This window comes from Coregonus clupeaformis, chromosome 37, assembly GCF_020615455.1.
Source record: "Coregonus clupeaformis isolate EN_2021a chromosome 37, ASM2061545v1, whole genome shotgun sequence".
Taxonomy (NCBI): domain Eukaryota; kingdom Metazoa; phylum Chordata; class Actinopteri; order Salmoniformes; family Salmonidae; genus Coregonus; species Coregonus clupeaformis.
In genome coordinates, this window is record NC_059228.1 from 12678012 (window position 1) to 12822190 (window position 144179).

Sequence of the window (144179 nt, forward strand, 5' to 3'; positions counted from 1 at the left end):
TTACCCCCTACGACTCAAATTAGCCAAATGAGTCTCTATCCTCTGAATAAAAGGAGGGCCCCAGTCCCCTCTGACCTTGTTACCGTCCCAGGAACTATAAGCTGCATGGTCCTTCACCATCTGTTAGTGCTAAACAGACTATTTTACACCACTAGCCATTGGGCCGGTAAGACAGCACTGGATCAAGGGATCTGATTGGTCGAGCACTCTTCCTGGAGGGAGGGACAAAGCACCATGAGTGGCAGAAGGTGGAAGACTGAGCTCTATTGGACTTAGGCAGGTCTGGAGGAGAACAGTGAGGCGTAAATCCAGTATGGATGAGCTGGCAAAGCGGACAGCCACTGTGAGTCTAGAGGTGGTAAAGAGGAGAAAGGGAGACGAGAGAAAGAGTTCGGAAGGAGGCAGCCCCAGACTGTGCTGCTGCCACTCAGGGGATGGCGGATGCTGTTAGCAAGATGAAGAGGACTATGAGGTAAGGGAGAAATGGTGTCAGAGTATGTGTCTGTAGGTTGAACAGTAATGGAGGAGAGAGAGTGGGGGGGGTGGGGAATCCTATTAAGTCAGAGTACAGAAAAAGTAGGCCGAACTACCCTGCTCATCAGGGTGTGAGTGTGTTTTTAATATGAGCAGGTGTGTGAGAGAGAAAGACGGAAGGGAGGGGCGGGGGGCATATGTTGATCCTCAAGTGTTATGAGGTTGTACTCTACTCTGTGTGCCTTGTTCAACATGTGGCCTTGTGATGTTATTAATATGAATGTCTATTGGTTTCCTGGTTTTAGAAATACTTTGATATGTTACAGTTTTCTAATTGACTAGAATTGACAGATGTTTTTAAATTGTATACTTGGTTTCTAGTCTGTGAAAAACACTGACATGATGTTTTAGGCGTTCCTTTTTAGGAGCGAGTGATTTTTATGTTCTTCTTTCTGGTCATCAGGGGAGATTGATATGTGTGATAATTGGGGTTTGAATTGGATGAAAGGAAATGGATCTGACATTTTAAAAAGCGATTAAATGAAAACGTTAGGACCGTCTCCTGGCTTGTAATAATGTCCAGCAGTCTGGTTGTTGTCCTCTGGATTTATTCCAATTCATATGGGCCCAACTAATCTAACTATGTCTCACTCCTGCCAGATGTATCCGATAACGTAAGCACGGACCCTGGCCTCTGTCTCAAGAACAGTGAGTTAACCTTGTTGTGGAATTCAATAAAGAAATAACCACACTACAGATTTAGTGGTAGAAGTAGTATTCAATTTTACATGCATACTGTAAGGACAACAAAACGTATTGGGGCCAGCCAGACAGAGGTTATTTGGACTTAACTTTTTCAGGTTGGTGGGAATCTGACCCAGTCACCCAGTGGTTCTATTAAACAAGTAGGTGTCCATTTCACATCTATATTTTTTGCCTCTCTCTGATATCTGTGTACACAAACTGAGGGAATATTACACTTGTTATTCTAGATTGAGGACATGGTGTGAGTGAGAACTTGACAGACTACAGATTTGGATGAATAATATAACACTTGGAATGTGGAATGTTTTGGGTAAAAACAGTAACTTGTCTGCCTGCTATTGTGAGTCTCTCTTGTTTTGGTTAATTCTGAGCCTTCAAGTTCAAGGATCCTTGACCTGTGAAAATAGCTTTGATTAATCCAATAGAGCTCTAACAGGTCTGTGGCCAAAAAGCAATCAGACACATTTGTGGAGTCTATCACAGATGCATCCAAGCAAGACCTGTACTGTATCATAACCAACTGTTTACCGTCATCACTTATGATACTATATTACTATTTCTGACTAATACCTATACCCACATAAAAAAATACTACAGTTTACAATAGAATACTACAGTACTTACTATAGAATTTTGTAGAAAACTGTAGTATACTGTAGAATACTAAACTACACACTGTAGTATAGCTCAATCATGTGTAGGACTTACTATAGAATGTTATAGTATTCTGTAAAATACTATAGTAAATACTACAGACCACAAAAACACGCAAATAAATACTACAGTAATGTTAGGCAAAACACTACAATCTGCAAAAACACTACAGTGAATTCAACAGTAATGTCCACAAAAACACTACAATGTGCAAAAACACTACAGTAATTACTATAGTATTTAATTAGCATATACCCTGCCATTTCCCGTCCCAAAATCCCAATTTGTGCCACCCATAAGTCAGAAACCTACATGCCAAGTATAGCATTTTATTAGGATCCCCATTAGCTGTTGCAAAAGCAGCAGCTACTCTTCCTTGGGTCCACATGAAACATGACATAATACAGAACATTAATAGACAAGGACAGAACTACATCAATTTAAGAAAGGCACACGTAGCCTAGATATCAATACATACACACAAACTATCTAGGTCAAATAGGGGAGAGGTGTTGTGCCGTGAGGTGTTTATTTAAAAAAAAAACAGGTTTGCTGTTCATTTGAGCAATATTAGATGGGAGTTCCATACAATAATGGCTCTATATAATACTGGACACTTTCTTTAATTTGTTCTGGATTTGGGGACTGTGAAAAGACCCCTGGTGTGTGTCAGAGCTGTGTGTAAATTGACTATGTAAACAATTTGGGATTTTCAACACATTGTTTCTTATAATAAGAAGTGATGCAGTCAGTCTCCGCTCAACTCTTAGCCAAGAGAGACTGGCATGCATAGTATTTATATTAGCCCTCTGATTACAATGAAGAGCAAGAAATGCCGCTCTGTTCTGGGCCAGCTGCAGCTTAACTAGGTCTATCCTTGCAGCACTCGACCACACGACTGGACAATAATCAAGATAAGACAAAACTAGAGCCTGCAGGACTTGCTTTTTGGAGTGTGGCCTGTATATTGTGTTCCCTACAAGTTATAAAAAAAGAGCGGAAGCTCTGAACTGTTGGTTCAGACTTCAGTCATACCTACCTACAGATTATGGAAAATGTGCTCTTTGAGTATTTTGTCCAGTAGATTTCTTCAATACTACTGTAAAGTCCCATAGTATACTATATACTTTTGTCATGTGGGTAGGCCTTCATTTATAGTTCACAACCTTGAATCTCAGTCAGAATGACTGGGAGTAAAGCTGTTATCAAGATCTGTGTCGCATACAGTCACCCGCCCAGGGGGTCAGGGGAAGGCACCCCTAGACTATGGTGTCATGGTGTGACTGGTAGACAATGGCATGACAGCATCACCTCAGGTTACGAAGATGAAAGTAGATCAGAGGTCTTTATATAGCATAACACACATTCGGCTCCTCCAAGACAAACTTACACACACATTCAGCCATGGATTCTGAATACAGTAACAGTCTTTGATGTCAGTTTGTTTGTTTTATTGTCTTTTTAAAATAACATGTTCCTAATATGTTCTTCTCTCTTTTTCTTTCTCTTTGACAGACTAAAACTAAGCTGAGCATTGCGAAGAGACCTGCCAATCATCCTCCAGCTTACTGACCCTCACCAAATGGACCCATTTTGTTTCATTTCGGGTTAGAAAGGAAGTTTAGGAGACAAACAACAAGAAAGAGACAGAGGCCTGCACTAAGGCCAGTGTGGGGACCATGTCTCAGTCAGGCAAGATCCTGCACCTGTATGTGGAGGTGAGGTCTGTCCCGGAGGAAGGGGAGGAGTTTGGGGGTGGTGTGGAGGGTATTCACCCACTAGTGCTCCAAGGGCCTGACATCCTACCTCAGTCCCAGCACACGCCCAGCCACTCCACCTGTACCTGCACCTCCACCCCCAGCCCAGCCTCCATGTCCCCAGGGGGGGTGCATAAAATTGGGGGCAGCAGTCCCAGCCTCACCCCCTCCAAGTCCTCCTCCAGACACTCTGTCAATTTCCAGCTGGACCTACCGGACAACTCAGGACCACCCATCCACCACAGGCAGAGTCTGCCTTACGAGGGGATTGGTCAACTGCTCTCCACTCTCCAGCCTGCACCCAATGGGCCACAGTATGGAACTCTGGTGCGTGCCCGCTCCTCAGACATTGAGCACTACCACGGGAGGGTGCCCCTATCCCCTGCCTCCTCTGGGAGATTAACTGCCCCCTCCACTCCAACCAGTGGGTGCAGGTCCTACGATGGCTCTGGTGTGGGGGATGGGGGCAAGCGCTCTGTGGTCAGCTTTAGCTACGTAGAGAAAGCCAGCATTAAGTCTGTGGACAGCCCCCGCAGTGCTTTGTGCCAAAGTATACCTGAGAACCCCTTCAGTAGAGGCATGGAGGAGAGGTATCTGCCTGCCCACCTCAGGAAGAGGCTTAGTGACCCTGTGTGGTCGGACAGCTGGCAGCCCTCCGGTAGCTCCAGCCCCAAACTGTCCCCCAGGGGCTCCCCCTGTCTCCGCAGGGCCACTCTGGACACTGTAGCCAGAGAAGCCACCTACAGGGCCATGGAGGAATTTGGCACCCCAGAACTGAGGCGCAGACTGGCAGCCTACAGGCCAGACCAGAGCCCCAGCTTGCCCCGGCACTACCAGCAGCAGCCCCGCTGCAAGTCCTGGGGTGGGTCCCCGGTCCTGCCTCAGGGTGCCAAAACGCTGCCCGTCAATGCACACCTCATAGACCCAGACAGGAACCCTGGTTTAAATGGCCTCCCCAGAAGCCCAGCTTCTGACCAGCTCTTCGTTCAAGCCAGGCAGTCTTACTACAAATACACCATGTCCCCCTCGAGTGTTCGCCACCACCATGGTGTCCATAACAAGAGGCTGGACCTGGGGGATGAGAGCCCCAGGTTGTCCTCCAAGTTTGGGGATGAGAGCCCCAGGTTGTCCTCCAAGTTTGGGGATGAGAGCCCCAGGTTGTCCTCCAAGTTCCACCTGCCTTTACCTACAGGGAGGCCCACTGCAATCCAGCATGACATACCATCAAGCATGATTACCAGCACCTCAGCCTCTTGCAATCAGAGGACTAGCAGTCACACCAGCAGCCACACTCCTAGCGATAGCCCCTGCTTACCCAACAAGGTCAACTCCAAACAGACAGGTCAGTCAAATGGTAGCAAGCTGGGAGAGGGATTGAACCAGACCAGTGGCAGGAGAAGTATCTCCCAGGCCACAAGCCCTGACATGGCCTGTAAGCTGGCAGAGGAGGCTACCAAGCTTCCCACCATCCTCATGGACAGGAGGACTCCCTCCCCCACCCCGTTCCAGGCTGACTCGGCCAGGTCAGAGAGCCCCAGGCCTGGCTACCTCTCTAGGGAGTCTCAACCCTATGCCACCCTCCAGGGCACGGGTTCTCTAGCGCAGCACCACCCTGAAGCTAACAGTAACACCCACCTCCAGGACCACAGGTGGACAGACAAGGAGTCTCCTAGTGCTGGACGCCACTCCAGAGAGTCCAGACCAGGCCAAGGCTTGGGGCAAGCCTCTCCACTCCTACAGCAGAAGGGCATCTCCTCCCCAGCCATGCCAGTTAAGCTGCACCTAGTGGTGGATTCCCACACCCCTATTGTAGACCCTCGGCTGCAGAGAGCTGAGCTGCTGGCGAAAGACGGCCCCACCCTGCACCGCCACCAGCCCCCACAGTACATGGGAGACCGGGGCTCCCCCGGCCTGTATAGGAGACAGTACGACACCCTCTTTGACAGAGGGGGTCAGAGGGACAGCCCGGAGAGCAGCAGGCGCCTGGTTATAGGCCTTGACGTGGAGCCACCAGACAGCTGGACCTCCAGGATGCAGCAGTGGAGGGAGAATGTGTCCGTTGCGGACAAAGAGGAGTCCAATAGGGAGGATCAGACTGCTGATGGTGATGGAGTGTGTGTGGTGACCAAGGAAGAGCTGCAACAGAGGAGGGATGATGCAGCTGTGTTGGGGTATCAGAGGGATAAACATGGGGTAAACAGGGGGGAGACCCAGGACCATAGCGAACTGCTGGGGTCTTCCCAAAGCTCCAGTGGAGTGACAGGCAGTCTGGGGGAAAGCAGTCAGCCAGAGAGGGACTGTCTGTCTCCAGAGACATCCAGCCAGTCCAGCCAGAAGAGCAATGACACTGAAGACACTGCTTCTGGGATGCAGGTGGGTGAGCGAGAGATTGTGTGTGTGTAAGAGAGACTGTTTACAAGTGTGCATTATCCCTTATCATATACTCAATCATTCTCACTGTCTTTCATCAGTCGGACAGCCGTTCCTCTGTGCTGGGCCCGTCCTTGCACTCCCAGAGGATTGCCCATGCCAAATGGGAGTTTCTGTTCGGACAGCCCACAGAGGACTGCCATGATTCTAAAGGTGGGCGGTCCTGTCCTGAAAGAGCTCTAATCACTGTCTTACTCCTCCTCCTCCTCTAGTTCAGACTTCCTAGTTCGTCAGCCCCTTCTCATGAACAAGCAGCTAGCTACACAATACTCCTGTAATCCAATTAGCTTTGGCTAGATTTGGCTTTAGAGCCATCATGGCCTGGCATTAGCTCTGTCCTTTTTTAACTCTGACTGACTCGCATCCTTCTCTTGCAACACAAACACTTTCTTTGTTCACCCAAAAGGTTACAGCACTTTATTGATAGTTTAGAGCAGGGGTAGGTAACTAGATTTAGCCGGGGGACGTTTTGGTCGGGGGGTGGGAACATCGTTATAATAATTTGTACTACAAATTGACCACAACTAAGACCAAAAAGAGATTGTATTTTCAAATACAATCATTTCATACCTTGATTACATTTAGACACGATCACATATCTCTTTTGGTCAGTTTTAGCCCCTCAGGCTGCCTGTTGCCGACCCCTGGTTCAGAGTCTAGACATCTCAGCATCACACATGGCTAATGTCTTTCATTTAATGTGTACTTTCCTGTTAACGAAATGTAGACCTTAGAGAATCTGTCCCCTTGTGTTTGATTACATTTTCCTTATCCCTTCTCTGCATCTCACACTCATTTTCCATCAGTCACTATTGTATTACAGTATTCATTACAGACAGTGTGTTATAGGCCCCAAAACCGTGAATGTCTTCACAATAAACTGTACCGTCATAATAACAATCTATACATTTAGAAGAGGTCATTTTATTACATTTTCATGGTCTTTAGAACAGGTAATTTTACTTAGTGCTACAAAAACATTCAGGGCTCTATTTGAACAAACCTAACGCAATGGTAAATCTTAGTGCTGGCGGTAGTATTATAGGTTTGGGGGTGTCATAAATATTTTTGCTATTTTCACAACTGGAGTTATGGGCGCAGTAGCTGGCGGTGGCGCGAAAGGGCTGGGTTTTGATGAATAAACAAGTTCTGGGTGTGTCGAGGCTTGGTGTCTCACTGGCCAATCAGAATGTGCTCCATGGCTAAATATGTGGTTGCTTCAAGTTGTATATTTATGGTCTCTTATGTATTGCCTTGTCATCAACTCATTTACATTTACGTAATTTAGCAGACGCTCTTATCCAGAGCGACTTACAAATTGGTGCATTCACCTTATAGCCAGTGGGAGACTGTGTATAACTCCAATTCAAATGTTACTCCATTATAGCCTAGTTCGTTAAATAGCCTGCCCCATATTTGCTAAATATGTTGAACATGTTGGCAGTACACATTGTTCTAATTGCGTTGCTTCAATATGGAAATACATTGCTAAACATAGGCTATAGCATTAAACACTGATATAGGGGCTAGGCCTACTGTAAATTGCAGTTTGTACATGGACATGCCAAGCGTTGTCGATAAGTAAGATTGAATTCACTAGGCTATTGATAAGGCCTAAAAAGATTGTATAATTCTAATCAAATCAACAACTTGTTTTAAATAGGCTATGTCTATATACAGTTACAGGCACCATAATTGCTCCCCATGGGTGTATAATACAGACAAGGCTTAGACTATGGAGAGTTTTACGCACATCCAAACTTTTCACAGGAACTGGATAAAGATCCAATATAAAGAGAAAGGGGCAATATCCATTCACCGTTATACTGATCAAAAATGTAATGTTTTATAAACATCATGGAACCATCTTATAGATCATATTTGCAGACGAAATCTCATTACATTCGGCCCATGTACGTTCTCACCATAAACCCGTGGACGGTGAACCTTTCTAGTAAGTTAGTTTTTCGTTTAATTTGAAAACCAACAACAATATTTCTAAATAGGATTGGGTCAGAAGCATGATATCATAAATCACTTCTTCTCAATACATGTCACTGTGTGCACACGTAGGTCTAAATGTCTTTACACATAACATTCGCACGTCTATACAATTGACAGGAGCCTAGTATTTTGTATCATTGCCTATGTGCGAGGCACTTTTTATTTTTTATTTTTTTTATCCACTGTTGATATGGCATTATAGGAGGACTTAATAATTTGGAGGAGCATGTATTTGGTAATCGGACGAGGTGAGCCCTTTGAAAATGGGGATGGATAGCTTACTTGAAAAAGTTAAAGACCATTTAAAATCTCTTTATTCATAGGTTACGTTTGGCTAATGGCCAGGAGAAAAAGATGCACCTATGCAATACTGCTAAATCAGCCTTTATTAAGGGGAGGGTAGGCTATGCTTGGTTTTTAATCGAAATGGGGGGGAAACCAATCGGTTTCGAAATACAAGATTCACTGGCACAAAACACATTTCTCTCCTTCCATGGGCACTGTGCGTCATGGCTGGTTTTTAAGGACACACCTTAAATATTGCCACCCCTCCCACTTCAGCGCAAGCGAGCTGATGTTAAACAGGTAAATTGCCGAACCTGGCTTTAGTGCTAGAAAAGGCCATTGCGCCAGTTTTTACATGACAAAATTGCAAATTAACATGCATTTGACACTTGTGCCTCCTTGGCACCAGCTGAAAATAGAGCCCTGAATGTTATTACCATAGTCAGTCCTCTCAATACACTGTACCATCATAATGGAATACAATCTATAAATTGACTTCTGGTCTTTAGAACAATAAATGTTTGACTATTTGTGCATGGTTTTTAGAACATGGCATTTGACTAAAACACTTTTACATCCTCTGTCTTTTTCGATATCCCAGACTCCTCTACAGCCCCCCCTAGGGGCACCTCCAGTGGGTCTCCCAAGCCCACCCCTCCCTCCTCCCTGCCCCTGAAGCCCACAAGTCACTGGAGGGGGCTGGACGATGAGGGCCAGAGTTTATCCTATCACAACGTCCAACAGGTGGAGGTGGAGCTGGTGACTCCGCCCCCAGTCACTGTGGTTGGCATCTCACCCAAGACGGGCATCATCCGGAAAACCATCAAGTACTCTGAGACGGACTTAGATGCGGTGCCCCTGAAATGCTATAGGGAAACAGACCTGGATGAGGTAATGTTAGCTGAGACCCAGGCAGAGAGAGAGCGAGAACAGGAGGAGGTGGAAGTGGACTCTGCCTTTGGGAGTAACCGCAGTGTGCTGGGCACCTTGTCCTCCAGCGCCAGTACCATAGTCCGCACTGACGGAGAGGTGGAGGAGCTGGAGGAGGAGGTGGTGAGCTGGGCCAGTGTGAGGATGCAGGGGGATAAGAAGAGACAGCATGCCACCCAGGAGGATAATCAGATACACAGTCTGCTGCTGAAGGGGTGAGACATTCACTGAAGTTCAAACACACCATACCTTGAAGGCAATTATAGAGAGATGAGTTTAACACCTCATACCTACAGTACCTGTACCTACCTCATATCTAAAATACTTGTTACAAATGTCTTAGATTGTGTCTTAATTGAAAAAATGTACAGATCTGTTGCACTTGTAGAAAGACCTTTACATCCTTTTTTCCTGTAGTCGTCCCCTGGACAACATATCGGATTCTCAGTCAGCCCTCAAGTCTCCCATCTCAGTGACCAGCCCTCGCAGGACCTCTGCGGATGGCCTGGACTCCTTCAGCCGCCACTTTGAGAGCATCGTGGAGTCTCACCGGGCCAAGGGCACCTCCTATAGCAGCCTGGACAGCGTTGACCTCTTGACCTCCAGCGGCCCGCCCGTTTTCACCTTTGACCTTCCCACCCTCACCCCTGAGATCCAGAGCCGGATTTGTGAGAGTGCGCGTCACATCATCGAGCTGAGTTTTGCCCCCCTGGCCCATCCAGAGCCTCCCAGTGTGTCTGTCGCCGTCCGCTCTGAGAACACCCTGGCCCCCACAGGAGACGGGCTCAGCAGCTCATCTGAGAAGGATTCTACTTCAGGAGGGAAGTCCCGGTTGGAGAAAGACTCATTGCAAACTAAGTCTAGCTTAGACTTGCCTCTCATTAGGTGAGTGACAAACAGTCCAACTGAAAGCATGGACATCTAAGGTGTACTTAATTTAGACTGTTTTGTATCAGCAACTTTGCTGTGTCCGTGCAGGAGAAAGTGGTCACACGCACGCACAAAATCACAATCCCTTCACCAACCTCTACAGGATCATTTAGCTATGATATCTCTTGAATGCATTTTTGTGTTTGTTTACCATTGTTAGAAAGATGTGTGCTGGAGATGGTGATGGTGGTGTCAACACGTACAGTGAGCTCCATATTATATATTTTTTTTGGCTCTGTACTCCAGCCCTTTGGATTTGAAATGATACAATGACTATTACTGTCAGCTTTAATTTGAGGGTATTTTCATCCATATCGGGTGAACCGTTTATAAATTACAGCACTTTTTGTACATAGTCCCCCCATTTTAGGGGACCAAAAGTATATGGGACAAATTCACTTATATGTGTAGTAAAAAGTTTAGTATTTGGTTCCATATTCATAACACGCAATGACTACATCAAGCTTTTGACTCTACAAATTTGTTGGATGCATTTGCTGTTTGTTTTGGTTGTGTTTCAGATTGTTTTGTGCCCAATATAAATGAATGGTAAGTAATGTATTCTGTCATTTTGGAGTCACTTTTATTGTAAATAAGAATAGAATATGTTTCTAAACACTTCTACATTAATGTGGATGCTACCATGATTACGGGTAATCCTGGATGATTCGTGAATAATGATGAGGGAGAGAGTTACAGACACACAAATATCATACCCCCAAGACATGCTAACCTTTCCCTGTTATTGTAATGGTGAGAGTATAGCTTGTCTTGGGAGTAGGATATGTATCATTCATTTCTATTGGGTACAAAATAATCTGAAACATAACCAAAACAAACAGCAAATGCATCCAGCAAATTTGTAGAGTCAAAAGCTTGATGTAGTCATTGCGTGCTATGAATATGTGACCAAATACTAAACTTTTGACTACTTTAACAATTTTCCCCAATACTTTTAGTCCCCTAAAATGGGGGAACAATGTACGAAACGTGCTGTAAATTCTAAATGGTTCACCCAATATGGATTAAAATACCCTCAAATGAAAGCTGACAGTCTGCACTTCAACCTCATAGTCATTGTATCAATTCAAATCCAAAGAGCTGGAGTACAGAGCCAAAACAACAACACAATTGTTACTGTCTCAATACTTTTGGAGCTCACTGTATTTTGCTATATGAAGATCCTATTATAAGATATAGTATCCTATTATGCTGTTTCATAATGGTAAACCGCTTAATGCTGCTTTGGTAATACAGCTCTTTACTGCTCCTAGACGACCTACAAAAGCACTGTCACTAAAATCTCATGTGTTGTCCCTTGAATGGTTGTTCCTAATTACTTCGATTGCATTTGGAGTTTAGAGCCTATAATCTAAGCATGTATGACATATGTTTGGTCTGGTATTTCCAATATTGACAGATAGTGTCTGTTTTGCATACAGCTGTTTTGATCAGCATCTGTCTGACCTGATCAAATTAACATATTAAGCATGTAGAGATGCTCCAGACTCGCCAAAGCTCAGAAGGCCTAATGCTGGAGTGCAAATAAGACTGAATTGCCTTTTTCCCACAGTCTCTTTAACTGTGCCCTGCATTTCACCATCACACTTACCCCAGGGGAGTCGGAGCTGAGCTCCTCTGAGCGGGTCATGAGTCCTAGGTGTCTCAATTCTCAAGAGATTAGAGAAATGGTGAAAACCCCTCTGTCCAATTCCTATTAGATTAGGATATCTCTCCTAAATATTTGTGTTTGAAAGGAGCTTCTGGGTATCACTAATCCTAACCTAGAGGGCGGCAGGGAGCCTAGCGGTTAAAAGCATTGGGCCAGTAACCGAACGGTCGCTGGTTCGAATCCCCGAGTCAACTAGGTGAACAATCTGTCTGTGCCCTTGAGCAAGGCACTTAATCATAATTGCTCCTGTAAATCGCTCTAGATAAGAGTGCTAAATGATGAAAATGTAAAACGTTATATGCCTGTTGAACTCAACCGCAGAAATGTAGTTGTACCACTAGATGAGGCCAGAGAGCCATTGTATTTCTTTTGGAACGTTTATCCAGAAAGTAGTTAATACTAGTACAGTACTGTCTGTTACATGGTATAGGGTTGACTGTGTTCTGGTTTGATGTCCTATGATTTGGGCTCAGCGGTATGATACCTCTCTGGTTAAGGTATGGATGTGGACTTGCAGAGTGGACCATGAGAGGAACTTTTGATTGGATGCGGAAAATCATTCCTCCGTGGTTGGAAATGAGTCATGGTCTGATTGTATTTGTGTGCATGATGTTTTACTTCTTAAGTGGACATGTGTAACGCAGAGTGGCTAATAAGTTGGTGTTATTTTCATTCCAAGATGTAGTATCTCAGTCCCACCAACCCTGCCAAGAATGAAGTTATTATAACTTAGTTTATGGGACAAATTCTATTAATAGAGGCCTGAGGAACATCTGGGTACCCGGGTCCTATTAGTGAATGTTCATTTACGCATAAGTGTATATTATATAAAACATATGTTCCCATATGTGTAGGCTTACTCATATCCAGTGTATCTTGCCAGCTATTCAGTGAGTGAGCGTGTCCATGTGTGTGTTGTGTTTAGTGTCACTGGTTTCACTTACAGTCAGTCAAACCCATTCTGCCATGCCACCTGGCTCCTTGGTTGCACCGCCTTTCCTGTCAGGCAGCCAATCAGATCTGTAGCTCAGCCAGCCATACTTGGTAACCATGGCAACTGTGTATTAACTTCCTGGACCATGTGATTTCAGGGTTTTAAAATAGAAAAGAGACCGTTGGGTGTGAGGTCGACCACTCTTTTGGACTATTAAGTCACAGGAGGATACAGTATCAACAGCAGCGGGGCCACTGACACTGCTCCTTTTTAAGTCACACCATGAACTCTCACGATTTCCAAAGTATTTTGATCAAACTCCAAAAGGCAGTTTGATTTAATCAAAAGCTAATTTAAAGATGTGTTACAAATTGACTTTGAGGATATCAAGTTCACTTCAGTTGGCTTTTGATCCACAAGACAACAAGAGACCCATTGTTCTACGGCCAGATTTGTTGGACTGAGTAGTCTGGAAGGAGTCTTATCTTTGGCTAGACTCTTTACCTTTTGTGCCAGAAGCCATGTCAACAATGATTTTAAAATATGAATTAGTAAAACCATAAGGTCTGTTCTATGGTAAATATGAAATATATTTATTAGTAAAGGAATAGATCTGGTATCATCAGTCTGTGTGATGTCATTGTTGTATGCTACTTTGATTATCTTTCATTTCCTTTTGTTTGGCTTTCCTGCAACACTGACACACTGGAGTTTTACTGAAACTGTTCTGTGATTTAAATCTGATAGGCTACATGTGTATTTGTTTAGAGAGAGAGGAGCTCTCTCTAAACAGTAAGTAGGTTAGAAACATAGAAAGTGGGATCAGTGGGAGAGAGGGAAGGGGAGAGGAAGAGAAGAGAGAGGGGAAGGGAGGTGGGATTGCAGCCATGGAGAGAGGAAATGCATGCTTTCTCCAGCAATAAAAAATAGCCCAGCTGATGAGCCATCCACAGAGAGAGGCACACGACGGATAAAGACAGAGCGAGAGAGAGGGCAGTGAAAGACTGAGACTGGCCGAGTGTAACTTTGAGTTCAACAAAGATCCTGCCAAATTATTACCACATACTGTGTCCACACTGGCTTGGATACTTCAGAGTTCAAAACAAGAGCTACAGGCAGAGACGGAAGAGGAAGCGAGACACCCCACTCTGTTTTTTTCTGGTTCAATGAACTAAGTAGACCAGACCCAGCTGCTATTTCATTCACACCCAGTTAAGTAGACCGGAACGAATTGTTTTATTTTATTTAGTAAACGGCCTAAGCAAAGACACTACAGTTTGAAACTCTGTGGTGGTTTAGAAACTCTGTGGTGGTTTAGAAACTCTGTGGCCTGTGTGAACTATCTTAATTTATCCACCATCTTTGCTACAGGGAGCCGGAGAGGGAGGAACTGACAAAGCGAGCGAGAGAGTTAAAGAGAGAGTGGCAGACGGGACAGCAGGGGAGGACAGCAACAGATTAGGGCGCCAAATAAGGCAAAGAGAGTATCCAGACACAAAGGAGGGGAAATGGAAGAGAACATGTTGTGAAATGCACCATGAGGCTCTGCTAGGCTCAGGCTGAGAGCAGTGCAGTGTCGGGTGTGTGGCTGGAGGATCGATGTGGTCAGTGGGACAGACTGTTGACTGGCAGGGTTACCTCACCGCGGAGTGCCGTGGTTGGGTGTGAAAGGGGCAGGGCTCTGGGGACAACATGGCACGCTATTTGCTCTGCTGGGGGGGCGGGGCTTTGGAAGACGGGTACCTGTATGCCCCCTACCCAGCCATTTACCGGTGAGTTCCCCACTGTACTATACCTACCTCCATCTGCCTGTCCTGCTTTCTGTCTGTTTGTCAGAGGTGTGTGGACCTTAACAGTGTTATGGACAGCAGAGGTTGACTTTATCATGTGCTTTTTACATTGTTATGAATGGTCTAATGTTATGAAATGTTTAAGTGTGAGCTGATTATCTGTGTTGCTGTGACTTAGCTGGCTGGACAGTGTTATACAGTGTCTGGTAAGAAATGGGTGCTGTACATTACATTGATGTACAGGGTGAGCGTGACAGTGTGTGTTCAGAGAAACTATGTGGCACCTCATGGTGTTATTAATAGAGTGATTAATACCTGTTGGCTCTAGTCCTTACGACAGAGGCTCACCTACAGTGTTCTCAGATCAGCAGCCTTGGCTTCACCTAGGAGGGGGGAGTTATTCAGTTACTATAATAACCTACAACCAAAGAAGGTTGACTGTTCTCATGATGCAGCACAACCAGTTTATGAAACTGCTGTTTTGGGGACATAAGATGTTGGCTTGCGATAGAGCCAATTTGTATAACTTTACAACCAACTTTACAATCAACTGTAAAGTTAAGGACATAACCTGGTGTTAATATAAAGGCTCAAGGCTGTGGTCTGGTTTAAATGTTGAGACTTTTCTATAGAGCTCTGACTCTCCATGGACGCTGTTGAATGAAATGTCCGCCGGCCACTCCTGCTAGCGTCCCTGAAAAGAACACTGGCTTCCTCGCCACACCCTGGAAAATAAGTCTGGGAGTCTTTCTCTCTCTCTCCCTTTCTGTGGAGGAGTGGATCATAAACACATTGTTTTAAGAATAAACAAACTCAGCCCCCTGCTACTTATCTCCCCACCCGCCTCCTTTGTGGTGGACCATTCTGTCAGAGGGGGTGACCCAAAGGGCCGGTGGAATAAACCAAACACAACCAATAAATAGGGGTGTTCTTTATCCTGAGATGGGTTGCTACCTTGCTGTGGAGGTTTGAAAGGAGTCATGCGTTTGAGGAGGAACTCTCTTGGCGAAAGGCAAGGTGGACCACTAACCAAAGGACCACGCTGTTCATTTGGTAGGGCAGATTACTTCATCTTATCTCGATGGGGATTCACCCACTGTAAATGCATGGGCATTTCTGCGATGAATGGATGTAACTCTCTACCATGTTGTTGTAGGAAGGATTTGCTGACAGTTCCATCCACGCTCTTAAAGGGGCGATTATTTTCTTAAATGTCTGCAGAGACATAAGTCTAACTTTAGTCAATTTGCTTTGTGACTATTGTGGGTATAGTTTGTAGATGTAAATGGAAATGTTTATCCTTTGAAACAACTCTCTTTTTTATAGATAATTTCAAATTTGGAGAATTAATTGACATTATGGTGATTTATCCTTTCCATACATGACTCATATCATTGCATACATATTTTCCACTAGGAAATAGCTTATTACTAAAGCACTGTGCATGGACTTTTTTCTAGAAATTCTCCAGCACATTTACATGTCCTTGACTTGGTGCTGCGTTACCGCTTGCCATGTGGTAGCAGAGAGAACAGTGGCGCAGTGGTCTAAGGCACTGCATCGCAGTGCTAGCTGTGCCACTAGAGATCCTGGTTCGAATCCAGGCTCTGTCGTAGCCGGCCGCGACCGGGAGACCCATGGGGCGGCGCACAATTTGCCTAGCGTCGTCCAGGGTAGGGGAGGGAATGGCCGGCAGGGATGTAGCTCAGTTGGTAGAGCATGGCGTTTGCAACGCCAGGGTTGTGGGTTTGATTCCCACGGGGGGCCAGTATGAAAAATAAAAAAAATAATGTATGCACTCACTAACTGTAAGTCGCTCTGGATAAGAGCGTCTGCTAAATGACTAAAATGTAAATGTATGATTTGGGTGCTGGAGTCTTTGACAATTTTGTGGGCCTTCCTCTGACACCGCTTAGTATATAGGTCCTGGATGTCAGGAAGTTTGGCCCCAGTGATGTACTGGGCCGTACGCACTACCCTCTGTAGCGCCTTACGGTCAGATGCCGAGCAGTTGCCATACCAGGCGGTGATGCAACCAGTCAGGATGCCCTTGATGGTGCAGCTGTATAACCTTTTGAGGATCTGGGGACCCATGCCAAATCTTTTCAGTCTCCTGAGGAGGAAAAGGTGTTGTTGTGCCCTCTTCACAACTGTCTTGGTGTGTTTGGACCATGATAGTTTGTTGGTGATGTGGACACCAAGGAACTTGAAACTCTCGACCCGCTGCACTTCAGCCCCATCAATGTTAATAGGGGCTAGTTCGGCCCTCCTTTTCCTATAGTCCACAATCAGCTCCTTTGTCTTGCTCACATTGAGGGAGAGGTTGTTGTCCTGGCACCACACTGCCAGGTCTCTGACCTCCTCCCTATAGGGTGTCTCATCGTTGTTGGTGATCAGGCCTACCACTGTTGTGTCGTCGGCAAACTTAATGATGGTGTTGGAGTCGTAATTGGCCACGCAGTCGTGGGTGAACAGGGAGTACAGGAGGGGACTAAGCACGCACCCCTGAGAGGCCCCAGTGTTGCGGATCAGCGTAGCAGATGTGTTGTTGCCTACCCTTACCACCTGGGGGCGGCCCGTCAGGAAGTCCAGGATCCAGTTGCAGAGGGAGGTGTTTAGTCCCAGGGTCCGTAGCTTGGTGATGAGCTTTGTGGGCAGGTTACCTTTGCTTTCTTGGGCACAGGGACTATGGTGGTCTGTTTGAAACATGTAGGTATTACAGACTCTGTAAGGGAGAGGTTGAAAATGTCAGTGAAGACACTTGCCAGTTGGTCTGCGCATGCTTTGAGTACACGTCCTGGTAATCCGTCTGGCCCCGCGGCTTTGTGAATGTTGACCTTTTTAAAGGGCTTGCTCACATCGGCTACGGAGAGCGTGATCACACAGTCGTCCAGAACAGCTGGTGCTCTCATGCATGCTTCAGTGTTGCTTGCCTCGAAGGCATTTAGCTCGTCTGGTAGGCTCGCGTCACTGGGCAGCTCGCGGCTGGGTTTCCCTTTGTAGTCCGTAATAGTTTTCAAGCCCGGCCACATCCGACAAGCGTCAGAGCCGGTGTAGTAGGATTCAATCTTAGTCCTGTATTGACGCTTTGCCTGTTTGATGGTTCGTCTGATGGCATAGCAGGATTTATTATAAGCGTCTGGATTAGTGTCCCGCTCCTTGAAAGCGACAGCTCTAGTCCTTTAGCTCGGTGCGGATGTTGCCTGTAATCCATGGCTTCTGGTTGGGATATGTACATACTCTGCTGCTATTAGTAAGAGCCTGAAGGTGGAGGGGCTGTAAATAAACAAATTCAGTTGCGTGTTATGAGTGCAAGAAATGTGGAGCAATGGAGAAGATATACGGTTGTTTCCCTTGGAGACAATGGATTTAATACAGAGTTAATCTCTGTGTACTGCATGTTAAAATAGATGGAAGTTGAAAGGCTTGTATGGTTATAATACAGCTGCACAGTTGGAGCAGTGGTTCTGTTACAACTGGCTATATTCTGCCAAGTATGGAAGGGCTGTGTGCCCTCTTCCCATGACAATAACCTTGGCACCTGCTAGTGATCTGATCTAAATATGGCACCTGCCAGTGCCAATCATCTTCTTTACTATGTGCCAAGACAGTTTGGCACCGACAGTTTTATTATTATTATACAGTTTGGCAAAACGTAATACAGTTGAATTCTAAACAGACCCAAACCTGTCCGGTATAATCGATTTGTTACCTAGCTACCTGTTTTAATAGGGCTATAACAGCCTCATGTGAGTCATCCCTCCTCTCCTGTTGTCGTCTGTCAGGGAGAAGCCAGGCCACCGGGCTCCAGACCCGTTCCCACAGCAAGACTTGGGCGAGCACTTGGCCCTGGGCAGCACCGAGGCACTGGCCAACGGCAGCAAGGCTGACCTGCAGGCCGCCAAGCGCCTGGCCAAACGCCTCTTCAACCTGGATGGCTTCAGGAAGTCTGACGTGGCCAGGCACCTCAGCAAGAAGTGAGTTTACTGGAACACTACATTTAGGATAGATACCTGTTCGTCTGTGTGTGTGTGTGTGTGTGTGTGTGTGTGTGTGTGTGTGTGTGTGTGTGCGTGAGCGCTCAAATCAAATTCTATTGGTCACATACACATATTTAGCAGATCTTATTTCGGGTGTAGTGAAATGCTTGTGTTCTAAAAGTAAAAGAATGGAATTAAGAAATATATTCAGTTGAAGTCGGAAGTTTACATACACCTTAGCCAAATACATTTGAACTCAGTTTTCACAATTCCTGATATTTAATCCTAGTAGAAATGTCCTGTCTTAGGTCAGTTAGGATCACCACTTTATTTTAAGAATGTGAAATGTCAGAATAATAGTAGAGAGAATGATTTATGAGAGCTTTTATTTCTTTCATCACATTCCTAGTGGGTCAGAAGTTTACATACACTCAATTAGTATTTGGTAGCATTGCCTTTAAATTGTTTAACTTGGGTCAAATGTTTCGGGTAGCCTTCCACAAGCTTCCCACAATAAGTTGGGTGAATTTTGGCCCATTCCTCCTGACAGAGCTGGTGTAACTGAGTCAGGTTTGTAGGCCTCCTTGCTCGCACATGCTTTTTCAGTTCTGCCCACACATTTTCTATAAGATTGAGGTCAGGGCTTTGTGATGGCCACTCCAATACCTTGACTTTGTTGTCCTAAAGCCATTTTGCCACAACTTTGGAAATATGCTTTGGGTCATTGTCCATTTGGAAGACCCATTTGCGACCAAGCTTTAACTTCCTGACTGATGTCTCGAGACGTTGCTTCAATATATCCACATAATTTTCCTTCCTCATGATGCCATCTATTTTGCAAAGTGCACTAGTCCCTCCTGCAGCAAAGCACCCCCACAGCATGATGCTGCCACCCCCGTGCTTCACGGTTGGGAAGGTGTTTTTGGCTTGCGAGGTCCCCCTTTTTCCTCCAAACATAACGATGGTCATTATGGCCAAACAGTTCTATTTTTGTTTCATCAGACCAGAGGACATTTCTCCAAAAAGTATGATCTTTGTCCCCATGTGCAGTTGCAAACCGTAGTCTGGGTTTTTTATGGCGGTTTTGGAGCTGTGGCTTCTTCCTTGCTGAGCGGCCTTTCAGGTTATGTCAATATAGGACTCGTTTTACTGTGGATATAGATACTTTTGTAACTGTTTCCTCCAGCATCTTCACAAGGTCCTTTGCTGTTGTTCTGGGATTGATTTGCACTTTTTGCATCAAAGTACGTTAATCTCTAGGAGACAGAACGCGTCTCCTTCCTGAGCGGTATGACGGCTGCGTGGTCCCATGGTGTTTATACTTGCGTACTTTTGTTTGTACAGATGAACGTGGTACCTTCAGGCGTTTGGAAATTGCTCCCAAGGATGAACCAGAGTTGTGGAGGTCTACAGTTTTTTTCTGAGGTCTAGGCTGATTTCTTTTGATTTTCCCATGATGTCAAGCAAAGAGGCACTGAGTTTGAAGGTAGGCCTTCAAATACATCCACAGGTACACCTCCAATTGACTCAAATTATGTCAAATAGCCTATCAGAAGCTTCTAAAGCCATGACATCATTTTCTGAAATTTTCCAAGCTGTTTAAAAGCACAGTCAACTTAGTGTTTGTAAACTTCTGAACCACTGGAATTGTGATTCAGTGAATTATAAGTTAAATAATCTGTCCGTTAACAATTGTTGTAAAAATGACTTGTGTCATGCCCAAAGTAGATGTCCTAACTGACTTGCCAAAACTATAGTTTGTTAACAAGAAATTTGTGGAGTGGTTGAAAAACTAGTTTTAATGACTCCAACCTAAGTGTATGTAAACTTCCGACTTCAACTGTAAATATTAGGGCAAGCAATGCCGGAGTGGCATTGACTAATATACAGTAGAATAGAATACAGTATATACATATGAGATAAGTAAAGCAGTATGTAAACATTATTAAAGTGACTAGTGTTCCATTATTAAAGTGGCCAGTGATTACATGTCTATGCACAGTGAGGGGAAAAAAGTATTTGATCCCCTGCTGATTTTGTACGTTTGCCCACTGACAAAGAAATTATCAGTCTATATAATTTTAATGGTAGGTTTATTTGAACAGTGAGAGACAGAATAACAACAACAAAATCCAGAAAAACGCATGTCAAAAATGTTATAAATTGATTTGCATTTTAATGAGGGGAAATAAGTATTTGACCCCTCTGCAAAACATGATTTAGTACTTGGTGGCAAAACCCTTGTTGGCAATCACAGAGGTCAGGCGTTTCTTGTAGTTGGCCACCAGGTTTGCACACATCTCAGGAGGGATTTTGTCCCACTCCTCTTTGCAGATCTTCTCCAAGTTATTAAGGTTTCGTGGCTGACGTTTGGCAACTCGAACCTTCAGCTCCCTCCACAGATTTTCTATGGGATTAAGGTCTGGAGACTGGCTTGGCCACTCCAGGACCTTAATGTGCTTCTTCTTGAGCCACTCCTTTGTTGCCTTGGCCGTGTGTTTTGGGTCATTGTCATGCTGGAATACCCATCCACGACCCATTTTCAATGCCCTGGCTGAGGGAAGGAGGTTCTCACCCAAGATTTGACAGTACATGGCCCGTCCATCGTCCCTTTGATGCTGTGAAGTTGTCCTGTCCCCTTAGCAGAAAAACACCCCCAAAGCATAATGTTTCCACCTCCATGTTTGACGGTGGGGATGGTGTTCTTGGGGTCATAGGCAGCATTCCTCCTCCTCCAAACACGGCGAGTTGAGTTGATGCCTAGAGAGCTCCATTTTGGTCTCATCTGACCACAACACATTCAACCAGTTCTCCTCTGAATCATTCAGATGTTCATTGGCAAACTTCAGATGGGCATGTATATGTGCTTTCTTGAGCAGGGGGACCTTGCGGCGCTGCAGCATTTCAGTCCTTCACGGCGTAGTATGTTACCAATTGTTTTCTTGGTGACTATGTTCCCAGCTGCCTTGAGATCATTGACAAGATCCTCCCGTGTAGTTCTGGGCTGATTCCTCACCATTCTCATGATCATTGCAACTCCACGAGGTGAGATCTTGCATGGAGCCCCAGGCCGAGGGAGATGTGTTTCTTCCATTTGCGAATAATCGCAACAACTGTTGTCACCTTCTCACCAAGCTGCTTGACGATGGTCTTGTAGCCCATTCCAGCCTTGTGTAGGTCTACAATCTTGTCTCTGACATCCTTGGAGAGCTCTTTGGTCTTGGCCATGGTGGAGAGTTTGGAATCTGATTGATTGATTGCTTCTGTGGACAGGTGTCTTTTATACAGGTAACAAGCTGAGATTAGGAGCACTCCCTTTAAGAGTGTGCTCCTAATCTCAGCTCGTTACCTGTATAAAAGACACCAGGGAGCCAGAAATCTTTCTGATTGAGAGGGGGTAAAATACTTATTTCCCTCATTAAAATGCAAATCAATTTATAAATTTTTTGACATGCGTTTCTCTGGATTTTGTTGTTGTTATTCTGTCTCTCACTGTTCAAATAAACCTACCATTAAAATTATAGACTGATCATTTCTTTGTCAGTGGGCAAACGTACAGAATCAGCAGGGGATCAAATACTTTTTTCCCTCGCTGTATATAGGGCAGCGGCCTCTAAGGTGCAGGGTTGTGTAACCAGGTGGTAGCCAGCTAGTGATGGCTATTTAACAGTCAGATATAAGCTATTTTTCAGTCTCTCGGTCCCAGCTTTGATGCACCTGTACTGACCTCGCCTTCTGGATGATACTGGGGTGAACAGGCCGTGGCTCGGGTGGTTGGTGTCCTTGATTATCTTTTTGGCCTTCCTGTGACATTGAGTGCTGTAGGTGTCCTGGAGGGCAGGCAGTGTGCCCCCGGTGATGCGTTGCCACCCTCTGGAGAGCCCTGCGGTTGCGGGCGGTGCAGTTGCCATACCAGGCGGTGATACAGCCCGACAGTATGCTCTCAATTGTGCATCTGTAAAATTTTGTGAGGGTCTTAGGGGCCAAGCCAAATTTCTTCAGCCACCTGAGGTCGAACACCACACTGTCTGTGTGGGTAGACCATTTAAGATTGTACTTTTTAAATAGTTTTTTGTGGTATCTGTACTTTACTATTTATATATTTTTTTACAACTTTTACTTTTACGTCACTACATTCCTAAAGAAAATAATGTACTTTTTACTCCATACATTTGCCTTGACACCAATGTTCCAGGGCAGCTCCCCAGGGACTGCCGCTTGAAGAAAAATCAGCCTGCACAAGTTTGAACTTCACTCAACTTTCTAGAGTTTTCCCTGTTAGTTAACACTCCTCGGAGTAGGATTCTATTGCGACTCATGCCCCTATTCTACACACCGGTGCGCCATAACCAATCAGAGCTGCAGTAGGCCTATATGCAAATAACCATTGCCATATATGGATTTGTGCCATTCACTTTGAACTGGACTGTTTTATGGCATGAGGTCGTGATTAGTATGTGCTTGTTTTGAGATCAAAGCCAGAGCTGCATGTAGCCACGTGCACATTTGTTTATATTTTTTGCTAGTTAGTGAGTTATTAGCCCAGTTATAGCTAATTTGTAGTCAGCAATGTGGGAGTGATTGCTTCCTACAAGAGCACAAAACATGTACATTTCTAGCCATCTTTGAAAAGCGAGTCAGGTAAAGAGCTTTTTTAAAATGTTTTAAAGGGGCAGTGTTGTATTTTGAGACCGGCTTGGATAACTTAAGTAGCCAATAGGCAGACGGTAGCATAACTTGTCTGATTCCCTGTAATAATGGTATGGGAATAATAATGCATTTTATTTTGTAAAGTGGTTTCTTGCATCAAACAACACAACAAAATGTTCAGTCACCTCCTTGTCTGAAGGACAAGTGGATAAACAGGTTAATGTCAAGCCCTGCATGTTTTTTTCAAAAATCTCATGGAATATAGGCCTACATTGAACACCACACATTGGCTGCTACTGTAGGCTGAATGATAGAACCACTATTTCCATGTTAAAATGTTATGTGATACATTTTCTCCATTGTTTTTTATGGTAGGCCACTCTGGTAGGCCTACATTATGATCAAATAGCCACAGTAGCCTACTTGGCCACAGTTAAACAGTAAATTAAAGCAGGTACAGCCTCAGAGTTCACAGTAAACGCGCCAGAAGTTGCACAGAAATTTCACACGGTTCAGGTTTGTGCTCAGTAGACCTGAAATTTGCTCAGGGCTGAAAAATATTAGAGGGAACATTGCTTGACACCCAAAACTACTCGTTACATTTTGAATGCTTAGCAGGACAGAAAATGTGTCCAATTCACACACTTATCAAGAGAACAACCCTGGTCCTCTCTACTGCCTCTGATATGGCGGACTCACTAAACACAAATGCATCATTTGTTAATTGTTGGAGTGTCCCCCTGGAAAACTGTGCCGTCTGGTTTGCTTAATATACAGTACCAGTCAAAAGTTTGGAGACACCTACTCATTCAAGGGTTTTTCTTTATTTTTACTATTTTCTACATTGTATAATAATAGTGAAGACATCAAAACTATGAAATAACACATATGGATAGTAACCAAAAAAGTGTTAAACAAACAAATAAAAATATATTTTATATTTGAGATTCTTCAAATAGCCACCCTTTGCCTTGATGACAGCTTTGCACACTCTTGGCATTCTCTCAACCAGCTTCACCTGGAATGCTTTTCCAATAGTCTTGAAGGAGTTCCCACATATGCTGAGCACCTGTTGGCTGCTTTTATTTCACTCTGCCGTCTGACTCATCCAAAACCATCTCAATTGGGTTGAGGTCGAGGGGATTGTGGAGGCCAGGTCATCTGATGCAGCACTCCATCACTCTCCTTCTTGGTAAAATAGCCCTTACACAGCCTGGAGGTGTGTTGGGTCATTGTCCTGTTGAAAAACAAATGATAGTCCCACTAAGGCCAAACCAGATGGGATGGCGTATCGCTGCAGAATGCTGTGGTAGCCATGCTGGTTAAGTGTGCCTTGAATTCTAAATAAATCTCAGTGTCACCGGCAAAGAACCCCCACACCATAACACCACCTCCTCCATGCTTTACGGTGGGAACCAGACATGCGGAGATCATCTTTTCACCCACACCGCGTCTCACAAAGCCACGGCAGTTGGAACCAAAAATCTCCAATTTGGACACATTTCCACCAGTCTAATGTCCATTGCTCGTGTTTCTTGGCCCAAGCAGGTCTCTTCTTATTATTATTATTGGTGTCCTTTAGTAGTGGTTTCTTTGCAGCAATTCGACCATGAAGGCCTGATTCACACAGTCCCCTCTGAACAGTTGATGTTGAGATGTGTCTGTGACTTGAACACTGTGAAGCATTTATTTGGGCTGCAATTTCTGAGGCTCTAATGAACTTATCCTCTGCAGCAGAGGTAACTCTGGGTCTTCTATTCCTGTGGCGGTCCTCATGAGAGCCAGTTTCATCATAGCGCTTGATGGTTTTTGCGACTGCACTTGAAGAAACTTTCAAAGTTCTTGAAATATTCCGTATTGACTGACCTTCATGTCTTAAAGGAATGAATGGACTGTTGTTTCTCTTTGCTTATTTGAGCTGTTCTTGCCATAATATGGACTTGGTCTTTTACCAAATAGGGCTATCTTCTGTATACCACCCCCCAACACAACTGATTGGCTCAAATGCATTCAGAAGGATATAAATTCCACAAATTAACTTTTAAGGCACACCTGTTAATTGAAATGCATTCCAGGTGACTACCTCATGAAGCTGGTTGAGAGAATGCCAAGAGTGTGCAAAGCTGGCATCAATGCAAATGGTGGCTATTTGAAGAATCTCAAATATAAAATATATTTTGATTTATTTTACACTTTTCTGGTTACTACATGATTCCATATGTGTTATTTCATAGTTTTGATGTCTTCACTATTATTCTACAATGTAAAAATAAAGAAAAACCCTTGAATTAGTTGGTGTGTTTTCACTGGTAGTGTAAGTAATTAGAAAATATTTATACTTTTACTTTTGATACATAAATATATTTGAGCAATTACATTTACTTTTGATACTTACGTATATTTTAAACCAAATACTTTTAGACTTTTACTCAATTAGTATTTTACTAGGTGACTTTCACTTGAGTCATTTTCTATTAAGGTATCTTTACTTTTACTCAAGTATGACAATTGGATACTTTTTCCACCACTGTGTGTGCGTGTGTGCGTGTGTGCATGTTCAAGTATATGTGTTGCTTAATACAATAGATAATTACAGTAAAATACTGTTTGATATCTTTGGGTTGACTGGTCTAATTGTCTGTATTTTGTCATTCTGCAGTAATGAGTTTAGTAGGATGGTGGCAGAGGAATATCTCAGTTACTTCAACTTCTCAGGCCTTACTATTGACCAGGCACTACGGTGAGATCTCTTTCAGTGGAAATTGTCAAAATATGTACCATAATGTCCAAGTAATTTTTTTGAATGAATGGTGAACACTCACAATGCTGTATGTCTTCCACAGAGCCTTCCTGAGGGAGTTTGCCCTCATTGGAGAGACACAAGAGAGAGAGCGGGTGCTGGCCCACTTCTCTAGGAGATATCTACAATGCAACCCCAATGCAATACCTTCTGAAGGTAAGAAGTGGTTACAGTTTAAGGCTTTTTAACAAAGAGACATATTACCGATATATGCCACTGTGGGGCACTCTTATGCTGATATTGCACTAGAACTCACTGAAACATCTCTCTCTCTCTCTCTCTCTGTCTGTCTGTCTGTCTGTCTGTCTGTCTGTCTGTCTGTCTGTCTGTCTGTCTGTCTGTCTGTCTGTCTGTCTGTCTGTCTGTCTGTCTGTCTGTCTGTCTGTCTGTCTGTCTGTCTGTCTGTCTGTCTGTCTGTCTGTCTGTCTGTCTGTCTGTCTGTCTGTCTGTCTGTCTGTCTGTCTGTCTGTCTGTCTGTCTGTCTGTCTGTCTGTCTGTCTGTCTGTCTGTCTGTCTGTCTGTCTGTCTGTCTGTCTGTCTGTCTTCGTCTGTCTGTCTGTCTGTCTGTCTGTCTGTCTGTCTGTCTGTCTGTCTGTCTGTCTGTCTGTCTGTCTGTCTGTCTGTCTGTCTGTCTGTCTGTCTGTCTGTCTGTCTGTCTGTCTGTCTGTCTGTCTGTCTGTCTGTCTGTCCGTCTGTCTGTCTGTCTGTCTGTCTGTCTGTCTGTCTGTCTGTCTGTCTGTCTGTCTGTCTGTCTGTCTGTCTGTCTGTCTGTCTGTCTGTCTGTCTGTCTGTCTGTCTGTCTGTCTGTCTGTCTGTCTGTCTGTCTGTCTGTCTGTCTGTCTGTCTGTCTGTCTGTCTGTCTGTCTGTCTGTCTGTCTGTCTGTCTGTCTGTCTGTCTGTCTGTCTGTCTGTCTGTCTGTCTGTCTGTCTGTCTGTCTGTCTGTCTGTCTGTCTGTCTGTCTGTCTGTCTGTCCGTTCGTCTGTCTGTCTGTCTGTCTGTCTGTCTGTCTGTCTGTCTGTCTGTCTGTCTGTCTGTCTGTCTGTCTGTCTGTCTGTCTGTCTGTCTGTCTGTCTGTCTGTCTGTCTGTCTGTCTGTCTGTCTGTCTGTCTGTCTGTCTGTCTGTCTGTCTGTCTGTCTGTCTGTCTGTCTGTCTGTCTGTCTGTCTGTCTGTCTGTCTGTCTGTCTGTCTGTCTGTCTGTCTGTCTGTCTGTCTGTCTGTCTGTCTGTCTGTCTGTCTGTCTGTCTGTCTGTCTGTCTGTCTGTCTGTCTGTCTGTCTGTCTGTCTGTCTGTCTGTCTGTCTGTCTGTCTGTCTGTCTGTCTGTCTGTCTGTCTGTCTGTCTGTCTGTCTGTCTGTCTGTCTGTCTGTCTGTCTGTCTGTCTGTCTGTCTGTCTGTCGTCTGTCTGTCTGTCTGTCTGTCTGTCTGTCTGTCTGTCTGTCTGTCTGTCTGTCTGTCTGTCTGTCTGTCTGTCTGTCTGTCTGTCTGTCTGTCTGTCTGTCTGTCTGTCTGTCTGTCTGTCTGTCTGTCTGTCTGTCTGTCTGTCTGTCTGTCTGTCTGTCTGTCTGTCTGTCTGTCTGTCTGTCTGTCTGTCTGTCTGTCTGTCTGTCTGTCTGTCTGTCTGTCTGTCTGTCTTTCGTCTGTCTGTCTGTCTGTCTGTCTGTCTGTCTGTCTGTCTGTCTGTCTGTCTGTCTGTCTGTCTGTCTGTCTGTCTGTCTGTCTGTCTGTCTGTCTGTCTGTCTGTCTGTCTGTCTGTCTGTCTGTCTGTCTGTCTGTCTGTCTGTCTGTCTGTCTGTCTGTCTGTCTGTCTGTCTGTCTGTCTGTCTGTCTGTCTGTCTGTCTGTCTGTCTGTCTGTCTGTCTGTCTGTCTGTCTGTCTGTCTGTCTGTCTGTCTGTCTGTCTGTCTGTCTGTCTGTCTGTCTGTCTGTCTGTCTGTCTGTCTGTCTGTCTGTCTGTCTGTCTGTCTGTCTGTCTGTCTGTCTGTCTGTCTGTCTGTCTGTCTGTCTGTCTGTCTGTCTGTCTGTCTGTCTGTCTGTCTGTCTGTCTGTCTGTCTGTCTGTCTGTCTGTCTGTCTGTCTGTCTGTCTTAGACGGTGTCCACACTCTGACCTGTGCCCTGATGCTGCTCAACACAGACCTGCATGGCCACGTGAGTAACTGTGGGTGAGCCAGGGGCCAGAGGGCTGTGGAGGGCACATGTTGGAATGTGGGTAAAGAGCTGGACGTTCTCTGGTCAAAAAGATAGACCATTGGCCTGAACAGGAAAACTTCTGGGCCCTGGTTATAGCTTATAAATACATAACATATAACATATAAATACAGACCTAAAGTTGTTCTTCGAGGGGTCCTTAAGCAGACAGTGTGAATAAAGGTGCTTATTTCTCTCTTCAGAATATTGGCAAGAAGATGTCCATCCTGCAGTTCATCGGCAACCTGGAAGGGCTAAACGATGGAAAGGATTTTCCTAGAGAACTGCTCAAGGTCTGTTGAATTAGTTAAAATATACAGTAGAAACTATATAGCCAGATGTGTTGAACACACACATGCACACAGTGGGACCATTGGTTTAGCTGCAGGACCTCTATTTGACCACATGATCTCTTGATATCCTGATCCGGTTTCAGTCAGTCTGTTGAGAAAACCGTTTTTTTTTTTTTTCTCCAGATTGTTGGTTGACATCAGAGTAACTTAGTCCACTGACTGGCAAGCCAGTTCAGATGATATCGAGAGAGGCATGTCCTGAAGGCTGTTAGAGAGACGTAATGTTTCTCACCCTCAGATAGAAGTGTCCTTTTACATGCATGAGCCAGCATTATGTATTTTCTTCCTGTTGTAGTGGAAGGGGGTTTCTGTCTTTTATAAAGGATTTTAATGTGGTCTGTTGACCACCTCTGAGCTGTTGTTAACAGCACCATATTGTGTAGATCAGAGAGTCAGAGGGAGCGAGTCAAGATGTTCTACCTCCCACTCTCTCTCCCTCCTCTTGCCCTTCCACTCTCTCTCCCGTCCTCTCACTCTCTGCCTCACTCCTGTGAACAGCATCACCTCCTACTCCCTTGTTTTCATCTCCCTCCCTCCTGTGTTTTTCAGTCTCTCTTACTCATTCTGTTACAAATCATGAACGCATGGTAGAACATTTTCCATCTGCCTGCTTGTATTCTTCCCTCATTCTCCATTTCATTTATGAAGTGTATCTATTCCTCTCTCTCTCTCTCTCTCTCTCTCTCTCTCTCTCTCTCTCTCTCTCTCTCTCTCTCTCTCTCTCTCTCTCTCTCTCTCTCTCTCTCTCTCTCTCTCCCTCTCTCCCTCTCTCCCTCTGTCGTATACCTCTGTTGCTCCTCTTACCTCTCTGTTCCACCTACCTCTGTGGGAGCTCAGCCCAGCTGCCCACAGAGATGGTCAAACGTTGTTCCTCCTCAGACTCTCTCAGTTAACTTTTCATAGCACAGCTGAGATATCACAATGATGAAATATTACGGGACGCTCTGCAATCCACCTTTTGTTTGTCTCTTCTGCGTCACTATCTTTCACGACCGACTGACCGATTGACATATCCATCTCTTCATCATACTGTATCTTCATCCATCTGATGTTTTTCATCATCCATCCATCCGTCTTTCATCATCCATCTCTCCCTCTGTAATGGATTGTGCTGGTCTGTTAGGGGTATTAAAGCAACACTCAGAGAGATTGTCTAGGTCAACAGGTGTGTGTCTGTGTCTATTGGTGCAGAGAGAGGAGGCTGGTACAGTACAGTAGTCAATGGGACAGGGCTCATATGGTAAATGACTGGTGATGGGTGAGAGGGAGGACAGGCCTCTCAGGAAATGGGAATTTGGCTGTCACATGGTACCCCCTGCTGTGATGAGCGTTTTGTCATGACGTTATCAGACAGGCGTTACAAATCACTCTCTGTGTCTTTCTCACTCGCTGCTTCCTCCCTTTCTTTCTCTTTCTTTGACTCGCTCTCTTTCTTCCTCTCCATATTATTCTCCATATCCTCTCTTTTCATAACCTTGTTGTCAGTATTTTGTGTACAGTAATGTTAATGTGTCTGTTGGGTGGTGATTATGCGGGTAATGCTAATGCGGACAGTGTGGTGTATGAAAATGTATGCACTCACTACTGTAAGTCGCGCTGGATAAGAGTGTCTGCTAAATGACTAAAATAAAATAATAAAGTGTACATTTCCATGTTTTTCTCTGGGTGCCAAGGGCATAGTTCTCTGTTGCTGTGGTGCATATTAACACAACTCATTACAGTGGAGAGGTTCACTTTGCTTCCCACAATCAGCATGTCACACTGTTCAGACCCGGAATATCCACTTCAATGGGATAGATTGATCAGATTGATTTAGATAGACTGCCCTAAAATATATATATGCCCAATCCCAAAACAACCACTGCCCCTACCTTGTATGCAGTTATGTAGATCTGAAAAGGTAGGATAGGTATAAGCAGTATGGAAATGGATCCACCTTAACCTCTAGGCTAGGTATCCAATCCTATCCAATCCTTTCAAGTGCATAGGGGGTCAATTTGAGGCAGAGCAAAAAATTGTGTAAGGGTAAGAAGTAAAGCCCTGTCAACATGATGAATTCCTTTGTATTTTAGCCTCCAGTTGAATGTAGCCAAATCCATCAGTGCTATAAGCGCTAAGACACTGATGGCTTTGCAATGCTGAGAAAGAACATTACTTCAGGTGCAGACTGTCTCATGAGGGGGAAGAGACACACTACTCAATATGATGTATCATGTATAATCAGGCTATTACTTTTTGAGCAATCATTTTAGGAGCTCCTTCCATTTTCTTAATTGTATTCCGCTGGATTGGACTAGAAACAAACAGATGAGTTGAAACAAACAGATGAGTTGAAACAAGGTAAGAGCAAGGCCAGTGTTAACAAGAGGTAGAGGAACAGGTGCAGGAGAGTGGATGGGTAAGGTCAGAGAGAGTAGTGCTGCTGAACACGGGCCTGATAAATGTCAAACAAATTTTGGTAGAGCTGCTGAGTAAATAAGCAGAACTAGTCATCCTCTGATAAGACCGCTGCTCCTTTTCATTTTGGGCTGGATGGAATAGCACCTCTGTATGAATGTCAACCCCCCTACCATCCCAGTGGACCGACCAGACTGTGAGAGATCTCTATCTGACAGGCTACCTTCCAGAGGATTATTCAGTGACCTGGAAATGTTAGTTCTCAATCAGGAGTTTATTATTATTTTGGCGCGTGTGTGTGTGCGTGCGCCTGTGCGTGCGCATTTCGCAGTGAGTTTCTGTTTAATGGTTTTACATTATGTTCTATACATTCCTCATCCCATAGGTTATCATTTTCTGTCCTCTTTGTATAGCCTACATCTCAGCCCACAAAATAGTTGCATTATCTGGAAGGCAGATTTCTTCCAAAGACTATTAATTACTGTATTATAAAGGCACCATTGTACATCATAATTGTACCTGGACTGAGCATTCCTTTCTTTTACACTGTTAGACTGGTGGAAATGGAGTGTGAAAAATACCTGCATTTTAAGAAAACAGTGATATGGAGGCAAATGATTGACACTAAAAGGAGGGAGGGATCTGAACAGAAACATGAACCGGGATTTGCTGCTCAGCCGGAGAGAAATGCGCATTGAGAGAGAGAGAGGGAGAGATATGGAAAAAGAGAGGGGAGGGAGAGAGTGAGGAGAGAGAGGGAGCTCTTGGTTCTCATCATTAGCTTTCTTTTGTCACTGTGATTCAGTCTGTTTTTTCATCTGCAGCACACAGGGAAATAGAACAGCAGTTATTGAAAAGAGGGAGATGAAAGGAGTGCGAAGCACAGACGCAATATTCTCTCCCGACTCGCATATAGAGGGATTTTCGGAGGGAAATAGAGATTGACGCATACGGAGAAGAAATAAGTGGATGTGTGAGAACTATTTACAAGTTTGAAGACGAACCAGTAAAGAGGAGAGGATCTAGGAACGGACAGAACAAAGAGAGAGGGAGAGAGAGAGCGAGGGAGGGGACCTGTTCAGTCCCTCATCATCAAGCCACCAGCCTGTCATTATTAGAGAGCAACAGGATAGTCCGAGTCTCCAACATCTGTACTGCCTTGGATACAGCATCTGTATTGTCAAGCCTTGGATACATGTTGTTAGTTCCAATAGGACGTGAGGTGGCGTCAGTTTGAGCGTTCTCTTTGACAGCTTGCCTGCAAGTGAGTGGGTGGAATTCTCTCCCTCCACCCGCTCTATCTGGTTTGGTGTGTGTGTGAGTGTGTGTTGGGAGTGTGTGAGTGTGTGTTGGGAGTGTGTGTGCTGATGTATGTGCGGGTGAACTCAGTTGCTCGCTTGCTCACTGCTGTCTCATGGTTGTTATGGTCGTCTAGTCATCCTTCGGCCTCGTTAACTGGGATGTTGTTCACCTGTGTGTGTATGTAAGTGCATAGGTCTGTGTGTTTTGTGTGACTCTTGAGTATCATTAGTTGTTACGGAGTGTATGGTGGATCTGTATGTATGTATGTACCAGCTCTTGAATAGCATATTGGCAACTGCATTACATCCTTCCAGAAAGACCTCCACCTTCATAGACTTGACACAGAATGATGCCACAGCAAGAGGCAGTTGCACACCACTGTTTCTCCATACATACATAATGAATGCATATGGATCCATTATGCAGGAACTGGAGTCCCATCGGAGGGCTTGAGGCCCATGTTAACCTAATCAGTAGTTTCCTCAATAGTCCAGTGAAGCGCTGTTCGTAAGACAGACCCCCGTTGTCAACAAACAGTGGCAAAGTGTCTGAGAGCCACCTCTCTCTCGCTCTCCTATCTTTACCTTCAACTGAATCTCTACGTTTTGGTGTTAAGCTTCGAAAGAGGCCATATACAGAATCCGTGGAGAGAAAAGGGATTATCTCGCATTATCCATCCCTCTACAATCTCTTATCCTCTGGACTCTGCTCCCATTTGTGCATTATCATGATTGGTGTAAACAGCATCCACTCTGATGGGCGGAATCGCTCCCGCTCTCTTTGCTCTGTGCGTGTTCGGCGGGACTTCCGGGTGATGGACCCCTTCCGCTACCCCCGCGCCCCTCGCTCTCGTTCCCTCAAACCCTTGTCCTTCCCTGACCTGCTGGGAAGGTCCCAGGATGGACAGAACCACCCACAGGCCCGCAAGAAGAAGGCACAGCTTGGAAAATGCAGGGTACATTTGTGTGGTTTAATTTGGTCGAAACAGCAGGCTTGTTGTGGTTAGTGTGACTAATATGATCAATGTGAACTGGTTTATTCAGGAGTTCTATTGATTGTTGTCACACAAGTAGTAGGATGCCCAACGGTCCCTCCACACTCATTACATATTCCGCACTTCCGCACACACACACACACACGCACACGTTTTTCAAATGTGTGACGTTTGTTTTGTCTTGTCTTTTTCTGTAGGCCTTGTACAACTCCATCAGAAATGAGAAGCTCCAGTGGACCATGTAAGTGCTCTTTGCATACGAAGGATGTTTTTGTTCTCATGAAACTATGGGCATACGTGTATGTCTGACTTTATTTGTGTATTCTTGCCTTATTCAATTAAAACTGCTGTTTAAGGTTTCCTGAATAATGATTCATATCCTATTTTGATTAATTATCTCAATGTTACAAAATGTGTTGGATTGAAAAAGGCTCTCAGCATATCAGATATTCATTATTGGAATTAACTGCAAATCTACTTGAAATCAGTCTACAAGCAATTTTCCCCCTATAGAATCAACTACCAATTGTGCCCCGGTAGCATTTGCCAGACTGTGTGTGCGCCAAGGGTTGCTATTCTGGAACTAGTCTTTGTGATGCCCTGAGCCCCTAATTGAAGACATAAGCAATCCAGACTTTGTTGCCATGGATACATGTCCCTACTTGCCTCTCTGTAATTACAGGTCAATGTCTCACTCCAATTCTAAAGCGCAAACATGCACATGCAAACACATACAGCACACACACACTTTTAGGGGTTCAGTCAGCCTCTGAAGGAGAGCAATGGGAACAGCATCTTCTCTCACATTCCCGTTCACTCTGCACCACTGATTTAATCTTCCCAGTCCCAACATCCAAACGCTCACCATGTGCCTTGCTCTCTATTCTCTGCTCTATCCTTGTTTTTCTGCCTGTAGCCTCCCCTCTCTCCTTTTCTCTTTCTTGCTCTGTATTTCACTTTCGCCTCCCTCGCCCTGTTTTTCTCTCTCTGCACCTCTCCTCTCCACTACTTGCTCTTGTGGATTCAGAGAGGTCAGCAGTTACTTAGCAACAGATGAGAGCTTTGGTGTATAGTACAGTATGTGCTGAGTGGTCGGTTCACTGTTCAGAATATACCTAGCAGCTGCAACACAAGTGGTTCGTTTCTCAGTCTATGCAGTGTCTTTTTAAAGCTAAATTGATAACATTTTGTAACACTAAACATTTTACCTGCGGGTATAATTTATAACTTGTTTATAAGCATTTTATAAACCTTTATTTCTAACATAAAAGCTTATTGTATTGTCTTTATGCATTAATATTGCAACTGACTCAAATTGGCTGTTATTTTGTCAAAATCACGAGGTGATTATATAAGACATTATAAGGGGGTTACACATCCTTATGATAAGTCTTACAATGCATTATAACTGCATCATAATGCATGATACCTGCAGGCTATGGCTTTGAGAAGATATTGTGAGCAATATGATGAAAGAAAGATCGATAGAGAGCGGAGGTGAGCGACAGAGTACTTTTAAGACACAAATCCCATGGGTCCTGGGTAGCATCACACCAAAGAGTGTTAGATTGAACCGCATGCACAAGCAAAGGATAGGCAGACTGCGTGCATGCATGCATGTGTGTTTGTGTTCATGTTTCTGGTTTGTGTCCATAGATATGTGACTTCTGTGACAGTTGATGATTTCATCTTAAAGATCGATGTGTCTGCATTCGCCTTTATGTACATATCTGAGTGTGTCTAGCAGAGAGATGGAGGAGGAGGACAGTACAGTCAGGACAGTGTGACGCAGCAGCACTCCCCCTCTGACTAACAGCAATTTCAAGCTCATACATTAATGAATGTTTATGGGAGCAGCTGCAAGGCTTCACTGGTGTACTGATCTGCATTCAGTCAGTGTCTTCAGTGGGCGGGAGACACCATCCTCCCCAAATGTCAGTACTGTAGGATTCTTTCTTATAGCATCATGGAACACTCGGACCCCTCAGTTCACGGGAAAAGGGCATCACAGTCAGTCAAAGAGATGCCAGGACCTGTTATCTAACAGATAGTGAGTCACTCACCACTCATACCGATCAGGATTGTTCCTCTTACAGCAAAACCATTTTTTTATGTAAGAAATGAATTATAGATATCTGAATGATAAGTGACTGGATGAGATATTAGCCATGTTTGGCATAATGTTCATGCTTGTCAAAGTGAGTTCTATCAGTGTTCAGTGGCAGGGTTTTGAGCAGGGTTTCAGTTGTTAGAAACTTGGTGAACCTTTCTCTGTGATTCGCCAGTAAGATGTAAGCAAGCTGCTCAGCGGGAGCATCATGGGATGTGACCTCTCAGCGTGGGTGACAGACAGCCAGTGACCCTGAAATCCAGAGGCTCTCACAAGAGTGGCATGCTGAGTGGATTAAGACATGGCCTTCTCACCTCCAAGCTATTAGGACTGATCATTCATTCATACTAGATCTTAACTGGAGGAGATTACTTAAAAGAGTTTGAGACTAGCAGGTTTTGTTGATGATTAGTGATGTAACATTTGTATTTGAATTGTATCCTCTCCATAGCGACGAGGAGGAGTTGCGCAAGTCCTTTTCAGAGTTGGCCGATTTGCGCACTGACTCCGCCTCCCACACCATGAAGCGAATCGGCAGTGGTCTAGGCGTGGCCCAGAATCCTGATGCCCTGATCTATAAGAATGGCTTCCTGGTGCGGAAGGTCCACGCAGACTCTGACGGCAAGAAAAGTAGGTTCCCTCTACCCTCCCCTGTCACCTTTCACATGTTAACCATATACAGTGGGGGAAAAAAGTATTTAGTCAGCCACCAATTGTGCAAGTTCTCCCACTTAAAAAGATGAGAGAGGCCTGTCATTTTCATCATAGGTACACGTCAACTATGACAGACAAAATGAGAAAAAAAATCCAGAAAATCACATTGTAGGATTTTTTATGAATTTATTTGCAAATTATGGTGGAAAATAAGTATTTGGTCAATAACAAAAGTTTCTCAATACTTTGTTATATACCCTTTGTTGGCAATGACACAGGTCAAACGTTTTATGTAAGTCTTCACAAGGTTTTCACACACTGTTGCTGGTATTTTGGCCCATTCCTCCATGCAGATCTCCTCTAGAGCAGTGATGTTTTGGGGCTGTCGCTGGGCAACACAGACTTTCAACTCCCTCCAAAGATTTTCTATGGGGGTGAGATCTGGAGACTGGCTAGGCCACTCCAGGACCTTGAAATGCTTCTTACGAAGCCACTCCTTCGTTGCCCGGGCGGTGTGTTTGGGATCTTTGTCATGCTGAAAGACCCAGCCACGTTTCATCTTCAATGCCCTTGCTGATGGAAGGAGGTTTTCACTCAAAATCTCACGATACATGGCCCCATTCATTCTTTCCTTTACACGGATCAGTCGTCCTGGTCCCTTTGCCGAAAAACAGCCCCAAAGCATGATGTTTCCACCCCCATGCTTCACAGTAGGTATGGTGTTCTTTGGATGCAACTCCGCATTCTTTGTCCTCCAAACACAACGAGTTGAGTTTTTACCAAAAAGTTATATTTTGGTTTCATCTGACCATATGACATTCTCCCAATCCTCTTCTGGATCATCCAAATGCACTCTAGCAAACTTCAGACGGGCCTGGACATGTACTGGGGGACACGTCTGGCACTGAAGGATTTCAGTCCCTGGCGGTGTAGTGTGTTACTGATGGTAGCCTTTGTTACTTTGGTCCCAGCTCTCTGCAGGTCATTCACTAGGTCCCCCCGTGTGGTTCTGGGATTTTTGCTCACCGTTCTTGTGATAATTTTGACCCCACAGGGTGAGATCTTGCGTGGAGCCCCAGATCGAGGGAGATTATCAGTGGTCTTGTATGTCTTCCATTTCCTAATAATTGCTCCCATAGTTGATTTCTTCAAACCAAGCTGCTTACCTATTGCAGATTCAGTCTTCCCAGCCTGGTGCAGGTCTACAATTTTGTTTCTGGTGTCCTTTGACAGCTCTTTGGTCTTGGACATAGTGGAGTTTGGAGTGTGACTGTTTGAGGTTGTGGACAGGTGTCTTTTATACTGATAACAAGTTCAAACAGGTGCCATTAATACAGGTAACGAGTGGAGGACAGAGGAGCCTCTTAAAGAAGAAGTTACAGGTCTGTGAGAGCCAGAAATCTTGCTTGTTTGTAGGTGACCAAATACTTATTTTCCACCATAATTTGCAAATAAATTCATAAAAAATCCTACAATGTGACTTTCTGGATTTTTTTTCCTAAATTTGTCTGTCATAGTTGACGTGTACCTATGATGAAAATTACAGGCCTCTCTCATCTTTTTAAGTGGGAGAACATGAACAATTGGTGGCTGACTAAATACTTTTTTTCCCCACTGTATGTTCCATTTCACTGTTGATAAATCTGACCATGTCAATCTAAACATTGCTGTACTATTTCTACGTTTTATTAAAAATCAGACTTGGGAGCAGCAAAAACTGAGTGGATATTTACTTTGTTTCTATTATCTGTTTTTCAGCCCCTCGAGGTAAGAGAGGATGGAAGACGTTTTATGTCATGCTGAAGGGATTGGTCCTTTACCTGCAGAAGGTACACCAAACCACACCCCTCCCACCATCCTTGTATCCCAGTCTCTTATTGGATGTGTATGATAGCATTCTGCTCTTTAATTGGTCCGTAGGGAGAGTACCGTCCAGATAAGCAGCTGTCTGAAGAGGATCTGAAGAACGCTGTGTCCATCCACCACTCTCTGGCCATGAGGGCAGCAGACTACAGCAAGAGGCCCAACGTGTTTTACCTGCGCACTGCAGACTGGAGAGTGTTCCTCTTCCAAGCACCGTGAGACTCCTCATCCTCCTCCGCCACCTCCACCCATTCCTCATCCCCACCCTCCTCCACCCATTTCTTATCTCCACCAAGTCCACCTCTTTAATTCCATATGACTAAGAATGTAGTTATCTGACCCAATTCTGTGCTCTGTATTAGCCTTGGTCGTTACTCTTTCTGCTGTCTAGTACTGTACTAAAGCTGTACTAAGTGCCCCCAAAACAGTAGTGATTGAGTATAGAGTGGGCAGTGCCCCTGTCATAGAGCCCCAGGTTCAGGTAGAGGATTATGATACTTCTGTGTCCCTGGAGGACACAGTTGTCTGGGATGTCCTAGATACACGCTTTCTTTCAGGGTTGGGATGAATTCCATTTCAATTTAGGAAGTTAATAAAAACCTCCTAATTGAAAATAAGTGTCACTCTTCTTCAATTGATAACTGACCCTAAGCCTGTCTACATGCCTGTTTCTATTAGTTGCCTTTTTTCTGTGTTCTGGGGCTGGTAATTGTGGCCTTTATTCTGATAGTCTCCAGATTTTAACTCTGTTGTCCTCCATCTCAGTAATGCAGAGCAGATGCAGTCGTGGATCACCCGTATCAACGTAGTGTCAGCTATGTTCTCAGCGCCACCCTTCCCTGCTGCCATCGGCTCCCAGAAGAAATTCAGCCGCCCGCTGCTGCCAGGCTCCAACACCAAACTGTCTCAGGTACACAGAGGCCTCCACTCACACCATGAACCTCTCTTTCTCTCTCTCTGCTTCCCCATACTAGCTCCCAGCCCAAACCCATTACTGCCATCCAGTATCTGTACCGTAGAGAGATCAACCCAAAAAATTGTAGAAACTTGTCTACTAAAGACAGATCATTAAAGACACACTGCTGTATACCTCTTTTTGTGTTAAAAACAGAGAAGAACTGCTATTTACAACCATAAAATAACTAAAATGGCCTCCATGTTGAATTCTGTTTGAGTTACTGACTTTGGTGTAGCCTTATGTTCATGGTCCTCCTTTGCCATGTGCACTGACAGGAGGAACAAGTGAAATCCCATGAGACACGTTTCCGGGCCATCTCCTCTGAGCTGAACGAGCTAACTGCTGTAATTCCAGACAAAAAGGCCAAAGTTCGTGATCTGGAGGAGCACAAGCAACGTGAGGAGTACCTGGAATTTGAGGTGAGGGATTGTTGTTGTTGTTGTTGTCTGGTTAAATATAGTGATAGGGATTGATAGTTGCCACAACTGAATAGTTGCAGCCAGAGCCGTAGTCGAGCCGAGTTTGGCAGACTGAGTTTGTTTGATATTCAGAATTTTAATGGCTGCCAAATTGGCTACCAAATGTTTCAAGACAATTCCATTCCAGGTCAGCCAGAATGGAAATTAGATTGCTTTTGCTTGGTGCCAGATTCCAGGACAGATTGCCAAACTTTACTGCCAAACAATGGCTCTGATCTCAGCAATGCAGAATCCTGTTTGACATCAAGTACTCTCTCTCTCTCTGGCACAGAAAACTCGCTATGGGACTTACGCCATGCTACTAAGGTCTAAGATCCGGAGTGGGGAAGAGGACCTGTCTTTGTTCGAGTCGCGCCTCTTTGACGATGGGGGTCTCCAGAGGGCCCACTCCAGCCCCACTCTGCGGGAGGAGCACAGCAGCAGTAGCCAGGCCAGCAGTGCCAGGGGGGGGGCCAGCAGCAGTAGTTCCAGCACCAGGGGGAGCAGCAAGAACAAGCGCTCCGAGCCCCAGAGACACAGCTACAGACAGGCTGTCAAACAGTGAGAGGGACCCTGGAGGCTGTTGGGGTGGACAGGGTGGTTTAAACGATTGTACTATCCGTGTTGATCGATACACAGGGACCACTGGTGTGCCCGGTCTCCATGACTGGAAAATGGTGGGGAGGAGAATGATAATGGCGGGGATAGACCTGTTGCATGCTTCTATCCCGAGAAACCACAGACTCTGGATGCTCCAGGGCTAATGATACAGTACAGTGGACACCCATTTTACTATACAAATGACTAACTTCTGTGTGGTCTTACATCACTGGTCATATCCACATTTATTTTATTTGAAAATGCTTTTGGACCAAATTCTTGTTGACAGATAAGAGACAGAGATCTGAATATTACGTTAAATCAGCCATTAGATCTGGTTTTGTTAAGAGGTGTAGGTTGTTTTCCCTCCACGAGAGTTCAGTATCTATCCATTACATCTATGTCATTACTGCACAGCCCACCTCTTGCCGACCATCTAAGAGGGACAGAGACAGAACTGCATCAGCTCATCTAACTGTTCTCATGGAGACTAAAGGGAGCCCGTGCCCATGTCAGGACCCCTACCAACCCACGATGCATTTGGAGGAAACTGGAAGAAACACTGTATTCTTCATGAGACATGATCAAATGGAAAGAATATAAAGGTTACTGGACATAATTTATGATGCTGCATGCACATACTAATTTAGTTTTCAAAGTCTTTGCTATGATTTTGTTATTCTAAGGACTTTTCTTGTGACAAACTGCACTGATCCAGAACCAGGCCCTGTTTGAGTAACTGTGAAGCTCTGCTGGATCTCATTATTTCTAAAGACCTTTTACACAAATCCGCTATGGCACCGAGTGATTTGTCATACTAATGGGTTGATGAAGTAGATTGATCACACAGGCTGGCTATCTGTCAGTTTAATTAACTTTGAAGAGTAGGAGAACTGCATGCATATCAGGAGAAGGATGACTCACTCTTCGAGGACATGCTTCACTATGATATCAAAAGACAATTGTTTTTTTTTATTCTTATGTTATTCACATGGTGTTTTGCATTTGTACAACTGAAAATGAAACATGACAGAAAGCTTAGTTTACAGTACATCTCAGCTGTATGTCAAACACTCGTTTGAAAGTGATGACAAATTAATTCGAATGTTGATTTAAATTCAGTATCATGAATTGTAATGAAAGAAAATGAAGAGGCACTGCCTACCACACCCAATATATTGTATAAAATAATGTAATGTGTGTAAAAAATATATAGAATGTGTGTGGCATAGCCATTTTCTTCTCAGGCTGGCAGTGTTGTCTGTAAACCAGTGCAGTAATGCCACAATATGGCCACGAAAGGGTGCTGTTCCAATGGGAAACGATGGTCTCAGGTGGTAAGAGTGACTTGACTGTATGATACAGTATTTATCTTGGTGTCATCATGGACCCAGAGGCTGCATTTACACTGGCAGCCCAATTATGATATTGTTTTCCACTAATTGGTCTTTTGACCAATCACGTCAGATCTTTTCACATCAGATATTTTTCAGAGCTGATCTGATTGGTCAAAAGACCAATTATAAACAATTTAAAAACTCAGAAGTGGGCTGCCTGTGTAAACGCAGCCAGAGTGAAATCTTACTGCTTTACTTTCCCGTGTTAAAATGTGACCAAGGTGAAATAGATGATCCAATAGTATGAGATTGATGGTGTTATGATTATGTTGTTGAATTAGGCAGTTAGAATGTAACCTCACAACATGGCAGAAGTATGTGTTAGTGTAATGAAGATGGTTCTGTGATGAGTACCCTTGCCTGAAACCTAAAGACATATGTTTGCATCTTGAACTGTTACCTTGGCTTTAGCTCAGTGGGCGAACACAGTCTTGTGTTGCGCAGAGGAGAGGGTTCAAACCCAGTTGTTCAAATTAGCAACATTGGCTGTCAGTGTAATTCTATGGGGACCATGACAGGGTGAGGCATGATATGTTCAGTCATGCAGAATGCCACAATCACTTTTGGGTGAGTCTCGCTCCCACAGTGTGAATATGTGAGGTGGTATGGTGAGGGACCATAGATCAACAGTAGACCTAAAGGCTAGAGTAGCGTCAAGGCACTTTTGAGTAGGTCTTTAATGTCATTGAACACATGGTTTATAACTTATCACACCATTTTGCACTTTGGGTTAGGGCCTAGTGTTGAGAAGTAAAATATCTTACTTTTTATTTGCTTACCAGTTAACTTGGTCTTGTTGAGTATTTGTCACTGTCAAAAATGTATACTGCTATTTCTGTACAGGTTTTTACTGGACTCACTCCCCAAAGACACACTGCAACTGAATGCTAAAACATGCAACTTATTTCTATACATTTTCCTTGATTAGCTCTACATATTGTCAATAACACTAAGATTTTGCTCTCAGTCAAATATACTAAATGGTTTGTATCTTTTGGAGGCATAGAGGACAAAAATAAACACATTTTGAAAAGACCCCATTGTGTCAGGAGAAAAATGCATTTAATTCAACAACGACAAGATATAGTTAAAACATTACAGAGCAAATACACTCGCAAACTTTCCACATACATCTGCAATATGGCTGTACAATTATATTTGGTTAAATGTTAAACCAAATTAATACACAGTATTAGTAAGATTGTCAGCCAATAAATATTTGTGTGAAATTGATTCATAATTCCATTCAACAATTTGACATTGCATATTTTAGAAATTCTTATTTATACTTTGACTTTTTGGAAGGCTCCAATGGACCATTAAAAAGACACACCTATTATCTTTTGTCAACTTTCACCATCAGAAATAATGTAAGGAGATATGAGGCCACTTATAATTATTGTACATATTGAGACTGAGTTTTCCTTAGAGAGCTGAAGGAAACAAACTGTCTGCATGAGAAAAATAATGTACAAGAACATCTATCTGGATGCACAACAAGGTTCTATCCATTCTGAGTTGTCAACCCGTCAATGTTGCACAGTCACGGCAGAGAGAATTCTGCATTCATCAGCAAAGGCTCTGGTATGACATCAGATTCCCAATGGTTTCCCATAGGGTGTGCTGAACAGGGTTTGTTATATCTCAATCAAGATGAAATGCTGGACTGAAACCTTGTTCACACAGGGTCCCACCCACAGAGCTGGTCCTACCCCTCACCATTCCTGGTGATCACTGGTTGGCCAAGGCTGGCTCCTCCATTGGCTGACTCCCAAAGCCGCTGTCCACTGTCTGATCTGATTGGCAGAGTGAGGATGGTTATTATGTCTCATTTCATATTAGGCATAAACAGAGTAAATAACATTTGGGAAGGAACTTCTATATTCAGTATGTCTTTGCAATGGAATAAGTGTATGGTAGAGAGAGAGAGACTGATAATGTCTATGTGTGTGCTGGGGCATTGTTTATGACTGTTTTAGCGCTAGTACCTGTGTTCTGTTTGTCCTCTCTCAGCTCAGCCCGTCTCAGTAGTCTCACTCCTTCAGTCAGACCCAGAGACTGCAGAGCCTCCACCAGTCCTTCCACTGGACCGCCACCCAACTACACACAGAGAGAGAGAGATACTGTCAACTCACACACTCAGGAACCATCAGCTTTATTCTCTTCAAGCACAGTCATGCCATTCTAACAGCATACTTACTTAATATTTACCCCCTTACTAGACAGACGCACACAGCCCCCCTTGCTCACCTTGTAATTCTCCAGCAGCCTGTAGCAGGGAGAGGGACTCTCCTGGTACAGGTGTGCCAGTGAGAGCATGTTGAGTTTCTCTGCCAGCTGTCTCCAGGGCACATCGCCCAGACTGAGGAGCTCACACAGTTTATGGAGCGTCTCACTGTCTAGCTGCTCACTTTCTGCTGAGGGGAATGGGAACAGTGGTTAGATTACTGGATAGATCTCAGATAATGTTCAGAGTCAAAACGGTGGTATGACCGTTCTGTTACCTTCTGTGCTGCTTGGTTTAGGCTTTTTACTTGAGTGTTGGCTGGGCTTGGGACTCTGTCTGGAGTCTAGAAGGTTTCTCACCTGTAGCAGGGGAAGATTGATGTATGTTCAATGGCAGCAACCTCAGTACAGCCTCTATCCACACCACAGACACTACAGCATGTTCTGTTTTAATCACTTTTTCGACACATAAATGTTGGGTTGATAAGACTAATCAATCTCACCTTTTGACATTTAGTCAGGTCAAAGGGTGTATGTCCTGTTGCTGGTCTCTTACGAGGGTTGACTTGTTCCTTCTCCAACGGTGGTGGTGTGTTTGGTAGCTGTTGGATCTGTAACTCTCTGAAATCTCTTATTGGTCCATCCTCCTGCTCCTCATCTGACGAAGAGGAGCTGAAGAAGAGCGGCTCATCATTCTCCAGATTCTTATCGGCTCCTGAGGAGAGGAAAGTCGTTAGTGTTTTATTTGCGTTCTATTCACGTTCATTTAGTAGCCATTTAGCAGACACTTTTCCAAAGCAAAAAACCTGGTGATCCACAATAAATGACTGCTCACACACTTGAATCTTGACTTCGTTGTAGCCCCTATGTAACTGACTGAGGTAAAAACATGGTGTACATATGTCATGCATTGGATAGTTGGTAGGGGGTATGCATCTCACCTGCAGCAATGAGCATGGCGCAGAGAGTGGGGGAGCCCTGACTGGCAGCCAGATGGAGAGGAGTGTTCCATCCAAATGTACACACGTTTACATCTGCTTTCAGCTGTAGGACAGGAGAGGAGGGAACGCCACAGGTTAGATAACAGAGAAACAGAGTCTGAGTAAGAATAGTAGCACCGTTTATATAAGGCGCGTGTGTGCACTGTGCGTCAAGTAAGGTACCTCTGTGATGAGAGTGCAGGCCACTTTCAAAAGGTTCTCTCTAACAGCCAGGTGGAGGGCGGAGCATCCACTCTTCTGCTCGGGGGCGTTGATCTTAGCCCCGCCCTCTACCAGCAGACGCAGACAGCGCTCTCCTCCCTTACGAACAGCCAGGTGGAGAGGATGGAGACCTGAGAAGGGTAGGGAATTTAGAGAGATGAATACCGTCTACTACAGTAATAAGCACATAGTGAGTCTTAGGCCGGGATTCAATCCGATCGCGCTTGTAGACAAGGCGTCTTTTAAAAAGGCATTGTTCCCGCGTTTTGCGGGGAGATCACATTCACGGTAAATGCTTGCTGCATATGCCGGCTCAATCGGAAATGACCTTTAAATGTCAAGGCGTTATAACACAGATTGGATTGAATCCCAATCCTAAACCGCAACAATAAATTGCACCATTGCTTAGTTGATCATTCACATAGGGTTAAAATTAGACCAACTGTCTACTTATCATGCTAAAGTCTCATGGGCGGAATAAACTCAGATTACCCCCTTCTTTCCACCATCCCAACTCACCATGATAGTCAACCATGTTGACCAGGTGGGTATAGCGTTCTCCTAGGTGCCCCAGCAGGACCCGGAGTGTGACGTCGTCCCCGGCCAGTGCTGCCAGGTGCAGGGGGGTCCGGCCGTCCCGGTCCAGCAGGCTGGGGTCAGCCCCGGCCCTCAGGAGAGCATCCACCACCTTAACCTGTCTGGTGATCACCGCCAGATGGAGAGGAGTCTTCAGAGAGAGATGGCAGACACAGTCAGGAGGGAAGACAAGGGCATGTTGTGAATATCACTTCAACATTGAACAACTATTGGTATAGCCCAATAGTGTGTGCGCTTTGTATGTTTGTATGCAAAGATTCTATAGTCCATCTTCTAAACGTCAGTCCAGCCCAGGTGTGTGGCAGAAGGGTCAATACCTGGCTGAGGTGGTTGAGCTTGTCGAGGACTTTGCGTTGCTGAATGGTGATGAGTGTATGAACCAGCTGCTGGATCACAGCTGACTGCTGGTGAATGATGGCCAGGTGCAAAGGCCTGCGGGGAGACAGAACACACAAGTGAGCACAGCAAACTCAATACAAACACACAGCATGTACAGTGTAATGTATAGATAATGGAGGCAGACACTCAACTCAGATCCTCAAAAACTTGTACTGATGTGCAGTAGAGGCGGAGTTAGACTCACGTATCTCCGTTTTCATCCTGGACCCCACATAGGTGTCTCTGCATTGCCAGAAGGACCCGGACATCCCCAGTGGTACAGTACTGTAAGAGAGCCCCAGCTGTCTGCTTGGTCATCCGAGTGGCCCTGCTCTGGAGAGTGGCAGCTGGAAACAACAGGATAGTCACAACATTAGCATAACACAACTCTTATGACAATTTCTCCAACATCTAGCTAGCTAACTCTAGTTTCCCCTGCCCCAGCACTGCTATAATGTGGCTTACCAATCTGGAAGAGTTGCTGTTGTAGTGGTGAGGCGGTCTGTCCTGGCGTCTGTCCTGGCGTCTGTCCAGCCATCCCTCCTGCCTGCTGCTGCTGCTGGGTACCCTCAGCCAGGGCAGTGGTGCCTGACATCTGGGCTCCACCTCCCCCAAAACCGGTGAATCCACCCCCCATCCACCCAGATCCATTAATCTGCTGGTTAAACTGGAAGCCTGTGGATAGGAAAGAAATGATTTAGTGATGATGACATAGTTGTCACAAGGGTTAACGGATGAGGCCAGCATTTAATCTGATAGCAACGAGATGAAGGGCTGACAGAAAAGAGAGTTCAGAGTTCAAGTATGTAGATCTAGGTTCCTCACCACCACCTTCTCCGGCTCCTCCAAATCCTCCGGCCCCTCTCCCTGCCCCCCCAGCTCCTCTCCATTGGTCATTATAGGGGAGGGGCTTCTGCTTCTTACGCTGCACCTCCTCTTTATCTAAGTTACACACACAGAGGAGAGATGGAGAGAGACGAAGAGAGAGGAAGAGAAAGAGTTAAAAGGGTTTGATTCAATCCAATGGGACCTCTGGCTCTGTATTTCATCATTGTTCTCTCTTGCAGAAGGGACTGTAAGTAGCAGACTAACTCACCTTGAACTTGAGGAACATAGGTAAACTGCTTGGGGTCGCTGCAGTCTCCCACTTTCTTCCTTTTCAACTGGAGGAATACAGTGACTGAACGATCAATCTCTGTGCTGTGGTACGGGGGCGTCTTGAACACGATGGCGTACTGCACAGGTAGGGACCCAAACAGTGACATATATGAGAGGGGTATGAGTAAGATCATACATGGTGTGGAGTCAACTGTTGCCAAATATTTACAAGAATGCCAATACTTATTACTCACACAAAATCCCCCCTGACACACACTCTCACTTCACACTGAGTAAAGACTCTGTACCTGCTTGTGGACATCAGTTGGAGAGAAGTCACCAAAGGCCTCCCAGCTTCCATCCTCCTCATAAAAGCGGATCTCAATATCATCTGAAAAGTAGAACAAAATATGATAATGGATGAAATTGTGTAAACTGTTTCCTGGCAAACTATTGTAAAATCAGTGTGGGCTGAACTACCCCCTCACCTTTTTGTACTTTGTCACACAGTAGGAAGATCTCATCCCCTCCCAGCACAGACCCAGAGGTCTTATCCATACGGGAGATCTTCAGGTTGGAGGCGTTGGGTGACTCTGGGTAGATAAATATAATAATGTGTTCACTACTGACAATGGTAATACATGTACATTTTTCAGCACTAACACAACATATTCAACTAATCAAGGTCTTGATGATTAGTTTATTCATTTAATCAGATATGTTAGTACTGGTCTGAAACAAAAGCCTGTAGGTCCCCAGGGCCAGGATTGAAGAACACAGAGGTAGAGAGAGTTTCTACTCACTGCTGTCAAAAATGGGGTTGGAGACCACCGGCTTCAGGGCCCTAGAGAACCCTCCGTTACTGTCCTGGAGGTAGGCCGTGAACTTTAACCTCACTATGTTCAGGTCCATGATCCTGCCCAGCTCGTTGGCTTCTCTCAATATGGCTTGTTCCTCTGCATCTGTGGGAGATAGACATAGAGAGGGTGTTTTTGTATCAGTTTTCACAAAGACATTGATTTATATGGACTAACATGTAAACCATGCATTGCGATTTGCACAAATATGTGGGTTTCACGTAGTATATCTCAAGTTAGGATTCCACCCTCACAGAGTAGATTTCCTCAAGGACAGTGAAGTAGGGTTGCAGGCTCTTACCAGTAAAATGGTAGTGCTGCCCCTTTTGGTTCCTCTTCTCGTCTCTCAGTCTCTTGAACAACACTTCCACCACCCCTTTCTTAGTGACATGAAGGATGCCGAGGTTACTGAACCTACAGAGAGAAAAATAGAATGAGAAACGGGAAGTTCGAGAGATGTTGACATTTACCAGTCATGTTGCGGCAGGTAGCCTAGTGGTTAAGAGCGTTGGGATAGTAACCGAAAGGTCGCTGGTTAGAATGACCGAGCCGGCAAGGTGGAAAAATCTGCCCTTCTGCCACTGAGCAAGGCAGTTAACCCCCAACAACAACTGCTCCCTGGGCACCGATGACGTGGTCGTCGATTAAGGCAGCCCCCTTCACCTCTCTGATTTAGAGGGGTTAGGTTAAATGTGGCAGACACATTTTGGTTGAATGCATTCAGTTGTGCAACTGACTAGGTATCCCTTTTCCCTTCCCTATTGTACACACATCACATTCACGGGCTTCATCAAGTTAATCCAAGTGCTAAATATCTAGATCAGTGTGCAATGAAATGTGACAATAAAAGACAGACAACCAATCTGTACTCACTGTGCTGTGAGGTCATTGGGGCCCACATCCACACTGCATGTTCCACTCTCCGTGCAGCAGTGCCTCCCCACCAGACTGTGAGCGTGGACCTGAGGGGGGTCAGTGTGGGTCACCAGCTGCACCTCTACCCTGGCTATCCCCACATAGTTAGATACCTGGAGACACAGACAGATAGAACGACAGATAGAACGAGAGAGAGTTAGACAGATCATTATTGACTAAATGTAAGTATGTTCATGCCCTACACTGATACACTAACAAAGCAAGATGATTCAGTGGAGAAGCACAACTTTACAGTGAAATTACTGTAACAATTGTTTATATTTACAACATGTGTCGCAAATAATACCGTGATGTCAATATATCACATATACACATTCGAAAGCTTATTGGACTCCATTGAACACATGATGAAAAGACAGTGAAGCTAAAAGATCAAACAGACAGCCAAGTATCCAACAGTGTGTACTACAGTACAGTACAGTAGCTGACCTTGACAGTGGGGTAGGTCCTCCTGTTCCTCTCGCTGGAGGCCCCTGGGAGCCCACCGTGGGATGGACCCTCACACTCATAGCGGAATCTGAAGCCTCTCTGCAGACAGGCGAACAAGGAAGTAAGGGAAAATTCCCCAACATCAGTGCCAGCACTTACTGTAACAAACATTCACTTCCTAAATACTGGTCTTCCCAACCCACCGTCATACTCTAACCCCATAAAGCAAAGACAGGAGTAGGGGACAAGCCAATTTCTAAATTCCATTCTAGTTCAAAGGGCTCCTTCTTTGGGAGAGTTGAGAGCATGAGCTAGATATAAAGTACCTATAGAAAAATGGTTGGTGTGAATCAACTGATTATGTGAATATCATAGTTTCGCAATGAAAGAGGGAAGAACTTGTGTTCAGACTTATGTAATTATTTGAACAGAAACAGTACAACAAGGGAAGACGTAATTCCACTATTTAAGAGCAACTCTGAGCTCACCTTTTTGGGCTCCTCAATTATCTGAATGTAGGGTCCATGAGCTGTAACAAAGAAACACACAGGGTTACTGTCAATGGAAGAGGGACGCTACAAATCAAGACTCACATCCAAGCCCTTCAAAAAACCAGGGCAGAGAATCCAAATAACAAAAATATACTGGCAGCATATGTGTGTGGCTTGTGAAAGTATTCACCCCCCTTGGCATTTTTCCTATTTTGTTGCCTTACAACCTGGAATTAAAATTGATTTTTGGGGGTTTGTATCATTTGATTTAAACAACATGCCTACCACTTTGAAGATGCAAAATATTTTTGTGTGAAACAATCAAGAAATAAGACAAAAAAACAGAAAACTTGAGCCTGCATAACTATTCACACCCCCCCCAACCCCCCCAAAGTCAATACTTTGTAGAGCCACCTTTTGCAGCAATTACAGCTGCAAGTCTCTTGGGGTATGTCTCTATAAGCTTGGCACATCTAGCCACTGGGATTTTTGCCCATTCTTCAAGGCAAAACTGCTCCAGCTCCTTCAAGTTGGTGTACAGCAATCTTTAAGTCATACCACAGATTCTCAATTGGATTGAGGTCTGGGCTTTGACTAGGCCATTCCAATACATTTAAATGTTTCCCCTTAAACCACTCGAGTGTTGCTTTAGCAGTATGCTTAGGGCCATTGTCCTGCTGGAAGGTGAACCTCCGTCCCAGTCTCAAATCTCTGGAAGACTGAAACAGGTTTCCCTCAAGTATTTCCCTCAAGTAGCTCTCTGGTCTTGGCCATTGTGGAGAGGTTGGAGTCTGTTTGATTGAGTGTGTGGACAGGTGTCTTTTATACAGGTAACGAGTTCAAACAGGTGCAGTTAATACAGGTAATGAGTGGAGAACAGGAGGGCTTGTTAAAGAAAAACTAACAGGTCTGTGAGAGCCGGAATTCTTACTGGTTGGTAGGTGATCAAATACTTATGTCATGCAATAAAATGCAAATGAATTACTTAAAAATCATACAATGTGATTTTCTGGATTTTTGTTTTAGATTCCGTCTCTCACAGTTGAAGTGTACCTATGATGAAAATTACAGACCTCTACATGCTTTGTAAGTAGGAAGACCTGCAAAATTGGCAGTGTATCAAATACTTGTTCTCCCCACTGTATATACTGAGATCATGTGACACTTAAATAAAGTCCACCTGTGTGCAATCTAACAAATTATGTGACTTTTGAAGGTAATTGGTTGCACCAGATCTTATTTAGGGGCTTCATAGCAAAGGGGGTGAATACATATGCACGCACCACTTTTCCGTTATTTATTTTTTAGAATTTTCTGAAACAAGTTATTTTTTTCATTTCACTTCACTTCACCAATTCGGACTATTTTGTGTATGTCCATTACATGAAATCCAAATAAAAATCAATTTAAATTACAGGTAGTAATGCAACAAAATAGGAACAACGCCAAAGGGGATTAATACTTTTGCAAGGCACTGTACATTACATACAGTGTATAAATGGTTCATTGTGTAAGATATCATAATTACTATTCACTACATACAGTATTTGCACAGTTTTGAAAGCCATTTAAAAAAATTGTCAGTGAGATCACTTCTACTTGAGTGTACATACCATATCCACATCATACCAAATAATATCACTACAACTTGAGTATGCTGTATCCATATGGTACCATGTGTACATAAGGTATAAACCCACCTGTCTCAGGGACGTAGGGCTCAATCTTGACGTCCACAGGGGGCATGAACTCATATGTCGATAAATTCATCATCAGCTGGGAAGATTACATGTTTTAAAGAGGGAGCTCTTTTTTTATATACATATTATTACATCTTTACAAATGTATTTTATTCTAACATAGCATAATGGACATACTAACACATCCAGCAAAAACATATCAAAATAGGTCTCTTACCTCATTTTCAATCATTTTCATGCTGTACTGAGCTTCATCCATTCTGAAACGTAAGGGTGAAATACAAATTACCAAATGTAGTTTCTTGACAAATGTCGACCCCTTTCTGATCATAAACAACAAGTCTCCATACCTGTCAGTTCTGTAGAGATGTACACATAGACAGGAAGTTGTTTACTTCAGTACTACTCAATGTGAACAACTCACTTGACTCACTATAAGTCCACTCTTTTCCCTCTCGACATGATTCAAATAAAACACTTAAAGCGAAAGAAATACGAGAAGTAACAACAAAACAAATGTAGATAACTTTCAATCTCATACATTGGACTCGAACATTGTGGTTCCTTTTTGCATACTCTATAGTAAGTGAACAAGGAAGGGTGTTGCGGTGTTCTGTTCTTTTCTCTCTTTCCCCCTCCCTCTTTTACTCACGCATATCACTTCCAGGAAGTGGGGAAGGAAAAAAACAGAGAGGAAATCCCCCAGAATACCAGCTCAGTGCTGCCGCTGATTTCAGACTGACTCAGTACACCATATACAAAAGCCTGGTGTTTTTTTATGAGAGCCTTTATTTATTTATCTATAATCGTTAAAACAACATCCAGCCTTCAGCATTCTTCCTCTTCCTTTTGCTTTCGGATTGTTTTTCTTCAGCAGCTACACTACCGGTCAAATGTTTGGACACACCTACTCATTCAAGGGTTTGTCTTTATTTTTACTATTTTCTACATTGTAGAATAATAGTGAAGACATCAAAACTATGAAATAACACATCATGTAGTAACCAAAACAGTGTTAAACAAATCCAAATATATTTTATATTTGAGATTCTTCAAATAGCCACTCTTTGCCTTGATGATAGCTTTGCATACTCTTGACATGCTCTAAACCAGCTTCACCTGGAATGCTTTTCCAACAGTCTTGAAGGGGTTCCCACATATGCTGAGCACTTGTGATAGTCCCACTAAGCCCAAAACAGATGGGATGGCGTCACAGACAGTGTCACCAGCAAAGCACCCCCACACCATAACACCTCCTTCTCCATGCTTTACGGTGGGAAATACACATGCGGAGATCATCCGTTCACCCACACCGCGTCTCACAAAGATACTGTTGGAACCAAAAATCTCAAATTTGGACTCCACACCAAAGGACACATTTCCACCGGTCTAATGTCCATTGCTTGTGTTTCTTGGTCCAAGCAAGTCTCTTCTTCTTATTGGTGTCCTTTAGTAGTGGTTTCTTTGCAGCAATTCGACCATGAAGGCCTGATTCACACAGTCCCCTCTGAACAGTTGATGTTGAGACGTGTCTATTGCTTGAACTCTTTGAAGCATTTAGTTGGGTTGGAATTTCTGAGGCTGGTAACTCTAATGTCCCGTGTAGCTCAGTTGGTAGAGCATGGCGCTTGCAACGCCAGGGTTGTGAGTTCGATTCCCACGGGGGACCAGTATGAAAAATTTACGCACTCACTAACTGTAAGTCGCTCTGGATATGAGCATCTGCTAAATGACAAAAATGTAATGAACTTATCCTCTGCAGCAGAGGTAACTCTGGGTCTTCCATTCCTGTGGCGGTCCTCATGAGAGCCAGTTTCATCATAGCACTTGATTGTTTTTGCGACTGCACTTGAAGAAACTTTCTTGAAATGTTCTGTATTGACTGACCTTCATGTCTTAAAGTAATGATGGACTGTCGTTTCTCTTTGCTTATTTGATCTGTTCTTGCCATAATATGGACTTGGTATTTTACCAAATAGGGCTATCTTTTGTATACCCCCCCTACTTTGTCACAACACAACTGATTGGCTAAAACGCATTAAGAAGGAAAGAAATTCCACAAATTAACTTTTAAGAAGGCACACCTGTTAATTGAAATGCATTCCAGGTGACTACCTCATGAAGCTGGATGAGTGAATGCCAAGAGTGTGCAAAGCTGTCATCAAGGTAAAGGGTGGCTATTTGAAGAATCTCAAACATAAAATATATTTTGATTTGTTTAACACTTTTTTGGTTACTACATGATTCCATATGTGTTATTTCATAGTTATGATGTCTTCACTATTATTCTACAATGTAGAAAATAGTAAAAATAAAGAAAAACCCTGGAATGAGTAGGTGTTCTAAAACTTTTGACCGGTAGTGTACATCTCCTGTGCTCTTCATATCCAGATTAACTTCTTGTAAAACAGCCTCCTTTACAAGGGTGTTAGGTTCTAAGGTCTTTGTCAGTGGTTTCCACTCTGACTGGGCCATGTCCGTGTAGTAGGTATAAGAGTAAGTGGGGTTGGCCCAGGTGCTTTTTGTACAGCATGAGCAGGATGCTTTTCCTAATGTGTTACACTGTCATGCAAACTGAGACAGTGTCATAATGATGAATTGACAGGAAGTCTGAGGTTTGAAGAATGAGAGCAGTACATATTTCATCTAAACTAGGGGTGTCACGATACCAGTATCGCGACACTAGGAAGTAAGGAAGAAAATAAAACATTAAGCACTTAATTTCTTGACGAAATAGTCCTAACGTTTGAAGAAACCGCCGGTAGTAGTGTTGGGCCAGTAACCAAAAGGTTGCTGGATCGAATCCCCGAGCTGACAAGGTACAAAATCTGTCGTTCTGCCCCTGAGTAAGGCAGTTATCCCACTGTTCACCGGGCGCCGAGACGTGTTGTCGATTTAAGGCAGCCCCCCTACCTCTCTTATTCAGAGGGGTTGGGTTAAATGCAGAAGACACATTTCAGTTGAATGCATTCAGTTGTACAACTGACTAGGTATCCCCCTTTCCCTTATGTTGACAGAGTCACATTTGTTTATTTTGCTAAAGTAGGTTGTAGCCCTTTACACCTGTGGAATGCAGTGGCTGTACAGTAACATGCTATAAATGACATCAGAGCTCGGGCTCTGTGCTTCACAGCGCTGTATGGGTTTTGACTGACAGCCGTTCTAAACTTGAGCACTGCATGCGACAAGAAGTTGCCCCCATCCATCCCACTAATTGGGCATTTTTTTGTCTGAGTGAGAGAAATGCTACATTTTGAAAGATGAGACATTGAGGATTATAATAAATAACGCTTTGATGTCATACAAGCAAGCCAAACATCCGCGAGTCCAAATGTGTACTTCACATTTCCATATCATAAAGCTCATGTTAAATACATTGTCATCGTTGATGATCACTATGTTTGATGTACAGTTCCAAGATGACATGGCGTCATACCCCTGGGTTGTTCTGAACAGAATGTTTGTCTATTGTGAAGAAAATTCGCTGTGGAACACGCACTTGAATGCACACGACTCCTTTCTATGCGCACCAAAATTACAATCCGTTTCTCTGAATTGCCCTGTGAAAGCCTAACACTGTAAGATCGTATTTTATAACTTAGCTAGTCATGTTGGCAATAGAACAAGCTTTCAAATGATTCCCACCTGGCCCAGGTTGCGATTTATTATGGGCTGTTTTTGGATTGGTTAAACAGTAATTGTGTGATGGCGGGGATGCAGGGCTGTGCTCAAAACAACTAGTCTGGTTGCTGTAGTTCCTCAAAGGCAGAGCTAGGAGAGCTAAAAAAAACACCTTATAGTTGAAGACTTCTTTGAGTCATAAAAAGTGCATTGAAATTACATAGGAACTGTGCACACTTTGGGGAGATGTGTGGCCACTTGGAGACATCAGTTAGTCCTCTCACTCAAACCCTTGTCATTTTTTTGTCTTATTTTTGCACCTACCCCACATTTTCCAGGAATATTCTTATCATGTTACTGAATGTATCTAGTACTTTCAGATTTTGTTATCAACAAATGCGGCAAAAAGTACAGTAAACGTAAAATGCACATAACATCAAGTGTATTGTTTGGATTCAGTCTGTCCTCAACTTTGGTCTAATAATTTTCCCATCATCTCCAAACTGTTCCCTTTCAATTGCTACCATGCTTATGCATTTCCTATTTCTTCTGTAAGAAACATTTAATTTAGCCCTATCCATATAGGCCAATTCCCACGAGTAAAGGGTTAACTAACGGACCATAGAGTGAAATCTGCTTTGTTTAATTTCTTTGCCAAGGAAAATCTGGTATCATAGTATTGCGCTATCGGTATTGTGACAACACTAAACTAAACTGAGCCCTTTTTTTATAGATTAGATTCCGAGTGGCATAAGAGAACGATGTGTGGACATATCAGAACACTCAAAAATGTGTAATTGTGTATGAACAGATTAATATGCCAAAGACAACAACTAGATCAGCAGCACCACCGCAGCAGCAGAAAGAGTATCCACATTTCAGCACGAATCGAACAAGCACCATGAATATAGCCACCATGAATATTGCCACCATTTTACTCTCAATACTTTCTGCTAGGGCTAGGCCTACTCCACCTGAGCTATCAAAGCGTGCCAGCTAAAGAACAGCAGAACAAGCCCAACAGTGAAGTGAGAAAAGTGGTGCCTTTGTGTGTAATTTACTTTTACACCAAAACATGCACAACCATTTACAGTTCATTCCTTTAAACAGACCCCACTCTCTGCAAATGAGGGCAGGTCCTTGACCCTGATCCATGGTTCCAGTCTGTTCAAAATGACCTAAATCAATTGTAGAGGACAATCAACTGTCAAAGACTGTAGGGACCCCAACAAAGCAGCACAACATCACAGCAGCAGTACATACCTCAGTGCTCCAGACATGATGCCTGTCAGTGGATCATAGATGATACTTCAGGCTCACTGTCAACTCCCTGCAATAATTGGAAACTGTTATTAGTCCATTGGGTATTTCCTATGGCTAATACGGGAATTTCCAGGCCCTGGTTGCTGAGATGGGGCCAAACCCGTAACCCACTTTCTATCTTGAATAATGAGAGCTTTATTAGTCAAATTTTTACATAATTTTCTTGTTACATATTTATGAATGAAATCATTTAGGCTGCTGAAGCCTAGGCTACAGCTGTAGACCCATCATCACCTCACAGCCAGTCAACAATTTATGGCTGAGCATTCATTAAGCACAACAAATATGCGTCGGCCAGCATTTGTAAACACATTCATACTACATATAGGGGGTTAAAGCATGATCTTACATCTGGTGCGGTCCCATTTCGATATAATTATCACCCTTTTAAATCATATTTGCTTATGAATGTTTTCTGAAGCATATATAGGCCTTTAGGCCATTAAAAAGTTGTTTCATAACTTCAAACCCTAATTTATAATGAAACGGCCACAACTTTCCAGCAAGATATATGGTAGTTTGCCAAAGGAGTTTGAGTCACAGTGACAACAGCTGTTATGGATTACCCCGGCATAATCCTATGACAGAGAAAAGACTACATCACAACACATCCATTTTGACACACACAGGCAACCACTGTTCATAAAGTTCCTTACCTTACAACTCCTCTAAACTTGATCCACCTCGAAGCAGAGAACAAGACAGCACAACTGCTGCTGAAGTTGATCAAACCGATTGTGAAATGTCAGGGCGTTCCTCAAAAGTACAGTGCGCGCACACACTGTTCGTTCACTTCACTGTCGGCTCAAATCCGGGATTTGTTCCATGTATTTCCCCATCGATTTAACTGTTTATTTTCTCCTATATAACTAACTATCCGTTATGATAGGCTGGTTCTCTTGCCTACGGTCTATCAAGTCAGCTGGAAAGCCCCGGAGTGCTGGGGGAATTCCGCAGACACGTGTCAAACTTGAGCTACCGATTGGTTGTGGGAAGTGCCCCGTCTACAAATTCCCCGCCCTCATTTCAACAGTAATACAATGATGTGGTCTGCAATTAGGAGGTGCAAGGAAGGATTTACATTTACATTTTAGTCATTTAGCAGACGCTCTTATCCAGAGCGACTTAGGGTTAAGGGCCTTGCTCAAGGGCACATCGACAGATTTTTCACCTAGTCGGCTCGGGGATTAGAACCAGCGACCTTTCGGTTACTGGCACTACGCTCTTAACCACTAAGCTACCTGCCGCCCCAAGGATGTATTGGATGTTTGTATATTTTAGTATTAAACTGTGATATGACAAAAACAAAATGTACATGGTACTATATTGCAATATATGTACACTGAAAATATATATTTTTATTTCACAAGGCAAAACTATTAATATTCCAACAAATTCATACAAACATGATGCCATTTTACATAACATAAATTAGTACTTTCAGGGAGGCCTAAACACACCTCAAAGATCTGTGATGATGACTGTGTACTGCTTGGTGTTGTCGATCAGAACCAAATATCGAATCTTGATCAGCAGCAAAAATCTTTAAAAAATAATGTTTAATGGTACAGTCTGGCAGGGTAGTACAAATACATTCATATGACATTTGGAGTTGATTCAAGTGAGCAGAGAGATGTTATGATTTGGGGTCATGAAAATCCAGCAGTAGGAAATCCTGGGCAGTTGGGACACTGTTCTCATCACACAGGAAGTGGCTGCGGACAGTAAGGAGGAAGGTGCGTCTGGGAATGGACAGTAAGGAATAAATCCTCTCAGCCACTACCTGGACTAACCTCACATCTGAACCTGGAGCTGTGGGAGAAAGATAAATAATAATGTTAATGAGCCAGTGTCACAAACTGCAGATGGATGAGTGACAGAAAGAGATAAGAGGCATGGGTTGGAAGACCGTGGGAAAACACTAATCTTCTTACACATGGTCTTGCTCAGCTTGTCAGGAGGAGTGTCGAGCAAGATCTTCTGCAGCAGGACAGGTGGCACCTGCACACACACCTGGCTTTCTCCATCCTTCACAGTCAGCATTACTGGCCTTGAGTGAAGTGAGAAAGTCACTTTACTAACCCAAAACACAAGCCAAAGAGTCATTTGGTACTGTCATAGAGTAAGCTAGTATTGGAGCTTGAAGGAGCCATTTGCAGTTGACATAATCACCGCTTTTAGAAAATGAGAGCTATTCAGGCTGCTTGAGTTAATTACCAGCCAATTCCATTTATATTTGGAAAAAGTGTGTTGTTTGGTACGTCTGAGAAGTGGACACTTTCACTAAAATAATCAGAGTCAGTGAGTGAAGTATTATTGAGGTCTCTCTTTATACTTTAATGTAATGTAATGCTTGTCATGTTGGCGAGATGCCCAGTGTTGTGGTTGTATTACCTGTAATAGCGTCGTACTCCAGTATGGGGGAGGCAGGGGTAGCAGGGACAGTAGATACCGTTGTCATCTGTGTCCAGCTCGGCAGCGCAGCGCCCACAACCCGTGAACGTGATGTCACCTGACACCGTGTCCAGGATACTCTCCAGATGCGTGTCACTGTCCATCCGCTGCAGTGCATTCTGGGAGGGGCTGCCTTGAAACTGGAACGCTGTGATGTGAACTCGCAGTTCCACATCACCTTAGAGGACGAAAAGCAACAAATGATAAAAGTTAAAGATAAGTAAAAAAGAAAAGAAAACATTATTACATCTGCCTGAGGCTGATGCCACACAAGCGCTCGCATGCAGCACAAACACACAGGTTGTTACACATGTAAATAGTGCCACACATGCAGAGAAACACACAGTTGGCCTTGCAGTGTTGAATATTGTTGTCCTGGATTGTTGTTGTTTTGCAATGTCTTTCTTTGTCCCCCCCCCCCCCTTCTCTTTTTTTTCTATTTGTCGGTCGTTGGCACGTCGTGGTTGTTTGAATAAAAAATACACGCAAAAAAGGCACCTATTGGTTGATAGATAAAAGAAATGCAGACACATACATACATTACATACAGTACCAGTCAAAAAGTTTGGACACACCTAATCATTCAAAGGCTTTTCTACATTTTTACTATTTTCTTCATTGTAGAATAATAGTGAAGACCTTAAAACTATGAAATAACACATATGGAATCATGTTGTAACCAAAAAAGTGTTAAACAAATCAAAAACAATATTTTTTCTTTGAGATTCTTCAAATAGCCACCCTTTGCCTTGATGACAGCTTTGCACACTCTTGGCATTCTCTCAACCAGCTTCACCTGGAATGCTTTTCCAACAGTCAAAGGATTTCCCACATATGTTGAGCACTTGTTGGCTGCTTTTCCTTCACTCTGCGGTCCGACTCATCCCAAACCATCTCAATTGGGTTGAGATCGGGTGATTGTGGAGGCCAGGTCATCTGATGCAGCACTCCATCACTCTCCTTCTTGGTAAAATAGCCCTTACACAGCCTGGAGGTGTGTTGGATCATTGTCCTGTTGAAAAACAAATGATAGTCCCACTAAGCCCAAACCAGATGGGATGGCGTATCGATGTAGAATGCTGTGGTAGCCATGCTGGTTAAGTGTGCCTTGAATTCTAAATAAATCACAGACAGCAAAGCGCCCCCACACCATAACACCTCCTCCTCCATGCTTTATGGTGGGAAATACACATGCAGAGATCAACCGTTGACCCACACTGCATCTCACAAACACACAGAGGTTGGAACCAAAAATCTCCAATTTGGACTCCAGACCAAAGGACAAATTTCCACCGGTCTAATGTCCATTGCTAATAATAATGGCGCTGGAGAAGAAGGCTGCCGTTTTACAGCCCTCTAACCAATTGTACTATTATGTGTGTTTTTCCGCGTTATTTGTAATTTATTTTGTACATAATGTTTCTGCCATCGTCTCTTAGAACCAAAAAGAGCTTCTGGATATCAGGACAGCGATTACTCACCTCGTATTGGACGAAGATTTTTTCTTCAACGAGGCGGCCGCGAAGGACATCCTACAGACACCCGACAAGGCCCAAATCCCCGTCATTCGCATGAGGAAGAGACGGAGATATCGTGGACGTAGGTTGGGGTGCCTTGTAAGGATCCGACGGCGAGCGAGTAAACTGCCGCTCCCATCAATCCTATTAGCCAATCTTCAATCATTTGAGAATAAATTGGATGACTTAAGATTACGGTTATCCTACCAATGGGACATTAAAAACTGTAATATCTTATGTTTCACCGAGTCGTGGCAGAACGACGACATGGACAACATACAACTAGCGGGCTATACGCTACATCGGCAGGATAGAACGGCTGACTCCGGTAAGACAAGGGGTGGCGGTCTGTGTATATTTATAAACAACAGCTGGTGCAGAAAATCAAATACTAAGGAAGTCTCAAGGTTTTGCTCGCCTGAGGTAGAGTATCTTATGATAAGCTGTAGACCACACTATTTACCAAGAGAGTTTTCATCTATATTTTTCATTGCTGTCTATTTACCACCACAAACCGATGCTGGCATTAAGATTGCACTGAATGAGCTGTATAAGGCCATAAGTCAACAGGAAAACGCTCATCCAGAGGCAGCGCTCCTAGTGGCCGGGGACTTTAATGCAGGGAAACTTAAATCAGTTCTACCTAATTTCTACCAGCATGTGAAATGTGCAACCAGAGGGGAAAAAAAAAAAACTCTAGACCACCTTTACTCCACACACAGAGACGCATACAAAGCTCTCCCTCGCCCTCCATTTGGCAAATCTGACCATAACTCTATCCTCCTGATTCCTGCTTATAAGCAAAAACTAAAGCAGGAAGCACCAGTGACTCGGTCAATAAAAAAAGTGGTCAGATGACGCAGATGCTAAGCTACAGGACTGTTTTGCTAGCACAGACTGGAACATGTTCCGGGATTCTTCAGATAGCATTGAGGAGTACACCACATCAGTCACTGGCTTCATCAATAAGTGCATCGATGATGTCGTCCCCACAGTGACCGTACGTACATACCCCAACCAGAAGCCATGGATTACAGGCAACATCCGCACTGAGCTAAAGGGTAGAGCTGCCGCTTTCAAGGAGCGGGACTCTAACCCGGACGCTTATAAGAAATCCCGCTATGCCCTCCGACGAACCATCAAACAGGCAAAGAGTCAATACAGGACAAAGATTGAATCGTACTACACCGGCTCTGACACTCGTTGGATGTGGCAGGGCTTGAAAACTATTACAGACTACAAAGGGAAGCACAGCCGCGAGCTGCCCAGTGACACAAGACTTCCAGACGAGCTAAACCACTTCTATGCTCGCTTCGAGGCAAGCAACACTGAAGCATGCATGAGAGCACCAGCTGTTCCGGATGACTATGTGATCACGCTCTCCGTAGCCTATGTGAGTAAGACTTTTAAGCAGGTCAACATTCACAAGGCCGCAGGGCCAGACGGATTACCAGGACGTGTACTCCGAGCATGTGCTGACCAACTGGCAAGTGTCTTCACTGACATTTTCAACATGTCCCTGACTGAGTCTGTAATACCAACATGTTTCAAACAGACCACCATAGTCCCCGTGCCCAAGGACTCTAAGATAACCTGCCTAAATGACTACCGACCCGTAGCACTGACGTCTGTAGCCATGAAGTGCTTTGAAAGGCTGGTCATGGCTCACATCAACACCATTATCCCAGTAACCCTAGACCCACTCCAATTTGCATACCGCCCCAACAGATCCACAGATGATGCAATCTCTATTGCTCTCCACACTGCCCTTTTCCACCTGGACAAGAGGAACACCTACGTGAGAATGCTATTAATTGACTACAGCTCAGCATTCAACACCATAGTGCCCTCAAAGCTCATCACTAAGCTAAGGATCCTGGGACTAAACACCTCCCTCTGCAACTGGATCCTGGACTTCCTGACGGGCTGCCCCCAGGTGGTAAGGGTAGGTAACAACACATCTGCCACACTGATCCTCAACACGGGGGCCCCTCAGGGGTGCGTGCTCAGTCCCCTCCTGTACTCCCTGTTCACCCATGACTGCATGGCAAGGCACGACTCCAACACCATCATTAAGTTTGCCGACAACACAACAGTGGTAGGCCTGATCACCGACAACAATGAGACAGCCTATAGAGAGGAGGTCAGAGACCTGACCATGTGGTGCCAGGATAACAACCTCTCCCTCAACGTGACCAAGACAAAGGAGATGATTGTGGACTACAGGAAAAAAAAGAGGACTGAGCACGCCCCCATTCTCATCGACGGGGCTGTAGTGGAACAGGTTGAGAGCTTCAAGTTCCTTGGTGTCCACATCACCAACGAACTATCACGGTCCAAACACACCAAGACAGTAGTGAAGAGGGAACGACAAAGCCTATTCCCCCTCAGGAGACTGAAAAGATTTGGCATGGGTCCTCAGATCCTCAAAAAATTATACATCTGCACCATCGAGAGCATCCTGACTGGTTGCATCACCGCCTGGTATGGCAACTCCTTGGCCTCCGACCGTAAGGCACTACAGAGGGTAGTGCGTACGGCCCAGTACATCACTGGGGCCAAGCTTCCTGCCATCCAGGACCTCTATATCAGGCGGTGTCAGAGGAAGGCCCTCAAAATTGTCAAAGACTCCAGCCACCCTAGTCATAGACTGTTCTCTTTGCTACCGCATGGCAAGCGGTACCGGAGTGCCAAGTCTAGGTCCAAAAGACTTCTCAACAGTTTCTACCCCCAAGCCATAAGACTCCTAAACAAGGCAGCTGGGACCATAGTCACCAAGAAAACAATTGGTAACACACTACGCCGTGAAGGACTGAAATCCTGCAGCGCCCGCAAGGTCCCCCTGCTCAAGAAAGCACATATACAGGCCCGTCTGAAGTTTGCCAATGGACATCTGAATGATTCAGAGGAGAACTGGGTGAAAGTGTTGTGGTCAGATGAGACCAAAATCGAGCTCTTTGGCATCAACTCAATTCGCCGTGTTTGGAGGAGGAGGAATGCTGCCTATGACCCCAAGAACACCATCCCCACTGTCAAACATGGAGGTGGAAACATTATGCTTTGGGAGTGTTTTTCTGCTAAGGGGCCAGAACAACTTCACCGCATCCGAGGGACGATGGACGGGGCCATGTACCGTCAAATCTTGGGTGAGAACCTCCTTCCCTCAGCCAGGGCATTGAAAATGGGTCGTGGATGGGTATTCCAGCATGACAATGACCCAAAGCACATGGCCAAGGCAACAAAGGAGTGTCTCAAGAAGAAGCACATTAAGGTCCTGGAGTGGCCTAGCCAGTCTCCAGACCTTAATCCCATAGAAAATCATTTATTTGGGCTGCAATTTATGAGGCTGGTAACTCTAATGAACTTATCCTCTGCAGCAGAGGTAACTCTGGGTCTTCCATTCCTGTGGCGGTCCTCATGAGAGCCAGTTTCATCATAGCGCTTGATGGTTTTTGCGACTGCACTTGAAGAAAGTTCTTGAAATGTTCCGTATTGACTGACCTTCATTAAAGTAATGGATGGACTGTCGTTTCTCTTTGCTCTGTTCTTGCCATAATATGGACTTGGTCTTTTACAAAATAGGGTTATCTTCTGTATACCCCCCTACTTTGTCACAACACAACTGATTGGCTCAAACGCATTAAGAAGGAAAGAAATTCCACAAATTAACTTTTAAGAAGGCACACCTGTTAATTGAAATGCATTCCAGGTGACTACCTCATGAAGCTGGTTGAGAGAATGCCAAGAGTGTGCAAAGCTGTCATCAAGGCAAAGGGTGGCTATTTGAATCTAAATCTCAAATTTAAAATATATTTTGATTTGTTTAACACTTTTTTGGTTACTACATGAGTCCATATGTGTTATTTCATAGTTTTGATGTCTTCACTATTATTCTACAATGTAGAAAATAGAAAAAACAAAGAAAAACTCTGGAATGAGTAGGTGTGTCCAAACTTTTGACTGGTACTGTATATTTTAAAAAATGTTGTTCAGCAACTTCACAATGGGTTGTGAGAATAGCAATTTAGTGCTGATCCCGCTACTTTTCAATACAGAAATGCATTTACAGAACTCCTGTACTACATGACAGAACCACTATTTTCGATTTCTTAAGTGTTGTAAAATGTTGTGCCTTGACCGACCAAAATCCTATTTTATTTTCCTGTGACCCTACAAATAAACAAAGTAATGTTCCATGGCAACAACCCAGTCTCATGTTGTGACCCAGTAGGAATTGCAATGTCCATGAGTCACGAGTAGGCCCCAACCCACTATTTGGCAAACAAACCCTGATGTAGCTGCTTACCAGTGTACTTCTGGGACAGGAGAGTGTGCAGGTCTATCTCCAGGCTGGTGCTGGCATGTTTGGCAGGGCCTGGCCTGTAGAACTCCAGCGCCCGCGTGTCGTCAGGGAAGAGAGGCTCACAGGAGCCCCAGGGGGTGGTGTGCAGCTCCAGCAGGCCTGTCATCATACTCTCCCTTACCAGGAGCAACCGGAAAAACCACACTGCATCTGCACAGGAGCAGGGGGAGGCAGCTCACTCATACAGCAATATCTAAATAGCTAGTTGGATTATGTAATGCATACAAGTAGAGCGATTGCTAGCACTTGGCTAAATGTTTAGCGAAGTTAGTAACTCCTTCTTATTTGTCCTAACTTTACCTTTGTTCCTGTTGATCCGCTGCAGCCAGGTCAAGGCAGCTCCCCAGAGCACCACTGCCCCCTGCTGTCCATCCCCCTGCTCTACAGTCAGCACAGCCTTCAGTACTCCTCCTACCCTGGACATGCCCTCTGCCTCGGCTCGCCACGCTGGGTAACACAGAGTCAGACACACAGGCTGCTGCTGTCAACACTCATGTAGTGATGGCTGTCTATGTCCATACAACCACCTTCCACATCAAAGTCAAATAAAATGCATGTCAGACAAAAGGGATACATTCAGACGTGTGTGTGTGTGTGCATACCTGTTTGAGTGACAGCTGTGGTGATCTCGGTGCATGTGCCAATGCTATGTTGTGTGTGTGTGTGAAAAATATAGTGTGTGTCTACATGATATAATCTCCTAGTCTGAGGCATATTACCTGTGATCATCTCAGTGTGTGTGACTCTGAGCAGTGCATGCACCAGTGTGTCGGGTCTCAGGGTCCTGAGACGGGCGTGGGGGATGGTGTTAGGATTCTGAGGGACGCGAAGAGGGAGGGACACCAGCAGGGGACGCTTCTCACGCAGGTAACTGCACAGTGACTTCAGTGTCCGGCCATTCACATTCTGAGGGACTGCAGAACACAGAAACATTTGTCAATCCACTCTAGATGTAATGTGGGCTTTTTAATGACTCAACAGTCAGAGATTAACATGTGCAAGGGGCTTTCACAAACACTGCTATCATGTGAAGATCAACATGTGCACACACCCTCTGAAACACCTTGTTTTTTATTGAACACTTATCAGGAAGCTATACAAATGATCACACTATGCCAAGAGCAGAGAGCAAAAGTGAGTAAGTGAACCTACACCATCAATCAAGACAACTGTGAGAGAGAGATTAGACATTCTAGAACTTCTAGGAAGGGGTGATAAATATGCCACAAATAATTATTGACAGGCACTTGCGAAAGCATGCTGCAATTCCCCATCTAGTCACCAGATGGGTGTAAGGCCTAAAGGTACCCAGGTTGGAATCTAAATAGTTGGCTGATTCTACTCCTCTTCTTCCACTGTTTATTGTATCCATATGATATTTGATTCATAGTAATTCATTTATAAATATGTCACCACAGTTAAGACACAGTGGTTTACAAATGGCTTGTGAATGATGTGGTGTTTCCTGTCTACACAGCCCCACCTAGAGGTGAGCTGCTGCCAGTGACCTGGCCCAGGTTGAGGAGCCTGCTGCTGTACGTCGACTGTAGCACCGTCTCTCCTCTCCACTTGTCCTCCTTCACCATCACACCTGTCATGACAACAGGTAGCTGTTACTGCTGTATCATATATACAATTGATAGTCTATTGGTAGCAAGTTCAAATATAAGGAACAAATGCAAGGAACTTCCTTGCACTCTTGATTGTTGTTACTGTAATACAGAACTGGGCAAAGGTGAGTCCTTGCAACTGCAAGAGATAACAGCATTATTTTATCAATAAAAGATTTATAACAAAGTAATACAAGTAACTGGGTAGTTTATATCTACCAGTGATGAGCAGCACATCTCCAGCATACACAGTCAGGGCCCAGAACGCTGCCCTCCTCCACAAGACCACCTTCATCTCCACTCCTGATTGGTCAGTAACCACCACAGAGGCCAGGGGGATACAGGAGCCAGCAGACGCCCCGGACCTCACTCTGATCTCCTTCAGATGACACGGGTGCACCACGGCCACTAAGATGGAGTAACGCACTCCCTGAGTGCCACATTTAGCCAGGGTGGTGTGGGCTTGGGAAGTAACACAACCCTTCCCTGTAGTCTGGTCTGGTGACCTATCAGTTCTGTCTGTGGTGGGGGAGACTTTACTCCTTTTAGGGGCTGGGGGTGCAGGTGAGGTCTGTACAGGGGATCTAGGTGATGGGAGAGGGCTTTTGGAGACTACACCCACTTCTTTGTTCCCCATTGGGTTACCCTGAGAGCAGAGCACCCCATCAGCAGTGGCCTCCAGTATCACCCCTCCTTCCTCCTGCCTCTGGCTCAGCAGGGACTCATAGAAGAGCTCCATGGAGCCCTGATTGGTCACTCCTTGGCCCCGCTCTCTGGGTGACTGAGTGGGGGTTGCTGGGCTGTACAGCTCCGGGGAGCTGGTGTAGGTGGAAGTGGATGGTGTGGATTTAGGTGGTGTTTGTGGAAGTCTAGCTTTCACAGGGCTGGTCTCTGGTTGTCCCCCCAGCCTTCCTCTCAGGAGCAGGGCCTGGCTGACTGTCCATGCACTGAGGTACTCCATCTCCACAGACACAGACTGAGCAGGGGCTGGATCTGACTGGAGGCCTGTTCTCTCAGGGGCAGACTCAGGCCCTGGGTCAGGCTGCCCGGCAGGGAAGCAGCTGTCCAGATACTCCCTCACTGACTCAGAACACAGGTCCTCATCATTACCGACTGCTTGCTCATTCTGGGGAGTTGAGCTCTCCAAAGGGGCCAGGCCAGCCTGGGTTGTCTCTTTACAGCCTGGTTCTCTCTCTAAGGGAGATCCGGTTTGGGTCTCAGGACCTTGGAGACTGGTACCGTGCTTGCTGGTACTGGGCAGCTCTCCGGGCTCTGATGAGGAGTCACTTCCATGGATCCCACCCTCATCCTCCCTAGGCCTCAGTCTGCCCCCCTGCCAGCAGAGCTCCATGGTCCTCCACTGACCAGACTTTCCCTCAGCAGCATCAGACACAGGTGTGAGGGGAGGGGCACCCATGAACACATGAATCTTTGGCTTGTCGGTCATGCTGGTGTTTTCACTTAAAGCCACATGTCAGAATCTCTTGGGTTCCATAGACACTGATGCAATCCTTTCCTCTGAACAGAAAATACTCCTGTGAAGAAAACAGAATCTACGATATAACATATGCATGTTGATAATGATTACTTCATCCCTTTGATCGATTTCTAATGTTAATATGGTTATTATGTAGGCATTTGATTAATGCTTAGTAAATGTATATGTGTGTTTTTGGGTCTAATAAAGATTAACTCTTTGCCACAGTATGATGCCAAAGGGCAGGATCCCAACTTTAAGGTGGGACACTGTAGAGCCCAAACTCACTAATGTGCAAATTCACCTTGGAGGGGTTGAATACTGTACCTCTGTGGAATTGGACTTCCTCTCTTTAAAACAAGAGACATTTCAAAAAGGACAAACAAGGATGTTTAGAAATTGTTTGGGAGGACAAATAGATTTGTTTCGTCAAACAAACCTCACACGAGTAAGCAGAAAGCTTAATGGTGATTTGAAAAACATGGTAGAACCCCCCTGTTCTGAAAACCATGCTCCACATACAGTACAGGGATTTTAGTGCAGTAGAGGTATACAGCTCCACAGCTGGCAACAATAACAGAGGCCATTTGTTAGAGAGACTGTTAAATGTACACGTTCCTGGCATGTGATGTTTCTGTGGAAAAGCCGAAAAAGGCAGTGTAACTGAGTAACTCCCCAGAACTCACCAACCAGACGATGGGTGTTGTGAGCACGCGAGCCAATGATACACCAGAACTGTTCACTTTGAAACCACATCAAGACTGATTGCAGCCCTCAAACTACAGAACGGTAGGGTGAGAGACAGGAAAAGATGGGAGTGAGGAGAGGGTGTAGGCCTTCTGATTGTCAATGTTGTGAGTGTGCTTATACCACAAACACTGCTAGAGTTGGTGCAGCTGTAGAACTTTTTGAGGCTCTGTTAGCAGAGTTGTGGTTGATCATTGCTAGACTTCTTATTTAAAGAAAGCATGGTGGACTGGACTGTGTGTGTGTGTCCAACACTAGGGGTGATCTTATCTGTTTACTCAGGGTATAGTCCACAGCAAGGGGTCAGTGTTGCAGTAGTAAGGATTTACAAACTGAAACAGCTACAACCTGTTTGACATCAGGTTGCATCAGCCAGTGCTGTGCCTTTTGAGACATGTGTAAGCAAACCCATTGACACTGCCCAGTAAGCAAATTTAAGTGGAAAGACCTCTTTTAGACGTATTTTCCTAGATGTTGACATCACGTGCATTTCAGGTGCTGAATGAAAGGTTAGAAGTATTTTCTGGATGTCGAAAATACGTCTTATACGGACATTGAAAATATGTATTATACGTCAAAATCAACATCAGGTGCATTTTAGGTGCTGAATGAAAAAGAAAAAAATACGTATTTTCCAGACATTGAACATACGTCTGTCTGTTTTTCCCAGACTATGAAATGTTCTCATTTACAGACATTGAAAATACGTATTTTTCGGTCATTGATTCTATGGCCAAATTTCAGCTGCTATACATCAGCATTATATCACAATAATAATTTCACACCTCTTAATAGGAAAGAGGATCCAACTGAAGATTGCCGAAAAATATGTAGCATTCCACCCATCTACTGTATCACATGCACTTATGTTAGCTTTTTCAAAAGCTTTAAAACTGGCAGCAATGATATTCAAAGTAGTCCAACATATAGAATAAACCAACAGACCACTTCAACTACAAAAACATTCTAAAATGTAAAAATGAGTAACGGCTACATATTTCTTTTTTGCTATGAATGGGATAGGTTGTTGTTCATCTACCTTAGTTGAATGCACTGACTGTAAGTCACACTAGATAAGAGCATCTGCTGAATTACCAAAATGTACATGTAAAAACAAAAACTTGCAAAGCATGCTGGGTATTATTCTAAGGAGCTCCGCACCCAAACAAGTAAACATTGGGTCGGTGCGGACCAGATCCAAATCATAGATGTCTAGGCTATTTTTCACAAGTTTGAACATCAGTACAGTATGGCACAGTTTAGTACAGTAGAGCACAGTAAAAATTGAGTACAGTTCTATATGGTACAGGACAGTAGAGTTTTATTCAGTAGAGTACAGTACAGTTATTAGAGTGCATTAGAGTAAAGTAGAGTACAATACAGTACACTTTACTGTACTCTAGTGTGCTCTATTGTACTGTACTTTTCCTTAATGTACTGTGTACTGCAGGGATGGGCAACTGGCGGCCCGTGGGCCCGCGGATCAATTTACCCCCCAAAATATTTAGGAACTCGGTCAGGGTCTCAACTTACTGTTGAGAGTTAGAATAGTAGAATACACAAGGTGCAATTTTGAAATTTGGTTGTGCATCAGCACTTTTTCTCTTGTTATGTTATAGATTGTTACATAAACTGGCCGCTAGATTAAACTTGTAATAATCATGGTGGAATTACCGACCGGGGGCCCCATGGATTTTGTTAGTCACTCTCACTAAAATATGATATAAAAACTGCAAACATCTTTCTCCACCCTATGGCAAAATATGTAGAACTGCATGAAATGAGTTATAAAATTGCAACATTTTCTCTCCACCCCATGACAAAATGTGTAGAATTGCTGGTAATTAACTCAAACTTGTGGGGGACCACTTTCGAGAGGGGGGCCACTAAAATGTTCTGCTTGCAAGGTGGCGGGGGCCCTCCAACAAATTTTCGCTTAGGGCCCCCAAAAGGTTAGGGCCAGCTCTGACCTGCATGTGTGGGTTTGGATGTGGGTACACTGACCCCGAGCCACTGCGGCCCCTAATGTTGAGTTGAGATTTTTTGTGGCCCCCACCTCCATCAAAGTTGCCCATCCCTGGTGTACTGTAATGTACTGTGTAGCTCAGTTGGTAGAGCATGGCGCTTGCAATATCAGGGTTGTGGGATCTATTCCCACGGGGGACCAGTATGAAAATGTATGCACTCACTAACTGTAAGTCGCTCTGGATAAGAGCGTCTGCTAAATGACTAAAATGTAAATCTATGATAGGTTCAGATTTGGTCCGGTCCAGACCAAATCTGAACCGATTATAGACGTTTATGTTTGGACTAAATCAAGGCCAGTCCGGACCAAATCGTAACCAATTATAGACGTCTATGTTCGGGCTTAATCAAGACCAAATTTGAATGTCTATGTTTTGGCCAAATATGGTGCAGATCGTAAAAATACATCCAAAAGACATCGCCTGACGACAAATGCTTAGTGGGTGAGGCTTGGGGTTGCAAACACTATTGCAATTTCCTGGTGATAGATCTCCATCCACACCAATGTGCAGCGTCTTACATACTAAGGACACTGTCTGCCTTGGCGTTCATTCCTAAAAATTGGGATGTAGTGGTGTATGACTTTTATGGTTTCTACAAATGCTACAGTCTGCAAGCCTCCTTTTCCCTCTGTGATGCAAAATAACTAAATGTACAGAGAAAGCAGCATATGGAATATATTTTCCTCAGTGCTCTCTAACGTTACTCCCTTCCCATGGGTGAACCTGCTGTCTTTCAAAGAGATAACACTTTTTGAGGGAGGGTTGGGAGCAATCTATGGGTGCTGCAAGTCCAAAAAAAATGTTGAAGACCCAAAATGTGTATCTCAATCCATTTATTTTCCATAATTCAGTACTTCCTGTATAGCCCACACCCTTGAACACACCCCTCCAACTCATGAATTGATATTCTACAAATGCAAATGAACTCTCTCTGCTACCACATCATTCACTGTGCAGAATTATACACACGTTTTTGACATTTTGCTTTAATCAATGTCAAGAGAACTGGGCCATGTTCAGTACAAAAACGTTGTGGAATGTTGTAGATAGAAATGTTATGACTAGAGCCTGATGTGATTCCTTATTATATATAACAGAGGATTGTTTGTTTTACATCACACATTTATATCTGAACTTGCGTCCTGCTGAACACGCCCAGGGAGCGCAACTATTTGTTGCGGAGGCGCGCATTACTTTGCATGCGCGTTCAAGTGGAACCCTCCCCAGTGAGGTAGGAATCCACACAAACGCGTCTGCATTAAAACAAGAAAAGGGACGCGTGACTGCTGTCAGATCAATGCGAAACGGGACAGGACAAGCCGTTGTCTTGTTTTAAGTTTTGGTTTTCCCCCGGACCATTTCATTGTCTAACCCCTCACTTTTCTTTGAATTTCATTCGTTACTACCTCTGTTAAAAATGTACAGATATTTCGGAGAATTACTTACTCGTGGTGCAAACAGTGCTCTGGCCTCGGGATGTGTCGAGTCGGCTCTTCCAGTTACCGCGTCGTTGATGAGGGTGTGCCACTACAGCGAGGTCGGAGGAGAGAAAGATGCAGATGATCCCAACTTCTTTAAAATGGTGGAGGGATTCTTTGACCGCGGTGCAAATATCGTTGAGGATAAACTGGTGGAGGACCTCAAAAACAAGGAGACGCCAGTGCAGAAGAGACACCGCGTACGTGGAATCCTCAAGATTATCAAGCCCTGCAACCATATACTGAGTGTGTCGTTCCCCATCAAGCGAGACAACGGCGAATGGGAGGTGATTGAGGGGTATCGTGCCCAGCACAGCCAACACAGGACCCCCTGTAAAGGAGGTAAAGCGGGGACAGTGAAGGGGCGTGGGTCATTCAACGCTGAACTGACACTGAGTGTAGCTAGCATGCTAGCCAGTCTGTCAACTCCCGTTCAGATGGTTCAAACATTTTCCAACTTTCCTAGGCTACGTATGTTTCGATGCTAGCTTGCTAATATTGACTTTTAAAATTACGTTGTGTGAGGAAGCGGCTGGTTTCCATATCTTGTTAGCTACTTTGACAGTCAACTCATGCCCGCTGAGGGTCCACACAAATTCAAAGCTAACTAATGTTAACTACCACCAAGATAATATGCATTGGCTAAATTACTAGCTAGTTAACTAGGTAGCTTATCTATCCATTACCAAGCTAGCTAGATACGTTCTGACAAACGTACAACTGTATTTTGTTGCTAGCTACAATTATGAAGTAATAAATCAAACTATAAAACGAAAGCTGTTGCACAAAAGGTATTTTGTCAATCACCGGGCAAATTAGCATCTGAGGTTGAAGGGGCCTATCTATGGAGCCCTCGCGCTTGTAGCTGATTAAATGCCGCGTTCAAAACAACTGGGAACTCTCAAAGATACGAGGTCAAATCATGACGTCGGTGATCTTCGAGCTCTAGAAAGAGGCCCGAGTTGGATTACCGTTCAAATCGATTTTCCCAGTCGGAGCTCGTTTTTGTACGAGTTCCTAGTTGTTTTGATTGCACTGAAGTCAGAGATTTCCGAGTTCCCAGTTGTTTTGAACCCAGCATAACCACGTAGCTGAGTGAGCGAAGTCTCCACATGTTTTTTTTTTCTTCAGGGAAACTGAAAGTAGGTTGAAAATACTGTATCCCTGAACCGGAAACAGCCGCTTTATACCTCTCAGCAGAGAGTGGTAGCAATTATATTTATAACTAACCCAAGATAGTTCATCTGTGTCGTTTACAGTGGGAACAAATGAAGCATAGTGGGCAGAACAAGCATGGAGGTGGGCGAAACACGAGCTAGCTAGCTGCTTCTTTTTCTTCAGTGGGGTTTATCCGCGGTTGACGTCCAACGTTATGGTGCGTTCACACAAGCTAGCAAGATCCTATTGGCGCATTGTAGCATATATTTGCATATTTCCGTTAGGGAACGCCTCCTCGGAAGTGCGCATGTGCACAAACTCAATTCGACCTTGCACTCTTAAACAAATACTTTTTTTTTTTACTTTGGCAAAGCATCAAGTCTATAAAACGTAGTGTACTGTGTTCGTAAGGTTCTAGTTTTGGGAACAGAAAAATGTATTATGATCAGATGTTTCATTGATGAGAAAATTAGAAGAATGTCGGCCCAGTTTCACCTTGATCCATCCCCTCCCACTACCCACTACTGGACCATATTTGGTGGTGAGAACGTTCTAAATGGATGCTTCAGCTTTATAGCCCCTGTGAAGTGTCTGGGTTTCCCCTTCTGTAACCACTTCTGGTGGTAGCTGATTGGAAGGGGAGACGCTATATGGACACCTGCGGCCTAAGCGACAGATCAAAATTTAGGGGCAGGTCCAACTCAAGGTGTCATAAAAAAAAATGCACCCACCTCCCCAACATTACAAATATTTTCACCTGACCCTCCCTTTTCCCTGTAAAATACATTGAATACCCTCCCCCCTCATAGAATTAACTCAAAATAATGTTTACGACCAACTGTAGCGACCCTGGATATCGACTTTGCCCCTTCCACATGCTTTTGTGGCACAGTCGATGCCACAGCAGGGCTACGGGCCAGAAGGTTGACGGTTCGCCGACCACCACAGACAAGGTCACTCTCCCTTTCCCCGCCTGTTTCATAACACTACGATCAAAGCCGGCTGTAGACAATTATCAGCTAGGAGGAAATCTGATTTTCAACATTTTGATGCCATATTTATAATTATATTAAATATATGCAACACATTTTCCACCAACGGGTTTCTGTGCCAATCCACCACAGAACCAATAAACAAAGCATACCGACTTCGGGGACTTAAATATCATGGTTTGCATTTTCAACACCACAGTAAATAAGACTGTCAATCTCTACAAACAGAAAATACATCCCTCCCTACCTTGTAGGCTTACCCAGTATTGAAGGCTTGTCTTGACATTCTCAGAATATAATTAAACCTTTTGGTATTTTGTAGCAATGTCTTTTTCCATTCATCAATTGGCCGCTGGACAGTTTGGATTGATTGATTTTTATTTGTCAGTATAAAAGAAAAGCATAATAAAGCCGGTGACTTATTTCCATTGTAGTGCCTAATTTTTTAAAACAAAATTACATATACAATTTACATAGATGCAGACATATTATAGAGATGAAAAAATGCTCAACCTCCAGATGAGTATGAGGGGGGAGTTTAAGCTATAACAAATTACAAAAACACTATGCAAAACTGTATAGACACACATTTTTTTATTGGTTTTTAGGCTACTTTCCTGAAATATAATAATTGTCCACCTCACGGTTCAGCTGCCAGAGATTTGAGCACTAAATGTATCAGGGAATTGCGTGCATAAACCTACAGGCTTATGTGTCCACTGTATAATATTAATATTTTAAGATAGAAGAGAAGCTTAGACCTAACCCCAGAGAGATATGCCAGTGGCATGCTACTACACCGACATGCATTTCTTTGTCAGATGGCTACTGCGTCAGATGTACAGAAGGAAGTAAATTAACAAATTAGCCATCAGAATATTTTGTATAATATTAGGCGTTATATTGTTAGATTATAGGAGTAACTCTGGTAGGCCTGAAACAGACTTCCTCACCTCAAGTTCAACTGTTGGAGTCAGTTGGAGCGCCAGGTCACACTGCCTTCATATCTTAGGCCTGCAGTAGCTAAAGCTTAATAATAGCCACACATTTACATTTTAGTCATTTAGCAGATGCTCTTATCCAGAGCGACTTACAGTTAGTGAGTGCATACAATTTCATACTGGTCCCCCGTGGGAATTGAACCCACAACCCTGGCGTTGCAAGCGCCATGCTCTACCAACTGAGCTACACACCATACCAAACCTTCATAAACATTTCTACACTTTATTAGGGTAATATCAAAAGTCAAGCCATTGTTTTATAGGGAAAATATGAGCAGAAGAGTGGATGTAAACCAGGGAAAAAACGCACTACCCTCCCCGACCACTAGGGGCCTAAATTATAACAGTTGTGTCCATTTAAAACTAAATATCTGCATGCACCATTTCTGAAAACACTGCACAGGCACAAACATTGAGATTTATAAACTTGGCGCACGCCATACATACGCAGGTTTCCTGTTTATAAAATCCCATCGTTCACCTTTTATGGTGACAATAATGCCTTTATTTGCTGTATACTTCGGAAGTATTGGAATTAGGCCAAGACCGTATCTAATGGAAATAGCAATGCATAGCGAACTTGATCAAATGTCTTTGGAGGAATGTTTGTTTTCTTTTGCAGTGACATTTGCTGTATCTGACAGTTTCTAAAAGACAAAAACAGATAGCAAATTGTTGTGGATTTGAGTGCAATAATGTTTTGGATTAACTTTTTCCCGAACCTAAATATGCTGCACTGCCCGCGAATTCTGAAACATTGTCTACTCTGATTTTTTTTTAAACCACAGTAGGCCTACTTACAGTGGTAGCCAACACACTTCAATGCAAAAGGTCAACTGTCTGTTCATCTGTTTCTACTTCTAATTCTACTGTATGTTATATACCGCGCTCCCTGTCGGACGCATGAAATTCCTTGAAATTATAATAGCCTATCTAATAGGCCCAATTAAATGAGATGCGCATGGTAATTTGTTGTATGGCTGCTTCGGGAATATGAACTCATCATGACCAGAAAAGCTGAGAAATGTATTCTGCAATGGTTAGGATATATTTGTATTATGTTTATAAATAAAGTATTGCCTACTCGAGAAATGTGATATTACAATATTCAGACGTAGTAGCCTACAAACATAAATGGAAAAGGTGAACCGTCTGTTCTACCGTTAAACTACGCATCGGATCGCATAGAGCAAAATACTTGAAATGGCTTATCTATTTACTACTGTGAAGTGGGTCCAATTAAATGAGATGGGACGAATGGTAGCCTATCCTAACTTGTTGTACAGTCGTGGCCAAAAATATTGGCACCCTTGCACTTTTTTCAAATAATGCACAATTTCTTCCAGAAATCTGTTGAAATTAAAAAATGTTTTGGTCTTCAGTGTGCAGTTGAACAAAACAAAAACATCTGAATAATTTACAAAATCTTAGCTTATTCCACAAATATATCCTAAAATGGCCCGGACAATATTATTGGCACCTTCTAGAAGTAGATTGAAATAATTAGATTTCAAGCAGGTGATTCTCCTTTATGTTGGAATTGAACTCCCCTGTGGTGAGTTGCAGGTGCCTGCAATATAAAAATCGCTCATTTGACCAGTTTGGATAGAGAAAATAACTAATTCTCCTGCTTTGTGTCACTGTGTACCGCATTGAGAAAAGAAAGAAAACCAGATAATTATCTGAGGAGGTAAGACTCAAGATTGTAGCCAAGCATGGACAATCTCAAGGCTACGAGTCCATCTCCAGAGACCTTGATGTTCCTGTTTCCACCGTACGTAATGTTATCAAGAAGTTTAAGGCCCATGCCACTGTAGCCAACCTCCCTGGACGTGGCCACAAGAGAGAACTTGATGGAAGATTGCAGCGAAGGATTGTTCGAATGGTGGAGAAAGCGCCTCAGTCAACTGCCACACAGATTCAAGCTGACCTTCAGACACAAGGTACGAGAGTTTGAACTCGCACCATCCATCGCCAACTCAATGAAAGGGGGTTATATGGTAGGAGACCCAGGAGGACCCCACTGCTGAGAGAAAGACATAAGAAAGCCCGACTGCAGTTTACCAAAACTTACCTGAACATGCCAAAATCCTTCTGGGAGAATGTCCTATGGACAGATGAGACCAAATGATAGCTTTTTGGTAAAGCACACCATCTCTGTTTACAGAAAACAAAATGAAGCCTTCAAAGAAAATAACACCTTCCCTAGAGTCCAACATGGAGGACGTGTGCATGGCATCATGAAATCAGGAGAATACCAAGGCATTTTGGAGCACAATGTCGGACCCAGTGTCAGAAAGCTGGGTCTCTGTCTCAGGTCATGGGTCTTCCAGCAGGACGATGACCCCAAACACACTTCAAAAAGCACCCAAGAATGGTTCAAGACATATCGCTGGACTGTTCTAAAGTGGCCAGCAATGAGTCCAAATCTAAATCCCATGGACAACTTGTGGAGAGATCTGAAAACAGCAGTTGGGAGAAGGCACCCTTCAAATCTGGGAGAACTGGAGCAGTTTGCACAAGAGGAGTGGGCCAAACTGCTAATACAGAGGGGCAGGAAGCTCATCGATGGCTATAGGAAGCGCTTGATTGCAGTTTGACCAAAGGCTGTGCTACCAAATATTAAGTCTAGGGTGTCAATAATTTTGTCTGCCATTTCTGTTTTTCTGATGTTAAATGGATATATCAAGTTCTGAATCAAAAACAAAGGTTCTGTAATATTAACAGTGAAATAAAGAATTGTGGAGACCAAATACTTTGTTCAATTTCAACTTATATTTAGGGAAATTGTGAGTTTTTGGCCACGACTGTAGGCCTATAGGCTATTTTGCGAGTAGCCTAATGAAACCATTGCAGTCAAAAAAGGTGAGGAATTTATTCTGCAATGATCATGGAAATGAAATAAATACAGTGGGGGAAAAAAGTATTTAGTCAGCCACCAATTGTGCAAGTTCTCCCAGACAAAATGAGAAAAAAATGTCCAGAAAATCACATTGTAGGATTTTTAATGAATTGATTTGCAAGTTATGGTGGAAAATAAGTATTTGGTCAATAACAAAAGTTTCTCAATACTTTGTTATATACCCTTTGTTGGCAATGACACAGGTCAAACGTTTTCTGTAAGTCTTCACAAGGTTTTCACACACTGTTGCTGGTATTTTGTCCCATTCCTCCATGCAGATCTCCTCTAGAGCAGTGATGTTTTGGGGCTGTCGCTGGGCAACACGGACTTTCAACTCCCTCCAAAGATTTTCTATGGGGTTGAGATCTGGAGACTGGCTAGGCCACTCCAGGACCTTGAAATGCTTGTTACGAAGCCACTCCTTCGTTGCCCGGGCGGTGTGTTTGGGATCATTGTCATGCTGAAAGACCCAGCCACGTTTCATCTTCAATGCCCTTGCTGATGGAAGGAGGTTTTCACTCAAAATCTCACGATACATGGCCCCATTCATTCTTTCCTTTACACAGATCAGTCATCCTGGTCCCTTTGCAGAAAAACAGCCCCAAAGCATGATGTTTCCTCCCCCATGCTTCACAGTAGGTATGGTGTTCTTTGGATGCAACTCCGCATTCTTTGTCCTCCAAACACAACGAGTTGAGTTTTTACCAAAAAGTTATATTTTGGTTTCATCTCACCATATGACATTCTCCCAATCCTCTTCTGGATCATCCACATGCACTCTAGCAAACTTCAGACGGGCCTGGACATGTACTGGCTTAAGCAGGGGGACACGTCTGGCACTGCAGGATTTGAGTCCCTGGCGGCGTAGTGTGTTACTGATGGTAGGCTTTGTTACTTTGGTCCCAGCTCTCTGTAGGTCATTCACTAGGTCCCCCCGTGTGGTTCTGGGATTTTTGCTCACCGTTCTTGTGATCATTTTGACCCCACGGGGTGAGATCTTGCGTGGAGCCCCAGATCGAGGGAGATTATCAGTGGTCTTTGTGACGTCACGAGAGGCTACACAGCTTTCAGCGGGATTGCTCAAGTAGTGCAAGGAGACAAGGTTCAAACAAAACAAGGATTTTATTATAGGTCTTGGGAAATTAACGAAAATATAACAAAATTCTGTTCTCTTGTGGCTCTTTAAGGGTTAACAGTTCAGGGATGTCTCTTCCACATCCAAAATCATAATTCTCACTCGCTCAGATAACTTTTCCCCAGCCTTACTGTAGTCCACGTTGCAGCTAGTGGCCAACCCAGCAAAAAGTCCTTCCAAATGTCTCTCACGTATTTCCACAGGTGCATATATCCAAAGGTGAGTATTTCCCAAAGGTAAGTATCTCCAAATCCTTATATTCCTCATGGAAGTGGACGTGCAGCACTCTTGTCCTCCAGAGAGCCCAGGTTCCAGACTGTGTCTCTTCCCTCCCCAAACCTTCAGCTCATCAGCTCCTCATTTGTTTCAGCTGCGTGGGAAGATTGGCCATAGAGGGGTGGAGTTCCCGACCATACCAGCAGATGGAGCCATAGCTGTCTGGGTTTGCAGCCACCTCAGGGGGATGTAACGTCCCTCCCGGACACAGCCTCTCGTGACATCACACATCCCCCTCCTCGGGACCGACGTCCTCGTCGGGGTAAAGGCAGCGAAGAAGGCATCACGCCGGGAGAGGGCGTCCGCATTGCCGTGGTGCTTGCCAGCCTGCTCTCTCTTCAACTCCTCCACCTCTAGGACCAGGGACTCAGCCTCCTGTTGTCTCTCCTTGAGTTTCTTACTGAACGCATCAGCCTTGGTTTTAGCAGAGTTTAGCTTCTGTTGAGCAGCTTTCAGTTCCTTCTCTCTCTCTGCCTCCGCATTCTTCATCTTGTTCTCCAACACCTTGTACTTCTCCTCTGCCTTCTTCTGGACCTCCTTACTACTGCGCAGGGTCTCCTCACACTCCTCGATGGTCCTGCGCAGCCTCTCCAGCTCCTCCTGTTGCTTATGGAAGGAGCTCTGTTGGAGTTTAGCCTGGAGGATATCTAACTCTTCTGTCTTCATGTCTAACTGTTGCTTTAACAAACGATACCTCTCAGCGGTCCCCTTCAGACCAGACAGTTCTTTGTCCAGATTCTGTAGCTCCGTCTCTGTGTCGGTCTGGGCACCTGCCATCCCTATCAGAGCCCGGGCGGGAGTGAGTAACTCGGAGGATTGCACCGGAGCCTTCCCAGGATGAGTCTTGCCTCTCCGTTTCCGAGGTACTCGGGTTATCCTCTCCTGAGACTCTCTCCAGAGTGGGTAAAAGGCTGGGCAGTCTCGTCCAATTAGGACAGGGACGGGGAGGGAATCAACCACCCCGCCGTCGTGTGTATGGTTCCCCGTGTGCTGGTCATTGTAAGTTCAGTAATGGGGTATTCTCTGGTGTCCCCATGGACACAGGAAACTGGGAGGACTTTCCCCAGGGTCAGACACGTTGGGCCCACCAAATCCTTACGCACCAGGGTGGCCCGGCTACCAGAATCCAGTAAGGCCTCCACATCATGGTGATTCACAGTTACCGGGCAGGTGGGGGTCGATCTGGGCCGCCATCTACGACTCCCAAGAGCGAGGCAAAACGGTGTGTGGGTGCTGAGCTGGAGGACTCCGCAGTGGGCATAGGTTCATCGGCTGGTTTCCCACACTGCCAGGAGATATGTCCCATCTCCCCACACCGGTAACACTGTCGAGTTTCCCCCTCCTGGTGTACTCTTCTTGGACCCGTCTGGTTTCTGGCTCCCCCCTGGAGCCGGGATAAGTCCTGACGTGGCTGGGTTCGAGACCTTGGGGTCCTTTGGACGGGTTCTTCCCATTTGTGGTGGGGCCGCACTCCTGGGGTCTTTTCGGGAAGCATTCAGCATCTCCGCTGTGGCCTGGTACTTTTCCACAGCTTCCACGGTCAGATCAGCCGTGGTCAAGGCCTGTTGACTGATGAACCGTTTTGCCTCATAAGGCAGGGCGCGTAGGTAACGATCCACCACAACGGCCTCCACCACCGCCGCTGCTGTATTCCTCTGCGGATCCAGCCATTTCCTTGCGATTCGGACAAGTTCATGCATCTGCGCCCGAGGAGGTTGGTCTGGTTGGAAGGTCCAGCTGTGAAAGCGCTGGGCCATACCAAACTTTGTGAGTCCATATCTGCTGAGGATCTCCGACTTCAGGGCATCATAGTCAGTAACCTGGTCAGGGCCCAGGTCCCGGACAGCATTCAGTGATTCCCCCGGTTAGAAAGGGGGCTAACAGACCAACCCACTGTTGCTTGGGCCAGGCTTCCCTAGTGGCCGTGGCCTCAAATGCATGCAGGTATGCCTCAATGTCATCGGTAGCTCCCATCTTAGATATAAAGTCACTTGCCTTTATTGGGCGGGTATTTTGGACAACCCTCTGTCTCTGCAACTGCAATTCCTCTGCCTTCAGAAGGTTGGCTTTCTTTTGCTCCTCCAAGAGAGCCACGTTTGCTTGCATCTGGGCTTGCTGGCCAGCAACAAGGGCTTTCAATATGTCCTCCATTTCAGTCGGCGGGGAGCCTACGGCCAATTTGGAAAACTGGGTGATCAAACCTTCGGTATCCTCCTCTGACATGCACTATTAACGCTTGAGCGTGCCCGCATTCTCCACCATCTGTGACGTCACGAGAGGCTACACAGCTTTCAGCGGGATTGCTCAAGTAGTGCAAGGAGACAAGGTTCAAACAAAACAAGGATTTTATTATAGGTCTTGGGAAATTAACGAAAATATAACAAAATTCTGTTCTCTTGTGGCTCTTTAAGGGTTAACAGTTCAGGGATGTCTCTTCCACATCCAAAATCATAATTCTCACTCGCTCAGATAACTTTTCCCCAGCCTTACTGTAGTCCACGTTGCAGCTAGTGGCCAACCCAGCAAAAAGTCCTTCCAAATGTCTCTCACGTATTTCCACAGGTGCATATATCCAAAGGTGAGTATTTCCCAAAGGTAAGTATCTCCAAATCCTTATATTCCTCATGGAAGTGGACGTGCAGCACTCTTGTCCTCCAGAGAGCCCAGGTTCCAGACTGTGTCTCTTCCCTCCCCAAACCTTCAGCTCATCAGCTCCTCATTTGTTTCAGCTGCGTGGGAAGATTGGCCATAGAGGGGTGGAGTTCCCGACCATACCAGCAGATGGAGCCATAGCTGTCTGGGTTTGCAGCCACCTCAGGGGGATGTAACGTCCCTCCCGGACACAGCCTCTCGTGACATCACATCTTGTATGTCTTCCATTTCCTAATAATTGCTCCCACAGTTGATTTCTTCAAACAAGGCTGCTTACCTATTGCAGATTCAGTCTTCCCAGCCTGGTGCAGGTCTACAATTTTGTTTCTGGTGTCCTTTGACAGCTCTTTGGTCTTGGCCATAGTGGAGTTTGGAGTGTGACTGTTTGAGGTTGTGGACAGGTGTCTTTTATACTGATAACAAGTTCAAACAGGTGCCATTAATACAGGTAACGAGTGGAGGACAGAGGAGCCTCTTAAAGAAGAAGTTACAGGTATGTGAGAGCCAGAAATCTTGCTTGTTTGTAGGTGACCAAATACTTATTTTCCACCATAATTTGCAAATAAATTCATTAAAAATCATACAATGTGATTTTCTGGAAAAATAATTCTCAATTTGTCTGTCATAGTTGACATGTACCTATGATGAAAATTACAGGCCTCTTTCATCTTTTTAAGTGGGAGAACTTGCACAATTGGTGGCTGACTAAATACTTTTTCCCCCCACTGTAATAGGAAATATGTCTATTGCTAATTATTTTAGAATGCAAAGATACAATACATAGTTTTGCTCTTCTCACTAATGGCAAATGATTGCATCTTGTGTTATATTTAGCTGTCTGTTTTGTTATGAATGAATACAATTGTATTTGTCACATGCGTCGAATACAACTGGTGTAGACTGTACCGTGAAAAGCTTGCTTACGAGCCCTTCCCAACGATGCAGAGTTTAAAAATAAAATGGCAACACGAGGAATCAAATATACAGGGAGAACCAGTACCAGATCAATGTGCAGAGGTACGAGGTATGAGGTAGATACGGTATGTACATGAAGGCAAGGCAAAGTGACTAGATGCTCTCAATGGTGCAGCTGTATAACTTTTTGAAGATCTGAGGGCCCATGCCAAATCTTTTCAGCCTCCTGAGGGGAAGAGGCGCTGTCGTGCCCTCTTTATGACTGTGTGTGTGGACCATGTTAAGTCCTTAGTGATGTGGACGCCAAGGAACTTGAAGCTGTCGACCCACTCCACAACAGCCCCATTGATGTGGATGGCGGCGTGCTCTCCCCTCTTTCTTCTATAGTCCACGATCAGCTCCTTGGTCTTACTGAGAGGTTGTTGTCATGGCACCACACTGCTAAGTCTCTGACCTCCTCCCTGTAGGCTGAGTCATCGCCGTCGGTAATGAGGCCTACCACCGTGTCGTCAGCAAACTTAATGATGGTGTTGGAGTCGTGCGTGGCCACGCAGTTGGGGGTAAACGGAGTACAGGAGGGGACTAAGCACACCCCTAAAGGGCCACCGTGTTGAGGGTCAGCGTGTCGGAGGTGTTGTTGCCTACCCTCACCACCTGTGGCCGGACTATGGTGTTGAACGCTGAGCTGTAGTCTAGGAACAGCATTCTCACATAGTTATTTCCCCCCTTGTCCAGGTGGGAAAGGGCAGTGTGAAGTGCAATTGAGATTGCGTCATCTGTGGATCTGTTCGGGCGGTATGCGAATTGGAGTGGGTCCAGGGTGTCTGGGATGATGGTGTTGATGTGTGTCATGACCAGCCTTTCAAAGCACTTCATAATTACAGATGTGAGTGCTACAGGGCGGTAGTCATTTAGGCAGGTTACCTTGGAGTTCTTGGAAACAGGGACAATGGTGGTCAGCTTGAAACATGTTGGGATTACAGACTGGGACAAGGAGATTGAAAATGTCTGAAGACACTCGCCAGCTGAGCTGGTCTGCTCGTGCTTTGAGAACGCGCCCCCGTATTCCGTCTGGCCTGGCGTCCTTGTGATTGTTAACCTTTTTAAACGTTTTGCTCACATCGGCCACAGAGAGCGAGATCACAGTCATCCAGATAAAACAGGATATTTCACGCAAGGCACGGTGTTATATTCCTTGAAGCGAGCATAAAATGCATTTAGCTCGTCGTTTAAGAGTTCTGCATCGCTGGGTAACTCATGGCTGGGTTTCCCTTTGTAATCTATTATCGTCTGCAAGCCCTGCCACATACGACGAGCGTCGGAGCCGGTGTAATAGGATTCCACCTTCCTCCTTTTGCATGTTTGATGTCTTGTCGGAGGACGTAGCCGGCTATCTTGTATGCGTCCGTGTCCCATTCCTTGTAAGCAGTAGCTCTAGCCTTTAGCACAGCACAGATATTGCCTGTAATCCATGGTTTTTGGTTTGGATACATTCTTATAGTCACTGTGGTGACGACATCGTCTATACACTTATTAATGAAGCCTGTGACTGTTGTGGTAAACTCCTCAATGCTATCGGATGAATCACACAACATATCCCAGTCTGTACTAGCAAAACCAGTCTTGTTGCCTCGCATCTGCTTCATCCGACCACTTTCGTATAGAGCGCATCACTGGTACTTCCTGTTTTTAAGCTTTTGTTTGTAAATAGGAAGCAGGAGAATGGAGTCATTGTCCGTTTTGCCGAAGGGAGGACATTGTGTGCGTTTCTGTGGGTAGAATAAAAGTGGTCTAGCGTTTTAGTGCCCCTGGTGTCTTGTTTGTTTATGCCCCAATACAGTTTGTTGAGTGCCAGAGTGGTGTTGTCTTGTGGAGGGATGTAGACAGTCATGAGAATTACAGAACTCTACTCTTGGTAGGTAAAAGGGTCTGGAGCTTACCATGAGGTATTCTATATCAGGTGAGCAAAAGCTCAAGATTTCCTTCACACTTGAAGCAGCACACCACCTCCTTTCGACTTCCCTGGAATGCACGATCCTGCCGCTGCATGGAGAATCCACCGTGTACTAAGTGCATCATCATCCAGACACGTTTCAGTAAGACATATAATCGTGCAGCTTTTCAAGTCTCTCTCGGCACCATCTTGCAGAGTGTCATCATATATTCCACATTTGCACAAGTAGGCTAATTTTGCCTTCTTGAAATCCAATATTTCAACCACTAGAAACTGTGCATAGGCATGGTCTAAAGCAGTGTTTAAGGCATTCCTAGTCGATCACCGAGCATTTCTGTAGAAAAGCAAACGATAAAGCCTTGCTTTTCTTTTCTCTGCCTACCTGGCAGACCGGGAGATCTGGAGCTTACTGGGGCTGGCCAATCGGGTAGCTCAAATCACCGTGCCTACAGCTTCCAGCAAAGTTTCATACTAGCCTACATGAGATTTCATAACTTTTAAAAACCATGACCAGAGAGAGACTGTCAAAGAATACAGCAAAGAGCTGCTGTTTTTTATGAGGGAGTTCATGTTTAAGTTTTTATTCAGCACGGTCAACACTTTTTATTTAACACTATTACAAACACAAAATGTGTTTCTCTGTGCTGCAGCTGCAATGAATTAGTAGCCAAGTGTATCGATAGCCCTGCGTTTTTATTATTATTAGCAGTTTGTCGTGTTTATTTTAATATCGTGGAATATTTCACTTTCTCTGGACATAGGAACAACATGAATGTGTGCATGAGGCAGATGCGACTCGAGTTTCGCCATCAGGTGGAAGGTGTCCCCTCTTTACAAACCTTTAAGTGGCCCATTTGCGAGATTGACTTGCCATTTCAATAGGCATAGGCTACAGATTAAAGTCAGGGTTTATGATTGTAATTCAACTTTGCCATCGTTTGCTTGGATAATAAGAAGTACTTGTTTCCCCAATAGCCTGCTGGAATAGGCTACTAAGGATGGGGTCATCACTTCAATCACTGAATTAAATATTAATAATATGTATATGAACTGAATATGCTTGTTTATTTTTTTTGAATTTGTTTTACCTGTAGCCTAATCTGACTACTGTTACGTCAATCTAAGGCTACAACAACAATAAACTGTAGTTATAGGATATTTATTCAATTGGTTTACCAGCTCCAGGTAGGCTACACAAGAGGCACAAATTGATTTGCAATGACTCCAGTGATATCGTCATTTCAACATTTATTGGATCAAATGGTAGCCTACAATGGCATATACAGTAAATTAATACTTGATGGCCAACAGAGACAAATGTATCATTCTCCACATTTAATGTCAGTTTCATTGCAGACCACCTCCTAGCTGATTGATGTAATGCGCTCTAGTCGTTTTCCAGTGCTTTGGTCCATTATTTATTGACGTGCAACATTTCTCGAGTATTAATATGTTTTAAGGAAAAGGGTTTGGAAATAGGTTTCTCCATAATGACAACCTAAATAGCCTACCTACAACTAGTAAAAAGTTGTCACGTGCACGCGCTGCTCTCGCTCCTCTTGCTCACGTGACTCCGCCAATAACTCTAGCGCTCACTCAACACACCCCTCAGGCCTTCCCCACTGCTCACTCGCTCAGCAACAGCCTGTCTCACTGCCAGACAGCCAGGAGCAGGTCACAGTGAAATATGTATATTTTTTAAGATAAAAGCCTTGGCGGCCGCTGTGCAACTTGGAAATAGCCCCAAAACGTTTTCAAAGTAGCTCAATTTGGCAAGAAAACCGCAAACACTCCCGGTGGGAAGGAACTGCTGCCGAGTGGGAAGCAACAACCTCGTACAACATAGTTGTACTGGTGATTCGCACCGTCTTGTAGTTACGTTAGTCTTGCAGGCCCTGTGTAGCTCAGTTGGTATAGCATGGCGCTTGCAACGCCAGGGTTGTGGGTTCTGGTGGGCCAGTATGAAAAGAAATTAAAAAATGTATGCACTCACTAACTGTAAGTCGCTCTGTATAAGAGCGTCTGCTAAATGACTAAAGAAAAAAACAAAAAAAGAAATTGGCCTGTCACGGTGATGTCCAGATGGTGACCAATACTACAAGTTATTTCTACCTCGCCTATCGAAATAAACGTCACTTTCTTTTACAACTTTTAACTAGCGCCATGCTTCTGTTGTTGCCAGCATAAACTAACTAACTGGGAAAGGCTCGACTGACTTAACCGAATCCATTCCTGTCCACACTGGACTCTCAGCTGCGCGACATACGTCATCAATTTGGGCACCAGGCGTGTCTGTATAGCCTCTCCTGATAGGAGGTTTGGAACGGACGTAACCATATTATGTACACGTGAGGGGCCAAGAAATGACATACACCGACTGAACCATAGAAATAGAATAGATGAACTGAACCACAATCCCAAAATCTGAACTCTAATGCAAAGTTAAATGGAAGTTTGAACTCTATCCATAGGTTCACTCTCCACCCATGCTGACAGTCCAGTTGTGGGTTTGTTTATTCAACTGGGCAGTCTTGTGGGGCTGTGTGAACACTGGTGATTTAGGCTGGTAATTGATCGATGATGATTATAATAATATGCCATTTAGCAGATCACCAAACATGACCTGTAGACCCGCTTAGAGGGCTGAATTTGCCAGGTGATGCTAGTCTGCATGCTCCATTTTCAGAGAGCAGACAGCACTCTTCCTCAATTTCTCTCCAGGCTGACTTGTATAAAGCTTGGTGGAGCTTCAGGATTTGTTCTGAACTTTTAATAACAAATTACTCGTAGCTTTTGTCTCTCTGGTGTTTTGTTTTAAAGGAAAGATAATGGGGTTGTGCCAGTTTTACAATTATTAAACTCGACCAGACCTTACCAACTCAGCTGGTCAAAACCAGACCTGGATAAGATAGTGGTGTGAGATGAGAGCATAAGTCCTTTATGTGGGAGGAGGCTGCAGTGGCTACTGGGTTGGCTAAAACAGGGGTGTGTGTGAGACTACTGTGTTGTAAATGTGCTGCTTCTGTCATAGACTGGTATGACCCCTTACAGAGGCAGCCCTAATATATTAACCTGTGATGAGGATATGAACTCTTGAACCTTAAGTGCCTGCTTAAGTGCCTCACTCATCTCAGAGTGAAATGTACGGTGTCAGCCAGTTTCACTGTATTCAACATTATGCCATTGAATTAGGGATCCAGAAACGGAGACCCTGTTGTTTCTTGAGTCTTGCTAGGCTAGCTAGGCTATATGTTCACCAGTAGACAGCCATTGAGTAAAAGCCATAGTACAGAAATGTTGGCACTGGCGGTGACGGGAGGGGATGTTAGAATAATTTTTGGCACCTGCCACGGTCATTGGAATTAAATAAACTCTCTGGCAGCACCTCTGGGCACTGAGCCTTGGTTTTGATGGGTGCACTGCAATCTCTCTCTGTTTGGCTCCCTGTCCAAAGATGACCTGAGTTTGGTACAGGCAGACATGACATTTCCCGACTATTTATGAGGTAGCTTTTCTAATTTGAACCTCAATTCTGTTATGTTAGAGTTGATTCTGAGCCATGTCCATATGTCAGCTGACATACAGTAGGCCTATGGCAGATGGTTAAGGATGAAGTCTGATTTGTTAAAGGAAAGCGTTGGTAATTTAAACTAATCACAACAAACCACAATTCTCTCCCCAGGGAAATAAATTACTCTTCTTTCAATCACAATCCTGTTCGGTCTGCTTTTGAATTGAACACATTCCCAAAACCAGTTCTCTGCATCAAGTTTGAACCATCAGCCTCATGTTGCACTAATTAGAAATATCCTGCATTTTATGCAGCTATTAAAAGCTTTAGTGCCTTCAGAAGTGGAAGGTTTGTGAGGTCCTGTGTGTAGAGCAGCCATACTTGATAGGTGGACTGCCGGCCGGATCCAGACACAAAACGGGGTCAATACGCAGGTCCCGACAATAAAATAAATGCATAACATTTTGGGAATTCTGTTTGTGATTTGACTCCTGATATCATATGAAGATCCATAAGACATGGAAAATGTGTAGAATTGCAGGAAATTTGCTTTAAAACTGCTAATTTTTCTCTCTGCCAATGAGGGGTTTGGGGTTGCGAGGTGGGGGTTTGTTACTATGCCGATAAATGAAAATATCCATCCGGACCTTTGTCACCTAGGACATTTGTGTGACCGGACCTCCTCAAATACTATTTGAGTACCCCTGCCTGGTATAGAGTATAGTGGTAAGAGATAGTAAACAAGACGTTCCTGCCAGGAGCACACCCAGTTTCCAGCTCCCAATGTTTTTCCTCATTGTGGATTGGGTGGAGGGGAGCTGGCCTGCGGTCTCAGGAGTGAGGGCGTTTTTTAAGCTGGCCCCAGTGGGTGGAGTTTGCAACAGGTGAACAGTGATTGTATTAGTTTTAAAACCTGGCTGCCTCCCAGGCGTGAGCTGGGTGCCCTGTTCAAAGCCGATGGTGAAGTGGACTCAAAACAAAGTGATGTATGTCAGACACATGGAGTAATGACTTAGGATTCCCATGCAAAAGTGTGGTTTGCTCTTGATAAATATGTGCTTTATCTGCCTTTCCCCAAAAAACTAGTTTGAAAATATGTCACATTACAGGCCCGTAGCCTGGTGCAACCCGGTTCAGCCTAATCAAATCCCATCAGTTAGCCATAACGCTAGGCGGGGGTGTGGTTTCTACCACCCTCACATGCAAGCGAAATGTCCTTTCGTAGGATAGCCGTAGGCAAATTCATTGATATTCATGAGTTACATCAGGTGATTCGTTGAGCCTTCTTGGATGTGTGACATCACACAGATGCACTGCAGAGCCTTCTGTCTAGCTTGCTCGCCGGCATTAGCAGTAAGCACTGAACGACTTAGGAGACCCTGCTTAATTAATTGTGAAATAAATGAAAGCCTCACCAGCTAGCTACCAATCCATTTTATTTTCACAGTCCGATCATAAAACAAGTCCACTAATTGTTATTTTTACCTTTCCACAAACTGTCTGTTGCTTGATATGTGCAAGTTGACCCAAATGTATCAAAGAAAAGGAAATCCTCAGTTAGTTGGTTAGTAGTGGCTACTCCCTGGCCAGTGAGCTAGCAATCTACATTTCAGAAATTGAGTTATCCTCCTAAATGTGGTGGACAGTGGATAAACTAACTATGAGTTGTACATACAGTACCGGTCAAAAGTTTAGACACACCTACTCATTCCAGGGTTTTTCTTTATTTTTACTATTTTCTACATTGTAGAATAATAGTGAAGACATCAAAACTATGAAATAACACATGGAATCATGTAGTAACCAAAAAAGTGTTAAACAAATCAAACTATATGTTATATTTGAGTAGCCACCCTTTGCCTTGATGACAGCTTTGCACACTCTTGGAATTCTCTCAATCAGTTTCATGAGGTAGTCACCTGGAATGCATTTCAATTAACAGGTGTGCCTTGTTAAGTTAATTAGTGGAATTTCTTTACTTCTTAATGCGTTTGAGCCAATCAGTTGTGTTGTGACAAGGTATGGTTGGTATACAGAAGATAGCCCTATTTGGTAAAAGACAAAGTCCATATTATGGCAAGAACGGCTCAAATAAGCAAACAGAAACAACAGTCCATCATTACTTTAAGACATGAAGGTCAGTCAATCCGGAAAATTTCAAGAACTTTCTTCAAGTGCAGTCGCAAAAACCATCAAGTGCTATGATGAAACTGGCTCTCATGAGGACCGCCACAGGAAAGGAAGACCCAGAGTTACATCTGCTGCAGAGGATAAGTTCATTAGAGTTACCAGCCTCAGAAATTGCAGGCTAAATAAATGCTTCACAGAGTTCAAGTAACAGACACGTCTCAACATGAACTGTTCAGAGGAGACTGCGTGAATCAGGCCTTTGCTGCAAAGAACCCACTACTAAAGGACACCAATAAGAAGAAGATACTTGCTTGGGTCAAGAAACACGAGCAATTAGACCGGTGGAAATCTGTCCTTTGGTCTGATGAGTACACGTGAGATTTTTGGTTCCAACTGCCGTGGCTTTGTGAGACGCAGAGTAGGTGAACGGATGATCTCTGCATGTGTGGTTCTCACCCTGAAGCATGAATGAGGAGGTGTGATGGTGTGGGGGATGCTTTGCTGGTGTGATTTATTTAGAATTCAAGGCACACTTAACCAGCATGGCTACCATTAGCATTCTGCAGCGATACACCATCCCATCTGGTTTGCACACCTCCAGGCTGTGTAAGGGCTATATGACCAAGAAGGAGAGTGATGGAGTGCTGCATCAGATGACCTGGCCTCCAAATCACCTGATTTGTTTAGCCCTTTTTTGGTTACTACATGATTCCATATGTGTTATTTCATAGTTTTAATGTCTTCAGTATTATTCTACAATGTAGAAAATAGTAAAAATAAAGAACCCTTGAATGAGTAGGTGTGTCCAAACTTTTGACTGGTACTGTATGTCTGAAAATGAACTAGTCACCAGTTGTTGCCAATGGTGTTCTTATTTCTAACCAGTTGGCTATTGTAGCCTGTGTGCCCATGAGCTCCCAAGTCTAGCTACTGTGTTGTTTGGCGTCCACCATTAGCTAACTGTTAGCAAGCTACTTGGCTACTCAGTCAGTAGCTATCCTTCTAAATGCGGTGGTCACTGGATATACTAGCTATTAGTTTAACATATTTTGGTGAAAACAAACTAGTAGCCAGTTGTTGCCCATGGTGGAATCATATCTAACCAGCTGGCACCTGAAGCCTATGTGACATGTCTATGCCCATGAGCTCCCGAGTCTAGATGCAGAAAACGGCTGAGGTGACTCAAACCCTATAGCTAGCTAACAAGCCCTCCTTGGCGACAATGTTATTGGGATGCGGGAATATTAGATGTCTTTTAATTTTTAAGATCACTGTCATTGAAGTTGGTGGTTACTACTGGTTTTAGATCCGGGGGTAGAGAAATTGTCCGCAATTGTTTTGGTAAGGGCTCGTAGTGATGTCACACACTCAAGAAGGCTCAACCAATCACCCGACGGCAAATAATGACTTTGCCTCCGGCTATCCTACGAAAGGAAATTTTGCCTACTGTGACTCTGACACTGGGCAACTGCAACCATTTTGTGCAGTGAAACTGACAACCTGTGATAACTACGAGAGGCCTAGTATGAAATGGAGTGTTTGGATTTTGTACAAAAATGTGGTCTTGTTCCAGAACAGACTGGGCTGGCATAGACGAGGGCTAACCTGCATTAGACGTGGTAACTTTAGATACCCCTCATTTTCTCTCCCCCTCATGCTCCTCTAAAAAGTACATTTCATTATCAGAGTGGCTCTGCCGTTCTGAGACTAGTTAGGGCACAAAATACCCCCTAGCTTGTGATTGTGTGTGAGTAGGCTAATTGCTTTAGTCCACCTCTTGTGTTGGAGAATAAAATACCAAACTGTTAAGCTAAAGTAGGAGTGGGCTCTCTGGTTTTAAATAGTGGATAGTGTGCACATTTCACTTGTTTTGCTGTACAGCAACTAATTAGGCATATTGTTTTCATCATGTATAAAGTTCAGGTATACCATTTTCCTAATTCTCATACACACCTACTCTAGCTAGAGAGTCGTTTTTCAGCCAAGTCTGATATCACAGGTTTCACACCTCGCTTCGGCTGCCATTCCTTCCAGTTCTCTGCTGCCAATGACTGGAACGAATTGCAAAAATCTCTGAAGCTGGAGACTCTTATCTCCCTCACTAACTTTAAGCATCAGTTGTCAGAGCACCTTAACGATCACTGCACCTGTACACAGCCCATCTGTAATTAGCCCACACAACTACCTCATCCCCATATTGTTATTTATTTTGCTCATTTGCACCCCAGTATCTCTATTTGCACATCATCTCTTGCACATCTATCATTCCAGTGTTAATACTAATTGTAATTATATTTTGCACTATAGCCTATTTATTGCCTTACCTCCATAACTTGCTACATTTGCACACACTGTATATATATTTTCTATTGTGTTATTGACTGTACATTTTTGTTTATTCCATATGTAACTCTGTTGTTTTTATCGCACTGCTTTGCTTTATCTTGGCCAGGTCGCAGTTGTAAATGAGATTGTTCTCAACTGGCTTACCTGGTTAAATAAAGGTGAAAAATAAAATAAAAAAGAACTGTCATGTTGTATGTTTCAGGTATCCGCTACAGCACCGAGGTGTCTGTCGACGAGGTGAAAGCCCTGGCCTCGCTGATGACATACAAATGTGCTGTCGTGGGTAAGTGCTTTTATAGGCCTAGCCTATATCTTCAAGACATAAGTCCTCCAGACATAAGTGTTTATATAGCCTATTGTGTTTTTTCTGATGCAACCCCGTCCATTTTTAATTCCTTCAGATGTGCCATTTGGAGGAGCCAAAGCTGGAGTGAAGATCAACGTAAAGAATTACACTGTAGGTATTAGTTTGTTTCGGGATACGCCAGAGTATCTTTTAAGAAATACTAATTGTTGATGTCCTTTCATCCCATTCTCCCAGTCACAAGGCACTTTCACATTAGCTTTAGGGTGTGTTCCCTTTCTATGTACAAAGCAGTTTGTCTCAATAGACAACAATGTCAGTTTCTCCTTTATTTTGAACTTGTTTATCTGTGACTCTCAGAGCTTATCATACATGCTCACATTACTAAGTCATCTAAACCAATGATTAGAGTGCTGTCAAGGCATTTCATTTTTGTCTCACTAGGTCCATTGCGCTGTATTTACCCCTAGTGCCTAGATAATAACCATTGGGCACACACTGGTTGAATCAATGTTGTTTCAATGTAATTTGTCAATGCATTGTGACATTTGATTTGAAAAAAAGTCATCAACCAGTATTGTTCATCTAATTTCAACCTACTTTGTTAACATTGAAATTAGGGAAAACTTAAATTCATTGACTTAACCTGACTAACAGGTTGTTACATCAACTTAATTTCAACCTAATCATCAGAACTATGTATACCTAGAAATTGCATTGAAAATTCCACATAGAAACTGAAAGAATCTCGTGGTTGAAATTATTTAGAATTGTATATTTGAATAGACATTTTATTTGACCTTGTTTCAATGTTGATGGTAACATGTTGTATTTGAATCAATGTCATTGTTTCAACGTCATGCCATCAGCCTAAATAAAGAGGTGTGTGTGTATATACAGTGAGGGAAGAAAGTATTTGATCCCCTGCTGATTTTTTAAGTTTGCCCACTGACAAAGAAATTATCAGTCTATAATTTTAATGGTAGGTTTATTTGAACAGTGAGAGACAGAATAACAACAAAAAAATCCTGAAAAACACATGTCAAAAATGTTATAAATTTATTTGCATTTTAATGAGGGAAATAAGTATTTGACCCCTCTGCAAAACATGACTTAGTACTTGGTGGCAAAACCCTTGTTGGCAATCACAGAGGTCAGACATTTCTTGTAGTTGGCCACCAGGTTTGCACACATCTCAGGAGGGATTTTGTCCCACTCCTCTTTGCAGATCTTCTCCAAGTCATTAAGGTTTCGAGGCTGACGTTTGGCAACTCGAACCTTCAGCTCCCTCCACAGATTTTGTATGGGATTAAGGTCTGGAGACTGGCTAGGCCACTCCAGGATCTTAATGTGCTTCTTCTTGAGCCACTCCTTTGTTGCCTTGGCCGTGTGTTTTGGGTCATTGTCATGCTGGAATACCCATCCACGACCCATTTTCAATGCCCTGGCTGAGGGAAGGAGGTTCTCACCCAAGATTTGACGGTACATGGCCCTGTCCATCGTCCCTTTGATGCGGTGAAGTTGTCCTGTCCCCTTAGCAGAAAAACACCCCCAAAGCATAATGTTTCCACCTCTATGTTCGATGGTGGGGATGGTGTTCTTGGGGGTCATAGGCAGCATTCCTCCTCCTCCAAACACGGCGAGTTGAGTTGATGCCAAAGAGCTCCATTTTGGTCTCATCTGAACACAACACTTTCACCCAGTTCTCCTCTGAATCATTCAGATGTTAATTGGTAGACTTCAGACGGGCCTGTATATGTGCTTTCTTGAGCATGGGGACCTTGCGGGCGCTGCAGGATTTCAGTCCTTCACGACGTAGTGTGTTACCAATTGTTTTCTTGGTGACTATGGTCCCAGCTGCCTTGAGATCATTGACAAGATCCTCCCGTGTAGTTATGGGCTGATTCCTCACCGTTCTCATGATCATTGCAACTCCACGAGTTGAGATCTTGCATGGAGCCCCAGACCGAGGGAGATTGACAGTTATTTTGTGTTTCTTCCATTTGCGAATAATCGCACCAACTGTTGTCACCTTCTCACCAAGCTGCTTGGCGATGGTCTTGTAGCACATTCCAGCCTTGTGTAGGTCTACAATCTTGTCCCTGACATCCTTGGAGAGCTCTTTGGTCTTGGCCATGGTGGAGAGTTTGGAATCTGATTGATTGATTGCTTCTGTGGACAGGTGTCTTTTATACAGGTAACAAACTGAGATTAGGAGCACTCCCTTTAAGAGTGTGCTCCTAATCTCAGCTCTTTACCTGTATAAAAGACACCTGGGAGCCAGAAATCTTTCTGATTTGAGAGGGGGTCAAATACTTATTTCCCTCATTAAAATGCAAATCAATTTATAACATTTTTGACATGCGTTTTTCTGGATTTTTTTGTTGTTATTCTGTCTCTCACTGTTCAAATAAACCTACCATAAAAATTATAGACTGATCATTTCTTTGTCAGTGGGCAAACGTACCAAATCAGCAGGGGATCAAATACTTTTTTCCCTTACTATCTATATATATATATATATATATATATATATATACACACACACACACACACATACAGTGCATTCGGAAAGTATTCAAACCCCTTGACTTTTTCCACACTTGTTACGTTACAGCCTTATTCTAAAATGGATTAAATCTACACACAATACCCCATAATGACGAAGCAAAAACAGGTTTATAGACATTTTTGTAAATGTAAAAAAACAAAAAAACAGATGGCTTATTTACATACACTACCGGTCAAAAGTTTTAGAACACCTACTCATTCAAGGGTTTTTCTTTATTTGTACTACAGTGGGGGGAAAAAAGTATTTAGTCAGCCACCAATTGTGCAAGTTCTCCCACTTAAAAAGATGAGAGAGGCCTGTAATTTTCATCATAGGTACACGTCAACTATGACAGACAAAATGAGAAAACAAATTCCAGAAAATCACATTGTAGGATTTTTAATGAATTTATTTGCAAATTATGGTGGAAAATAGGTATTTGGTCAATAACAAAAGTTTCTCAATACTTTGTTATATACCCTTTGTTGGCAATGACACAGGTCAAACGTTTTCTGTAAGTCTTCACAAGGTTTTCACACACTGTTGCTGGTATTTTGGCCCATTCCTCCATGCAGATCTCCTCTAGAGCAGTGATGTTTTTGGGGCTGTCGCTGGGCAACACGGACTTTCAACTCCCTCCAAAGATTTTCTATGGGGTTGAGATCTGGAGACTGGCTAGGCCACTCCAGGACCTTGAAATGCTTCTTACGAAGCCACTCCTTCATTGCCCGGGCGGTGTGTTTGGGATCATTGTCATGCTGAAAGACCCAGCCACGTTTCATCTTCAATGCCCTTGCTGATGGAAGGAGGTTTTCACTCAAAATCTCACGATACATGGCCCCATTCATTCTTTCCTTTACACGGATCAGTCGTCCTGGTCCCTTTGCAGAAAAACAGCCCCAAAGCATGATGTTTCCACCCCCATGCTTCACAGTAGGTATGGTGTTCTTTGGATGCAACTCAGCATTCTTTGTCCTCCAAACACGACGAGTTGAGTTTTTACCAAAAGGTTATATTTTGGTTTCATCTGACCATATGACATTCTCCCAATCCTCTTCTGGATCATCCAAATGCACTCTAGCAAACTTCAGACGGGCCTGGACATGTACTGGCTTAAGCAGGGGGACACGTCTGGCACTGCAGGATTTGAGTCCCTGGCGGCGTAGTGTGTTACTGATGGTAGGCTTTGTTACTTTGGTCCCAGCTCTCTGCAGGTCATTCACTAGGTCCCCCGTGTGGTTCTGGGATTTTTGCTCACCGTTCTTGTGATCATTTTGACCCCACGGGGTGAGATCTTGAGTGGAGTCCCAGATCGAGGGAGATTATCAGTGGTCTTGTATGTCTTCCATTTCCTAATAATTGCTCCCACAGTTGATTTCTTCAAACCAAGCTGCTTACCTATTGCAGATTCAGTCTTCCCAGCCTGGTGCAGGTCTACAATTTTGTTTCTGGTGTCCTTTGACAGCTCTTTGGTCTTGGCCATAGTGGAGTTTGGAGTGTGACTGTTTGAGGTTGTGGACAGGTGTCTTTTATACTGATAACAAGTTCAAACAGGTGCCATTAATACAGGTAACGAGTGGAGGACAGAGGAGCCTCTTAAAGAAGAAGTTACAGGACTGTGAGAGCCAGAAATCTTGCTTGTTTGTAGGTGACCAAATACTTATTTTCCACCATAATTAGCAAATAAATTCATAAAAAATCCTACAATATGATTTTCTGGATTTTTTTTCTCAATTTGTCTGTCATACTTGACGTGTACCTATGATGAAAATTACAGGCCTCTCTCATCTTTTTAAGTGGGAGAACTTGCACAATTGGTGGCTGACTAAATACTTTTTTTCCCCACTGTATATTCTACATTGTAGAATAATAGTGAAGACATCAAAACTATGAAATAACACATATGGAATCATGTAGTAACCAAAAAAGTGTTAAACAAATCAAAATATATTTTATATTTGAGATTCTTCAAATAGCCACCCTTGTGAAGCCTTGATGACAGCTTTGCACAATCTTGGCATTCTCTCAACCAGCTTAACTTGGAATGCTTTTCCAACAGTCTTGAAGTAGTTCCCACATGCTGAGCACTTCTTGGCTGCTTTTCCTTCACTCTGATGTCCGACTCATCCCAAACCATCTCAATTTGGTAGAGGTCGGGGGATTGTGGAGGTCAGGTCATCTGATGCAGCACTCCATCACTCTCCTTCTTGGTCGAATAGCCCTTACACAGCCTGGAGGTGTGTTGGGTCATTGTCCTGTTGAAAAACAAATGATAGTCCCACTAAGCCCAAACCAGATGGGATGGCGTATCGCTGCAGAATGCTATGGTAGCCATGCTGGTTAAGTGTGCCTTGAATTCTAAATAAATCACAGACAGTGTCACAAGCAAAGCACCCCCAAACAATCACACCTCCTCCATGCTTCAAGGTGGGAACCACATATGCGGAGATCATCCGTTCACCTACTCTGCGTCTCACAAAGACACGGCTATTGGAACCAAAAATCTCTAATTTGGACTCATCAGACCAAAGGACAGATTTCCACCGGTCTAATGTCCATTGCTCGTGTATCTTGGTCCAAGCTAGTCTCTTCTTATTGAGAATTGCAGCAATTCGACCAAGAACGCCTGATTCACGCAGTCTCCTCTGAACAGTTGTTGTTGAGATGTGTCTGTTACTTGAAATTTCTGAGGCTGGTAACTCTAATGAACTTATCCTCTGCAGCAGAGTTAACTCTGGGTCTTCCTTTCCTGTGGCGGTCCTCATGAGAGCCAGTTTCATTATAGCGTTTGATGGTTTGTGCGACTGCCATTGAAGAAACTTTAAAAGTTCTTGAAATTTTCCGGATCAACTGTCTTAAAGTAATAATGGAATGTCGTTTCTCTTTGCTTATTTGAATTGTTCCTTCCATAATATGGACTTAGTATTTTACCAAATAGGGCCATCTTCTGTATACCACCCCTACCTTTCCACAAAAAATTCCACAAATTAACTTTTAACAAGGCACACCTGTTTAATTAAAATGCATTCCAGGTGACTACCTCATGAAATTGGTTGAGAGAATGCCAATAGTGTGCAAAGCTGTCATCAAGGCAAAGGGTGGCTACTTTGAAGAATCACTTATTTGGTTACTACACGATTCCATATGTGTTATTTCATAGTTTTGATGTCTTCACTATTATTCTACAATGTAGAAAATAGTAAAAAAATAAAGAAAAATCCTGGAATGAGTAGGTGTGTCCAAACTTTTGACTGGTACTGTAGTTGTAATTTATGTTGAAATTATATTGATGTAAGTCAGGTTAATTTAATGTATTTTGGTTGACGTTTTACCCTAATTTCAATGTTTTACAACCCTGGTTGAAATTAGATGAAAACAGAACTGGTTGATGACTTTTTTCAAATCCAATGTATTTTCCACTTTGATTCTGCTTCACAATACGTTGACAAATTACATTGAAACAACGTTGATTCAACCAGTGTATGGCCTGTAGGAAGGCTGCAGCTTGTCCTATTATGTAGCCATTCATTCGAGTGTTTGTTTTAGCAGTGATCGGAACAAGGATGAGGACATCTCTACCTTCAACTTTGACCCCAGAATTAGCTGAGATTACTACTGATTGGAAACAAGGAAGAAGGAGACATAGATCATTATGTCTTTCTCATAAATACAAAATATGCATAACCTGCACTTAATAAAGTTCATATTTAAATGTGCAAATAAAAACGTAATTAAGTGCATGTTGGACATATTATAGCAGAAGTTATTAAGATGTTGAATACCTTATATCTAAATGAATAGATCACACTATTCAATGTTCCATAGAGCTCTGCACAGGAAGCTGTTAGTCAGTGGGCTCTCCCTCCACTTCCTGTAGCTAGCCCAGCACTGACCCGCCCTGTCTGTTGCCAGTGGCCCTAGGGCTCCATTAGGCTATGGGGGAGAACTGCTGAGCTATCAGCTGGTAGACATCATGACTGGGACATTTCCCCCTCTTCTCTCTGCTGGGCTGATGGCTCTGAAAGAGCAGGAGTTTTTTAGTCCCTTGATCCTCCTGAGCCAAATGTATAGTCCTTGAGCCAGGTGGATGAGTGTTTCACCTTCAGTGTTCATTGAATAAGTTAAAGTAATCCAGCTTTGACATAGTAGTATTAACCTACCTGAAGCTGATGTTGCATCTCAATATTTGAGAATTATATTCTATCACAAAGCAGGATGTTTTTGTGCTGTTATAGAAGAGCCTTTACTTATTTGGTCTGACTTTACAGCCAGTGAAATATGCAATGCCATTTATCATACTGTTATGCTCTGCCTGCAGGACAATGAACTGGAGAAAATCACCAGAAGATTCACCATTGAGCTGGCCAAGAAGGGTTTTATTGGTGAGTAGTGTCTGTGTTCAGGGAAACATTGAAGGCTGCCGGTGAAAATGTCTGGCAGTAATGTGTATGTCTGCGTGAATACATGGTCCCCTGGAGTGGGGGAGGGGGGGTCTGCCTTCCACTTAGCCCATACCAACACAGGCAGGGTTTCATGAGCCCGCGGCGCAACACAAACATAAATAACCATGATGAGAGAGGGGTTAAACAGAAGACTTGACAAGGGGAAACTGTACACCAGAAAAAAGCTAACACAAAATAATCCACCAAATATTATTTGGGGATGTCAGAATTAAATAAGCAGTGCACATTAACTTCACGTTCTTTGTAACAATGCACTATCACTCCCAAGGACCTCCGCTTGTTTAAGAGTTATTTTAGGGTAATGCTTTGAATGTTTGAAGTGCCCGTGACCTGACTTCAGGCCTTTGTAGGGGGTTTCTAGCCTGACAAGTCCACAGTGTTTAAAAAGGCAAGAATGGCACTCTATCTCTCTATATGTTATTTAAAGCCGTAAATGTCGTCCACATGGTCACTAAATCAGGAAGGTATCAGACTAGTCAGAGGAAGCCAGTTATTAAAAGGCATTCCCCAACATTCTTCCATAGGGGGATGAGGTGACTGTTTGTATAGCTACATGTCTTGGTTACACGTCATGTGACTAGACTATCTACAGTACACTGCAATAGCTTCAAAGTGGGCCATGAGTGCCTCTATCTAAATACAGTTCTACTGTTTCATACCAATATATTTAGATGGGTAATCATGTGTTTCAGTATGAGTTTGTTGTTGGTGTATTGTTTGTTTCTTTACTGAAGGCATTTTTTGTTATCCTAGAAGTTCACTTTAATCTAAATGATTTTCTTTCCCCTGTCAGGACCTGGCATTGATGTCCCTGCCCCTGATATGAGCACTGGAGAGAGGGAAATGTCCTGGATCGCTGACACCTACGCCAACACCATGGGCCACCATGTACGTGTTCCCTGTATAAACTCACTGCCCTCTCCCACAATAGACAGAGTTTCCACCAGCACTTCCTATCAACTAAGTTAAACAGCTTTTAACAATTACTGTAAACCACTTAAATGAAGGAAAATGTCATATAGAACTTTCTCAGCTGTTCCTCTGCTTGGTATATTTTATCACCATGAATCTGTTCATGTCTTATCAACCTTATAACCAAGCAACTATGTTACATGACCACAGACCACAAAGCAGAACTGTGTACAGTAGCAAGTGGTCAAGTGATAAGTTATTCTGTGTGTATACTAGCCATCCCTATTGACTTTGCTGAGTAAATATTTCCAGTATGTCACTGTGTTTTTCCCTTATCCCTTTTGTTGATTTGAGTTTTTACACAAAGTTCTGCTGGACTTTTATATGACCCTTATTTTCCTGTCATTAGGATACTGTTCCAATTCTACTGAAAGACAAAGCTCTAGATTCCATTAAGTTTAACTGTCTCTTGCTGTATGATGCTTATATGTTTTGTTGATTGCCAGGGAGGAGGTCAGGGAGCATCTCAACTGTACACTGGAATTTACCCTATAGCCTAGTCATAGAAGTTGGCCTCAGGCTAAAAACAGCACTACAGAGACATGTGCTCTTGTCCTGTCAAGGATTAAGTTTGTCACAGTTTGAGGACAATGCTGTGCTGTGTCCATGCAGGCCTCATGGTTAACTCCCTGTCTTCCCATAGCAGTCATTAATGACCTTACTTTATCAAGACGTTTAGTCTGATTCATGTTCTTCTCAGAATGTAGACTGAAGATGTTATTGTGTAGTGTGTTGGCAATTTGGCCTTGCCAAGTGCATGTTGGGACTTTTTTGGTATTGTCTTCCAATTAGACTAGTTTCTGGGTTATATTGATGTTATTATTGTAAAGAGCCTCATCTTTATCCCTCTGATTTGTCTCCGGTACATCCCAAAATGTGTCGACTTCACCATCCAGTGAGCCTCTTACAAGGTTGCCAAAATACGTATAATAAAATGGCCGTCTGCTGCATTTGTTTGCTTATGTGAAGTTGCTAATTCCACCACTAACGAACCACACGTTCCTCTCCTCTGTGTCCAGGACATCAACGCCCATGCCTGTGTGACTGGTAAGCCCATCAGCCAGGGGGGCATCCACGGAAGGATCTCGGCCACCGGGCGTGGAGTATTCCACGGCATCGAGAACTTCATCAACGAGGCGGCCTACATGAGCCAGCTGGGCCTGAGCCCCGGCTTCACCGACAAGACCTTTGTCATCCAGGTACAGACACAGCACTTATTGATTAGGAATGGCATTTGATTTACTTTCATCAGGTCTCAAAGCACTTTACAGTGTATGGGGTGTCATTATAGTAAGAGGTATGAGTAGGGTTGCAAAAATTTACAAAAGTTACCGGAATCTTCAGTCATTTTGGTAATTAATTGGAAATCTATGGCAATCTATTGTGACTTTGGTCAATAATTATACATTTTAGACTTGAATAACTTGTAATAAAATGTATTCATATAGTATTCATTTATTATATTGAACAAAAATATAAAAGCAACATGTAAAGTGTTGGTCCCATGTTTCATGAGCTGAAATAAAAGATCCCTGAAATTTTCCATACGCACAAAAAGCGTATTTCTCTGATTTTGTGCACAAATCAGTTTACGTCCCTGCTAGTGATAATTTCTCCTTTGCCAAGATAATAATCGTGTGGCATATCAAGAAGCTGATTAAACAGCATTATCATTACACAGGTGCACCTTGTGCTAGGGACAATAAAAGGCCACTCTAAAATGTGCAGTTTTGTCACACAACACAATCGTCTGAGACCAGCCACTCGGACAGCTGATGAAACTGAGGAGTATTTCTGTCTGTAATTAAAGCCCTTTTGTGTGGAAAAACTCATTTTGATTGGCTGCCCCTGCCCAGTCATGTGAAATCCATAGATTAGGGCTTAATGGATTTATTTCAATTGACTGATTTCCTTATATGAACTGTAACTCAGTAAAACCGTTGAAATTGTTGAATTTATATTTTTGTTCAGCATATATCTGTGTCCATGTTGTCCATTAGTTTCTAGTAGATAGACCATATGGTTCAAGAGAAAATAGCCTAATTAATGAAAGAAAGCATCTAATCAACAATCACATTTTTTCAATTAACTCTGCAACTCTTCCAACTATTGACTGTCACACATTGACGGCAACAAATACATATTGACATAGTAAAATACATTCAATTGTGTAAATAAAAAATGATATAAAGGATATTTTATTCTGAAACCCTCATTAACCACCAAAGGTACTTACTAAGTTGATGTTTTACAGCAATGTCATTCAATTTTATATTTTAAAATCATCTGATTTTAATTATTTCATATATTATACATGTTATAAGGCCCCACAGAGGGCCAGAGATGATTGCAGACACCTGTGATAATCTGAAGTAGCCAAAAGGCCCAGTAGATGTGATGGATTACATAAAGTCCTTGAAAGGTACCAACATTCTGGTAGTTTACTGGTAAACTTTGAAAGTTTCCAGTAATACACCCTCCCTTTACAACCCTAGGTATGACTCAGCACCTAACAGCATTTTCTGTTAGGGAAGCATTGCATACTGCAGAGTATGCATCTACTGCAGCACTGCTTATACAGTGGGGAGAACAAGTATTTGATACACTGCCGATTTTGCAGGTTTTCCTACTTACAAAGCATGTAGAGGTCTGTCATTTCTATCATAGGTACACTTCAACTGTGAGAAACGGAATCTAAAACAAAAATCCAGGAAATCACATTGTATGATTTTTAAGTAATTAATTTGCATTTTATTGCACGACATAAGTATTTGATACATCAGAAAAGCAGAACTTAATATTTGGTACAGAAACCTTTGTTTGCAATTACAGAGATCATACGTTTCCTGTAGGTCTTGACCAGGTTTGCACACACTGCAGCAGGGATTTTGGCCCACTCCTCCATACAGACCTTCTCCAGATCCTTCAGGTATCGGGGCTGTCGCTGGGCAATACGGACTTTCAGCTCCCTCCAAAGATTTTCTATTGGGTTCAGGTCTGGAGACTGGCTAGGCCACTCCAGGACCTTGAGATGCTTCTCACGGAGCCACTCCTTAGTTGCCCTGGCTGTGTGTTTCGAGTCGTTGTCATGCTGGAAGACCCAGCCACGACCCATCTTCAATGCTCTTACTGAGGGAAGGAGGTTGTTGGCCAAGATCTCGCGATACATGGCCCCATCCATCCTCCCCTCAATACGGTGCAGTCGTCCTGTCCCCTTTGCAGAAAAGCATCCCCAAAGAATGATGTTTCCACATCCATGCTTCACGGTTGGGATGGTGTTCTTGGGGTTGTACTCATCATTCTTCTTCCTCCAAACATGGCGAGTGGAGTTTAGACCAAAAAGCTATATTTTTGTCTCATCAGACCACATGACCTTCTCCCATTCCTCCTCTGGATCATCCAGATGGTCATTGGCAAACTTCAGACGGGCCTGGACATGCGCTGGCTTGAGCAGGGGGACCTTGCGTGCGCTACATGATTTTAATCCATGACGGCGTAGTGTGTTACTAATGGTTTTCTTTAAGACTGTGGTCCCAGCTCTCTTCAGGTCATTGACCAGGTCCTGCTGTGTAGTTATGGGCTGATCCCTCACCTTCCTCATGATCATTGATGCCCCACAAGGTGAGATCTTGCATGGAGCGCCAGACCGAGGGTGATTGACCGTCATCTTGAACTTCTTCCATTTTCTAATAATTGCGCCAACAGTTGTTGCCTTCTCACCAAGCTGCTTGCCTATTGTCCAAAGTATTGTGTTAAAGGAAACATGCACACTGCTTGTTTGTGGTCAAATCATTCTTTTTGGTTAGAGGTAGCAACATTAGAGGCTACTATAGAATGTTACCCAGGATGTTGGTATATTCCCTAAATAGGATACATAATAGCTTGTTAAATGTTGATGTATGGAGGACTGTCCTCCCTCCTACAGTAGAACAGTGTTACAGCTAATTACAAGCTGTACTGGTGGGAGGCTGCAGCATGTGTTATCATTATCATAAGTGAACCATAAACCCACTGGACCAGAAGACACTACACTACTCATGAACAAGAACAGAATCATAAATGTGCATTCTGTACATACAAGCAGGAACAGGCTTAACAATATGTGACTTACAGGGCACTCAGGTCAAAAACAAAGGTTCCAACCTATGTAATTTTTTTGTATTTTATTCTGAAATTCTTCTTTCTCTTTTCCCAGGGTTTCGGTAACGTTGGCATGCACTCCATGCGTTACCTGCACCGTTTCGGGGCCAAGTGTGTTGGTGTTGGAGAGATGGATGGAAGCATCTGGAACCCCAATGGCATCGACCCCAAGGAGCTGGAGGACTACAAGCTGGTTAGTACACAACTCATAGCTACAGTCACTAACCTGCAGGTCGACCTCTCTCTGGCTGTTTCATGCCCATGTAGAGAGCACAGTCTAAGGGTGCCACCTAGGGGACGTACAGTCTTCCTACACTCAAAGTCCTCCACAGACATACAGCCAACATCCAAGTGGCTCCAATGGCAAACCAGGATACACTTTGGTCCTGTAACTGTATGTCTCTGTCTCATTGTCTTTCTCTCTCGTTCTTCTCACCAGAAACACGGCACCATCGTGGGCTTCCCCAACTCCACACCATACGAAGGCAGCATCCTGGAGGCTGACTGTGACATCCTGATCCCCGCCGCCAGCGAGAAGCAGCTGACCAGGAATAACGCCCACAAAATCAAGGCCAAGGTCAGAGTTCAACAATCATGTCCAGACCAGCAGTCACTCTTATTACACATTTTACATTTTAGTCATTTAGCAGATGCTCTTATCCAGAGCGACTTACAGTTAGTGAGTGCATACATATTTTATTTTTTTCATACTGGCCCCCCGTGGGAATCGAACCCACAACCCTGGCATTGCAAGCGCCATGCTCTACCAACTGAGCTACACGGGGCACACTGAGTAATGTGCAGTGATTCCACATTTAATGCAGGCTAAAGTTATACACAATCATCACTGACCTCTATTGAACCTCACTAACAGTAGGAACATGTTTGTGGAAAGCTGGATTTGGTATGTATAGTGTATTTAAATCGTCTTTTGTTTTTCCAGATCGTTGCTGAAGGAGCCAACGGCCCCACCACCCCTGACGCTGATAAGATCTTCCTGGAGAGGAATATCATGGTGATTCCGGTAAGAGGCTGTATGCATATTTCAGACTGCATATTAATTTTTTCTCCACTTTCGCAACTTGTAGCAGGTTCGATTAGATTCTGTTGGTCCTGGAGACCTAGATATTTTTAGGGCCGTTTTCACAGACCCAGATCTAAACAAATTGGCCTAGAAGTAGGCCAGGGCCCGTGTCCACAAAGCATCTCAGAGTAGGAGTGCTGATCTAGGATCTGTCCATACAATTACAATCTTATTCATTATGAACTTAAAAGCCAAACTGATCCTAAATCAGCACTCGTACTCTGAGACGCTTTGTGGATACTGGCCCAGATTCTTACTTGGTAAGTCTATATTTTACATTTACATTTTAGTCATTTAGCAGACGCTCTTATCCAGAGCGACTTACAGTTAAGTGAGTGCATACATTTTCATACTGGCCACCCGTGGGCTACAGTGAAGACGGGGATTTCATGAACATTGATTAGTTGGATTGTATACCTCTGGTCTCCAGAGTCTGACTCCATTTCTTTGAATGGAGATTAATTATAGTCCAGGAATGCATATTATATTATTTATTTTAAACTTTTGTTTAGAAGTCAATTTTGTGCAAATAGTTGCTTAATCTGTCTCAGTGTAACTTACTCTTTGACTTCACAGCTCTTGATTGCCTGTTTGTTACAGCATAGCTGTAATGTTAGTGTTTGCAAACTAGTCCACCATGTCTTTTATTCAGGACATGTACCTGAACGCTGGTGGAGTGACTGTCTCCTACTTTGAGTGGCTGAAGAACCTGAACCATGTCAGCTACGGTAGACTGACCTTCAAGTACGAGAGGGACTCCAACTACCACCTGCTCAGTAAGTCTGACACTTCCCAAACCGTAGTGACGCACTCGCTCCTGCTAGTTCAGTCTACTCTCTGTTATGCCACATAAAGATGTATTTTGTTTATCTTGTATTATGCTAAAGTTGTATTTATTACTGTAGTTCAAGCATTGAAATCTTTAATTACTTCCCTATGTCAAGGGGGGATAATTGTTAGAATGGGAATGAGGACTATTTGAAATTTCATAAATCATTGGCTGCTTAACCACAATGTTTTTTTTTTTTTACAGCTGTGACTTACACATTTAATATTTTTTTGACTGCACAGTATAATATAATATAATATGCCATTTAGCAGATGCTTTTATCCAAAGCGACTTACAGTCATGTGTGCATACATTTTTACGTATGGGTGGTCCCGGGGATCGAACCCACTACCCTGGCGTTACAAGCGCCATGCTCTACCAATTGAGCTACAGACACACACACGAAATGTCGCTCACAACAAAGGGAACTAACAAAGAAAATCACTGACAAACAAAACGGAAACAGGTAGGTTTTAGGAGGGGTTCTCAAAGACACTCATGGGGCTGTCCACCAAAAGTTGACTAGCAACAAGAGTCTGGATCCTAGTCTGGTCCTCTGTAGCTCAATTGGTAGAGCATGGCGCATGTCCTGCTGGAAAAACCAATCCTCAGAGTTGGAGAACAATGTCAGAGCAAAAGGAAGCACATTTTCTTCCAGGACAACCTTGTACGTGGCTTGATTCATGCGTCCTTCACAAATACAAATCTGCCCGATTCCAGCCTTGCTGAAGCACCCCCAGATCATGACCGATCCTCCACCAAATTTCACAGTGGGTGCGAGACACTGTGGCTTGTAGGCCTCTCCAGGTCTCCGTCTAACCATTAGACGACCAGGTGTTGGGCAAAGCTGAAAATTGGACTCGTCAGAGAAGATGACCTTACTCCAGTCCTCTACGGTGCAATCCTTATGGTCTTTTGCAAACCTCAGCCTGGCTCTTCTTTGCTTCTCATTGATGAAGGGCTTTTTTCTAGCTTTGCACGACTTCAGCCCTGCCCCTAGGAGCCTGTTTCGAACCGTCCTCGCCATGCACTTCATCCCAGCTGCCGTTTGCCATTCTTTTTGTAGGTCACTTGATGTCATCCTACGATTGTTGAGTGACATTCGAATGAGTTGGCGGTAATCCCGGTCAGTAGAGAGTCGTTTTCGCCCTCTGCCGGTCTGTAGCTTTGTTGTCTGCTACTTGACCTTGTTCTTATGAACCACGGTCTTTGAAATTTTAAGGATGGAAGCAACCTGACGCTCACTGTATCCTTCTGCCAGTAAAGCCAGAATTGAACCCTTCTTTTCCTCACTCAAAACATTCCTTTTCAACTCTTTCGGCATGGTCAATAGTTATTTTTTGATTTAATATTACTTTTGAGGTACTATTAGCACTGTTTTTGCCATCCAGCTGGTCCTATTGTAAGAGGATAGTGATGACCACAACAGTGGTTTTTATACTTTTCCTCCTTAAATAAGATTTGGTTCATGTGATCACATAATCAGTACCTAATTCAGTAGAATGAGGTGTGCCTGTGTTGGAATTCAACAGACACTGAAATGGAATGGCTGTCATACATGTAGAGATGCTGATTTAAGGAAAATTTGCATTGGTCTCTTAATATTTTCCACAGCTGTGTGTGTGTATATGTATGTGTATATATGTATGTGTATATACAGTGGGGAGAACAAGTATTTGATACACTGCCGATTTTGCAGGTTTTCCTACTTACAAAGCATTTAGAGGTCTGTAATTTTTATCATAGGTACACTTCAACTGTGAGAGACGGAATCTAAAACAAAAATCCAGAAAATCACATTGTATGATTTTTAAGTAATTCATTTGCATTTTATTGCATGACATAAGTATTTGATACATCAGAAAAGCATAACTTAATATTTGGTACAGAAACCTTTGTTTGCAATTACAGAGATCATATGTTTCCTGTAGGTCTTGACCAGGTTTGCACACACTGCAGCAGGGATTTTGGCCCACTCCTCCATACAGACCTTCTCCAGATCCTTCAGGTTTCGTGGCTGTCGCTGGGCAATACGGACTCTCAGCTCCCTCCAATGATTTTCTATTGGGTTCAGGTCTGGAGACTGGCTAGGCCACTCCAGGACCTTGAGATGCTTCTTACGGAGCCACTCCTTAGTTGCCCTGGCTGTGTGTTTCGGGTCGTTGTCATGCTGGAAGACCCAGCCACGACCCATCTTCAATGCTCTTACTGAGGGAAGGAGGTTGTTGGCCAAGATCTCGCGATACATGGCCCCATCCATCCTCCCCTCAATACGGAGTCGTCCTGTCCCCTTTGCAGAAAAGCATCCCCAAAGAATGATGTTTCCACCTCCATGCTTCACGGTTGGGATGGTGTTCTTGAGGTTGTACTCATCCTTCTTCTTCCTCCAAACACGGCGAGTGGAGTTTAGACCAAAAAGCTCTATTTTTGTCTCATCAGACCACATGACCTTCTCCCATTCCTCCTCTGGATCATCCAGATGGTCATTGGCAAACTTCAGACGGGCCTGGACATGCGCTGGCTTGAGCAGGGGGACCTTGCGTGCGCTGCAGGATTTTAATCCATGACGGCGTAGTGTGTTACTAATGGTTTTCTTTGAGACTGTGGTCCCAGCTCTCTTCAGGTCATTGACCAGGTCCTGCCGTGTAGTTCTGGGCTGATCCCTCACCTTCCTCATGATCATTGATGCCCCACGAGGTGAGATCTTGCATGGAGCCCCAGACCGAGGGTGATTGACCGTCATCTTGAACTTCTTCCATTTTCTAATAATTGCGCCAACAGTTGTTGCCTTCTCACCAAGCTGCTTGCCTATTGTCCTGTAGCCCATCCCAGCCTTGTGCAGGTCTACAATTTTATCCCTGATGTCCTTACACAGCTCTCTGGTCTTGGCCATTGTGGAGAGGTTGGAGTCTGTTTGATTGAGTGTGTGGACAGGTGTCTTTTATACAGGTAACGAGTTCAAACAGGTGCAGTTAATACAGGTAATGAGTGGAGAACAGGAGGGCTTCTTAAAGAAAAACTAACAGGTCTGTGAGAGCCGGAATTCTTACTGGTTGGTAGGTGATCAAATACTTATGTCATGCAATAAAATGCAAATGAATTACTTAAAAATCATACAATGTGATTTTCTGGATTTTTGTTTTAGATTCCGTCTCTCACAGTTGAAGTGTACCTATGATAAAAATTACAGACCTCTACATGCTTTGTAAGTAGGAAAACCTGCAAAATCGGCAGTGTATCAAATACTTGTTCTCCCCACTGTGTATGTATGTATGTATGTATGTATGTATGTATGTATATATATATATATATATATATATCTATCTATCTATATATATATATATATATATATATATATATATATATATATATATATATATATATATATATATATATATATATATTCAGTTGAAGTCGGAAGTTTACATACACTTAGGTTGGAGTCATTAAAACTAGTTTTTCAACCACTCCACAAATGTCTTGTTAACAAACTATAGTTTGTAATTTTTCCAACAATTGTTTACAGTCAGATTATTTCACTTATAATTCACTGTATCACAATTCCAGTGGGTCAGAAGTTTACACACACTAAGTTGACTGTGCCTTTAAACAGCTTGGAAAATTCCAGAAAAGTATGTCATGGCTTTAGAAGCTTCTGATAGGCTAATTGACATCATTTGAGTCAATTGTAGGTTTACCTGTGGATGTATTTCAAGGCCTACCTTCAAACTCAGTGCCTCTTTGCTTGACATCAGTGGAAAATCAAAAGAAATCAGCCAAGACCTCAGAACATAAATTGTAGACCTCCACAAGTCTAGTTCATCCTTGGGAGCAATTTCCAAACGCCTGAAGGTACCACGTTCATCTGTACAAACAATAGTATGCAAGTATAAACACCATGGGACCACGCAGCCGTCATACCGCTCAGGAAGGAGACGCGTTCTGTCTCCTATAGATGAACGTACTTTGGTGCGAAAAGTGCAAATCAATCCCAGAAAAACAGCAAAAGACCTTGTGAAGATGCTGGAGGAAACCGGTACAAAAGTATCTATATCCACAGTAAAACGAGTCCTATATCGACATAACCTGAAAGGCCGCTCAGCAAGGAAGAAGCCACTGCTCCAAAACCGCCATAAAAAAGCCAGACTACGGTTTGCAACTGCACATGGGGACAAAGATCATACTTTTTGGAGAAATGTTCTCTGGATTGATGAAACAATAATAGAACTGTTCGGCCATAATGACCATCGTTATGTTTGGAGGAAAAGGGGACGGCTTGCAAGCCGAAGAACACCATCCCAACCGTGACGCACGGGAGTGGCAGCATCATGCTGTGTGAATGCTTTGCTGCAGGAGGGACTGGTGCACTTCACAAAATAGATGGCATTATGAGGAAGGAAAATTATGTGGATATATTGAAGCAACATCTCAAGACATTAGTCAGGAAGTTAAAGCTTGGTCGCAAATGGGTCTTCCAAATGGACAATGACCCCAAGCATACTTCCAAAGTTGTGGCAAAATGGCTTAAGGACAACAAAGTCAAGGTATTGGAGTGGCCATCACAAAGCCCTGACCTCAATCCTATAGAAAATGTGTTGCGGCTGTCTGTTTGCCTTTTGCAAATGTCAAAATACAATCGCAGGAAAAATGTACAGTTTGGAAAGCAAATGCCTACCCCTCAAAAGAGAAGACTGTCTGTGGAACGGCCCTTCTCTCACACACACACACACACACACACACACACACACACACACACACACACACACACACACACACACACACACACACACACACACACACACACACACACACACACACACACACACACACACACACACAGTACAGTGTTGGGCACAGCCCCTCCTCTGTGCCTGGAGATACACAACATTATTGGCAGTCACATTATGCAGAGTTTCCAGGAAGAGGTGGATGCTGACTCTGTCTGCAAGCCATGTCTGACACTCTCGCTCACCCTCTCTCTCTTTCCCGTCTATCAGCAGCATCAGTCAATGAGGCAGTCTCACATTGTGCACATGCATTTTCACACAAAAGCCCCCTCACTCATGATGAGCGGATTAGCATTAGATCTTTATCTGGCTGGTCCTCTTGCATTCAATTATGTAATCCTATGTAGGTGAGTGTTTTTTCATTAAATTGCAGGGGAGGATTGAGCTGGTGTTATGCTTGTCACCGAGTGGGAGGTTTTCTGAGTATTTCAGAAGCTGAATCCATTCCCCAGTCCCATGAGTGGCAAGATTGGGCAATGTTGGAGACATGGTAGAGGGCTCAGAATAGATACAGCTGTGAGTTGCCAATCCCCAAAATGTTTGCAGAAATTGAAAATGTATACCAGATTATTAATGCAAGTGAACTAACTAATCTAAAGTTAGTTCACTTGCATTATGGTTCAGTGAGGATTCATTCAGAGGATTCATATAGACTACTACATATCATCTATTCTAATACATATGAACTGTCTGTGTTCTCGCTCAGTGTCCGTCCAGGAGAGTCTGGAGAGGAAGTTTGGGAAGCATGGAGGAGCAATCCCAGTTGTCCCTACCTCTGAGTTCCAGGCTAGGATCGCTGTGAGTACAACCCTTCTCCCCCTATTATTTCAATGCCCCTGGATTACTTTCCACTCATTCAAACAATACCCCTAAGATACAGTATTATATACATCACAATAGACATTCAACAGGAACTGTTGATTTTGTTCTCTTGTAATTGCTTGTGTCTCAGTATTCACAAACAAAAACACAGACTCTTGTTGGACAGGAATTTTTTGCATATGCAATATACATAGGACAATAAATGTGTGCTTCATAGGAAAATAACGCCTAATAACACCTAATGTGAACTCCATTGAATGCATTAACCTTGTATGGGACACCAGTAAACAATGCAACCTGATCCTGATGACAGACTATCCCCATAGGGGATTTATCCTGGGAAAAACCACTCCCTCCCTCACGCCACAGTCAAACAGACTCGTTTAGGACAGACTTGTAAAATCAGATACATCCTCTGCTTGCTGATTTCCCCAGACACCATTTTGTACATTAGTCTCAAAGATTCACACATATTACCTTACTGTTGATAAATGAGGCTCACTGAATGACAGACTGGAGATAAATGCTTTGGTCCTGCAATTTCATTATAACCAAGTTTAGAGATATTTCATAGTTAAGCTGCATTTCTCTAGAGATGAGTAATGGTTTAGTTTAGTGGGCTAAATGTGAGCTCTGAGCCCTATTTTCAATGTATTTTCCTCTGTTTGGGTCCAGGGCGCATCAGAGAAGGACATTGTGCACTCAGGACTGGCCTACACCATGGAGAGGTCTGCCAGGGTAAGAGGCTGATTGCTTAAACATGATTATCTGTGCTAAACTGTTCCTCACAGGTACAGAGGTTTTATTGAAAGGAAATACTTTCTTAATCCAACACGAGGTCCTGAGGCATCTTATTAGGGGAAATAAAGTTTTGAAAGTTGAAGGCATCAAGTTCCATTTCTGTTTTACACATCTCATTACCCAAACAGCACTATGCTCATATTGCCTTTTCACTGCTATCTTGCCACTGTTTTATTTTCCCAATGCCAGCTCATAAAAGGAATCCCTCTTGAACATGCATGCGCGTACACACACACACACACACACACACACACACACACACACACTCCCTCTCTCACTGGTTTGCTGTGCGTGCGAGCAGAGCCTATGGGTAACTGGAGAAGACAGGGCTTTGTTAGTCTCATTTGTTAATCCCCAGCTCTGATGCCAGAGAGAGCAGAGATAGCATGAGGATTCAGGCCATTACCGGCTCCTAATCACACGGACAACCCTATACCATTAACACACACTATCTATCCCACAAAAACAGGTGACTTTAATGTCACGTCTGACTGAGGATACAGCAACTGCATAATACAGGGTTACCTATACCGCCTCCCAGGAAATGTAATACTCTGTGCAGACATACTGCATGACAATCTGCTGGTTTATTACTTAGTTATTTCTATACAAGTACACATAAATGTTTTATTATCCTGTGGAAATGGATCACTCCATTGAAAATGGAACAATAGAGGTGTATTGCTGTAGGTAACAAATGGAGAAGGAGAGGAAAATAATGAATACTTGAAGGGAGATTTTATATCTTTGTTTATATTATTTGTTTTCTCTTCCTCTTTAGCAAATAATGCGTACAGCTAACAAGTACAACCTGGGCCTTGACCTGAGGACAGCAGCGTACGTCAACGCCATCGAGAAGGTCTTCAAGGTGTACAACGAGGCAGGTCTTACCTTCACATAGGCGGCACCTCCACAGCCTCTGTCCATCCGAGCAGACCCAGGGCCCCCGCCTCTCCCAGCCTTCATACAACCTTCATAAAATCTTTATATAACGTTCACGACATATCAAGCGTTTACATTTTACACATGACCATTAGCTTTACTCTTTGCATATGTATTACTAGCAAAGCGATACACACGTTATTTTGCATTCTCATATCGTCAAGAGAGCCCACATGTTCTAGAACCAGTTGGGCTGTTATGAAGCTACTGTGTCTATGGTTATTTACGGCAGACCTGGGACCTGGGCTCTGACTAAACGGCAGACCTGGGACCTGGGCTCTGACTAAACGGCAGACCTGGGACCTGGGCTCTGACTAAACGGCAGACCTGGGACCTGGGCTCTGACTAAACGGCAGACCTGGGACCTGGGCTCTTAATTGCTTAATTGCTGTTGCTATATTATTGCTGGTGTACAGCTTTTACGGGCTAGTTCTTTAATGAATTAGTGCTGTGCTTGTTCAGTATCTGTTACGGACCTACTGTTACTTCACTGACAGAGTTTAAGAAATTAGTCAACATAATAGAATGTAGAGCAGAGACACACTAAAAGCCTTAATTGTACAGGTTTCTCCTGTGTTGAAATTGAGAAAGTTAATCATTTTTACCTATACCAGAATGTTCTCTTTCTATTTAAGGTCACCCAATAGGAGTTCAGTGCACTTACAGTATAAAGCAGTACACAATGTGGGCGTCTACGCTATTCAGGATGATATCATAAAATACTGAACATTTGTTAGTAAGCAGATGTATTATATATTACTCTGTTGACATGACACTAAAATGATCAATTCCAGAAGATTGTTCTTTGTTGTTTCTGGTGCTTGCTTGGGCAGCCACAGTTTGAATGTCTTTCTCGCCGTATTCTTCCCTTTGTGTTTAATTTAGAATTTGACCAAAATCAAAATGGTGTTTGTGCTGAATCCTTAGGGCTACTGGAAGGGGAGAATATGTGGGAACAAAATGTTTATTTTTCTTTATCAGGCTTGATTGACTGCTTTGGGATTCTATGTAAGAGAATTTGTATTGCCTTTTCATTGAAAATGAATTAAACAACAAAACGATTGATTGTGTTGATTCAAACCAAACTACTATTCCCGATGGGGTATGTAAAAAAAAAAAAATAATCCATGGAGGGAAATCCTGCTTATTTTGTATATTAACAGCTAGTTATTGGCTGCATAATTCCCACTGTATGTATTTCATCCAACATTAACCTGCTCATAAGGGCATTCAACAGACTTTCGGAATAAATAGTTTTAATTACTTGTCAAATATAAAACATTAACATTACACAATGCAGTATAGGGTAATGTCAGTAATATTCTTCAAAGGCTATAACCATAGGTATGTCAGATTGATTGATCTGTTACCTGAATAGGCTCATTCCTAGCTTCAGATCCATAGGGGATATGTATATCAGTGAATTGCCGCTGGTGAGCAGGGGCATCATTGAGACAACATTGCTAGTTAGGAAAATACACGCTAGTTAGGAAAATACACGTAGACAGATGGTAAGCAGGCCAGAGCGGGACGATCGACATGGAGAGAAAGAGAAACGGCTTCAAAGTCTAACTCAGCCGAAGAGACCTTTCCCAAATGACAGCACTTCTTGGTCTGCGTTGCTGTTGTCCTTCTATTTGTTATCTTTCTCGCCAGACATATCTCCTGCAATGTCTCCCAGTAGGTCTGTCAGGTCTGAGGGATAGGCAGAGTTGATTAGAATTAATAGTTAGAAAATTATACAGATGGAGCTAATTTCTTCTGGTCTCTGAACAGCAGCAGCAAAAATCGGCAGCAAAGGTTCTATCAGACGTGGAGAATATACAGGAAATACAACAAAGGCAGTTTTAAAAAATTTCTTCAAAAAGGCACAGAATACATGACGTTTTTACTAAATAATACTATGTAATTTGTACTTCACTGTACTATGTAAGGCATTTAATTATAACCAAATTAGCTTCACCTTTGTCACCTCCTCCGCTACTTGACTCTGTCTTATCCTTGCCAGATACGAGACTTCCGATGCCTCCTCCCTCTTTGCCCTTGTTGCCATCTAATCCTCCAATACCTCCGATACCTCCGATACCTCCACTGCTTCCCCCGTTGGACTCCTTCTTTGAATCATCTCCTCCAACCATGGGCTTCACCTTCTCTTTGCCACTGGTTCCCCCGCTGGACTCCTTCTTCTTTGAATCAAGCATGGTCTTCACCTTCACTTTGGCAGCTTTAGCTGCAAACATCACAAAGTGCACTGTTTAGAAATCTGACCTGAAGCAAATGATACATGAAATTAAAATGAGATTGTGTTATAATATTTGCACCTGACACCCTTCTACCGTGTTTTAAAGTTACAGAAACTGTGTGATATCATATTTGAAGATTTTTCAGAGAAAGCAACATCTGTGTTTTATTGCTTTGGTGCCAGATGCTGACAGCATTGTCTAACAACATTCAAAACCAACATTTCTTAGGCCTACATGTTGTAAATGCCTAGGTAATTACACTAATGCAGCTAGTTCCAAGGATAGCAAAATTGAACAAATAGGATATGTATAATTGAACATAAGTGGCTTAGCTTACTCACAATACAATTCTAAAAGACAAGTACAATATATTGCATTTGTATGCTTCATCGAGTGCTGTCCATATGTGTTTTGGTTAATCAGCACAGGTTGATGTTAATGTACCAGTTACAGTCAAATCTTAAATGATTTCTCATCTAATTAGAGTAAATGAGAAACTGAAAAGCGAGGCTCAATCGATTTAAAGCGTGCTGACGTTTACAAAATCTAATTTTAAGTCACATGCTTCGGAAACAACAGGTGTAGACTAACTACTTATGGGTCCTTTTCCAACAATGCAGAGTTAAAGATCAAAAAATAAAAATAGGAAGTGACACGACAAATAAATACACAGTGATTAACAATGACGAGTAAAAATAGCATGGCTATATACAGGGAGTACCAGTACCGAGTCGATGTGCAGGGGTACGAGGTAATTGACGTAGCTATGTACATACTGTACACTGAGTGGAGAAAACATTAGGAACACCTTCCTAATATTGAGTTGCACCCCCTTTTGCCCTCAGCAGACTCTAAAAGGTATCGAAAGTATTCCACAGGGATGCTGGCCCATGTTGACTCCAATGCTTCCCACAGTTGTGTCAAGTTGGCTGGATATCCTTTGGGTGGGGGACCATTCTTGATACACACGGGAAACTGTTGAGCGTGAAAACCCCAGCAGCGTTGCAGTTCTTGATGCACTCAAACCAGTGCGCCGTTCAAAGGCACTTAAATATTTTGTCTTGCCCATTCACCTGCTGAATGGCACACATACACAATCCATGTCTCAATTTTGTCAAGGCCTAAAAATCTTTCTTTAACCTGTCTCCCCATTTCATCTACACTGATTGAAGTGGATTTAACAAGTGACATCAATAAGGGATCAAAGCTTTCACCTGGATTCACCTGGTCAGTCTATGTCAAAGAATAGGTGTTTGTAATGTTTTGTACACTCAGTGTATATAGGTAGGGGTAACAAAGAGGCTTGAGGAGTGATGGTTTTAAAAGACAAGGCCAGATCCTGATTTACTACAGCTGAAAGAGGAATTCCACTGAGCTGCTTCAAAGAGCGTTACTGTTTTGTATACGCATATCTGAGCACACAGGACAAAGCAGTGGAAAAACAACACACGGAAACAAGTCAGGTCTGTCCAAGCCTTGCAACCGTACTCAAATGCCAAGTTTTGTATGGCAGAGGCACAACTTATGCCAAAGGATTCTGGGTTTTACAAGTAAAGGTCTGAAAGTCAGTTTTATGTTGTGTCTAAAAGTGTATATTTAGAGGAAAGTGAAATTAATCTGTGTTTAATCATTTCCAGCTGCTGCCAGCCTCACTCCAGTTTATGCAAGGTATGAGAGTGAAACTCTGCACAAAAGAACCATACAGAACAAAAGTAAAACAAACTTGTTCCAGCTGTGCGTCACCCCTTTCTTCCCCTCCTCACCCAACCTCATCTGCTCCCCCCTTACCCCATCTCCCCCTCAGGACTCACCTGCCGTATCCACTGCCTGGTCCACATATTTGTCTGCTGAGTTGCCCAAAATGCCTGAGAGGAAAGACATGTCTCTGAACAGTAGTCAGTAGTGTCCCTAGAGCAGTGTGTGTCGTGAGAGAATATGTCGGAGTAGTGTGTGGGGGCAGAGGTGGTCATGGAGTCTTATAGAGGTTGGCATTTTCTGTCCCTGAGCCTACGCCTCTCAGGCCGTTGCTGATTGGCAGATAGGTCAGGGTGTGGTAAGAATGTGTATCTCAGGATGGTAGGTAGGGGGACTGGCTAGACTGGTCACACTGGTTTGAGGATCTGATTCTGAACAGGTGTTGTATTTGCCTAGTTACCTACATACTGTATGTAAATAGATATACTTTCATGACTCATTCAATCTTTCCTTTTTTACTACTTTTATCCAGTGCACCAGAGGGCTTTTAACTTGCTTTTGATAGTGAATTCCCTGACTGCTTGCCTTTCCCCGAATAAAAGGCCTCCTGAGTGGCGCAGTGGTCTAAGGCGCCGCATCGCAGTGCTAACTGTGCCACTAGAGATCCTGGTTCGAATCCAGGCTCTGTCGCAGCCGGCCGCGACCGGGAGACTCATGGGCGGCGCACAATTGGCCCAGCGTCGTCCAGGGTAGGGGAGGGAATGGCCGGCAGGGATGTAGCTCAGTTGATAGAGCATGGCGTTTGCTACGCCAGGGTTGTGGGTTCGATTCCCACGGGGGGGCAGTATAAAAATAAAAATAAATATGTATTCACTAACTGTAAGTCGCTCTGGATAAGAGCGTCTGCTAAATGACTAAAATGTAAACGTAAAAGTAGTGCAGTGATTAGCCTCTGAATGTGTGTGTTGGGGGAGGCTGGGTCTTGGAAACTGGAAATGGAAAGGTTGGAACGCCGCTCTGTCTCCTCCCTCATTAGGAATGCTTGAAAGGCCGGATGACTCACCATAATGATACTCTCACTCTCAGAGATGAGAGGGGACAAAACGCAGTGGCCTGGATACAAATCAAATTTTATTAGTCGCATACACATACAGTGGGGAAAAAAGTATTTAGTCAGCCACCAATTGTGCAAGTTCTCCCACTTAAAAAGATGAGAGAGGCCTGTAATTTTCATCATAGGTACACGTCAACTATGACAGACAAAATGAGAAAACAAAATCCAGAAAATCACATTGTAGGATTTTTAATGAATTTATTTGCAGATTATGGTGGAAAATAAGTATTTGGTCAATAACAAAAGTTTCTCAATACTTTGTTATATACCCTTTGTTGGCATTGACACAGGTCAAACGTTTTCTGTAAGTCTTCACAAGGTTTTCACACACTGTTGCTGGTATTTTGGCCCATTTCTCCATGCAGATCTCCTCTAGAGCAGTGACGTTTTGGGGCTGTCGCTGGGCAACACAGACTTTCAACTCCCTCCAAAGATTTTCTATGGGGTTGAGATCTGGAGACTGGCTAGGCCACTCCAGGACCTTGAAATGCTTCTTACGAAGCCACTCCTTCGTTGCCCGGGCGGTATGTTTGGGATCATTGTCATGCTGAAAGACCCAGCCACGTTTCATCTTCAATGCCCTTGCTGATGGAAGGAGGTTTTCACTCAAAATCTCACGATACATGGCCCCATTCATTCTTTCCTTTACACGGATCAGTCAGTCCTGGTCCCTTTGCAGAAAAACAGCCCTAAAGCATGATGTTTCCACCCCCCATGCTTCACAGTAGGTATGGTGTTCTTTGGATGCAACTCAGCATTCTTTGTCCTCCAAACACGACGAGTTGAGTTTTTACCAAAAAGTTCTATTTTGGTTTCATCTGACCATATGACATTCTCCCAATCCTCTTCCGAGATCATCCAAATGCACTCTAGCAAACTTCAGACGGGCCTGGACATGTACTGGCTTAAGCAGGGGGACACGTCTGGCACTGCAGGATTTGAGTCCCTGGCGGCGTAGTGTATTACTGATGGTAGGCTTTGTTACTTTGGTCCCAGCTCTCTGCAGGTCATTCACTAGGTCCCCCCGTGTGGTTCTGGGATTTTTGCTCACCGTTCTTGTGATCATTTTGACCCCACGGGGTGAGATCTTGCGTGGAGCCCCAGATCGAGGGAGATTATCAGTGGTCTTGTATGTCTTCCATTTCCTAATAATTGCTCCCACAGTTGATTTCTTCAAACCAAGCTGCTTACCTATTGCAGATTCAGTCTTCCCAGCCTGGTGCAGGTCTACAATTTTGTTTCTGGTGTCCTTTGACAGCTCTTTGGTCTTGGCCATAGTGGAGTTTGGAGTGTGACTGTTTGAGGTTGTGGACAGGTGTCTTTTATACTGATAACAAGTTCAAACAGGTGCCATTAATACAGGTAACGAGTGGAGGACAGAGGAGCCTCTTAAAGAAGAAGTTACAGGTCTGTGAGAGACAGAAATCTTGCTTGTTTGTAGGTGACCAAATACTTATTTTCCACCATAATTTGCAAATAAATTCATTAAAAATCCTACAATTTGATTTTCTGGATTATTTTTTCTCAATTTGTCTGTCATAGTTGACATGTACCTATTATGAAAATTACAGGCCTCTCTCATCTTTTTAAGTGGGAGAACTTGCACAATTGGTGGCTGACTAAATACTTTTTTCCCCCACTGTATTTAGCAGATGTTATTGCGGGTGTAGCAAAATGCTTGTGTTCCTAGCTCCAGCAGTGCAGTATTATCTAACAATTCACAACAATACATACAGATCTAAAAGTAAAAGAATGGAATTAAGAAATATAGTTACATACACTCAAATTAGTATTTGGTAGCCTTTAAATTGTTTAACTTGGGTCTAATGGTTCGGGTAGCCTTCCACAAGCTTCCCACAATAAGTTGGGTGAATTTTGGCCCATTCCTCCTGACAGAGCTGGTGTAACTGAGTCAGGTTTGTAGGCCTCCTTGCTCGCACACACTTTTTCAGTTCTGCCCACAAATGTTCTATAGGATTGACGTCAGGGCTTTGTGATGGCCACTCCAATACCTTGACTTTGTTGTCCTTAAGCCATTTTGCCACAACTTTGGAAGTATGCTTGGGGTCATTGTCCATTTGGAATACCGATTTGCGACCAAGCTTTAACTTCCTGACTGATGTCTTGAGATGTTGCTTCAATATATCCACATAATTTTCCTTCCTCATAATGCCATCTATTTTTTGAAGTGCACCAGTCCCTCCTGCAGCAAAGCACCCCCACAGCATGATTCTGCCACCTCCGTGCTTCACGGTTGGGATGGTGTTCTTCGGCTTGCAAGCACCCCCCTTTTTCCTCCAAACATAACGATGGTCATTATGGCCAAACAGTTCTATTTTTGTTTATAATAATAATAATAATAATATGCCATTTAGCAGACGATTTTATCGAAAGCGACTTAGTCATGCGTGCATACATTTTTACGTATGCGTGGTCCCGGGGATCTAACCCACTACCCTGGCGTTACAAGCGCCATGCTCTACCAATTGAGCTACAGAGGACCACATGTTTCATCAGACCAGAGGACATTTCTCCAAAAAGTACAATCTTTGTCCCCATGTGCAGTTGCAAACCGTAGTCTGGCTTTTTTATGGCGGTTTTGGAGCAGTGGCTTCTTCCTTTCTGAGCGGCCTTTCAGGTTATGTCGATATAGGACTCGTTTTACTGTGGATATAGATCCTTTTGTACCGGTTTCCTCCAGCATCTTCACAAGGTCCTTTGCTGTTGTTCTGGGATTGATTTGCACTTTTTTTCCAAAGAACGTTCATCTCTAGGAGACAGAACGCGTCTCCTTCCTGAGCGGTATGACGGCTGCGTGGTCCCATGGTGTTTATACTTGCGTACTATTGTTTGTACAGATGAACGTGGTACCTTCAGGCTCCCAAGGATGAACCAGACTTGTGAAGGTCTTCAATTTTTTTCCTGAGGTCTTGGCTGATTTCTTTTGATTTTCCCATGATGTCAAGCAAAGAGGCAATGAGTTTGAAGGTAGGCCTTGAAATACATCCACATGTACACCTCAGATTGACTCAAATTATGCCAATTAGCCTATCAGAAGCTTCTAAAGCCATGACATCATTTTCTGGAATTTTCCAAGTTGTTTAAAGGCACAGTCAACTTAGTGGATGTAAACTTCTGACCCACTGGAATTGTGATTCAGTGAATTATAAGTGAAATAATCTGCCTATAAACAATTGTTGGAAAAATTACTTGTGTCATGCACAATGTATTTGTCCTAACCGACTTGCCAAAACTATAGTTTGTTAACAAGACATTTGTGGAGTGATTGGAAAACCAGTTTTAATGACTCCAACCTAAGTGTATGTAAACTTCCGACTTCAACTGTATATATTGTGGCAGATCAGGGGGTTGTGTCAAGACGTTTACACAGATCAGACACGAACAGAGTATGAGTAGCTCGGTTTCAAGGGTGTTTATTAATAAAATAATCAACAGAAAAGGTTAGGTCTCCCCCATGAGACCCTCTCCAGGATACCGTCTCCAACTATACGGAAGTTACCTTACTATACGGAAGTTACCGTCCGCCCCCATGTGCTGCCCTTCTGGCAGCTTTATGGGCCTTGCACAGCTGGTGAGCAATCCGCCCTTAATTATTCACCAGCTCCCAATTAGCCCCAATTAGACCTGTCCGGGGAGCCCGTCGAGACCTGGCACGTCCAGCAGATGGAGCCACCACCTCGTGATGTATACTCCATCTGTTACCAGGCCTCGACGAGTCTCCCCCTGGTACCTGCCAATATCCTTTGGTCAGGTCAAGGGTGCTGATATACCGGGCCTTTCCCAATCGGTCGATTAGCTCGTCCACCCTCAGCATGGGGTAGGCGTCGAATACGCTTATGTCGTTCACACCCCGGAAATCATCACAGAAGCGGAGGCTACCGTCCGGTTTGGGCACCAACACGATGGGGCTGCACCATGCACTGTGGGACTCTTCAACGACCTCCATCCTCAGCATAGCCTCCACTTCTTGTTTCACAACCTTCCGTCGGTCCTCCGGAATTCGAAACGGCCTCTTTCTTACCGTTTCCCTGGGCCGGATACGGATGTGGTGTTCAATGAGGGTCGTGCGAGAGAACACCGCCGTGTTCCGATCGACAAGCTCCCGGAGCTCTTGCTTCTGGGCCGGGTCGAGGTCCTCACTGCTCGGGACCACCACTGGTACCGTTGGCATCCTGGGTCCCGACTATAACACGGCCAATGCTGTCCTCTCGTGCCACTTCTTCAACAGGTTCACGTGGTAAATCTGTTGAGGTTTCTGTCTCCCCGGTTGCCGTACGCGGTAGTTGACAGGTCCCAGTTTCTCGACCACCTCGTATGGTCCGTGTCATGTTCCCAGGAAACGTACTTTCGGCCGTGGGGATCAACACCAACACCCTGTCTCCCACCTGGAATTCTCGGGGCTGTGCTCCCCGATTGTAGACCTGGGCTTGGGCGCATTGGGCCATCTCCATATGTTCCCTCACGACTGGCCATATGGCTGTCATCCACTCCCGCATCGTCTCCACGTGCTCTACCACGCTGCGTAAGGGGGACGGTTGGGCTTCCCACACCTCCTTGGTGCGGTCCAGTAGGCCACGTGGCCTCCTCCCATAGAGTATTCAAAGGGCACCCCGATAATCGGCAGGGGGACCAGAGGGTTTCGGAAGTGTGCTTTCGGGGCAGTGAGTTGACACTCCGGGCAGCTGTGACAGTCTTCCACGGCCCTCCTCATCCCGGGCCAGTGGAACCGGGCGGTGACCCGTTCCCGGGTCTTCTCCATTCCCAGGTGCGCCCCCAACAGGTGGGTGTGGGCCAGCTGAAGAACGGTTCCTACGTACCGTCTGGGCAGCAACAATACCTCTCGAAGTTCCCCCTGTTGGCGCGACACCTGATACAAAAGGTTATTCTTAATTTGGAAATGGGGGTATCGCCAGTCACTCACCCCCAGAAGTAGCTGTCCATCCACCGCTATCACTTGGACTGCGGCAGCTTTCAAATTCGGATCCTCCCACTGGGCCGTCCCGAATTGTCCCCTCAGTTGGCCCCCAACGGTAGTCTCGACTGGCCCCTTGAAATCGCGAAGGGGGAGACTGGGCTCCTCCTCCAGTGGTTCCCCAGGGGGTTTCGGGTTCCGGCTCCCCCTCCAGTGGTTCCCCAGGGGGTTTCGGGTTCCGGCTCCCCCTCCGACTCCGGACCCGTAGAGTCAGGTTGATTAACCGGTGGCGTCCTGGCCGCACAAGCGAGGGGTCGTCCCCGCTCTCTTCTTCGGCCGGCTCGTATCTTTTTTTCAACTCGTGTCCCCATAGGGCCGCGAACAGCGGACAATCCCGTCCCACTAGGATAGGTACCGGCAGCTCTGATACTGCACCCACCCTCATCTGGCAGCTCCCTTGTGGTGTTACGATGTTGGTCCATACGGCGGGATACCGCTTTGTGTCACCGTGAACACAGGAAATGGACATCTCCCTACCCCGTTCGGTCTCCTGGTTCAGCAGGCTTGTGGTTACGAGCGTAACCATGCTTCCGGAGTCTAATAGCGCTTCCGTGTCGTATCCGTCAACCTTCACCAGGACCATAGGTGCAGTTGATTCATGGTGAGCCCAACAGGAGGTGACATAGTTCACAGCGTGACCCACCATGCCTCCGGTGCTAGCTGATGGCATCGACTCCTCTCGAGCAGGGCAATTCCAGGCAATGTGCCCCCGGGCGCCACACTCAAAACACCTCTGTTGGTCTCCATCTACCCAGCCGTCTCTCCAGGGGTTTGCGGTCCCTTGGCCCTGCCGACTGTCGGTTCGGGGTACACCGCGGTGGGGTTGTCCTTCCGTCCCCTCGCACAGGTCGCCGACTCGTCCCGGCTCCGCCTCAGTAGGGCTTGAGTGTTCTGCTTCCAGGAGCCCCTACAAGGTCTGGGGCGCGCATAGGCTCGCTGCCCTCTTCATGTCATGGAGTAGCGCCCGTACGAAGCGATCCAGGACCACTTTGTCGAGGAGGGAGAGGGTGGATACGTCGGTTAGGAGCCATGCCCTGGTGACGCGCAGAAGGTTGCTCATCTGGGCTCGGGTGGATGCGTCGGGTACGAACCTCCAGTCGTGGAACCGTTGAGCCCGATGGGCCAGGCTGTACCTGTAGCGGCTGAGTATCTCTCGTTTGAGTCCGTCGTAGTTAGCCGCCTGTTCGTCGTTCAGGTCCCAATACACCTTTTGGGCATTCCCAGAGAGGAACGGGGCCAGCAGACTTCCACTTCGGCCTTGGCCATCCTTCCCGTAGCGCTGTCTGTTCAAACGTACAGAGGTATGTTTCAATGTCATCGTCTTCTGTTAGCTTGATTAAAAACTGGTTGGGATGGGATTCAGGAGAAGCTCCTCCTTGCAGCTTCCTGACTTCCTCCACGAGGCGGACGTTTTGTAGTCGCTGTTCCTCCAGCGTTCGTTCCTGAACCGCCTGTTGTGCTTGTTGGGCCCGGACGAACTGAGCTATCAACTCGTCCATGCTGATGCTGTGTAAACGTCAACCCTGATCTGACCACGTTATCAAAGTGCCCGTATTCTCCACCACTTGTGGCAGATCAGGGGGTTGGGTCAAGACGTTTACACAGATCAGACACGGACAGAGTATGAGTAGCTCGGTTTCAAGAGAAAAGGTTAGGTCTCCCCCATGAGACCCTCTCCAGGATACCGTCTCCAACTACACGGAAGTTACCTTACTTCCCCCTGTCCTCCCCCATGTGCTGTTCTTCTGGCAGCTTTATGGGCCTTGCACAGCTGGTGAGCAATCCGCCCTTAATTACTCACCAGCTCCCAATCAGCCCCAATTAGTCCTGTCCGGGGATCCCGTCGAGACCTGGCACGTCCAGCAGATGGAGCCACCGTCTCGTGATGTATCCTCCATCTGTTACCAGGCCTCGACGAGTCTCCCCCTGGTGGCTGACCTGCTGTACGCCACAATATGTATACATATATATATATACATATACATATATATATATACATATATACATACAGTATGTGATGGGATGTATAGACATTATGGACAGTAATGTGGGCTCCCGAGTGGCGCAGTGGTCTAAGGCACTGCATCTCAGTGCTAGAGGCATCACTACAGACCCTGGTTCGATTCCAGGCTGTATCACAATCCGGCCGTGATTGGCAGTCCCATAGGGCGGCACATAATTGGCCCAGCGTCATCTCGGGTAGGCCGTCATTGTAAATAAGAATTTGTTCTTAGCTGACTTGCCTAGTTAAATAAAAAGTATGTGGATAGATTATTTAGTGTATCTGTAGGATAGAATAGTGTATGTATATATATAGCAATAGTTGAATAGGATGGCCTTGACTAGAATACAGTATATACATATGAAATGAGTAAAACCGTATATAAACATTATTAAAGTGACCAGTGATTCCTAATCTATGTTCATAGGGCAGCAGCCTCTAAGGTGCAGGGTTGAGTAACCGGGTGGTAGCCGGCTAGTGACAGTGACTAAGGGCAGGGTACTGGGTGGAGGCCGGCTAGTGATGGCTATTTAACAGTCTGATGGCCTTGAGATAGAAGCTGTTTCTCAGTCTCTCTGTCCCAGCTTTGATGCACCTGTACTGACCTTGCCTTCTGGATGATAGCGGGGTGAACAGGCCGTGGCTCGGGTGGTTGATGTCCTTGATGATCTTTTTGGCCTTCCTGTGACATCGGGTGCTGTAGGTGTCCTGGAGGGCAGGCAGTGTGCCCCTGGTGATGTGTTGGGCAGACCACACCACCCTCTGGAGAGCCCTGCGGTTGCGGGCGGTGCAGTTGTCGTACCAGGCGGTGATACAGCCCGACAGGATGCTCTCAGTAGTGCATCTGTAAAAGCTTTTGCGCCTTCTTCACCTGTCTGTGTGGGTGGACCATTTCAGATTGTCAGTGATGTGTACGCCGAAGAACTTGAAGCTTTTCACCTTCTCCACTGCGGCCCTGTCGATGTGGATGGGGGCGTGCTCCCTCTGCTGATCAGCTCATTTGTTTTGTTGACGTTGAGGGAGACCTCCTCCCTGTAGGCTGTCTCAATATTGTTGGTAATCAGGCCTACTACTGTTGTGTTGTCTGCAAACTTTTTTGAGTAGACCTACATAAGATAAGACAATAACACATTAGGCTCATTGTATTGTTGGGTGATGTAGGATGACTATATCTATTTGGCCCTGATGGATATTTGATAGTAGAGAGCAGATGCACCTGGGAGAATGAATAGGAGAGTGTGTGCTGTGTTGTCCATTAGGCCCTGGGTGTGTCACCTCACCTGCTGCTCTTCACTCATCATCCCTCAGTTCCTCAGTTTCAGATTGGCAGTGTGGCTATCATCAAAAGCACTGCCTGGTAACAGCAGGTAGGGCTGCAGATAGAGTAGCGGTGAGAGCGTAGGGCCAGTAACTGAAAGGCTGCTGGTTTGAATACCTGGGCTGACAAGGTGAAAATCTGTTTATTGTGCCCTTGAACAAGGCATGTAACCCTAATTTGCTCCAGGGGTAACCTATTCTTAATGCCACGTGACCTGATGGGAAAAACAACACACCATATCAAGGGCCCTGAGTTTTTCCTGGTCAGGCCTCCTGGGTCTACCACCCTATATTGATCTCTGAGGGTGAATGCGTACTAATACTAAAGTCAGAGAGGACAAGAATGCAGAAAAAGAAACTTGGAGCCAGGCAGTGCCCCTCTGGTAAACTCTGTGTGTGTGTGTGTGTGTGTGTGTGTGTGTGTGTGTGTGTGTGTGTGTTCACAGATGGAACCCCCCGTGTGAAAACATTCTCTGTCTTTGTGTGTCCTCTCTTTGTTGTCACACTTAATTGGTGTTTTGTGTTTCCTGCTGAGGTGACCCAAACATTCAAACAGTAAATAGCATACATTTTGATAAGGTGAAGGACGGGGTAACATTAATATAATTTCAAGGATGGTCTCCATAGCAACTTGATTCAGGATTGGGTTATTCAAAAAACCTGTAAAGTACATAAAGGTTTGAATCAAGGATAGTCTTTGTGCTCTATACAATCTGTCTGCTTTGACTAGAGAATGTGACTATAGAATTCTGTAGTATACTGTAGAATTCTATACTCCACACCCCTCGATTTTGTAGTGTTTACTATAGACTTTTGTAGTATACTTTAGAATACTACAGTACACACTGTACTATGCCTTGATCATGTGGGTGGCAGGTTAAGAGCATTGGGCCAACAACCGAAAGGTCAAGGGTTTGAATTCCTGAGCTGACTAGGTGAACAATCTGTCGATATGCCCTTGAGCAAGGCACTTAAACCTAGTTGCTCTGGATAAGAGCGTCTGCTGAATGACTGTAGTGTTTACTTATACTATATAAAAAGATGCTTCAAATGAAAACCGAGATGACTGTATTAAAATATAAACGTCTCTATCGGTAAACCGGGCCCAGAGCCTTAGATATGCAGTTTGACAAACTGTTCTAATGTCTACAACATTCAAATTTTTCAGGTTGTAGGTTCGTAGACCACCACGGACATAATCACTGTCCTTATCCGTTATACAACGGACTCTCAGTGGCCATGGTGCTATTGGTGCCAACATGATGCCAACATTAATTCTTATTTAAAACAGGGTTTGTCAAACTCTTATTATTATTATTATTATTATTATTATTATTATTATTATTATTATTTATATCTATGACACTGGGACTGACAACCAGCCCTGGTCCAAGCAATTCTGCATCCTAGACAGGAACAAAATTTGACCCCTACCCCCGCAGAAATAGGATAAATTACCAGAGATTTTCACATGGTTTATTACATTAGACTAACATTATTAGTCTATATCAGCCCATAGTAGATACACAAAGGCAACACAAGGATTGACATTAAACATTTTACAGCAGTGGGCTAAATCAGGGTCACATAGAGTGTTTCTTGGTAGTCTTAAACAAATCTGCTTTTAAACAAAAGTATACACCTCACACACATGGTTATTGGCTTAAAAAGAAGAAGACACCTGTACCATGTCAGATAGAATTGAAATGTATTCCATTTTGATTTTGCATCCCAATATTACACTTTATTTACAGTACATCACAGAAGACTAAAAGATAACAAAACCGTTTGACATAGAAACAACAGATTTTCTGCAGGTTTTTATTATCAAAAATATGAATAACATTCCATCCATGAGGCCACTAGAGGGCAATTTGACTGCAGGAAAGGGCTACGGTCTGAAAGGCTGCTCGATCGTAAAATTAAGTTATAGTTGTATTTTTAGCTCACACCTGAGATCAATAGGACAAATGGGTTAGCGCTCTGCTCGCACTGACCAAAAGTTACGCTTCCAGTTTATCCGGTTTTTTTTTTATCCCAAGTGTAGCCCAAATGAAATGGTCCCTTCACACCAACAGTGTGGTGAAGAAGGCACAACAGCGCCTCTTCAACATCAGGAGTCTGGAGAAATTCGGCTTGGCCCCTAAGACCCTCAAGAACTTCTACAGATACACCATTGAGAGCTTCCTGTCAATTGCACCGTCCGCAACCGCAGGGCTCTCCACAGGGTGGTGCGGTCAGCCTAACGCACCATCGGGGGCACATTGGGCGGAGACAGTACAGGTGCATCAAAGCTGGGACTGACAGACTGATAAACAACTTCTATCCCCAGGCCGTCAGACTGTTAAACAGCCACCACAGTACCATAACCTCTGAGTCTGCCCAGTACGCTACTCTGCCCCTTAGTCACTGGAGGAATTTGACTACTAGCATTTGACTACTCTACCCTGCACCTGAGGGACTTCTGCCCAATGTACATAGTCATTGAACACTGGTCACTTTAATAATGGTTATATACTATTTATTAGGGGTGTAACGATCCATCTACTACATCGATGTATCGATTTATATTCTTATGATCCAACTACATCGATCTGTGCTCGGCGAGTTGGCCTTTTGGACAACATATATCAATCTAACATCGTTTTAAAATGTAATAAATCGATTGTATCGATACTAGGAAATAACCCATTGGATTTAAGCACGTCAGACTTTATATGGATGTTTTTTCTTAGCAATTTTAATGATAAAGGCTTTAAACATTACTCGATTCAGTCTGCTTATCCGTGACGTCATCGCCCCGCGCCAGCAGCAGCGCAAAGGCGCAAAGACAACAAAACATAGCATGGCGGACGACAGAGGAGAAGCCGACGAGCGAGAAATTATCAAGCCACCATTGCGGTCCAGTGTGTGGAAACACTTTGGCTTTTGCAAAGACGGAGATGTTCTAAATAAGTCGCTCGCTGTTTGTAGGATATGTAAAGGTCAAGTAAAGTACAACGGCAACACGACAAATCTCTCCAACCACCTACTAAGGCGCCATGGGATTTCACACAACACCGACCGTCCAGGCACCTCTTGCAGCGTTCCCGCTGCTACAGCAGCGAAAGGTAAAGTCAACTCTGCAGAAGCCTCAGGTCTCGCCTGCATGTTTAGTCAGAGACTAGGCCAAAACTCAGCTCGGGCGAAAAACATCACGGCAACAATTGCCAAGTTTATCTGCAAAGACATGCGACCCTACAGTGTGGTTGAAAATCCGGGATTCCGTGAAATGATTCAAACATTGGAGCCAAGGTACACAATACCAAGCCGACCACATTTCTCAGAAAAGGTTATTCCTGCATTGTACGAAAGTACTAAGAATGATGTGAAGCTGTCGCTTTCTCAAGCTGAACGAGTAGCGATAACGACAGATGGCTGGACGTCATGCTCAAATCAAGGGTATGTGACAATTACCTCTCATCACATTGATCCGGAGTGGAAAATGAAGACCTTTGTTCTGCTAACCAGAGTTTTAAATGAAGCCCATACTGGTAAAAATATTGGCGCGTTACTGCATGAAGCCTGCATGGAGTGGAAAATCTACGACAAGAATCCTGCCATCGTCACAGATAACGCCAGGAATATGATTGTGGCCGGTGCAGAAGCCCAGTTCAGTCCACACATTACCTGCTTCGCACATACACTCAACCTTGCCTCGCAGAAGGGTTTGGGGGTGGACCGTGCTTCCAGGTTGTTGGGGAAAGTGCGAAAAATTGTTGGATATTTTCACCGCAGCCCGATTGCATGTCACGCCCTACAGGAAAAACAAACTCTGATGGATTTACCAAAACATAAACTGATCCAAGACATAATCACCAGATGGAACAGTTCATTCGAAATGCTTGAACGTTTTTTGGAACAACAGCCAGCTATAATGGCAACTCTGATGTCCAAGGATCTACGAAAGGGGGGTCACAGATGTAGGCACGCTGAGTGAGAGTGATATTGCCAACATGGATGACATTGTTCAGTTGATGGGTCCTGTCAAAATGGCAACCACTGTGATGTGTGAAGAAGACCAGCCAACTCTCTCTGTAATTGCTCCTCTTCAAGCAAAACTGCTGAAACACCTACAGCCATGCGAAGACGACTCAACCCTGGTTGCAGAGATTAAGAGGGTGAACGCCAGTGACCTCTCCACACGCTACAGAGGCACCCAAGATGCTCTCAACATAGGTAATTAATTTGGAGTCTTAATTAAAATCAACTTGGTTAATATTTTAGGTTATTAGACTGTATTAATTTGTAAAATGCCACACCTTTGCGTTTTCAAGTTTGAATTTGAGTTGTTTTTTCATATGGAAAAGTAAACAAGATATCTGCAATACAATTCTTAGTTCATGGTGGCTTTACATCATCACTGTGCCACATTTCTTTTAAACATACTAAAGTTTAATCTTCTGATTATTTTGTGTATGAGGAGGTGGTCATCACTTGCAATTTTAGGTCAACTTAATTTAATAATGCAATGAATGCAATATTCTTGTTCTTTAAACAGCATCAGCGTTGGACCCGCGATTTAAAGAACTGCCCTACCTGGAAAAAGAGGACAGAGAACAGGTCTACACAAAACTGGTTTTTGAGGCAGAAGTGTCCCACCAGGTAACTCTTCTCTCCTCTTTCCTCTGCTCTTTCTCTTCTCCCCTTTCATTTGTCCTCTCTCAAATCTCATCTGTTCTTTATCTTCCTCTAAATTTATGTGTGCAGTATTACAGAGCAGAAATTTGAACAGTTCACACATTCTTACATCAATAGATGCAAGCAATGGGAAATCAGGAGGAAGACGAGGGAAGCTCAAGCACAAAGCTGTCAGGATTCAATGAAGAGACCACAGGTGTGTTTCATGTGATACCAATAAAAGATTGTTGTTGTTTTGTATTAATGAGAAACATGACTATATTTTGAAATATATTTCTTATATTGTAGCTCCAAATGAGTCACCTCCTTGTAAGAAGAAAGCCTTAGATGCGCTGTTTGGCGATTCCTTCACCCAAAGAGAAAGAAAATCCACAAGCGAGACAGCCAGAGCAGAGGTGTTAAGGTACCGAGCAAAAGATGCGTTGCCTTTGACTGAAAATGCCATGAAGTGGTGGAGATCTCAGGAGAAAGAGCTACCTGTACTTTCCACCCTTGCTAAACGGTACCTGTGCATTCGAGGCACCAGTGTGCCAGCAGAACAAGTTTTTAGTACTGCTGGCGACATAGTGAACGCACAGAGAAGTGTTCTGCAGCCAGATCATGTTGATCAGTTGATATTTTTGAAAAAAAATCTGTAGTCATTGAAGAGTAGCCTAGTAGGTTACACTTGATCTTTTGTTGAATATTGTTTGTTTATTAAAATGAGAGTAGTAGCAGGTTCATCCACTGCTCATTCAACCTGAAGAAATGTTGGTTGCACTTTATTTTTGATATTAATACTGTATTTGTATTGTAATGTTGAAAAACAAAAGCAGAAGTAGCAGGTAAACCTACTGTTAATTCAACCTGAAGAGATGTTGGTTGCACTTTATTTTTTATATTAATACTGTATTTGTATTGTAATGTTGAAAAACAAAAGCAGAAGTAGCAGGTAAACCTACTCTTTATTCAACCTGAAGAGATGTTGGTTGCACTTTATTTTTGATATTAATATTGTAATATTTTTTATGTTGAAAAACAAAAGCAGAAGTAGCAGGTAAACCTACTGTTGAAATGTTGGTTGCACTTACTGTACTTTTATTGAAAATGTATTGAATATTGAAAATGAGATCAGACAATTTTAACTTCCTGTTAATTCAACCTAAAGTGTTGTTTGCACTTTATTCAAATAAAATGTGAATGCATTTGCCATTCATTGTTGTTTACTTGTTTATTTATATTCATAATTAATTGATACCTGATTCCATTACAAGAAACAGGAATCTAGGAAACTTCACCTGCACTGTCCAGTATCCAGGTATTTATTTCAGTCACACTGGTAGAATTTTTGGCTAAAAGGTTACTGAATCGATTTCAAGTCACTGAATCGTTTCGGATCGTATCGTTCTAAATGAACCAATATCGTCCTTGAATCGTATCGACAACCACGAATCGTGATACAAATTGAATCGTTGTTAAAACGAATCGTTACACCCCTACTATTTATATATCTACTTCTGCATAATATTTTTGTTATTTGTAAATGTTTGATTATTGTGTGCTTGTTTGACATTTCCTGCATTGATTAATAGGAACATTAGCATTTCGCTGCACCTGCCATAACACCTGCTAAACTGTGTACACAACTAAGAAAATTGTATTAGATTTTAGGCTACTGGAATTCCGTTTTAAAAAATCACCTGCCTAATTAGGCAACCACAAAGGAGGCTCAACTTGCTCGGGTGTCATAAATTGCCCGTCTTTCACTTAAACGATGGGGATGAACCAGAAATATCAGTTTCATGCAAGGTCTACAGGAATTCATTAAAGTTTTGTTGTTTTCCTTTTCTTTTTTTATCACCTGGGGCAACTTCAGAGCCGGATCAACTTTCCCAACTGCTCAGTTCACTTGCCCCAGGCATTAGGGCAACCCTTAATGATCAGCTCTCCAAGCAGCTGTGTGAACTATTATGTACTCGGATCCTATGCCATCAATCTGATCTCTGTTTGTGACCCTGATACATTTTCGCACAAAACTATAAATTGGCACGTTCCCATTGATATATAGTGCCTTGCAAAAGTATTCATCCCCCTTGGCGTTTTTCCTATTTTGTTGCATTACAACCTGTAATTTAAATGGATTTTTATTTGGATTTCATGTAATGGACATACACAAAATAGTCCAAATTCGTGAATTAAAATGAAAAAAATTACTTGTTTCAAAAAATTATTACAAATAAATAACGGAAAAGTGGTGCATGCATATGTATTCACCCCCTTTGCTATGAAGCCCCTAAATAAGATCTGGTGCAACCAATTACCTTCAGAAGTTACATAATTAGTTAAATAAAGTCCACCTGTGTGCAATCTAAGTGTCACATGATCTGTCACATGAACTCAGTATATTTCAGTACACCTGTTCTGAAAGGCCCCAGAGTCTGCAACACCACTAAGCAAGGGGCACCACCAAGCAAGCAGCACCATGAAGACCAAGGAGCTCTTCAAACAGGTCAGGGACAAAGTTGTGGAGAAGTACAGATCAGGGTTGGGTTATAAAAAAATATCCGAAAATTTGAACGTCCCACGGAGCACCATTAAATCCATTATTAAAAAATGGAAAGAATATGACACCACAACAAACCTGCCAAGAGAGGGCTGCCCACCAAAACTCACAGACCAGGCAAGGAGGGCATTAATCAGAGAGGCAACAAAGAGACCAAAGATAACCCTGAAGGAGCTGCAAAGCTCCACAGCGGAGATTGTAGTATCTGTCCATAGGACCACTTTAAGCAGTAAACTCCACAGAGCTGGGCTTTACGGAAGAGTGGCCAGAAAAAAGCCATTGCTTGAAGAAAAAAATAAGCAAACATGTTTGGTGTTCACCAAAAGGCATGTGGGAGACTCCCTAAAACATATGGAAGAAGGTACTCTGGTCAGATGAGACTAAAATTGAGCTTTTTGGCCATCAAGGAAAACGCTATGTCTGGCGCAAACCCAACACCTCTCATCACCCCAAGAACACCATCCCCACAGTGAAGCATGGTGGTGGCAGCATCATGCTGTGGGGATGTTTTGAATTGGCAAGGACTGGGAAATTGGTCAGAATTGAAGGAATGATGGATGGCACTAAATACAGGGACATTATTGAGGGAAACCTGTTTCAGTCTTCCAGAGATTTGAGACTGGGACGGAGTTTCACCTTCCAGCAGGACAATGGCCCTAAGCATACTGCTAAAGCAACACTCGAGGCTTGCGAAATTATTCACCCCCCTTGGAAAAACTGCTCCAGCTCCTTCAAGTTGGATGGGTTCCGCTGGTTTACAGCAATCTTTAAGTCATACCACAGATTCTCAATTGGATTGAGGTCTGGGCTTTGACTAGGCCATTCCAAGACATTTAAATGATTCCCCTTAAACCACTCGAGTGTTGCTTTAGCAGTACCTTCTTCCATATGTTTGGGGAGTCTCCCACATGCCTTTTGGCGAACACCAAACGTGTTTGCTTATTTTTTTTCTTTAAGTAATGGCTTTTTTCTGGCCACTCTTCCGTAAAGCCCAGCTCTGTGGAGTATACGACCTGTTTGGAGAGCTCCTTGGTCATCATGGTGCCGCTTGCTTGGTGTTGCCCCTTGCTTAGTGGTGTTGCATACTCTGGGGCCTTTCAGAACAGGTGTATACAATGAGGGAAAAAAGTATTTGATCCCCTGCTGATTTTGTACGTTTGCCCACTGACAAAGAAATGATCTGTCTATAATTTTTAATGGTAGGTTTATTTGAACAGTGAGAGACAGAATAACAACAAAAAAATCTAGAAAAACGCATGTCAAAAATGTTATAAATTGATTTGCATTTTAATGAGGGAAATAAGTATTTGACCCCCTCTCAATCAGAAAGATTTCTGGCTCCCAGGTGTCTTTTATACAGGTAACGAGCTGAGATTAGGAGCACACTCTTAAAGGGAGTGCTCCTAATCTCAGTTTGTTACCTGTATAAAAGACACCTGTCCACAGAAGCAATCAATCAATCAGATTCCAAACTCTCCACCATGGCCAAGACCAAAGAGCTCTCCAAGGATGTCAGGGACAAGATTGTAGACCTACACAAGGCTGGAATGGGCTACAAGACCATCGCCAAGCAGCTTGGTGAGAAGGTGACAACAGTTGGTGCGATTATTCGCAAATGGAAGAAACACAAAAGAACTGTCAATCTCCCTCTGCCTGGGGCTCCATGCAAGATCTCACCTCGTGGAGTTGCAATGATCATGAGAACGGTGAGGAATCAGCCCAGAACTACACAGGAGGATCTTGTCAATGATCTCAAGGCAGCTGGGACCATAGTCACCAAGAAAACAATTGGTAACACACTACGCCGTGAAGGACTGAAATCCTGCAGCGCCCGCAAGGTCCCCCTGCTCAAGAAAGCACATATACAGACCCGTCTGAAGTTTGCCAATGAACATCTGAATGATTCAGAGGAGAACTGGGTGAAAGTGTTGTCAGATGAGACCAAAATGGAGCTCTTTGGCATCAACTCAACTCGCCGTGTTTGGAGGAGGAGGAATGCTGCCTATGACCCCAAGAACACCATCCCCACCGTCAAACATGGAGGTGGAAACATTATGCTTTGGGGGTGTTTTTCTGCTAAGGGGACAGGACAACTTCACCGCATCAAAGGGACGATGGACGGCGCCATGTACCGTCAAATCTTGGCTGAGAACCTCCTTCCCTCAGCCAGGGCATTGAAAATGGGTCGTGGATGGGTATTCCAGCATGACAATGACCCAAAACACATGGCCAAGGCAACAAAGGAGTGGCTCAAGAAGAAGCACATTAAGGTCCTGGAGTGGCCTAGCCAGTCTCCAGACCTTAATCCCATAGGGAGCTGAAGGTTCGAGTTGCCAAACGTCAGGCTCGAAACCTTAATGACTTGGAGAAGATCTGCAAAGAGGAGTGGGACAAAATCCCTCCTGAGATGTGTGCAAACCTGGTGGCCAACTACAAGAAACGTCTGACCTCTGTGATTGCCAACAAGGGTTTTGTCGCCAAGTACTAAGTCATGTTTTGCAGAGGGGTCAAATACTTATTTCCCTCATTAAAAGGCAAATCAATTCATAACATTTTTTACATGCGTTTTTCTTGATTTTTTTGTTGTTATTCTGTCTCTCACTGTTCAAATAAACCTACCATTAGCATTATAGACTGATCATGTCTTTGTCAGTGGGCAAACGTACAAAATCAGCAGGGGATCAAATAATTTTTTCCCTCACTGTATATACTGAGATCATGTGACAGATCATGTGACACTTAGATTGCACACAGGTGGACTTTATTTAACTAATTATGTGACTTCTGAAGGTAAATGGTTGCACCAGATCTTATTTAGGGGCTTCATTGCAAAGGGGGTGAATACATATGCACGCACCACTTTTCCGTTATTTATTTTTTAGAATTTCTTGAAATTAGTTATTTTTTTCATTTCACTTCACCAATTTGGACTATTTTGTGTATGTCCATTACATGAAATCAAAATCAAAATCTGTTTAAATTACAGGTTGTAATGCAACAAAATAGGAAAAATGCCAAGGGGCATTAATACCTTTGCAAGGCACTGTGGTTCACATTTTAGTCTACCCTAACAATGTTAACTTAATGTGTATTACCAATTTCTGTTGGATATTCACTTTCTGCTTCACACTCAGTAAATGTCTATTATTTTTAGATGAATATGTAATGTGCCACTCACTTTCACTGGCGGCTTGTCTATTGGTCCACAGGAAGCTTATCTTTAACCCAAACACCAGATGGCAGCCTCTAATATAATATCAGTCCCAAGGCTCAATCCCTCTGTTCGTCATTTGAACCTGTATTAAAACCTTAGCTTCTTCAAATTACTAAAATATTGTAAAATATTGTATTATTAGAGTGCTATGTGAAAACCACTAATATTACCATTCACATACTGTCAACACTCATTACATTTGACATCAACTGATAGATCATGAGTACCATGGATCTTTCCACTTTACTTTCTTTATCACTGTCTTTGTTACTTTCACTAGTCTCCATATCGGTTTCCTTCAACTAGGACCCTTATACTCTTTCCAGTAGGAAAAACCCTCTCAATCACTACTGCTAATACACACGGATCACTCTCAAACAATGTTCTGCTTTATTACTTTTATTGTAAGGTTTAAAAACAAACAAAACAAACATAATAACTTTCTCCTAATAGGAAGGCATTCTTTGCATTTTAGTCTAACCTAACAATGTTACTCTTAATATGTATTACCAATTTCTGTTGGATATTCACTTTCTGCTTCACACTCATTAAATGTCTATTATTTTGAGATGAATATGTAATGTGCCGAAATTATAAAATACATCAATTCAGAAGGGGAGAGATAAACTTTGGAGGGAGCTTCCTTTTTAAGGTAGCTCTCGAGACTAGAGTTTCTTTCAGGGATCAACATTTATTCTAATTGGGCTAGCACTGCCTATCAGTCCACTGTGATTGGAGTGCTCTGTCCATAATGAGTCTGGCACCTGAGACAGGATAGACTGGGAAACAGTGTCAGACCCCCACTCCTCCTGGGGGAGTGGTTCAATTTGCCTGCTTACTCATTAGTTTAATATCTCATCGTTTGGGATATCAACGGAAACTCCATCTGGGGTAACAAGTCTCTACCTAACAAGTTAAACGGTTGAGTGGGTGAATACAGAAAATCATGTTCAACATTCATTGGTCCTATTGAACAGGGCATGGGTTTTGTTTCAAAATGTATTACCAGGGTGGAGGAAATCCCATAAGCGTTTTATAGTTTTATTGGTTAGGGGTAAGTCAAGTCCTGTACCTTTACCAAAAGTGGAGGTAGTAGCACCCGTATCCACCAATGTAGGAATTTCTTTCCCTTGTATTCTTACCATAATGTTTGGCCCAGATTGCTCTACTTTTCTGTGGGTATTGCTGTATTAAAGATGTTGTTTCCCATGAGGGTTGTTCCAATTGTGGCTGGTTAATTTCATTAAATTCTTGACGAAGCCTCTGATTTAATGTGGCGATGATATTTTGCATTGGAAGCTGTTTTAAAAGCACAGAAAATGCGCCAATCTTTGTCTGAGGCTTTATTTCCTAGACACTTTAGACAGTCATACTCATCAGAAAACTTGGTAGTGGCCATTCCATCAGTCCTCTTGGTTATGAGGGCCCAGCAGGGCTCTCCTTCTCCGATGACCATCTATTTCTGGGCAACTACTCCGGGCCTGCGTTGGTCCCTTTGGCTCAGGACTCATCTCACCCTCTGTCAGGTTTCCGCAGTGGGGGTGGTCAGAAGAACTTTGTACGGTCCTCTCCAATGGGGGTCCTCCCAATTCTTTCTCCTGAAGTCTTTGACCACCACAAAATCACCTGGGTTCAAATAGTGCTCAGCTCCACCTGCCAGGTTCGGCAAAGACGCCTTCCCCCGGGGGAAAAGAGTCTTAAGAACACTGTTAAGGGTGACACAATATTCAACCATGTCTTCATCCATTCCTTGCAGGTACAACCTGTTCTGGGGAAAAGGTGTATTAGTCATCCTCATGGGACGACCAGTTAGTACATGGGACGCGGGGGATACTGAAATGCCGCGTCCAACCTTGTTAGTCATGCAAATCAAACATTTCTTGCAGAAATGTTCTGCAAACACAGTAAAATCTATTGTACACCAATATTTATTTACAAGATCCACCATCCCTCCTTTTGACACATGGTCTTGATCATGTGACAATTTGGCAAGGAATTGGAAAGTACAACAGGGCATGGCTGGTCTGCTCCACTCATCCAGCCATACTCCTGAGGCGTCCTTCTCTAATGCATCAGCCGTTGCCTGCAGAGCAACGTTGTCATTAACAGAGAAAGGGTTAGTGGAAGCAGGAACTGCTGCCATCTGTAGGAGGGGGGAAACAGAAGATAAGGCAGATAATTTAACTGCACAGTCAGCCTTAGCATTCCCCAGAGACATTTTACCTTCAGAGGAAGAATGTCCCTGACACAGCGTGTAACAGAGACGAAACAAGATTACTGTGTGCAATCAAAAACCATCTATTCTTCCACAATGTTCCAAAATCATGCACTACACTAAACACATATCTACTATCAGTGTAAATGTTAACAGAGCTGTCCTTTGCCAAAATACAATCTCTAGTCAAGCCAAGTAGTTCTGGCGCCTGGGCAGATAAGTGTGAGGGGAGTCTAGCACTCAGGGGGTGGACTCATCTACAAAAAACTCAAAGTCCGGAATGTCTAACGGGGTGTCCCTCAAGTCCAACCTAGGGCTACAGTCAACTTCAATAGCTAAGTCACAGTCATGGTCTTCACCGGCATCTGCTGAAGGGAGAAGAGTTGAAGGGTTAAGAATTGTACATAGTTTCAGAGTAACATGGGACATTGTCAACAGAATGTTCTGATAGTCAAATGAGCCATTCTTGCCTGTGTAATAATTGCGTGCACAGCATGGGGCACATGTACAGTCGTGGTCAAAAGTTTTGAGAATGACACAAATATACATTTTCACAAAGTCTGCTGCCTCAGTTTTTATGATGGCAATTTGCATATACTCCAGAATGTTATGAAGAGTGATCAGATGAATTGCAATTAATTGCAAAGTACCCCTTTGCCATGAAAATGAACATAATCCCCCAAAAACATTTCCACTGCATTTCAGCCCTGCCACAACAGGACCAGCTGACATCATGTCAGTGATTCTCTCGTTAACACAGGTGAGAGTGTTGATGAGGACAAGGCTGGAGATCACTCTGTCATGCTGATTGAGTTAGAATAACAGACTGGAAGCTTTAAAAGGAGGGTGGTGCTTGAAATCATTGTTCTTCATCTGTTAACCATGGTTACCTGCAAGGAAACACGTGCCGTCATCATTGCTTTGCACAAAAAGGACTTCACAGGCAAGGATATTACTGCTAGTAAGATTGCACCTAAATCAACCATTTATCGGATCATCAAGAACTTCAAGGAGAGAGGTTCAATTGTTGTGAAGAAGGCTTCAGGGCACCCAAGAAAGTCCAGCAAGCGCCAGGACCGTCTCCTAAAGTTGATTCAGCTGCGGAATCGGGGCACCACCAGTGCAGAGCTTGCTCAGGAATGGCAGCAGGCAGGTGTGAGTGCATCTGCACGCACAGTGAGGCAAAGACTTTTGGAGGATGGCCTTGTGTCAAGAAGGGGAGCGAGGATGCCACTTCTCTCCAGGAAAAACATCAGAGACAGACTGATATTCTACAAAAGGTACAGGGATTGGACTGCTGAGGACTGGGGTAAAGTCATTTTCTCTGATGAATCACCTTTCCAATTGTTTGGGGCATCCGGAAAAAAATTGTCCAGAGAAGACAAGGTGAGCGCTACCATCAGTCCTGTGTCATGCCAACAGTAAAGCATCCGCATCCTGAGACCATTCATGTGTGGGGTTGCTTCTCAGCCAAGGGAGTGGGCTCACTCACAATTTTGCCTAAGAACACAGCCATGAATAAAGAATGGTACCAACACATCCACCGAGAGCAACTTCTCCCAACCATCCAAGAACAGTTTGCTGACGAACAATGCCTTTTCCAGCATGATGGAGCACCTTGCCATAAGGCAAAAGTGATAACTAAGTGGCTCGGGGAACAAAACATCGACATTTTGGGTCCATGGCCAGGAAACACCCCAGACCTTAATCCCATTGAGAACTTGTGGTCAATCCTCATGAGGCGGGTGGACAAACAAGAACCCACAAATTCTGACAAACTCCAAGCATTGATTATGCAAGAATGGGCTGCCATCAGTCAGGATGTGGCCCAGAAGTTAATTGACAGCATGCCAGGGCGGATTGCAGAGGTCTTGAAAAAGAAGGGTCAACACTGCAAATATTGACTCTTTGCATAAACTTAATGTAATTGTCAATAAAAGCCTTTGACACTTATGGAATGCTTGTAATTATACTTCAGTATACCATAGTAACATCTGACAAAAATATCTAAAAACACTGAAGCAGCAAACTTTGTGAAGACCAATACTTGTGTCATTCTTAAAACTTTTGACCACGACTGTACAGTTAGAGCAGACACTGCCACAATATCAGAACATGCCAAAACAGCCTCAGTAGCAGCCGCTACCAATCTCAAACAGGAAACCATTCCCTTGATCACAGTATCCAGTCTTTTAGAATAATAACCAACAGGTCTATATCCCACCCCATGATACTGTGTCAAAACTGCTGACATAAACCCACCCGTCTCAGCCACACCCAACAAAGACATCATGTGCTGCTTGGTAACAGGTTTAGGCACAGCTTTAATTGCCTCTAATCTATCTTTGGAGAGTGTGCGACCCTCAGAAGTAATGTCAGGACCCAAATATATAACAGAGCTCCGGCATAATTGCATCTTACTGAGGGAAACTTTATGACCATTTTCTGCCAAAACAATCAGCAATGGCCTAGTGTCCTCATGACATACAGTGGGGAGAACAAGTATTTGATACACTGCCGATTTTGCAGGTTTTCCTACTTACAAAGCATGTAGAGGTCTGTAATTTTTATCATAGGTACACTTCAACTGTGAGAGACAGAATCTAGAAAATCACATTGTAAGATTTTTAAGTAATTAATTTGCATTTTATTGCATGACATAAGTATTTGATCACCTACCAACCAGTAAGAATTCCGGCTCTCACAGACCTGTTCGTTTTTCTTTAAGAAGCCCTCCTGTTCTCCACTCATTACCTGTATTAACTGCACCTGTTTGAACTCGTTACCTGTATAAAAGACACCTGTCCACACACTCAATCAAACAGACTCCAACCTCTCCACAATGGCCAAGACCAGAGAGCTGTGTAAGGACATCAGGGATAAAATTGTAGACCTGCACAAGGCTGGGATGGGCTACAGGACAATAGGCAAGCAGCTTGGTGAGAAGGCAACAACTGTTGGCGCAATTATTAGAAAATGGAAGAAGTTCGGTCAATCACCCTTGGTCTGGGGCTCCATGCAAGATCTCACCTCGTGGGGCATCAATGATCATGAGGAAGGTGAGGGATCAGCCCAGAACTACACGGCAGGACCTGGTCAATGACCTGAAGAGAGCTGGGACCACAGTCTCAAAGAAAACCATTAGTAACACACTACGCCATCATGGAATAAAATCCTGCAGCGCACGCAAGGTCCCCCTGCTCAAGCCAGCGCATGTCCAGGCCCATCTGAAGTTTGCCAATGACCATCTGGAGGATCCAGAGGAGGAATGGGAGAAGGTCATGTGGTCTGATGAGACAAAAATAGAGCTTTTTGGTCTAAACTCCACTCGCCGTGTTTGGAGGAAGAAGAAGGTTGAGTACAACCCCAAGAACACCATCCCAACCGTGAAGCATGGAGGTGGAAACATCAATCTTTGGGGATGCTTTTCTGCAAAGGGGAGAGGACGACTGCACCGTATTGAGGGGAGGATGGATGGGGCCATGTATCGCGAGATCTTGGCCAACAACCTCCTTCCCTCAGTAAGAGCATTGAAGATGGGTCGTGGCTGGGTCTTCCAGCATGACAACGACCCGAAACACACAGCCAGGGCAACTAAGGAGTGGCTCCGTAAGAAGCATCTCAAGGTCCTGGAGTGGCC

General features: G+C 43.9%; 5 protein-coding genes across 7 annotated transcripts; 3 read left to right on the forward strand and 2 right to left on the reverse strand.

The window, feature by feature from the left end:
* Positions 1–262: 262 nt before the first annotated feature.
* On the forward strand, positions 263–42362 carry LOC121553581 (PH and SEC7 domain-containing protein 1-like). Of its 2 annotated transcripts, XM_041866810.2 has the most exons (17): positions 263–472; positions 3409–6023; positions 6122–6233; positions 8971–9514; positions 9717–10184; positions 18411–18602; positions 25915–25995; positions 26099–26211; positions 28143–28201; positions 28444–28533; positions 33484–33527; positions 35848–36026; positions 37809–37879; positions 37971–38128; positions 38679–38823; positions 39147–39290; positions 39622–42362. In XM_041866810.2, the coding sequence occupies exons 2-17, from the start codon at positions 3573–3575 to the stop codon at positions 39892–39894; spliced, it is 5124 nt and encodes a 1707-aa protein (XP_041722744.2). In that variant the 5' UTR covers positions 263–472; positions 3409–3572; the 3' UTR covers positions 39895–42362. The 2 variants fall into 2 exon arrangements, with proteins under 2 accessions (XP_041722744.2, XP_041722745.2); XM_041866811.2 differs by lacking the exons at positions 263–472; positions 3409–6023; positions 6122–6233; positions 8971–9514; positions 9717–10184 and adding an exon at positions 13879–14607.
* A 4-nt stretch (positions 42363–42366) lies between these two features.
* LOC121553277 lies at positions 42367–67680 on the reverse strand. The gene is made up of 31 exons (XM_041866303.2): positions 66348–67680; positions 66002–66109; positions 65238–65432; positions 64819–64965; positions 64462–64668; positions 58579–58816; positions 58119–58234; positions 57825–57996; positions 56125–56169; positions 51458–51500; positions 51241–51316; positions 49538–49578; positions 49050–49148; positions 48558–48712; positions 47986–48098; positions 47631–47789; positions 47316–47420; positions 47136–47218; positions 46826–46964; positions 46555–46671; positions 46195–46404; positions 45935–46076; positions 45669–45783; positions 45274–45481; positions 44716–44885; positions 44494–44596; positions 44056–44267; positions 43831–43912; positions 43577–43743; positions 43315–43426; positions 42367–43122 (listed from the first exon to the last, which is right to left on the reverse strand). The coding sequence occupies exons 1-31, from the start codon at positions 67573–67575 to the stop codon at positions 43058–43060; spliced, it is 5172 nt and encodes a 1723-aa protein (XP_041722237.1). The 5' UTR covers positions 67576–67680; the 3' UTR covers positions 42367–43057.
* Positions 67681–71592: 3912 nt separating this feature from the next.
* LOC121553431 (glutamate dehydrogenase, mitochondrial) lies at positions 71593–115587 on the forward strand. The gene is made up of 13 exons (XM_041866532.2): positions 71593–72199; positions 93032–93112; positions 93231–93286; positions 100003–100066; positions 100941–101035; positions 102139–102318; positions 105315–105452; positions 105699–105836; positions 106203–106283; positions 106996–107119; positions 112666–112757; positions 113457–113519; positions 114364–115587. The coding sequence occupies exons 1-13, from the start codon at positions 71797–71799 to the stop codon at positions 114481–114483; spliced, it is 1635 nt and encodes a 544-aa protein (XP_041722466.1). The 5' UTR covers positions 71593–71796; the 3' UTR covers positions 114484–115587.
* Positions 115588–115763: 176 nt separating this feature from the next.
* LOC121553433 (co-chaperone protein p23-1) lies at positions 115764–118730 on the reverse strand. Its single transcript, XM_041866533.2, has 3 exons — positions 118579–118730; positions 116488–116754; positions 115764–116219 (listed from the first exon to the last, which is right to left on the reverse strand). Exons 1-3 carry the CDS (start codon positions 118646–118648, stop codon positions 116158–116160), a joined length of 399 nt encoding a protein of 132 aa, XP_041722467.1. The 5' UTR covers positions 118649–118730; the 3' UTR covers positions 115764–116157.
* A 13113-nt stretch (positions 118731–131843) lies between these two features.
* LOC121553421 (E3 SUMO-protein ligase ZBED1-like) lies at positions 131844–133304 on the forward strand. 2 transcript variants are annotated; one of them, XM_041866517.2, is made up of 4 exons: positions 131844–132106; positions 132429–132532; positions 132686–132764; positions 132857–133304. In XM_041866517.2, exons 1-4 carry the CDS (start codon positions 131884–131886, stop codon positions 133204–133206), a joined length of 756 nt encoding a protein of 251 aa, XP_041722451.1. In that variant the 5' UTR covers positions 131844–131883; the 3' UTR covers positions 133207–133304. The 2 variants fall into 2 exon arrangements, with proteins under 2 accessions (XP_041722451.1, XP_045067369.1); XM_045211434.1 differs by lacking the exon at positions 132686–132764.
* The last annotated feature ends 10875 nt before the right edge of the window (positions 133305–144179 follow it).

What these genes read in the sequence shown, in the direction of transcription:
- LOC121553581 (XM_041866810.2), top strand. Translation starts at nt 3,573, where the DNA reads ATGTCTCAGTCAGGCAAGATCCTGCACCTGTATGTGGAGGTGAGGTCT. An exon ending in ACTATTGACCAGGCACTACG is followed by an intron (nt 25,996 to 26,098) that starts GTGAGATCTCTT and finishes TGTCTTCCACAG; the next exon opens with AGCCTTCCTGAGGGAGTTTG. An exon ending in GTGTTCCTCTTCCAAGCACC is followed by an intron (nt 38,129 to 38,678) that starts GTGAGACTCCTC and finishes CCTCCATCTCAG; the next exon opens with TAATGCAGAGCAGATGCAGT.
- LOC121553277 (XM_041866303.2), bottom strand. Translation starts at nt 67,575, where the DNA reads ATGACCGACAAGCCAAAGATTCATGTGTTCATGGGTGCCCCTCCCCTC. An exon ending in TGAAAATGATTGAAAATGAG is followed by an intron (nt 51,317 to 51,457) that starts GTAAGAGACCTA and finishes TAATCTTCCCAG; the next exon opens with CTGATGATGAATTTATCGAC. An exon ending in AGCTCAACCACCTCAGCCAG is followed by an intron (nt 45,482 to 45,668) that starts GTATTGACCCTT and finishes CTCTCTCTGAAG; the next exon opens with ACTCCTCTCCATCTGGCGGT.
- LOC121553431 (XM_041866532.2), top strand. Translation starts at nt 71,797, where the DNA reads ATGTACAGATATTTCGGAGAATTACTTACTCGTGGTGCAAACAGTGCT. An exon ending in GGAATATCATGGTGATTCCG is followed by an intron (nt 106,284 to 106,995) that starts GTAAGAGGCTGT and finishes TCTTTTATTCAG; the next exon opens with GACATGTACCTGAACGCTGG. An exon ending in AGTTCCAGGCTAGGATCGCT is followed by an intron (nt 112,758 to 113,456) that starts GTGAGTACAACC and finishes GTTTGGGTCCAG; the next exon opens with GGCGCATCAGAGAAGGACAT.
- LOC121553433 (XM_041866533.2), bottom strand. Translation starts at nt 118,648, where the DNA reads ATGTCTTTCCTCTCAGGCATTTTGGGCAACTCAGCAGACAAATATGTG. An exon ending in CCAGGCAGTGGATACGGCAG is followed by an intron (nt 116,755 to 118,578) that starts GTGAGTCCTGAG and finishes TGATGTTTGCAG; the next exon opens with CTAAAGCTGCCAAAGTGAAG. An exon ending in TAGCGGAGGAGGTGACAAAG is followed by an intron (nt 116,220 to 116,487) that starts GTGAAGCTAATT and finishes CCTATCCCTCAG; the next exon opens with ACCTGACAGACCTACTGGGA.
- LOC121553421 (XM_041866517.2), top strand. Translation starts at nt 131,884, where the DNA reads ATGGATGACATTGTTCAGTTGATGGGTCCTGTCAAAATGGCAACCACT. An exon ending in CCAAGATGCTCTCAACATAG is followed by an intron (nt 132,107 to 132,428) that starts GTAATTAATTTG and finishes TTCTTTAAACAG; the next exon opens with CATCAGCGTTGGACCCGCGA. An exon ending in ATTCAATGAAGAGACCACAG is followed by an intron (nt 132,765 to 132,856) that starts GTGTGTTTCATG and finishes CTTATATTGTAG; the next exon opens with CTCCAAATGAGTCACCTCCT.